Genomic DNA, 144179 nt, shown 5'->3' with positions numbered 1-144179 from the left:
AAGCCTTACAGAAGTCAGAAAAAAGGAATGTTATTAATTCTGAAAACCTCCTGCAATATTTTAACTAGCAAGGGACGTTGTTATATCCACTACATTATGTTGAAAAATCTAATTTATTCTCGCTACTGTGTGTTGACAGTACCAGCAACAGGGAGCAGTCAGGCAAAATGGGGATGTAGTTACTCTCTGCCACTTGTCCCCATACAACAGCAGACAGTGTGTGAAAACCTCACCAAGCACACTCCTTAAACTGCTCATCAAAATGTCAGGGAAGGAATGCAGCCCAACCTCTCTGACCTTGACCTAATAAGACTATCAGCACTGCAGGATCAATACGGAAACCCACACAGTCGGTTTTCACACACTGTCTGCTGCTGTGTTCACTTTGAGACTGATTTCACAGCACCACACCAAAGTAAATAAACAATAATAACCTCCCCTAAATAAATAATAACAAACTGTGAGCTCATGCTTATTAGAGTGTGTTTACTTATTTAATACGCAGAGATAATCTTTTTTTATCTTTCCTCTGCTAAGTGTTTTTTTCACTCATTATAAGGCCTCACATTATGCTAAAAAAAAGGTTTCTTTTTAATTGACTAACTGCAAAAAAAAAAAAAAAAAAAAAAAAAAAAAAAAAAAAAGCCACACAATTTCTATCAGTAACTGAGGGTAGTAGTTTAGTTATTGGCAGTTACTAAATTGGTAAAGAAAAGTAGATTAAGGCATCCGGTACTTGCATTTTTTTAGCTGTAATTCGGCAGGCCTTTCCATACTCTTCCACAGCAGAAAAATGGTCTAAGTTTTCCCCGCTGGAGTGCATCCATGCTGAAGATGTTATGTACTGAGAGATGTTAGTCACAGGCCAACAGGACAGCGGTAACCACCGCACTCACGGCACGCGGGCCACTGAGGTCCTTCTGGAGCACGGTCTTATTTAATGACGCTCCCTCTCCAAGTCCTCGGGCTCCTCTTGGCCCTGAGTACTCTTGTGGCATCTAGAGTCCTTTAACTGTCTCCACGGTCCCCTCTGACCACACCCCGGGCTCCCAAATGAGTCTTCTCCTGTCTTTCCGTCCATGTTCCCGTGTCCTCACCAACTCCTCCCAATGGACGATAGACCAATAAACCTGTCGGATGATGCTCTAAAGACAGCGCAGCTCCACGTCAGTGGCCTTAGCTGTTGTAAATAACCCGAGATACTCAGGGTGGTTTACATGCCTATCAGAAGAGGCTGTTGACAGTGGTACCTTGACCCAAGGAAGAAATCTCTAAGGGAAATGGTAAACGGGAGGAAATTTGGGGAAATCGAGATTTCTCAGCCAGTCACAAGTCCCATGTTACGTTCTTCGAGGTAGTGCTAAACACATTAGTTTGTAGCTAGAGGATGGATGTTGCCATCTTTAATGCTAATCTGTTTACTATGAGATGAATGCTGTCTGTGTGGCCTGAAACATGAGGAGCCTTTTCCTTCACTGAGCATCTAACTGCCAAAGACGTATTACAGTGGAACAGAGGTAACATGGTGCCCACCCTTCGCCACTTCCTAACCCCAGGCACCACACCCCGCCCAGCACGGACCTCTGAGGCACTGCAGAGGCCTTTTCCCCTCCCTCCACGCTACGGCCTCAGATGCTCAGCTCCAGTACACGTGCCAGCCACTCTTTAAAGGGCCGATGTGGCCCTTTTGGCTTTGTATGTGGAAGAGACAGGGGTGCAGGCACATGTGTGCAGCCAGAGGACAACTTCAGATGGCTGTTCCTCAAGGGCTGCACACCTTATTTTGAGACAGGATTGCTCACTGACCTACAATCCACCAATTAGGCTAGGACAGCCAGCCAGTGAGCCCTTGAGATCCGTTACCTCTGCCTTCCCAGTACTGGGATTACAAGCATGTACTTACACATGCAGCTTTTTTGTTTTGTGTTGTTTTTGTTTTCGTTTGTTTGTTGTTTCGGTTTTTGGTATTTGTTTGTTTGTTTGTTTGTTTTGGTTTTTTGAGACAGGGTTTCTCTGTGTAGCTTTGCGCCTTTCCTGGAACTCACTTGGTAGCCCAGGCTGGCCTCGAACTCACAGAGATCCACCTGCCTCTGCCTTCTGAGTGCTGGGATTAAAGGCGTGCGCCACCACCGACCGGCTCTTGTTTGTTTTTCAAGACAGGGTTTCTTTGTGTAGCCCTGGCTGTCCTGAAACTCACTTTGTAGACCAGACTAGCCTCAAACTCACAGAGATCCAATTACCTCTGCCTCCCAAATGCTGGGATTAAAGGCATTGGTCACCACCACGTGCAGCTTTTAATGTGGGTTCTGGGGTTGAACTCAGGTCCTCATTCTGGCATGGCCACCTTTTTACCAACTGACCTGAGGAGAGAGTCCCCAGCCTGACTATGACTTTTTGAATTTGAGGTTTTCTTTTTTCCTCTTGTATTTGTGTTGTGCTAAGGGTTCAGTCTAGGGTCTTAGGCATGCTGGGAAAGTCCTCTATTGACCTGCATTCTTGGTCCTGAGCTATGGGTTTTTCAGCCAGTCTTCACCCAGTGCTAATATCTCACCTACTTTCAAATGACAAACTCTATTCCCATTGAATCCTATAAAGCCCTGTCCAGTCTCCCAGCGAAGTTATAGCAGCATTCATACAGGAAGAGGTGTTTATAGTGGCTCAAAAGCCGAATGTGTAGTCTGCACAATGTTTTAACAATATTGCAATTAGGCGACAATATGTCAAAATTAGAGAATTACATATAAAGATATAGATTTCTTGCTTTTTGAAAAAAAATTTAAAAATCATTTTTTTCATAAATAAATTCAAATCTTAAGGTTTCTATTGCTGTGCAGAGACACCATGATCACAGCAACTCTTATAAAGGAAAACATTTAATTGGGGCTGGCTTACAGATTCCGAGGTTTAGTCCTTCATCATCACGGTAGGACATGGCAGTATACAGGCAGACATGGTGCTAGGGAAGGAGCTGAGAGTTCTATGTCTCGATCCACAGGCAGCAGAAGAAACTGTGTCACACTGGGCATAGCTTGAGCATAGGAGACCTCAAAACTCACCCATCACAGTGACACACTTCTTCCAACAAGGCTACACCTATTCCAACAAGGCCATACCTCCTAATAGTACCACTCCCTATAGGGACTATTTTCTTTCAAACACTACATAAGCTCTAGCAAGATTCATCCCATAACTGCATGTGATGGTGTGCTTGTCAGCCATGGGCCAGAGATAGGAAGATGCTGTCTTTCCTAGATGAGGCTTATCACCCAGCCTGCCAGTGTCCACCTTACCCATAGCACTTGGGGAGGTTGCCTTGTGTCCTGTAGACATCTGAATTTATAGCTCCTGAGATAATAGAAGGACTCTGGACATACTCAGGAAGGAGTGTGAAGACGCCATTCCTGTCCCGGCTACCTACCTCAACCTGTCTTTCAGCACCCGGTCCTTGTCCTTCAGCCTCACCTTACCCCTGCATCCCCACTCCCACCTCCTCACCTCCCACCCTTCACCCCCTCACCCGCATCCTCAGGCTTCTCAACTTCATTTTCCCTGAGAAAGGTAATCCATCAGTGTGTGGCTTAACATGTCACCCTTATTATGTATTTATTTATATTTTTATTTTTACTTCTTTGGAAACTGTCTCGTATGCCTCAGGCTGGCCTTGAACTGGTTGTGTAACCAAGGATGACAGTGACATTACATGTTCGATCCTCCTGCCTCTACCTGCTGAGGTAGGGATTGCAGGTGTGCCCAACCATTCCCAGTTTGATGGGACTCTGACTCAAGGCTTTTTGCAAGCTAGACAAGCACTGTACCAACTGAGCCATATGTCCAGCCCACCATCCTTAGACGAAAAAGAGTCTAATGAGTGTATTCTAAGTAAGTGTATTCTAAGATACATTCTTAGAGGGCCACAAGACTTCTGTCACTAGTCTGCTTCTTCATAAGACAGGCCTTGGGCATATTCTTTTTGGCAAAGCTTGAAAGACACAATTTTTTTTTTTCATACCACAGACCAGTAATAGTGAAACGCATCAGCTATGAACCCTTAGTGTTGAAAACAACTCATTAAATTTATTGGTTCTTTGATGTCCAGTTCATGGCAGACTCTCCTCGTTATTTTGCCAAAGGAAGTCAAGGTCATCAAGTTGTGTTTTTTAATGGGGATTGATACACTTTTATGAAAGGAACTTGGTGGAATTTCTAAAGAACATCCATTTCTCTTCCCCCTAAGGATGGTAACCTTGCTGTGCCCCCTTGCAGCTACTCCAACCAATGCGAGGTTGTGGTTTTCTCATGCATTGAACAACCCATCTGACAAAGTATTCTGACTTTTTCACCTAAATGTCAGAAACTTTTCGTTATCCAAGAGAGGACAACATCATTATCAAAAGCCTTTCTCGTCTCCATTCTATGGAAACCACTAACCATATTAGGGAAAACAACGGGCAGGCCGAGTTTAGATGGCAGCATTCATCTTTTGTCTGTGACAAAAAAAAAAAAAAGTTCGCCTTCGACTTGGGAAGTCACTCCACGCTTCATTGGCAGAAATGCTCTTTCTGCTTGAAAGCGTGGGGACTTCAGATGGGCCTCCCCTCGCTGGGATGAGTAAAAACAATATCATTTCCCCTGATAGCTGCTGAACTGAAGGGAAGCGTTATTTATTTAAACTTCTGAAGCATGAAGCCAAATGCAGCCAGTGTGTGCTGTGGCTGTCTGAGGCGCCCTAAGTCGGAGATAAGAGTTTACGAAGCGTTAGGTCAGCAGCACCATTCCCAGTTTCTCATGGAAGGCACGCGGCAGCCTGCAGCCGCTGCCTCCGGATTGAAGAAGCCAGGTTTCTGTAGTGGTGCATCTCCTGCCACACACCTCTCCTTCCTTCACACACACACACACACACACACACACACACACACACACACACACACACACACACCTTCGAACAATTCCACGACTGGAGGATGATGAACAGTTCTTTTATTACCTGCTAACAGCCATTGTCGTTACTAAGAGGAGTGACCCCGAAAGCCTTTGTTCCCCAGCCTCCCGCAGAACACCTGGGGCTGCTAAATCCCATCCCTTCAACACTTGATGGCGCCGGGGAGTTTGCAGGCTCCTTAAGCCTTGGCTCCGCCACTTGCACACGGGGCCCTTCCAGCAAAGCCTCCAAACCACGTGTCTTCAGAGCAGAGCCCAACTTCCAGCTGCCGGAGCAGACACGGTGGCGAAGTTCTGGAACAGCCCTCTTAAACACTCTCTTACCTTCATCTAAACACGTCCTTCACCAGGTCCCAGCAGGCTCCTCGAATTCCAGGCTTTCTTATTCTGTTATCCCTCCACCAATATATTGTGCTTCCTCGCCGTCTGACATTTTTTTCCCAGCAAGATTCAATATTGTATTCTCAATCTTGTGCAGCCTAATGGCCTGACACAACAGAGATTTACTGTCATGTAATACTGGAAGTCAGAATCCAGACTTAGTCTCGCGAAGGTAAAGGCAGCTGTTGGCATGTGGTCAAATCGCCTCTTTCCCCTTTCGTAAAAAGGTTTGGGGATACATTTAGGGCTCTGATACCCTCTTCTGGCCTCTGTACTCACATGCGTGTGCTCTCTCTCTCTTTCTCTCTCTCTCTCTCTCTCTCTCTCTCTCTCTCTCTCTCTCTCTCTCTAGCTCTCTCTCTCTCTCTCTCTCAAAAAAAAAATGAAAAATTAAATAAGACAAGAATGAGATATCACTACATACAGGTACAGTGGCCCAAATCCAGAACACAGCACAGAATGCTGAGAAGAATGTAGAGAGACAAGAGTGCTGGGTTTTGTTTGTTTGTTTTCTTTTGCACGTGGCAATTCTAAACATTACAGCCACTTCGGAAAATTAGTGGTTTCTTCATACTCCTACTGTACGATTGAGCAGTATTTGTCCGAATGAACTGAGAACCTATGTCCACACAAAACATCAGCCCAAGAACATTTTAAAAAGTTTTGTTTGAGGGCTGAAGTGCTTCCTATGCAAGTATGGGACCTGAGTTCAGACCCCCAGCACCCACAGGAAAAGCTAGGTGTGGTGATAAACATTCTTGGGTAGGGTAAGGTAGGCAAAAGTAGTCAATGGGGCTCCCTAGTCGTCTAGTCTAGTCAAATCTCTAGGTTCCAGGAGAGACCCCGTCTAAAAAGTTAAGGTGGTTGTGAGCTGCCTGGCGCAGGTGATAGGAACTGAGCTCTGGTCCTCTGCAAGAGCAGGACACACTCTAACAGCTGAGCCATCTCTCCAGCCTCATCCCATTCCTCTTTTAATTTGCATTTCCATGGGGGCATATGGCCTGGAGCATCATTTCACATGCTAATTTGCTGTCTGTATTTCTCCTCTGGTGATGTGTCTCAGATCTTTGGCTCATTTTTTTTAAAGGCTTTTTGTTTTTTTATTTTTGAGTTTCATGATTAATATTTTTAGCTGTGGCAAATTTAAAAGGAGTTCTCATCATTTGGAGCTGCCTGTGAAATAATTATGGGTAAGCGATACAATGTTTGGGGTTCATTTCAAGCAACGAATCTTGGATGGATAGACTAAACAACACAGGCTACCACTTCATAGCTGTTCAAACCAGAGACCTTGTACATGGAAGTTCATCATACTGTTTTCTTCACTATGTACATTTGAATTTTTTTCTTTTGCTTTTGAATTAAACCTTGGATTTGCTCTTGACTTAATGTACCAGCAACCTTAAAGCAATCATAATAGCAACCATACCAAACACACACCATTCAGAGCGTTATAAGTTATATGCAGTCCAATGTCACAGCACAGAATTCCTCAGGGGCTTGTTAGCCGGGAATGTAAGATTTGAAATTTAAGTACCCGGGGAACTGCTTAACTATTCTAGACACCTTACATTCTATATGAGTTTTACTTGAAGGTCTCAATGTGTTTCCTGATATCCTAGGGCTAGACACAAGATTTAAACACACTATAAATCCTACCAAGTTCATAGATGTTATTATTACCTGTTCTCAAATATCTTGGTCATATTTGAAGCCATAAACCTTATATCAGTTCACACCCTGCCATACCTTGGCATTGGAGTAAAATTTAAAAGCAAAATTCAGCCCATCTCCTATGATAGATCTTTATCAGGAAGGCTTAGAAAAGGTGCTTAAAATAGGAACATGTTCCTTAAACTGCAAAGATTTTCCAAATTGTAAGCTGTCTTTTAACACTTGACACCATCCTCCCAGTAAACTGATCTCAAAACTTTGAAATTAGCATTAATATGCCCTGTATGAACTTTTGAGTGAATTTTTTAAAATTTTATTCAAATTACTTAAAAATATTGTGCATGTGCGTGCGTGCGTGCGTGCGTGCGTGCATGCGTGCGTGTGTGTGTGTGTGTGTGTGTGTGTGTGGTATATGCCAGTGTGGGCTCTCTTTGGTGCATGCATGTGTGGAGGCCAGCAGTTACTGCTTAGTGTCTTCCTTAATCGCTTCTCTACCTTAGTTTTTGAGACAGAGTCTCTCATTGAACCTAGAGCTTGTCAATTTCTGGAGGCTGGTTGGTCAGTGAGCCCTGGGGATCTTCCTGTCTCTATTCACACACACACACACACACACACACACACACACACACACACATACACACACACATACACACACATACACACACACATACATACATACATACACACATACACACACACAAACACACACACACATACACACACACATGCACACACATACACACACACACGCACACACATACACACACACACACACACACACACACACACTAGGGTTATAGGAGTGTACTGTCATACTCAGCATTCTACCTGGGTGCTGGGGATCTGAACCCAAGTCCCCATGATCATGTGCGGCCAGCATTTTTACCCACTGGACCATACTCCTAGCTCCAGACTTTTGTTTTCACAATTAATACATACTTGGTGCTGAGACTATGGAGAGAATACAACACATTTCTATCCATGAAGGAGCAAGCCTGGAAGGCAGGAAAGACGCATGAAAAAAGATACCCAGTTATCATTTGACTCTCATGGGGTGATTCTGCTCAAAGGGTACAACCACCTTTTTTTTTAAAACAAATTCCTGTTTATTTATGTATCCTGCATGCATGCAGTGCCCATGGAGGCCAGAAGGGGACATTAGGTCCCTTGGAACTGTAGTTACCTGCAGCTGTGAGCTGCCCAACATGGGTGCTGGAAAAGGAACCTGGGTCCTCCGCCAGAACATCCAGTGCTCTTTACTGCTGGGCCATCTCTCCAGCCCTCAAGCTATCTTGTAAGAGGAGCAAGTTCTGAGCATCTGACATTCAGCCTGGGTGAGTTGTTAATTTAATTGTGATAACCCTCACACACTATATCAATACAATATAGTCGTATACATCTTCAACCTATACAGTCTTTATTATCTTTTAAGCTTTGATTTCTTTAAAAAAAAAAATCTTCTGGTCAAGTGGTGGTAACACATGCCTTTAATCCCAGCACTTGGGAGGCAGAAGCAGGCTGATCTCAGTGAGTTCGAGGCCAGCCTGGTCTACAAAGTGAGTTCCAGGACAGCCAGGACTGTTACACAGAGAAACCCTGCCTAAATATATATATATATATCTTCTGGCGCTGGCGCAGTGCATCCTGGGCAGGCGTAGCCAGTGTCCTTTCTGCCTGTGTCTGCAGCCTGCCCGCGGCCTTCACACCACTGTCCCAGCTTCCCACACTGGCCTTGGCCCAGCTGCTCAGCACCATGCCCTGTCCTGAGGGGAGCCCGAGAAGTCCCTTGTCTCTGCAGCTTTCTGGGTACTTGCCCAGGTGCTTGGAAAGATCACACAGTGACACACCCCCTTTGACGACAGAGGGAATGAAGGACCCAGTGCTCTGTCTTGAAACTCTACAAGATTGACCCAGAAAAGCTCTCAGTAAATTCTCATTTTATGAAGGACCTAGGCTTAGACAGTTTGGACCAATTGGAGAACATTTTGGTCATGGGTTTGAAATTCCTAGTACAGATGCAGAGACATTAATGTGTCCACAAGAAATTGTAGATTGTGCTGCAGAAAAGAAGGATGTATATGAATATAGGGTCAGAACCTTCTTCCCTACTGAAAGGACTCTGAGAACATCCAATGGTATCACAGCTACTGACAGCAGTTCTGTTGGACTTGAATTTAAATTATGTGAGTGTTTTACCCTTTAAAAATAAATCTATTAGCTGGGCGGTGGTGGCACACACCTTTAATACCAGCACTCGGGAGGCAGAGCCAGGCGGATCTCTGCGAGTTCAAAGCCAGCCTGGTCTACAGAATGAGATCCAGGACAGGCACCAAAGCTACACAGAGAAACCCCATCTTGAAAAACAAACAACATCAACAACAAATCTATTATAAAACTAAAAAAAGTCTTCTGTGTATGTGTGTGCTTTCTTGGGTGTGGGAGGTACATACATGTTATAACACGCATGTGGAGGTCAGAGGGCAATCTTAAGAGATCGGTCCTCACCTTCTGCCAAATTTGAGGCAGAGCCTCTTTGTGGTTTGTTGCTGCAGAGATTGGGCTAGATTCCAGATACTCTCCTGCCTCTGCTTTCATCTCCCTGCAGGAATGCTGGGATTACAGACACATTCCTTCCCCACTCTCTTTACGGGAGCTCTGGGGATTCAAATCACTGTGTTTCACGCGTATGGGTGTTTTGTCTGCATGTGTGTCTGTGTGCCATGTGTGTGCCTGGTGCCCACAGCAGTCAAAAGAGGGAGTCAGATCCCCGAGAACTGGATTTACTGATGGCTGTGAAGAGGACTGGAACCCTCTAGAAGAGCAGCTAGTACTCTTAACCATCTCTCCAGCCTCCTGCCCTGCTTTTTTGTTATTGTTTGTGAAAGGAAATGACTAACATATGTTCCGATATAAGTCCCTAAATTCTTCGGCTCTTACATGTCAGCTATTGTTTCTCCCTGACTCTCGGTACAAGACCATCATCCTGCAAATGTCATGGTCCCTTCCAACGAGACCTGAAATACAGTTGCTTTGAGGTGCATAACATCTTTGTATCACTGTTTCCTCTTCATCTGCACCCTGGGAACAGTCACTGTACTACCTCATAAGGCTACTGCTAGGCTACAAGAGTCAGCACCTAGAAAAGTCTCCAAACAGCCTGATGTGAGGAGGACCGTGTGAGTGTTTGCCATTATCGGGGCTGGTTTTGTGAGACTCCTGAAGGGATCGACTCATTGATCATCACTGCTTACTCTTGACTCCTCCTCCTGTGTCTTACAACCTGTTCAGGCTGCTGTCCCTGCTTCCCTTCATTCCCAAAGTACCACCAGGAGGAGGCATTAGCGTGTTCAAAAACACCGCTAGAGCCTGGAGTCCACTGATGACTTCCTCAGAGTTCTCTCTCTGCTCAGCCCTCAGCCTTCCGTTGGGTTGAGCCTGCCCTGGAACCTCAACACAAAGGTTGGACAGCCTACCTGCCTCCCACTACGGAGCGTCCAAACCTCTCTCGTGGTCCCAGCAAGTATAAGCTGAGTAATAGCTTCTACCCGAGTGTTCCAGGTCACAGTAACACTGCCCTTCACTGTTATACAAAGCAACTTAGCCACTCATCCCTAGCAGCTCTGGCAAAGCAGGACTGGAGCTACCTCCACATAACTCAGAGTCCTGTTACATATTGTTTCTCTTTCAAAGAAAGAATGGTCTTCCCTTAAAGAGGAATTCTACAAGGCCCGCAAGATGGCTTTGTGGGTGAGGGCGTTTGCCAGTAGGCCTGATGACCTGAGTCTAATCCCTGGACCCACAAGGTAAAAGAAAAGAACCAACTCCCATAAATTTGTCCTCTGACCTCTACACAAGTGCTGTGGCTGTGCCAGGGTGTACATGCACCTGTGATTGTGTGTGTGTGTGTGTGTGTGTGTGTGTGTGTGCGCGCGCGCGCACAAGTGAAGAAGCCAAGCATGTTAGCACAAGCCTTTAATCAGGAGGCAGAGGCAAACATATCTCTGTGAGTTCAAGGCTAGCCAAGCCTATATAGTGAAATCCTGTCTCAAACAAAAACAAAAACAAATCTGTAGAATAAGTGACATTAATTGTATTTATTTCCTTTGATTTTTAAATTTTTTACTGTCCATACACATAAAAAGTAAACACAGAAGGACAAGTCTTGCAAACAAATCCAAATAGGCTTCCAGACAACACAAGCCTTAACCTTAGCACATCTTTATTTTAATATTCTTCTCTGCAGACAGTTGTCATGGTGATGAGTGTGGGGGGGGGGCGGGTGCTGAGGGAAATGGGGAAAATGTAAGCAATGAGTAGCTCAGGATGTAGGAAGGACTTTGGGCAATGATTTTCTTCTTTATATTTCTCAGTTTGCTCCAATGCATGTGCTGAGGTAAGAGGGAATGTCATTTGAATGTGTCACTTACCTGGTTTTTCTCCTCAGTCCATTGCCCCGTCTGCTCCTGTCTCAGCCCTTTCCCTCGATACGCTTCTGCTTACATCTAATGATGCCTCCCCTTGCCCCTTGCCCATCCCTAATAACTGCTCAACTCTCAAGTTTAGCTATCATGCACCCTATCCCAGGAACCCAGCTCTGTTTCCCCTTCACATGCTCATACTCCAGTCCTAAACTTCAGAGGAAAAGGTGGCTGTCTTTTGTTAGGTCTTCAGAGGAAAACACCCCACGGTGGCTGAAAATGCTTTTCTGAGTAAGTTGTAAACAGCAGGCCTAAATCCAGAGGTGTCCGTGCATGCGTTTCCTCTCGAGGAATCACTGTTACTCATTTCTGGGAGTCCTGGGTGATACTAACAGCCGCACTTCACAGAGTCGGTGACCCAGGGGGATCCAGCTTGAAGGCATCAGTGCTTGCATCAGGATCCAGCTCCACTGAATGCCAAAGCCCATCTCCTTCCATTGCATCATGCCCTTGGCAGAGTTACTCACTGTCACGTTCACTGTCCACTGCACACACTGGTACATCAGCTTTGGAATTAAAGCATGTTTTCTAGCCAGGCCCGGTCACTCCCACAAGCCCCAGAACTCTGCACAGTTTATACTCTATTGGATTTTTTTTTTTTTTTTGGCTACTTGTTTCTTATTGTTAAATCATGTCTCTTTGAACAATTTTTATAGACACAATGGAGTGATTAGCACAGGCAGGTGCTAAGTGCATTTGAAGAACTCAAGTTAAGAACTTCATGTCTGGCCTGGGGAGATGACTCGCTGTGTAAAGCACTTTCCACACAAGCCTCGTGACCTCGGTTCAGATTCCCAGTCTATAATCTCAGCAAGCTCCTCCATAAGAAGGAGGCTGAGACAGGAGAATCACCAAGAGTTCCCAGGAAGCTATCTTGGCATATACAATAGTGAGCAGGAAGAGAAACTGTGTTTCAAACAGGATAGGAGGCACGGATCTACACCCAAGGTCGTCCTCTGACCTCCACATGCATGGCACAGTGCACATACACACCTACACGCAACATACACATGCATACACACACACATCTGCGAAACATAATTCAGTTGAATACTTGCTTTATCAAATATTATAATAAAAGTTATATACTTCCTCTATAAAAGCAAAAAGGATAGTTAGCTAAACATGGAAAATATGCAATAAGTCAATGTTTTCAAGGGCTCCCAAAAACTAATAGATACCTTATGAAACTATTTATTATGCCATCCTCTATCAATATTTTTCAACACTGAGGGTCCTACTTCTTGTACAGAAATGTACACCTTATCGTTATAATCTACAAAGAAATATACAAACAGACATATAATTTACACAATCTAGGGCCTGGGAAGATGGCTCGGCAGTTAAGAGCACACACACACTGCTCTTGCAGATAACCCGAGTTTGTTCTCAGCAGTCATGTCAAAAGGCTCACAACAGCTTGTAGCTCCAGCCCCAGGGAATCCAAAACCCTCTTCTGGCCTCCTCGGGCAACTTTACTCACTTGCGCATACCCACACACAGACACCACACAATTCAATATAAAATAAACACCCCAAAACTCTTCATGAAAGGACTTGAGATAGCAAGAGAGGAAATGATATTATTTAAACTAAGTGAAAGAAATTTAAATTTGTATGCAAGAAAGAGCATAAAGAAATATTTAGTCTACCTAGGATCCATTACCAATACTCAACTCAGAAAAAGCAGACAGACCCAAGGTACAAGATCCAGTGAGGCTTACTCCTTTTTGTTACCAAGAAAGTCATACAAAATGTGGTGGTTTGTTTATAAGACATTACTTTTGGAAGGATGGCTTGCACAATGCACCCAACCCTGAAATTAATCTCTCTCCCTTGCTTTCCTCTCTGCTCTTCCAGAGCAATAGGGGTGTCATTTGGCCAATTGAATTCTTATGATGAATTAAATATTTTTAAATATTTTTCTTTCTAGTTATGGGGGAGGGAAGGGTATGCATGTGTGTGCAGGTGTCTGAAGAGGCTAAAGGCATTAGATCCCCAGGAACTGGAGTTACAGGTGGTCATAAGCTGCCTGGTGGTGATGTTGGGAGTCGAACTCAGGACCTCTGGAAGAGTACTACCTGCTCTTAACCACTGAGCCATCTCTCCAGCCAGTCTTTATTTTCTTACAGGAACCCTCAACTCCTCCAGTCTCCACTCCTTCTCACATCTTGCTTTTGGATTGGATCATATTTTCACAACTTGGCTTTTTCTTGGGTTGAGTACTTTTTTTTTTTTTTTTTTTTTTTACTTATTTATTTTTTGGGAGGGGAGAATTGTTTTGAGACAGGGTCTCAATATATAGCTCTGGCTGTCCTGGAACTCACTCTGTAGACCAGGCTGGCCTGGAACTCACGGAGACCTACCTGCTCCTGCCTCCCGAGTGCTGGGATCAAAGGCATGTGTCCCACACTCAGCAGAGGGTACTCATTCTTGTTTCCTGGAAGGATGACACCCATCCAGTTAGAATATAAGGTGTCCCTGGGCTGCTTCCCTCTGTATTCCATGAGAATCCCTTTAGCTCCCTGTGCCATAAAATGCCCAAATAGGGACTCAATAAATTAAAGGATTATTTGGTTTTCTTTTCTGAGGGAGACGGGACTAGGGCCTCTCCTCTGCTTCTCTCCTTGACTCTTCAGACTCCTCTAAAACCACATTCCCACACACAGCCCAGCTGAAATAACAACGCGGCTGGCTTGCACTTTTATAGTACCATATACATTGGAAAGTGTTTTCACATCTCTTATCTCATTTCTTCCTCGCCAGAGTCCTCTGAGGTAAGGCGAGCAGATACACTTGGTCTTACTTGATAGATGGTGAAACAGAGGAAGAGCAAGGTTAAGTGACTCGCCCAGTCTCTCACCACTCCACTACATCTGCCAGAATTATCTTCCTCAAAATAAATATAAACATGTCATTCCCCTGCATAAAATCATCAACAGGACTCCGGCTGTCTACAGGGTAAAGTGCAAACTCCTTAGCAGGGCATGGTCCCCTCACATCCTGCCCTGTGCTCCTCCACAGCTTCATCTTCTACTCCTTCACTCCCCCAGCTCCCCGGAATCCCGCCAGTCCCCAGCCTCATCCGCTCTCCAGACTGCAGGCCTCCAGACACATGGCTTTCTCTGCCTGGAATGTCCTTTGGATGTGAGATTCTCGCTGCCGCCTTCCAACCTAGGCAGATCTAACGCCTCTGGTCTCTTCAGGCACCTGCACACACAGGCACAGCCCTTTCTTGTAGGAACATCCATCTTGTACTCCTTCATGGAGGTCAAATAAGAGAACTCTAGCACCTCCCACCTGGCTCTCCATGTGCTGGGTAAGTCACTATTTATTCATCCATTTTCTAGAGAGTCTCACTGTTACCTAGGCCTTGTCTCAAGCCCATGTTTCTATAGCCCCAGCCTCCCAAGTGCTGGGATGACAGGTGTATGCCACCATGCCAAGCAAGTCAGCCACTTACCAGACACAGCTTTTATATGATAGTTTTATATCAATGTTCCCTCCTTATCCTGCTCTAGCGGGTTTTTTTTTTCCTTTTCCCCTGTTATTACCTTGAAACATGCCATATGACTTGTAGACAGTATGAAGTCTTTGAGTCTGCCTCTGCTAGAATGGGAGACTCATAAGAGCAGGGACTTTGGCTGGGTTTGCGTGTTGAACAGGGTCTGGCATGTAAATGTGAAATGCCCTCCAAAGTATTCATTAATGGGTGGCAATGTGATTCAGAAGCAGAACCCTTGCGTAGCAAGTGACTGGTCCTGGGTTTAATGTTGAACTTCAAACTGACTGACTGACTGATTGACTTACTTACTGACCAAGGTATTTGTTTTAGTAACGGTTTCCATTACCGTGACAAAATATCATGACTAAAAGAAACTTAGGTAGAATGTTGTCTTAGTCAACGTTCTATTGCTGTGAAGAGATGCCTTGGCCATGGCAACTCTTATAAAGGAAAGCATTTAATTAGGGCTTGCTTACAGTTCAGAGGTTTAGTCCATTGTCATCATGAAGGGAAGCATGGCAGCGTGCAGGCAGACATGGTGTTGGAGAGTAGCTCAGGGTTCCATATCTGGATCCACGGGGGTGGGGGGGGGTATGGATGGGGACAGGGACAACAAGGATGACTGGGACTGGCTTAAACATTTGAAACACTAAAGCCCACCTCCAGTGACTCACACACTCCTTCAACAAGGCTACACCTACTCCATCAAGTTCACACCTCAATCCCTGTCAAGTAGTGCCACTCCCTGATGGCCAAGCATTCAAACCCATGAGCCTATCGGGCATTCTTATTCAAACCACCACAAGCGTTTATTTCACTTTTACTTCCAGCTAGCAGCAGGCCCATCACTGAAGGAAGTCAGACGAGGATCTCAAGCAGGGCAGGAACCTGGAGGCAGGAGCTGAGGCAGAGGCCGTGGAGGAGTGCTGCTTACCGGCGTGTGCCTCGTGGTTTGCTCAGCTGCCTTTTTATACACCCGAGCAAGCACCACAAACCCAGGGGTGTCCTCACCCACAATGAGCTGCCCAAGCATCAATCATTATTAAGAAAACACCCTACAGGGTTGCCTACAATCCTGTCTTACAAAGACGCCTTCTCAGTTGAGGTTCCCTCCTCTCAGATGACTCGAGCTCAGGCCAAGTTACATAAACTGGCCAGGACAGCATCAATGAAGCGACTTCTGTTCTAGCAATTATGTCTATCCACATAAAACACAGTCTCTATGGCACAGACAGGAGAGGATGGATGGAACTATCACAACACAGAGTGGTTAAGTGTAGTGATGGAGGTGTGCACTCTGTGAGCTGACGACACAGGGAGGGAGCAGTCAAGAAGGCAGGAGCCATGGGCTAGACGGCAGCCAAGGCAGCGGCAGCAAGACTGAGTCTGCGCAGAGATCTACCGTCAGGAGCCTGGGCCGCAGCGTACAAGTCAAAGATGTTCTGAAGAATGTTGGTGGTGGGGGGCGGATCTTTGCATTTGGGAACTTACAAGTGAAAATGTCATGGTCTGTTTAGGATGCATACGGAGTAGGATATAAAACCGTAGGAGTCTGTTTATATCTGCACAGAAAAGCAAGACAGCCCGTGAGCAGGAAGGGCCATGTCTTCCCTTCAGATTCACGCAGGTTGGAATACCTTTACCTTGAAAACCTTCCCAGCTGCTTCTCTTTGTAATGAAAGCTGTGGAAGCTGACGCTCTGTCACCGGTCTAGTAAGGGCAGTCTGGAGTCAGTCCTCAGCAAGGTCGTCAGCAGAAGACCCCAGAGTACACATCCTGACTTGTTAAACTTGCTCCATCCTGGAGCTTCTAGACCAGCAGAGACCCGAAACAACTTCTTTTATAAAAGCCCCACCCCTTTCAATCCAACTTCTCCATTTATTTTTCAGTTTGATTTCTCATAACTAGAGATATGAGTTGTGGTGTTTGGTTTAATTTTCAGAAACTAATTTTCTTATTTATTTACATATGTGAATGTTTTGCCTGCATGTATGTATATATACCACAAGCATGCCTGTTGCCCAGAGAGGTTCAAAAACATTAGATCCCTTGACACTGGAGTTATGGATAGTTGTAAGTGTTCGTGTGGCTGCTGAGAACCACTGAGCCCAGGTTCTCTGCAAGAGCAGCAAGTACTCTGAACCTCTGCGTCACCTCTGCAGCTCTACCAAATACATATTTAAGATCTATTTTTATTTTTATTTTCTTTCTTTCTTTCTTTCTTTCTTTCTTTTTTTTTCTAGATAGGGTTTCTCCGTGTAGTTTTGGTACCTGTCCTGGATCTCGTTCTGTAGCCCAGGCTGGCCTCGAACTCACAGAGATCCGCTTGGCTCTGCCTCCCGAGTGCTGGGATTAAAGGCATGTGCCACCACCACCTGGCAAGATCTATTTTTATTAATGATGAGAGACAGAGACAGAGACAGAGAGAGAGAGCATGGTTACATGTGCCTGTATGTATGTATGTGCCACTATGTACTTACAGGTGATTGTGAAGCCAGAAAAGGGTGTCAGCTCTCTTACAACTGGAGTTACAAGTGGTTGGTTGTAAGCCACTGTGTGGGTGTTGGGAACTGAACCTGAGTCCTCTGAAAGAGCAGCAAGTGCTCTTAACCACTGAGCCATCTCTCCAGCTCCAGAAATTATTTATATAGTGTTTGGCTATTTCTAAGTATTTCATGAGTATCAAAGACTTTGCTAGAGATCCCCTGCTACAAAGACTAGTAATTAACTCATGGCCCTGGCCGCCATGGGCTTGTAGCCTGGTGGGAAAGGAGGGATTCCGTAAAGATCAAATACAGTAGCATACAAAGGGCACAGAAGGCAGACAAGGAAGGGAGTGTTTCCTTCCTCTGGAGAGAGGGGGAGAGGGAAGCAGACACACAATGTGTCTCAGAAGAGACAGGTCTCTTTGGAGTCTCAAAAGCTCATGGAGTGTGAACATTTTAGTTACAGGCTTGGGATCGGAACCAGGCCTGCCTACTGAGGAAAAGCGGTTCAATATGGTGGGACCTGGAATGTGTCAGGAGTTGGGATCTTATTCAATAGGCCACTGTGTCTCAAAGTGACTGACAACACCTGTGCCAGACTCCGTCCAAGCTTCCTTGTCCAGCTGTCTATCTGCTGAGATGTAGAGCCTCAAGATGGACGGGTGAGGTGGGAAAGGGCAAGGATTTACGAAGCTCTCCGGGTGGTTCCACGGTGCAAAGGAAGTTCGAGGCTGACATAAGCAGTACTCAGCCATGCAGAGTTGTTTTAATAAGAGAAACAGTCAGATTTGCTTCCACCAAGACTTTTTCCTGGGCAGTAGTTCTGCACATGGTCCTAAGTTCCAGTGCTTACAGAAGTGCTGTGTGTAACATAAACGAATAAGGTAGGCCGTGGGTGTCATAACGCAGGAAACTGTGGGGACTGTGTTCAACCAGTGTCTAAATGAAGTGACCACAGCTCAATTAACTCAATTAATTGATCAAGGAGGAATTTCCACCCAGTACTATTCCTACTAGCCTATTCACTTTCTCAAAGCGAACGGGTGGTGTTTGTTCAACAAACAGCCCAGGAGGATGGGGACAGTGTTTTCGTACCAAGCCAAGTGCAGCCGTGTTTACTGTGCGTTATAAATTAAGGTCCCCTAAGCTTCAGCTCTGTGGCTGTAAAGTCACCCACAACTGGGCCCATTCACACAGCCCCCGTGGGAAAGAGGGGTAGGGGATTCTGCTCATGCCACAAACCCTGGCAGTGCTGAGGTGGGGTAATCTGCAGGAGGTGGAACCCAACGCAGGTAATTAGGTTGTGAGGTCATCGGTCCAGGATGGGACTGATGCTGGCTCCTTGGTGGGTGAGTTGTTGCGAAACAAGTTGATGCCCACATCCTTGGTCTCTTCTGCTTGTCATCGAGAGCTCACCAGGCCAGTGGTTCCCTGACCTTGGACCTGTTGGAACTGTTAGCTAAACATGCCTCTTTTCTCATAAAACACCGAGCCCCGGGTATTTGTTGAACCCACACCCGGTGGATTAAGGTAGTGGCGCTCACCTTACTGTCTTACCTGTCGTCTCTACTTACAAAGTGACCAGCTCTCATTTGAATTCACCCCACCCTTTGGGACTTTGCTGGCAGGAGCAAGAAGTAACCAGGTTCTGACAACATAAATGAAAACCTACTCTTGCCCCAACAACAACATAAAACACCGTGGTTTATGTCCCAAGAAACAAAAGGAGACAGCTTTCCATGGGGAGTGTTTTTACACCGTGTAACAAGAGTCCCCTGCACTCTGCAGCCTGTGCAGTCGGGTCCTCGTTATCAAAGCTTTCCCTGTCACTCACTAAGCCAATGCTGGGTCTTAGGGCCTGTTATTTGAAGCCCTCCAATTCTCACACGCGTTTTCAGTAAGGTTGGCTGAAAGTGACAAAAGTACATGGACACACAGTGGCTAGCACAGATAAGCGGTGTGATCTCGGACAATCACAAGTCTGGAGACACATTCCCCAGGCTGATAAGGCAGTTCCCCAAGGATCCAGGACCCAGGGTGCTTTCAGCTTTTGAGTGCATTCCTTTGGCTTACAGAATCCACCCTCCGTTTGTTACCTTGGGGATGTAAACCGGATGCCTCACCTCCAGCTCCCGTTTACACCCAGTGTAAGAAGGAAGAGGGGGAAATGATAAAGGGTCCTGAAAGATAAATCTGCTTCCATTTAATGAACTTTCTAGAGAGGTCCACAAAGCAATTCTCCTGTGCTTTTTTTTTTTTTTTTTTTTTTGGTTTTTCGAGACAGGATTTTCTCTGTGTAGTTTTGGTGCCTGTCCTGGATCTTGCTCTGTAGACCAGGCTGGCCTGGAACTCACAAAGATCCGCCTGCCTCTGCCTCCCGAGTGCTGGGATTAAAGGCGTGCGCCACCACCGCCTGGCCTTTCTCCTGTGCTTTTATTAACCAGATGTTACATCTACATCCCAGATGCAAAAAAGGCCAGGAAATGGTGCCCACATGTCATCTAGCATACTGTCACCAAGGTTCATGTCTGCTGTAGCATGTCATTGTGTAATTTTTCTTCCTTTTTATTGAAGAATGATATTCCACTGTGCAGAAATATGTTGCATTTATGTGTCTACCCAATGATGGGCACTGGCTACTATGAACATTTTGTCCTTTATGAATAATGCAGCTATAAACATGCATGTGCATGTATGGCTGAAGATTTTTATTTTTTTATTTTTTTAGTCCCAGTAACTGCACTCAGAGTTTCACCTCTACCACAAAGCTGCCACCTTGGCCATCATGCACCAGCTTTTCTATGAATATATTCTTTTTAGTTCTCTTGGAGATATGCTTATGGGCAGAATCACCATTTCACTTCTTAAAAACTGCCAAACTGTTTTCCAAAGCCACAGACTGCATTTTATATGCCTATCATCAGTGTAGACAGGGTGGAGAGCCATGGTAACTCACCGTAGTGTGTGATACACAGCTTGTGTGTTTTTCTGAGCATACATTATACTTCAATACAAACATTTAAAAGTACACATTCCATTTTTAAAAAAAATTTTTTTCCCCAAAACAGGGTCTCTCTGTGTAACAGCCCTGGCTGTCCTGGAACACACTCTGTAGACCAGGCTAGCCTCAAAATCACAAAGATCTGCCTGCCTCTGCCTGCTGTGTGTTGATATTAAAAGTATGCACCACCACCACCTGGCTTCCCACATTCTATTTTTAAAACAAATGTACCAACAACCAAAAATCAGAGATAAACAGAAGTTTTTAGATGTGGTAGCCTACCCACCCCCGACCCCTCAGTTAAGAATATTTGTTGTTCTGTCTCATGATAGCAGCTGCTGCCTAAAACCTCTGAATGTGTGGATTCACTTTAAATAATTATTTTCTTTACTTGAACTTTCCTTTCTTTCTCTTTTTGAGATGAGGTCCCATTCACTATATAGCCTTTGCTAGCCTAGAACTCTCCATGTAGACCAGGTTGGCCTCAAACTCATAGAGATACACCTGCCTCTGATTCCCTAGTGCTGGGACTAAAGGCATGCAACACCAGGCCCGGCTAATGTTTTTGTTGTTGTTGTTGTTGTTTAAAAAAAGTAATAAGGTCAGTAGGTCCTTGATGGGGAAGGACCTGCCGATTGTGAGTAGCCCTGTCCAATAGGCTGCAGGCCCAGATGGGTCAAAAGGAGAAGGGGAAGCTGGATTCTGTGTGAGTGCTGGGCCCTAGTTCAGGCTGCAGCTACCTTAGCATTTACACATCTTCACTCAGCTTTCAGCTGGGGCTGCACCCTCCAGCCCTCGCTCCAAAGCTTCCAGCTTCTTAGCCTGAGAAGTTCCTGGTTTTCTCAGCTCTCCCACTCGCAGACAGGCACCACGAGCCTCCCCAGCCTCTGATGGTGCAGACAGATCTCATAAATCACCTCCCGTAATCACACATTTCTCTTGGTGCCATTCTAGAGAACCTTGACAAACACAGACAGAGCAAGGTTCTGGTTGCTGTGGCTTATATAGGAGCTCAGAATAGTAAGGTGTTTTTTTTTTTCCCTCTAAAAATTAAAAATGACCAGTGTATAAATCTTTTGTATTTGCATCAATTACTGTCACTAGGACCCTGACAAACAGCGAATTCTTCCCACTGGGCTATGCATGCCTTTCAAAAGTCACTTTAAAAAAGCGAATGATAAATATGTCTTCTTCAGACCCAACAGATGCACACATGTTTCCAAAGCTGGCTGTGCCCCATGAAGTGAAGAGGTGAACCTGAGGCATTTCTCCCTATTGGGAAGACGGTGCTCCCTGTGGCCAGTGTGTTTGAGACGTCAGGTTCTGAGCTCATTCTGCTATAGCTCATGCGTGATCTGTTTCGGGAAGGCACTCATCAGCAGAGCTCAACACTCTTTGTTTCCCTATAAAGTCGCTGTAATCATATGCTGCCTCACTAGTATAAAACTTAATTATTAGCTGTAAAACTCTGAGATCCTAAAAGGATAGTAGTGTTCTGAATTCAGCATTACATCACAGCAGCCAGGGGAGTCCAAGATTCCCACCATAAATGTGCACAATAAAAACCAGTAATTACGCACTTACATAAATAAGTCTTTCATTTACAAAACGACAACTTCAGACCTCAAGCTTTTTCCTGAGTTGGTCAAAATTAGGTTCCTTTGTCTGAGGCAAAGCCCATGTAATAACACATGAAAACAAGATGGAGGTTTATTTCCTCTTACATGAAAACAAGCCCAGAGAAAGGCGTTTGTGGTTGGCACCACATCTTCCTGGTATCAGGACATGAGCCCTACTCCACCTCTCCCTGCCTCTGACTTTTCCTTTTCAGGCCACAGCTAGGTTTCAGTTGGATTGCTGCAGTTCCCGCAGTCCAAGCCATGTTCTCTACATCGAAATAGGAAGAAAGACAAGAGCAAAAGAGTCGGCTCCTATTAAAAGTAGTGTTTTTAAAATTAAAGAGCCTTGAGCCTTTGAGATGGCTCAGTGGGCACTGTGCAAGCTCAAAAGTTACCCCCTAAACTCCACATTCACGTGTGGGGATTCACATGTGGGCCTCCCCCCAACACAGACACGGATCCCCCAAACAGACGGAAGCAGCTATGCCAAATCCAAGTTTTCCAGACTTTTTAATTAGAAAGAATAAAGAATTAAACATAGAAGGAGAGCTAGGGAGATGCTTCAGCGTGCAAGAGCAATTGCTCCGCCATCACCAGTATCTAAGTTCGAGTCCCCAGCATTCACATAAAAAGTATGCTTTGTATTTCAGGAAGTAGAAACAAGAGAGGTAGGTTTTCAAGGTCAGTTGCAGCTACACAATTAGTTCGAGGCTAACCTGGGCTACATGAGACCTCCAACTCAAAAGCAAACCAACACCCACATCAGCTAGAGAAATGGCTTTGCCTTCCAGAATATTTAGAGTTTTGTTCAACTTTCTGCTCCTTCTGTGTTGGGAAGTTCTGAGGACATGTTTGAGAAACTCTCAAGAAGGATATGATATAGTAGTGACAGATCATTAGTGTGGTAGCAACTGGTAACTCTTCACTGCTTCTGACACACCAGAGACTTCCATTTTTTATCAGGCCTCAGGTTGGAATCAGCTAGCTCAACTGACTCTAAACTTTTTATCTGAAACATTCAGAATGTCTCCTGCATATAGGAGATAGCATTTCTTGCGCCATTTGTGCTGTGGATATGGCTCTATATAAATAAAGCACTGATTTCCAGTGACCAGGCAGGAAGTATAGGCGGGACAAGGAGAGAGGAGAATTGAGGAAGGAGAAAGGAAAGGGAGACTGGCTGGAGCCACTGCCAAGACAAGGAAGATGTAAAGTACTGGTAAGCCACGAGCCACGTGGCAAAGTAAAGATTAATAGAAATGGGCTGAATATAAGAGTGAGAGCTAGACAATGATAGGCCTGAGCTAATGGCCAAGCAGTTTAAATAATGTAAGAGTCTGTGTGTTTATTTTATAAGTGGGCTCCGGGACTGGTGAGGCTTGGCGGTGGGAGCTGGAGAAAAATTCTCCAGCTACAATTTGTCTGAATTAAGAAAGATTTTTTAGAAAAAAAAATCTTACATGGTCAGGAAACATTAACTAAAAACAATGCTGTTTTTTACTCAGTTAAAAAATGAATTTGATAAAAGTATCATCAAAAAATTGTAGAGGATTGAGCTGGCTAGTTTTGGGTCAACTTGACACAAGTTAAAATTATCTGAAAGAAGGGAATCTTGATTAAGAAAATGCCTCCATAAGATCAGGCTGTAGGCAAGCCTGTAAGACATATTCTTAATTACTGATTGATGTGGGAAAGGTCCAGCCCACTGTGGGTAGTGCCACTCCTGGGTTGGTAGTCTTGGGTTTTATAAAAAAGCACAGCTGAGGCCTGGCAGTGGTGGCACATGCCTTTAATCCCAGCACTCAGGAGGCAGAGCCAGGTGGATTTCTGTGAGTTCGAGGCCAGCCTGGTCTACAGAGCGAGATCTAGGACAGGCACCAAAACTACACAGAGAAAACCTGTCTCAAAAAACACCGGAAAAAAAAGAAGCAAGCTGAGCAAGTCATGGGGAGCAAGCCAGTAAGCAGCACCCCTCCATGGCCTCTGCATCAGCTCCTGCCTCCAGGTTCCTGCCCCGTTTGAGTTCCTGCTCTGACTGTTTCCTTCAGTGATGGACAATGATGTGGAAGTATAAGCCAAATAAACCCTTTCCTCCTCAACTTACTTTTGGTCATGGTATTTTGTCATAGCAATAGTAACCCTAATAAGACAAGGACTCAGTTTACTGCTTAGTGATAGAGAGCTTGCCTATAACACCCAAAGTAAGACAAGGACTCAGTGTATTGCTTAGAGATAGAGAGCTTGCCTATAACACCCAAAGCCATGGGTTTGGTTCCATCACAGCAGCGTAAACAATAAATAAGTTGCAGGCCTTAATTTTGTTCCCTCTGGTGGCTCACAACACCTGCAACAGTGCCTGGTACATAATGATGTCAGAGAGCTCGACACTTTTTTAATGAATAGATATCTAAAGCCTCAAGTAATTTGTCCCTATCCTTTCACTGCCTCCCTCTCGAGAGTCCACTGAAGCCACATTCCTTTACTTCTCAAAGTCACAGTCTTTTACTCCGAAAAGTCACAGAATAAGGGAAAGTGGTTCTAAAAAAAGGTGGGGAGAGTGGTAAGAAGGGGGAGGGTTAATATTAAAATATTCAACAAAATCTATGTATTTTTAAAGAAGGATTTATTGATGAGTTCAAATGAAATATTGAAGAGAAAGCTGGCAACACTAAAGTTGAAAACAATTGGATCAACACATTTTCATCTTGAATAGAAAAGAAACTGAAAGTAAGGTTGAAAAGTATTCATCTCAATGGGCATGGTGGCATACCATGGGAGGCAGAGGCAGGCGGATCTCTGTGAGTTCCAGGCCAGCCTGGTCTACAGAGCGAGTTCCAGGACAGCCAGAGCTGTTACACAGAGAAACTCTGTCTTGAAAACAAACAAAACAAAACAAAATGAAAACAAACAAACAAAAGAACAAATACAAAAAAAAGGAAAGAAAGAAAAGTATAAATCTCAGAGAAAATGTCACCTTTCAAAATACAAAGCAAAGGTTACTGTGATGATGAGCAAGCAGCTTCAGTGCCCTGGCTTTGGCCTTAACTATTAACTAGTGTATCAATATTTTCACGGGACTATTGGGTATCTTCTCCTATCTACAATTCTGAGAATATTCTAGTATGTTTGGGCTCCTCGGATCCCTACTCCTTCCTCTTCCACCCTCTCCCTCCCTCCCCTCCCTCTTTTCAACCAGCCTCCCTTCCTTTTCTTTCTGACAGTGTATCTCCTGCTCACTTTACTCTGTAGCCCCGTACTCCAGGGAGATTCTCTTAGTTTGCTTTCCACTGCTGATAAAACGTTGGCCAAAAACAACTTGGAAGAAGGGTGTTTTCATCTTATAACTCTCAGGTCCCGAGGCAAGAACCTGAGGCAGGAACCCGAGGCAGGTACTAAAGCAGAGGTTTGCTGACTGACTTGCTCCTCGCGGCTAGCTCAGCTTGCTTTTTAGTACAACTCAGGGCCATCTACCCAGGGTGGCACCACCCACAGTGGCTGGGTCCTCCCACTCACACATCAATCATTAATTAAGAAAATGCCTGACAGGCCATTTGATGGGGCATTTTCTCAACTGAGGAGACCATGTGCCTATTCTCTGCCCATTTTTCAGCCCATTTTTTAATTGCATTTCCCCCTTATTGTTGCGTTTTCAACGTTCTTTATATAATTGGTCCTCCATAGCTCCAAGTTCTGCATCCAGATTCAATCAACTGCAGACTAAAATATTCTAGGAAAATATCTGTCATTCCCTAGAAAACACAGTACAGAGAATTTACATCGTATTGGGTATTTTAAGTACCCTAGAGATGACTTAAAGTATACAGAAAGACGTGCAGAGGTAGTATACACACACTAAGTCCTTTTTACAGAAGGGTCTTGAGAACCCATAGATTTTGGCATCTTTGGAGAGAAGATCCTGGAATCAACCTCTAACAGATACTCACTAACAGATACTGTGATATATTTTGTTCAGCTAAGTCCTTATTAAGTGGGAGCATTCTTTGAAAACAAGTCACCCTCAAGTAGCAAGGAACATTGCTTAGCAACTGGACCAGCAAACTGAGTTGAAGCATAACACAGAAAAACAAAAGTTCCAAGGCTTTAAGGACAGGGGCCATCTGGAAGACTGTGGAGTCAGCAAGAGATCGCTAGGCTCTGGATGGCATAGCCTAGGCAGGATCCGGTGGCTGCCTGGGGCAGAGCTTGACCCACAGCGGACAACTTAGCCCAGCCCACCTAAGTTTCCGGGGGGCGGGGTTTAGGGAGGAGCCCGCGCTGCGGTGAGGCGGAGCGCAGGACCAGAAGTCCACGGGGAGGAAGTAGCGCTGTGGGCCCCGCCCACGAGACCGGCCCTCTCTGGCTGACCCGGAAGCGGTTGTGCGTAACGCCGCGGGGCCCCGCTCCCTTTTCCGGTCGGCGTGGTTCTCGAGCGGAGAGTCTTCCGCAGCCGGGCCTTCACCATGAGCGTCCCGGCCTTCATCGACATCAGCGAAGAAGACCAGGTGCACGCTGCGGGGCCCGCGGGGCGGCGGGGGTGGGGGGACCTCCGGGACCGAGGCCGTGAGGCGGGGGCGCGCTCTCCAGCCCGGGGCTCGGCGCGCGCGGCCGACGGTCGGGACGCAGGCCTGGGGGGCGGCGGGACACCGTCGAAGTCTCGGAGGACGACCTAGAACTTTCAGGGAACGGTGTCTGGGGTTCGCAGGGTCGGCGTCAGCAGTCCGGGAAAAGGCACCCTGAGCTATCATCCACATGCTTGTCTTAGGCGGCTTCGGTTTCCTCGTCCACCCGTGGTTTCTGTTCCCACAGTTCCACCTGTCAGCCCCATGGCTGCTGCGGGGCGTATGCACCTGGAGTGCCGTCCTGACACTTGGACGTTTACTAGTTGAGGTTTACTTCGGTGTACAGGACAGAGGCTGCTCGTTTAACTCACAACAGAAGTTTAATCGTTGCGATGACATTCTTTTAATTTTGTGTAGCCTAAACTGATCTCTGAAGACGGTTCTCGTGGTCGTGTGTGTGTGTGTGTGTGTGTGTGTGTGTGTGTGTGTGTTCGTGTGTTCGCGATCCCCTCTGACAGAAACCTCAGGTTCCATGTGTTAAACAAGAATGGAAAGGGAGTTATGTACACATAGAGAGATGCAGAAGAAAGTAATTGATAGCAATGGAAGCGTGTTAACCAATAATTGGCTAATGTTTACCGAAAAGGTACTTCCCCCAGGGTCCGTGAATATTGTCGTTGGTCATATTGTACAGTACCATTTCTTATGTTACTGTTGGGTTATGCATGAATTTCATACTAGTGATTCCTTTCAGGCACAGAATTTGACTGCTTCACCACTATATTTGATAAAATTCCGTTTGACTGGAATTAATTGTCTTCGTTTTCCTTAATTTCTGTCGCATAACCACTGTGGTCAGCAAGAATGATACAAAAAAGTTAAGCTTGACTAATTCTTAGAAAAAAGTTTGTAAAGCTTTTTAGAAATCTTGATTGGATTATAAATTTGTATCATAAGGAAGAATTTTGAGGCAAGGTTTCTCTATGTAACAGCTCTCTTACTGTCCTGGAATGTGCTCTGTAGACCAGGCTGGCTTCAAACTCACAGAGATCTGCCTGCCTCTGCCTCCCAAGTGCTGGGATTAAAGGTGCGGGCCACTGGCCCATACCAACTTCTTATATGAGGTTACTATGTTATTTGGAAAAATAGTGCTCTCAGATCTATGCGTTTATTAGGTTTCTGAGGTAGCTAAACACATTTGTGGGAATAAAATGTTGGTGGTTTTGCTTTGTCCAGGCAGTTTGACACCTGTGCATTTTCTGTGTTGTTTTGTTTTGTGAGAAGGGTTTCACTAAGTAGCCTTGGCTGGCCTGGAACACAGAGATCCCCCTGCCTCTGTCTCAAATGCAGAGACCACAGTTGTGCACCACTACTCCCTGCCACCTGTGCGTTTTCTAGTGAAGTTCTTTCCTCTGCTGCTTCAGTTTTTTTATTTTATTAGATTGAAAAATCATCTGCATTCATGTTTGACTACATGAATACCAAACCATCAAAGAAAAAAATTACTAAAGATCATAATTAGGGAGTAAAGCAGGAAAGGTCCAAATGACTGACTTGAGTAATTAGTTGTTTTGATAGGACCCTAATCGATTGACTTCTCTCTAGTCCCCATCCCTCTCAGTGGCAACCCTTGGGCTATATGAGAAAGCATTTGCTTCTGGCTGGAAGTCTAGCAGGATGCAGGGGACAGGAAACTGAAGATGATCTTGGTGAAGTGTCTGCCTGGGCTCTGTAGGGAGAGTGAGAATCACACAACTTGAAGACCATTAGTTAGCACTTGCATGTTACTTTGGAAGCGGGGCAGATGGGTTTGGTATTTTGTGTTTTGTCATGAGTCAGTTTTACAAATGGACATAGAGATTTAGCAACCCTGTTTGATTCACAGGCAGCTGAACTTCGTGCTTATTTGAAATCAAAAGGAGCTGAGATCTCAGAAGAGAACTCAGAAGGTGGACTTCATGTAGATTTAGCTCAGATTATTGAAGCCTGTGATGTGTGTCTAAAGGAAGATGATAAAGGTTTGTTTTAATTCTTTCTACAAAATATTTCTTATTAGTCATAAGAGAACTTCTCTACTTAAAATTTTTCTTGTCAGTTGTATGCTTTTGTTTGAGACTTAAGATTTTTAAGCAGTGTGGAAGGGAAAGAATACAATCAAAATACAGGAAAATATTTTTTAAATTAAAGATTTTCAAGCAGTTGTTTTTAATGTAATCTTTTCATATAATTTCAGTTTTTCCTGTTAGACCTGTAAAGTAAGCCATTTAGGGGAAACGTCTTAAATATGTATATGTGTGTTCTATACATACTAGATGTTGATGGTTTTGAAATGAACTAAAGAGGTTTGGATAGACATCAAAGAGGCATTATTTCAAGTAATATGTAATTGTTAGGCTGCTCCCCATTTATTGAGATAGAGCTAGAATTTCTGTACTGTGAGTTCAGAAATCCTTGTTAAGCTTTAGAGATTAAACTTTGTGTGCAATTATTATCTGTAATACTTGAAAATTCACCAGTAGAAATTTAACAGCCTTTCCTTTCTAAGTAATGCTCTACACGAGGTACAAAGTTTTCTTCAGTTGAGACACACTGGCCTAAAAATCCAGCAGGTAATTTCAACATGATTGGATATTATGCCAATAAAAATCATAAAAGAAAATAAATGAACATGTAAATCATCACCTGCTTTCTGAATGTTGACTTTGCAATGGTGCTGGTACAGTGTGAACTCATGGATGCTGTATATACTTACTGCTTCCCTGAAATCAAGTGTCTTCTCGAACATTCACAGTAGCCAAACTATGTATTTTTAGAGTGACTTTGTATTAGAACACTAGGAATAACATACTGAACTAGACGTGCTGCATGTTAACCTCTGCTGATTGTGTTCTTGTTGCCCGTGTAGATGTTGAAAGTGTGATGAACAGTGTAGTATCCCTCCTCTTGATCCTGGAACCAGACAAGCAAGAAGCATTGATTGAAAGTCTGTGTGAAAAGTTGGTCAAGTTTCGGGAAGGTGAACGCCCGTCTCTAAGACTGCAATTGTAAGTTTAAGACTGCAAGAAGAGACTGGAGAGATAACTCCACAGAGGACCCAAGTTTGGTTCCTATCTCTCATGTCAGGCTGCTCAACTTCCAATAACTCCAGCTCCTGGGGATCCACTACTTCTGGCCTCTTCTGGTATCCATGTGGATGTACACGTGCATACACACACACACTTTGAAATAATAAAAATAAATCTTTTTTTTTAGAAACAAAGCACTCAAAGGGCTGCTTGTATGTCATAAATTGTGATTGTTAAAAGCAGGAATTTTAAATTTTAACTGTCAGCGTTTTGTTAACATTGTTTTGGGCAGTCTCTTAACTTTCTGTGTCCCAATTCCCTCCTTTGTACTATGAAGTGATTGTTAGTGCTGCCTCGGGTTTGTTGTGAGAGCAGGTAGCCTCAGTTAATACTTTTGATTGCTGACCTCAGACATTGTTGTTAACCAGGCTCAGCAACCTTTTCCATGGCATGGATAAGAACACTCCTGTAAGATACACAGTGTACTGCAGCCTCATCAAGGTGGCAGCATCGTGTGGGGCCATCCAGTACATCCCAACTGAGCTGGATCAAGTGAGTGTCTTGTGGAGTGCATGTTCTGTTTGTAGGAAATGTAGCTTACTTAGGTTGTAGCTAAGATAGTAGCAGCTCTGCATGTCCTAAACCATATCTCTGTTTCTTCTTTGGAGAAGTGTGGGATGTAGTTTTTTGAGACAGGATCTTTTGTAGCCTAGGCTGGCCTCAAACTTGCTGTGTCGTTGTGGATGAGCTTGGAACCGATTATCTTGCCCACTGTGCCTTCTAAGTGTTTAAAACTGAACATTTGCTGCTCAGCTGTGTTAATAAGTTCTCTCCTTTCATAAATGTCATTGTAGGTGAGAAAGTGGATTTCCGACTGGAAGCTCACCACGGAAAAGAAACACACTCTCTTAAGACTACTTTACGAGGCACTCGTGGATTGTAAGAAAAGGTATTCAGAAGTACTGCACTGACATCTCCCCAGCTGTTTAAGTAGGTGGGGACATTCCTTGAAGACAAGTTGAGCCAGTAGTTTTCTTTGTTCTCTACAGTCACCAGAATTCTAGTTCTTAGATTGTAGCTACTAAGTTAAAAGGTAATTACAAAGACTAACTGGGCCAGAGGCTGGAGATAGAACATAATTAGTAAAGGCTTGCATAAGTAAAGCCCTGACTTCCATACCCAGAAACACTTAAGCCAGATGTGGTGGTGTGTAGCTAGAGTTTTCCTGCCTGGCCCACAGTCAGGACAAATCTCTTTCACCTGCCAGTCCCACAGCCACTCAGACCCAACCAAGTAAACACAGAGACTTATATTGCTTACAAACTGTATGGCCGTGGCAGGCTTCTTGCTAACTGTTCTTACAGCTTAAATTAATCCATTTCTATAAGTCTATACCTTGCCACGTGGCTCGTGGCTTACGGCATCTTCACATGCTGTTTCTCATCGTGGCAGCTGGCAGTGTCTCTCTGACTCAGCCTTCCACTTCCCAGATTTATTCTCCTCCTTGCCCCGCCTATACTTCCTGCCTAGCCAATGGCCAATCAGTGTTTTATTGATTAATCAGCAACACATTTGCCATACATCCCACAGCAGTGGTGTGTGCCTCTCATCTTGGCAGAGAGTACTTTACTCCATGCTGGACTGCTTGTGACAACATTTTAACCAGTTCAGGAAAGCACTGAGAGAAAGTAGTTTCCTTTGAAGACCATATCAGATGGAGTCCATGCAGACTATAAGAGGACAGGTGTGTATCTCAGTGTTCAGGCTGTGGAGTCAGGCCTCTGGGGTGCAGACCTTGAGCTCACCACTTGGATGACCCTGAGTAGAACAGACTGCTTGGTGTGGCTGTAGTACTTAAAGTGGAAGCAGTGCTCCTTCTCCTCACCTCAGGTCAGTAAGAACGTCGCAGATGGGTTTTAAAGGCTTCATTATTTAAAGCAAAACACTGGCTAATGCTGAATATGACTATCTTTCCCTGTTACACTTTTCATTTTTAAGTTTTCCTTTAGGAATTGAGTTGATTTTTCCAACACGGTGGTTTTAGGTGATGAGTATGGTGATTGCCTATGAATGTCAGGTGCTGCTGGAATTGATAATTTCTCTTCATCATTGCTTGTTTGGCTTTTAGTCTGTTGTGTATGGGAAGGAAATAATTGAATTCCAGAGCTACTCTCAGAGAAATCTAGATAGGTCAGTAGCATCTCCCAGGGCTACTGGACATGTCCTAGTATAAGCTATTAGAATATACTTAACCACTGCTGAATACTTTCTCTTTTTTAAAAAAATTCACTGGTGTGTGTGTCTGTGTTTTATTTTTATGTGTAGGGATGTTTTGCCTGCATGCCTACATTTTAAAGACTGATCCTAGTTAGCTAAGCCCTTATATGTCCTGCCATGCTGTGCATTTTAAATGGGGTATTTGAATTTTAATAAGAAAGACTTGTTTAGTTGAGCTGTACTAGATTGAATTATACTGTGGTTGCTAAAGCTGGAAGACATGGTGTGCCTGGGATGGAGAATAAGCTAACTAACTATGAGTAGTACACGGGGTTTCTTAATGCTTTCCTTTGGATTTTTATAATTAGAGTACTGTGTATAAGATGTTAAGTGCCGCATAACTATGTCTATATATATCTTTGAACTTAAGGCAAACGCAGTTCCTTCTGTGCTTCTCAGGTTGAATGCAGATAGGAATGGAAAAGTAATCTAGAAAAGGGGGCAAACCCTAATTTTTCTCAGCTTAGCAATAATTTCTGAACTGTCTGAGGAGTCACTAATTAAAGGAAGTAAGAAAGGGCAAAGGTAAATGCAGGGTAGGTTTGTTTGCTTGATTTGTTTGAAGTACTGGGGCTAGAATCCAGAGCCTTTCACATACTTTGCAAGCACTCTACCATTGAGCTACATCCCCAGCCAGGATAAGCATTTTATAAGCATCCAAGTTAAATAAATGAGTTCAATTATTTTACCCCTTTTATATAGTAAGGATTGACCATCCACATAATTTTAAGGAGAATTAAACTGGAGGGCTATTTTAAGCAGTGATGTAAATATGTGATGTTGGTGCAGCACCCACATTATCTTAACAACCTGTCTTGAGCTTTATACTCACCTCTTTTTTGCCTGGTAAGTCTTCTTGCCCTACCTTTCTCACAGCAAAGACTAGAAGGGAAAGGGAGGTTGATTCTTTTGGGATCTCAGCTTACCTGTCATACCTTGAGAAAAGCCATCTTGGTCACTGTTTTATATATGCATAAGTATTTGTAGAGGGTGACTGGCTAACAAAATTCAGACTGTTGAAATGTTGCTTTTTTTTTAGTGATGCTGCATCAAAGGTCATGGTGGAATTGCTCGGGAGTTATACAGAAGACAACGCTTCCCAGGCTCGAGTTGATGCCCACAGGTAACATTGAACATTGCTTGGGTGAGCACTTGCCAACAGCTAGGTGAGCTACAGAATTCAGTTCAACAATTGACATAATCTCTGCAGCAGGCCAGAGCTGGTCCAGTAGCACATTGAGGGTTGGTAATACATGTGAGATAGCCACTTGGTATTTACTGTATAGGCTTGAGCTGTTTGTAGCTAATAACTCACTCTGAGGTCAGTTTCTCTTAATAAGGTATGTAGACAGGGAAAAGTTTGGTTACTTTTCAGAATTAAGCCAGTCGCTAATGAGAAACTAAGGATTTTCATAATCCTAGATTTAGCATAACAGTGAGGCTAGAATTAGATTTTTATGAAATTTCCATAGAGGGTTATTACAGCCCGTGGACTTGGACACAGCAGGAGCTGGCACACACACGGATGGAGAATGGCAAAGTCTCTGCTTTAGAGTTAGATTATCAGTGTTTAAACTTTCTCCCCAGACCTTAATTTGTAATTTCGAGATGAGTTTCTTGGTTTTCTGAGTATCTTTCATGATCTCTAACACGGCCGTGAGAACAGTCTGTTAGGTTGTTGTGAGGGTGAGTGAGATGCGACGCCTGTGAGCTCTTGCCATTGCATTACAGCTAACAAAGCACACCTCAGTAAAAAGATAGTGACCTGTTGTGACTCAAATTTCTATCTCCTGCTGTCGTATATTGAACTCTTAGTTTACTGAATTAAATATATCTTATGATCTGCAAGGTAATCAGAGACAAACTAGGATTTCAAGGCCCAGCTTACTTTTTGTTTTCTTATCAAGGTGTATCGTGCGGGCACTGAAGGATCCAAATGCCTTTCTTTTTGACCATCTTCTTACTCTAAAGCCGGTCAAGTTTTTGGAAGGCGAGCTTATCCATGATGTAAGTAGTTTGTCCTTTGGTGTGAATAGTGTTCTCTCTGGAGTCTTACATGCTGAAGCAGCAGTCCCTTTTTGTTTGGAATTCATGCGGGAGAGATCCTCCCCTTTGTTGGGAACAGACTAGTATTAGGATTAGGACCAGCTTTTTCTGTCTACTAAACACTGTTTCTTTATCTTTTTCCTTAGTGTAGACAATTTGAACTTCACAAATACACTTTTCTTTTTATTACTTAATATCACTGCCCCAAATTAAGATAAAAAACATGAATAGCCAGTCTTGGTCCCAGCCATTTAGGAGGCTGGAGCGCAAGAGAATCACAAGTTTTTGGGTTTTTGTTTTTGTTTTTTTTTTTTTCTTTGAGAAAGGGTTTCTCTGTGTAACAATCCTGGCTGTCCTGGAACTTGCTTTGTAGCCCAGGCTGTCCTGGAACTCACTGAGATCCGCCTGTCTCTGCCTCCCAAGTTCTGGGATTAAAGGCGTGTGCCACCACCGCCCGGCTGAGGATCACAAGTTTAGGATCAGCATGAACTATATATGGCAAGACATTCTCTTAGAAACAAAACAGAAGAATCCATGTTTGTAGTTTTGAAGTACAGCTAATTTTTTTTTTAATTGTTTTCCATTTGGGCTAGGTAGCTTAGAACTCAGTGTACTTCCCTATTTTTTTATTTGTTTGTTTGTTTGTTTGTTTTTTAAATGAACTAGATGGGTGGTTGGGCAGTAACCTGGTAAAGACACACTAAACATGGAGAATTATTGTTAGAAGTCAGTGTCTTAAAATCTGAATGTACATCTAGCTTCTTTCTTGATACTATTTTGTCTCTTATCTCTATAGTTATTAACCATTTTTGTGAGTGCTAAATTGGCATCATATGTCAAGTTCTATCAGAATAATAAGGACTTCATTGATTCACTCGGTAAGTGTTTGATTTTGATTGGGTTGGTTTTTTGTTTGTTTTGAGGGAAAGACAGGAATGAGCATGAGCAATTACATGTGGCATAGAAGTACTTACTTTAAAAGCTGGTAAGGTTTGATGATGAAAGGCTAATGGTTAAGGTTGATTTTTAAAAAAAATTATTGTTAGACTACATGGTGATGTGTAAAAAATAATATAATTGCAGAATTGTATCAGATTTCTCCTCCCTTTTAATAAATAATATTCCATATATGGTTGACTGCACTGCCAAGATGGATATGTAGTGATATTTGCATAGTAGTAAAAGCTCTGAACTGTGGTGATATATTGTGTACCCTAATAAAATTTGCGTGAAGATCAGGGACAAAGGAACAAGCCACTGCCGTGTCTTACCTCTAAGACTCCTCAGCCTTCAGTTCCTGTCTCCTTATGCCTTATATAACTTTCTCTATCCAGCCATATCACTTCCTGTTTCAACCTCTCTAGTGTTGGGATTAAAGGTGTGTGTGCTTCCAAAGCAAAGGCTTGAGATCGCAAGTGCTGGGATTAAAGGCGTGTGCCACCACTGCCTGGCACTGTTTCTCTCCTAGACTGAGTCAATCTCATGTAGTCCAGGGTGGCTTTGAACTCATAGAGATCCAGACGAATCTCTGTCTCCCGGATGTTAGAATTAAAGGTGTGTGCTACCACTGCCTAGCCTCTATGTTTAATCTAGTGGCTTTGTTCTGTCCTCTGATCTTCAGGCAGATTGTATTAGGGTACACAATGTATCACCACACTGAACTACATTTAGAAGACAGCATAAGAAATCTGATTTTATCTTTGGTGTTTTTGTTTTGTTTTGTACTTTTATTAAGATTTTAGTTACTGGTGTGTGTGTGTATGGGGGGGTATACATACATGTATGATGTCAGAAGACAATTTGGAGGAGTCTATTCTCCTACTGTGTGGGTCCCAAGTACCAAATGGGTTGTTAGACTTGATGGCAAGTGTCTTTCCTAGCCAAGCCATTTCCAGCCTTTGAACAGGTTTTAAATGTAAAACTCACAGATTTTGGTTTTGTTTAAATGCTTAAGTCAACTGAAATAGCAATTAAAATACAGTAGAGGTTGATTTGTGTTTCATAATTAAAATTGAAAGATTAGCCTTATTGGTTATGTATCTGAGATGTAGAGACTGAAGAGGACTGTTGGAATACATGACTAAACTCATTTTGTAGTTTGATTAACCTTAACTTCCATTACCTGTACATTCTGTACAGCCATTGGTTTGGGGGAAGGTTGACTTATTTGAACATAAGGCATTTGAAATACACCAAGATTAAATAGACGGGTGAGTGTCTGTGTAGAATACTTTACCAGGTGCACTAGACCCAGAAAACCACATTCTGTCCCAGTTAATTTGCTTTGTGGCATGAAGCCGTGTGATGGAATGTTAATGTCAGCAACCTCTTTATTTACGCACCAAGGCAAAAGGAGTAGTAATTAACACTTTGACACTCCCCCGTCCATGTGTAATTGACTGTTTCAAAGGAGCACTGGTTCATAAGCTATTGCATGCATTAAAACTGCGTTTTCTATATTGCAGCATTTTAAGACAAGGGTCAGTGACAATGCAGAAATTGCTCAATGATGCACATTTTTTTATTACTGCATTAAGGTTTTGACATATTAGTAATGAATAAATGTTTCCATAAAATTAGATTTTTTTATAACTTTAAAATTGAAATACGATGGAGAGCCCTGAGCCTTCCTCTAGGAAGGAAGCCCAGTTCATGAACCAAAGCGCTGCTGCCTTCAGATCTGTAACTCAAGCTTCACCTGTATAATAGTTTGCTTTTTCAGAACAGGAGTTCTAAAGGCTGTGTTTGGTTCCTTGTTTAAAAGTAATGGCTATAAATTTGTTTTTTAGACAGAAATAAATGATTTCATGCAATTCATTCCAGGGATAATCTTCATTCCTTGATACATTTCTTTTCATTTACAGTAGGGGCCCCTGCACAAGAGCATCAGTAAACTATTTAAAGGGTATTTTTAGAGGCTAGAGAGATGTCTCAGTAGGTAAAGGTATGTGGTGTGCAAGCATGATCCCAGCACCCATGTCAAAGCTAGGCGAGGCAGTCTGTGTCTGTTACCCTAGTGTTGGTCATGCATGGACAAACAGATCTCAAGGTCTGCAGATGAGGCAGTCTAGCTAAATGGTCAGATCCAGGTTCAGTGAGAGCCTTTTCCCAAGAAAGAAGGTGAAGGGATAGTGAAAGACACAGCAGCTTCACTGACCTATTCCATAAGCACAGGTACCTGTGCATGCAGTTTTTAATCAGACCTTCAGAGTTTGAATGTCTGTATTTTTTCATCCTCAGAGGACTGTGTTTATACACATAGAATTGAGAATGTGAGAATCTTTTAATACTTATTCTTTGATAGGAACAAATTCCTAACAGCTAATTTATTGTGCCAACTAGAACACAAATTCCCCAATTTGCCTTTGGTTTTTTAATATCTTCAACTAGAAATCAGCTTTTTTACAGATACTTTAGGAGAAATGTTATTAATTTTAATGTCGGAGGTTTTATATGTATTTTTAGGTATTTACTATAGTGAAAATCAAGTTATAAGTAGTACATTCCACAGGTGGCATTAGATTGTCAAAACATTTTTTTTTTAATTAACACTGACAACTTGGGCCAATCGTATCATTATCTTGTGTCAACCAAATTGCCCTAACATGTCCACATGTAATCTGGTGTTACCCAGTTGCTACCTTCTTTGCTTCAGAAAGTTAATCACCATCTGATTTGCATTTGTTAATTAGGGTTAATGTGCACTAATTAATTTTTTGATGCTTGTAGATTACCATTAAACTCAGCAATACTTACTTGTGTACCTCATTCATTTGAGTTATGATCATCATGTTTTTTGTTGAATCTGTGCCAAATCGGAAGCCTGTATCGTAATTACAGCTAATTAACAGATGATCATGCCCTGTATTAACAGGCTTTCCTAATCTTTCATTAGTACATGAGTGTTTTAACTGTCATTTTATTTGTGGATGCTTAAATAACTAACAATATACTTGACATAGTTCTATTACTTTTTAAAACTTGTTTGGATAATACAGTACTGTCAAAACAAGTACGTAACACTCTGCTATAATTCTGCTTAGGACCCTTTTAAAGCTTCAAAGAGCTAGCCAGGTGTGGTGGCGCACACCTTTACTCCTAGCACTTGGGATGCAGAGGCAGGCAGATCTCTGAATTCGAGGCCAGTCTGTTCTGCATAGTGAGTTCTAAGACAGGGCTATGTAGAGAGACCTTGTCTCAAAAAAAAAAAAAGAAGAAGAAAAATCCAAAGAGCTTTAGAATTTGTAGATTATTTTGTGTTTCTACACTGTTTTATAAATGGTCTTAAATTCTCTGCCTACAACTTCCTTTGTAATTGTAAGTCAATTACTTGATCTCTTTTGGTTTGTTTTTAGATTTTTGTCTTTTTTTTTTTTTTAAAGAAAAAGGAAAGCTAGCTTGTTATGTTTACTTCTACTTCTAACAGTTTTTTTGTGATTTGAGTAACTAATAGTGTGTATCACTAGAGATTATAATACAAATACTAAATGACTTGTATAATTTTATCCTTTGGGCTTATCAAACATGCATATCTGCTAACAGTACAATTTAATACTGAGTATTAAATTTAGTATTGTAAATGTTAAATGACAGTCTTGATTTGTAAATACTAAATCCAGAGGGACCAGAAGGGAAATGGCATATGAAAATATAACTTAAGATAGGTGTGGTGCACACCTTTAATCTCAGCACTCAGGAGGCAGAGGCAGGTAGATCTTTGAGTTCAAGGTCAGCCTGGTCTACAAAGCAAGTTTCAGGATAGCCAGGTCTACACTGAGAAACCTGTCTGGGAAAAAAGTAAGAAGGAAGAAAATATAAATTGTTTAAGAGTTGTATGTGTGTGCGCAGTACTGGGAACCAACCTCAGGGCCTTATAGTTGTCAGGCAAACACTATACCATCAATTATACAAAGCTTATGTTCACTAAGAGCCCTTCGTTTAAATAGTAGGATCCTTTACTTATTTTCTAGTGCTAGTGACACAGAACCTGTTTAAATGAAGAGCTCTTGGTGAACATAAGCTTTAGGTAATTTAACTATGAAATGTGCTATATATATTTTCATCTCCTAAAAACTATAAAAAGCCGGGCGGTGGTGGCACATGCCTTTAATCCCAGCACTCGGGAGGCAGAGCCAGGCGGATCTCTGTGAGTTCGAGGCCAGCCTGGTCTCCAAAGCGAGTTCCAGGAAAGGCGCAAAGCTACACAGAGAAACCCTGTCTCGGAAAAAAAAAAAAACCTATAAAAATATCCAAAACCTTTAGAGCCTAAAAATAGTATTAGTAGCCCATGCTTAACTTTAGACCTAATCACCTGTATTCTATTATTCATTACTATAAGATAATATAGTTTAGAAAAAAATCAGTACTCTAATGCCAAATGTAACTTGTCAGGTTTGCTCTGTGTAAGTGCTCACATAGAGTGACAACTATCTCTTAGGTGTGATTGTGCAAACCTTTTATGGACACTCAACAGGGTTCACTGTTCTGTTATTCAGGCCTGTTACATGAACAAAATATGGCAAAAATGAGACTCCTCACTTTCATGGGAATGGCAGTGGAAAATAAAGAGATTTCTTTTGATACAATGCAGCAAGAACTACAGATTGGAGCTGATGATGTGGAAGCCTTTGTTATTGACGGTAAGGCAATAAAACATTCTCATTGTTTTCTAGAATATCTATGATGTGGATCCTAAGATTTGTATCTTGAAATGAGCGTTATGCTGACAAGGCTGGGTTGTTTGGTAGTAGGTATATTTGTTTAGCATGTAATCAAATTTATTTGTAGTAGAATGAAAAGTCAGTGAATATATAAATTATGGCTTTAGGCTTTTGTCCTGTTTTTCAAAATCTCACAGTATGCTATGTATGGTGCTTAGAAGCAGGGATGTTTCCTGTTCTGATGCATGCTCATAATCCTAACACTTTGGAGGCTGAGGCAGAAGGACTATCACAAGTCAGCCAGGGGTACCTAACAAGACTGTCTCAAAACAAAAACAGACATTTTAGCCCACACCTTCCCATAGGCCGACAGGAATGGAAGTTGTATGTGATCATAAGGATTAATGCAAATAGAATGGCATAACTGTTAACCAGGAATATTTTTCCAAGCTTTTTAATTTTGCAAGTTGGAAAGATTGTACAGTTAATAAAATGTATACAACTATTGCCTTGGTTTCTAATAATCGAAGTCTCCAGTAGTCATCTAAAGAAGTAATACCTTAGTTGGAGGCTAATCCTCCCCATGAGTAATTGTAGAACAGAATAGAATTCTTTGTTTTGACAGGGTCAGAACTGTGGCCCAGGCTGGCCTTAAACTCAAGACAACTCTCCTATCTCAGTCTCCCGAGGGCTGAGATTGTGTGAGCCACTATACCTGCCTTTTGCACTAGAGTTCCCAGTAGAAACATTTTAACACTGAGTAGTTTGCTCCAGCATTCATCAGACACTGCAGGGGTCTTCCTCCTGGTTACATTTTCTGTATTAGATTCAAAGAACTGATTTTTTTAAAAATAATGTTACTACAAATGCAGAATTTTATTCTGGCCAATTGATCATACCTTAGCTGTTTTTCGTTAGAAATCTATATAACTAACATGTAAAAATCTCTTTCAGCTGTAAGAACTAAAATGGTCTACTGCAAAATTGACCAGACCCAGAGAAAAGTAGTTGTCAGGTAAGAACTGTTAATACTTTTAGTTCTGATTATTTCACTTAAATGTTTAGAGAACCAAGGTAGCGTCCTTACCAGTTGGCTGTAGTTAAACAGTGGCTGTTTATCATAATTTTATTAAGGTTTAGACCGAATGTGATTAGCTTATTTAATTAAAGAGTCCTATTTTCCAGCACATTTCATTTAATGGCTAAGCACTGGCTAGAATACTAATGACTTGGTATCTGCTTTATAGTTGTTGAAGATCAATATGGTAAAAGAGTTTCTAAAAATAAACACCTAATGCTTAAATTCTCCTTTAACTTTAATTGATATTTAATATTGATTTGAGAAAGATTCAACTGTGTGGTGTTTTGAATGACCACTCAACAGTTAAAAGGTTGACTAATACTTTGTTCTTAATTTTTAGTCACAGCACACATCGGACATTCGGAAAACAGCAGTGGCAACAGCTGTACGACACTCTTAATGCCTGGAAACAAAACTTGAACAAAGTGAAAAATAGCCTTTTGAGTCTTTCAGATACCTGAGTTTTTATGCGGATAATTTTGTTCTTTCTTTGAGGAAAAAAAGTTCTACATCATAGTAAAACATTATCAACTAAAATTTGACTAGTCTGGCCATTTATTTTCTCAGTTTTAAGGAATATCACAAACTCTAGAAAACAAAGTAATGTTCAAAAAGGGCCAGTTTGTCTTAATCATAATATTTTTCTGTAAAGAAAGGAACTAACAAACAGTACTTTGAAGGAAATATATAAGGGAGATAAAAGTTAAGGGGCCTGGATGCTAACAGCAACCTCTGCAGATACACGATGGGGTCTTCATAACACTAGGAGAAGCTAGCTGTGAAAGGTACATGAACAGTCTTTCACCCGAGCACACCAGTTTGACTACTGAACGCATTGATCAACATTTAGTCGCTTATTTTTTCCAGCATCTCTTCTGCTTTTCTTTTTTTGGGCTGGTTGTCATTTTCTAAGCTTAGTAACTTTTCAATTTCATTTAGTCGGTTTATCATAAGGCTCTGCCAGTCAGTGTTTCCAGGAGAAAAGGCAAGTAGATCAAGAGTGTCTGTAACCTCCTTTGCCTGGGAATGGCTTTGTTGCACAGTTGAAATCCGAGGCTCTGCTTTCACCTAGGAAAGACCATGTTTATTTTACCAACAGAATTACCATACAAATGACAATAAGGAGAATCCAGAACGCCTGCAATTAGGAGTGTAGAATAAAGCTGTCTCATGGTGGGCTCAGAATTACTGTAGGTATTTGGCAGCAGCGGCCCCTAATGTGAATCTCAGGCTTATGTAGTAGCTCTTCAAACACTTGTGTGTCCCAGGGATACCACAAATGTTTTCTGAAAGGTCTTGGGCTTATGATGAAATAAATTTAAAACTATGCAGATAACTGTCAGTTTGTCTTCCACACCCTCCCTTCCCAAAAATTTCTGTTTGGTAACTTCTGTCAAAGTGGGAGAAGATTAGAAATTCAAACATGTCAACTCTAAAAACAAAAGGTCTTTTCTGTCGGGCTCCTGAGACTGTTGAGAAGAGCAAGAAGGAACACTGAGGCAGAAGAGGCATGCTTCCAAGGTACTACACTAAATCTGAACGCTGGAGTCAAAAAACAACTTAATCATTTTAAGAGATTATTTTTTCTGATGGAATACTAGAAAACAGGGATATGAAGAAACTAAATATCATTATTCCATTACCCAGGAAGACATGCCAGTATTATGGTATTGGCTGCTAGTCTTTTTCTAAGTGTTCTCAAATTATTCTACAGAATCATCTATCTTGCCTTTCCTGTGAGACTTTCCTGGGTCTTGAAATTTTTTCATAAACAGTGTGCAAAGGAGCTTCAAAAACAGTACGTTTTATGAATGTGTGATTTAACTATCATGTGTTAAATATTGACTTTGTTTCCACTTTATCCCTATCAAATAAATCTGAAGTGGTTTCATGGGGGAAAAAAAATTGGTCCTCAGATACGATTCCAATTTTTTTTTTTAAGAGAAAATTAGATAGCTTTAGGATGATGGTTACTGTGTTTTTGGTGTGAGGGATTTACATGTATATTTTGTAAATACAAAATAATTTACATTAAAATCCTGAGATCTCAATCTAATAGTAAACATTTTTATATAAATCTTAGGTTTAGCTCTTTTTAAGATTTAGATCATAGTAGTTTATAGTGGAAACAGTTACTTCCTTCTGGTCTTAGAAATAAAGAGGAACAGGTAGTGGTGGCACATGCCTTTAATCCTAGCACTCGGGAGGCAAGGGCAGCCTGGTCTACAGAGTGAGTTTCGGGACAGCCAGGGCTATACACAGAGAAACCCTGTCTTGAAAAAAAAACAACAAAAAAGTACCATCATATTCCATACCCCATAATTTAGTATCGAGTAAGCCACTTAAATTGTAAGGAAATGATCATTTGTCACAAAAAGTGGGCTCTGTTATCTTTTGTTCATTGATTCTTGTGAAGATCTTTGAGGTGCCTGACATTAAAGTCTACTTTTGGTAAGCATGGCATGTTTGTAACGTTTCATTCTAATGGAGAGTAATGAGTTTTTAAATGAGTTTAGTGTTTGGAATCTAACCAAAGTTCCCCTGAGAATTGCTATATTGTGTAAATTCATTCCCTAGTCCCCTCAGTTTGGAACCAAGGCTCTGAGTAAGTCCTATTCAACTTTCCTGGGCCTTGGTTTTCCCATTAGCGTCTTAGGGATTTTAGACACTATTTGGTGAAGTTAGAATTTGGCATGGAATTCAAATGTATATAAATATATACATCTGATAATGTGCTATGTTTGTTCAACATAGGTAGCTCAGGCCCAAATTGGAAACTAAAGCCCCCCACACACACACACACACATACACACAGATACTAGTGAGGGTAGGGGAAGTAGAACAAATCTAGCTCTAACTCTGAAGGAAAGTAAGACTCATCTGTATGATTTCTGTATGATTTAGTGTTCTTATTTTGCCACCAAAATACTTGATTTGATATCCAAGCACAAATTAGCAATTTCCTAAAATCCCACTTCTTTGACTTTTCTTGATCAGAAAAGGGCAGACATTAAGTCTTCTCACATGGGAGGGTTGGGAACAGAGACTGGCCATAGTGACAGGAGACTGACTGCAGATCACATTTGACTTAGCCAACATGGCCTCTGCAGCCCACTGCAGTGATTTCAGTTCCAGCTGTCACAGATGTCGGCAGTTTTCCGTGTTCCTGACTTTTTAGAATCCACCACTTCCCACTTCCTCTTTCCACCTCATGTATTTCCCCTAACTTGCCATAAGACCTTCTGTGGGACTGGATATGTAAGTCAATAGCTTTGCTTATTTGGGGCCCTTGCCGTCTTCACTTCTGAATACAGTTAAGATTGCAGCAGACTCTTCACCTAACTCAGAACAAGTACAGAGCACCCCTCTGTAGCCGTGGAGAAACTGGATTGACACCTAAATGTACAGAACTGGTGAGGGAAACAGAAATATAGTAAAAACTGAATTACTCTTTCCTGGCTGTTAGTCCTTATCATATCACCTTCATGTATGACAGATTGGTGAACTTTCTGTAAAGCACCAGGTAAGTGCATTGACTTTGCAGGCCAGATTGTCGTGATCTACAGGCTTTATAAAGGTGTGAGCGTGGCCTTGTTCCTATACCATTTTCCTTACCCTTTAAGGGAGGTGTATTCTAAAAGTTGTGGTTTGTTCCAGAAGATCTACCTCTGATTTTTTCCCTACGTTATGTGATAACTGATAATAAGTTTAGAGGGATAATGACGTTTAGTATACCACTTTACACAGGAAGTTTGATTTGCATGCTCCAATAAACCAAACCTTTTTTCTGTTATGAAAAGTTGAGAAAAACATTGGACTGAGCTAGGGCATGTCCACCATAGAGAATTATATCTAAATGATTTTAGAAAAATATTTCACATTTGTGTTATTTCATCTGTAAAATAGAAAAAAAGTATTTACAGGATGTGTGATAAACATGTTTCTTTGAAAATTATAAAAATATAAATGCAGATCCTGAGAAACATTAACTGCAGGGAGGACATTAGGTATCAGACACAAAGAACTTAGAGATTAACTACAAAAATGGGTTTTCAAGGGATATGACATTTCTGTTGGACCCTTAAAATGCTGGAGGGGAGGCTAGGCAGACCACATTAAGATCTGGCCTCACTTACATCGTAGTGTCCAGCTCTGACCAAAGCTTGCTTTTTACTTTGATTATGACTTACCTAGTTGAGAAGTCAGGCTTCCTCATGCCAAGTTCACTACTGTGAGAAGAGTTGTGTTTTATTTATTTGAGGTTTCTCCCATTTAAAAAAGGAAATGAGCTACATGGCTAAAAACTGTTACGGATGTTAGAATGAAGCTTTGTAGTGTGAAGGAATTGTTTAATGCCTCTAAATGCTCAAGATCTGCAGAATGTTGCTATGGTAGTCTTGTGAGTGGCATTGCTTACCTTTATCAGTTACACCAGTACTGGACAGGATTTGTTTTGTTGGTAAAGACTTTGAACAACACAGGCTTGTTGGGTAAAGTTCTATACACTAAGATATAAAGAACTTTAACCAAACAACTTGTCAGCTATAGTTAGTTGCTCTTCTTACATTGAATGGGCTCCTAGAAGCCATATGATCTCTACAAATACTGTTTAATGCATACATCTTATCATTGCATTATGGAGATTTTATCCTTCCATACACTTCCAAAAATAATACAAATTACTCAGTCTGATAGCTTATTAATAAAAAATTTTGGATGTTCAAATCTATTTCTAAGCTGAGGTGACAGAGAGGAGTACATAAGATGATGCCTCAGTCCCTTAAACAGGCTGGATTGTATCTACTTGATTTACACACTGTGACTTTTTCCTGCTGTTTTCTATCAGCCTTAATTGTGAAAAATGGTGCCATGTTGCCCTCTTGATATTATTCTGGAGATCAGTTAGGGCTTATAGTATCCAGATGCATCCAGTGCTACACATATCTGGAGAATTAGCTCACTGAGGTCTGCTCAGCAATATTTTTAATTGACTTACATGTTCTGTGGGAAAAGAAGAATCATAAAACGTCTTTGCAGTTGCATTCCTCTCTTCACGGGGCTGTCCCTTGGGGCCTGGATGGATACTCCAGTTACTCACAGTGTCAGCAGCTCTGCTAATGCTGGTAGTATCTGATTGACAAACAGGAAATGACAACAACTGAACTGTATTCTTAATAACTGAACTTTCTGATCTTATGTTTTTGTGTTTAAAAGCCAAAAATTTCCTTGTCAGTTTCGATATTACCATTTCCTAGACTTTCCTCTTGGGCATTTCATTTCAGAAAACAAGATTGTATTATTGCTGTTTCCTAAATCATTAAGAAGGGTAAGATGGTATAAATACTTCTTTTTTTTGTTTTGTTTTGTTTTGTTTTGTTTTGTTTTTTCGAGACAGGGTTTCTCTGTGTAGCTTTGCGCCTTTTCCTGGAACTCACTTGGTAGCCCAGGCTGGCCTCGAACTCACAGAGATCCGCCTGGCTCTGCCTCCCGAGTGCTGGGATTAAAGGCGTGCGCCACCACCGCCCGGCTTATAAATACTTCTTAAACACAAACATACAAAATGTTCTCATTTCCTGGTTACCACTGCATTACCCCCCACACACAAATATTTATCTAATGACCATTTTACAAATTCAGATTAGTGGGGAGGACTAAACAAAATAAACAGAATTTACAAACAATATTGAAGAAAATGACACAAAGGGCTGTTCAGAAGGGATTGTTGGGCTTAATAGCAAAAATTCTTAAAACAGAGCTGGTAAGTCTTAAAAGACAAGTTTTGTGAGAATACAATTTCAGTTTTGGCATTTTTAGATGTCTCTCGTGCCACTGAAATGTGCCGGGAAAATGATGACTGTTACACCAGCCCCTAAAGCTATGTTTAACATTAAAACTGCAGTTTGGGAAATGAAGCTATACAGTATTTTGGTGTTTTTTATTTTTCCCACATTGGTGGTGCAAGTAAACAAGGTATATTTTGTACTTTGTTTGTAAGCCCCTACTGTTCGTAAGTTTTTCTCAATTTTCTTTTTGAACGAAGCCTATTACATCTAGACTACATAAAGCATTCCTTGTAACCTGCATTTCTTCAATGTGTTAAATCCACAAAGTTCCCTTAAAATCTAGTTAGCAAGGCATGGTGGTACAGATCTGTAATCTGAGTACTCTAACCCCAGTTCTAGAGAGGCCAAAGCAGGAAGATGATCAGTTCGATGCCAGGAAGACTGCCCAAGAAATCTTAAGAATACCTTAACCTCAACAACTTTGACTATGAGATTACTATTAGCAGAGTAAACATACTTTCTTCATATCTATCACTAACCATCGATTTGATATATTTAACTTACAGCTGCATGGTACCTATTCATATGGAATTTTTTGCATGTATGACATTGCATGTGTATGCATGTTTGCATGTGTGTACATGTGTGTGGCAGAGGCCAACATCAGATGTCTTCCTCATTCACTCCACCTTATATATGGAACCCAAAACTGGCCCTATTCAGCTAATCTGGTTAGCCAGCTGCCTCCAAGAATGCGCTGGCTGCTTCCCTCAGCTGTGATTCAAGAGGGCTGACACATTCACTGTTTGGGTGCTGAAGACCAGATACTGGTCCTTCCTTTCACATGGCAAATGCTTTAACCAGCCGCCTCCACAGTCCAATATGGAGTACATGTTTAAATATCTGTAGTAAAAGTAAAACAAAAACAAGGAATATGAACCTCAATGGATTACCGCCAAACATCCACATTTCTACCAAATCCTGTGTTTCACCAAGTTATTATTTTGTTTCCTGGAGTTATTTTTAAAGGTTATTCTGTCATTCATGAGCTACTTTAAGAAGAAAATAGACCCTCTACTCTCTACAGTAACGTGAATATAACATAGGTACCTACTCATTAAAGGGTTAAGTGCTTCAAGCAATAAATACAAAAGCCAATGGTGTGATATACATTCCTTTGTTCCACTTTTGCCAATAAAATGAAAAACAAGTTGAATTTGTGGTGCTGGTGAAGGAACAGGTACAAAAGGAAAATCAGGGAGAGAGAAAAGACCAATTTACTTAGAGAAAGAGAGACTGACTAGGAAGTTATTCCTAGACCTGTTAGTGGTGGTGCCGTACTTTGACGATGAGAAACAACACTTCTAAATGTGACTGGTGACAGACTGATACTACTACTGAGACTTAGGTTAAAAATAACTCATCTAAATAAAACATTCTATTTACGTGTGTACTATATTATGCTTGGGTAGATTTTATACACACAAACACACACGTATATTCTTTTTCACTTTAAACAAATCCAGAGACTCTTTGTCCAGAATAGTTAAGTAATAGGAAAAAAAAATTCAAGTGTGGTCATGTTTTCTTACCTGGCTCACTATTTTTTCTGGTGTCATCCAGACCAACATTTTCACAAAAAGTCACTTGAGTAATCACTTTGCTTTCTGGACCTACTGGTCTCTCCTTCAGCAACAAAGGAAAGCTGGAAGGTGAAGTACCCACTGTTTTAATTTGATTTATTTTTGACCAAGGACTGGGGGCTACAAACTTCATATATCCTGGACTTTTCTTGAGTTTTTTATCTGGAGTGGGAAGATCAAAGGCCGACCTTGCACTTGTGTTTACTGAATCTGCAGATGGTGTTACATGAGACAAATGCGATTCTTCCAACTGACCTTCACTGAATGTTCCTTCTGACAGGATGTCATGTAATGCCTCTGCTTTCTCTCTATTATTTAGCAACATGCACTGTCTTTCCTTAACATCCTCCAAGGAAAAGAGACCACTTTTTGTAGTTTCAGTTATCTGATTCTCACTGGAAAGCTGTTTTTCTGTGGAAGTTGTCATGGGAACTACAGATTTGAAATCTTTGGCTTGTGAAGCATGATTGTCCCCTTGGTTAACCTGAAAGTTTGAGATGGTCACACTGCTTTCTGAAGATCCCAAGTGGTTCTTAAATGGACTGTTTTGTATGTTATTCATGGTTTTCCTTATAGTTCTTTCTGCAGGACTTGAGGCAGATTTCACCAGTGTTGGCATAGTATTAATACTGTTTTCTGAATTCTTAAGTCCTTTTAAAGTATCAGCAGAGAGAGCAGATGGACAGGGCGGGCCGATCCCCATGGCATAGGCAACAGTTGCTTCAGGCTTCTGGGCAGCCTTACTAGCTTGCTGATAACAGGAAAAGGGTACTAGGCTGCACTCACTCTCTTCACTTAAGGTTTGCTGTATTTTTTGGTACTTATCATCTAACATAACATTACTTGAATCCTGTGAGCCATGTTTCTTACGCTGATCAAGATTTAGTTTTATATCTAGAAATGAATCTAATCCTGCTTTGGTTTGGTCATGATTTGTAATTTCCTTCTCTGTAGCGTTTTCCAGATCTGCTGGAAGCAATTTGAATTGCTGTTTGAATGGCTTGCTTTCAGAAACATCTGTGTTACAGTTTCTTTTGTGGGCCATCTCATTTGAAATGCCATTAAGGGGTGCTTTGTTACTTCGAGTCTCCAGAGGTACATCTACACCACTGTGGAGAAGGCCTAATCCATCAATTCCTTCTAGGCATATCTTCTCTGTTTCTAGTGATTCATCTACTACTAAAAAGAAATTGTTCAGGGATTTAAATTCTGAACATCCATTGTCTTTTTCCAAGCACACCTTGTCTTTTACTTCTACAGTAACTGATTTTCTACAGTCAGTAACAGTCAAGGTTTGTTCCTGATCAGTTACATCTTTATCTAGGCAAAGGGCTTTGCTTGGGGACATTCCACTTTGGTGTCCATCTTGAGATACCACAGTAGTAGTTTTGCTTTTGGCACTAATTTCAAAAGGCTGTAAATCTGTCATGAAGAGGACACAGTAAAATGTTATCATTTCAGTAAAGCCTGTTTATAACATGTGTCACCTACATTTTGTGAAGACATATTTAGCCTTAAATGGTCTACTGGACATTAATCATACAAAGATGACATCACTTTTATTCAAATTTTGAGTTCCTGTACTAAAGCAAGTATATATTTGGATGTTAAATTCTTGACTCTGCCCTGAAACTTTTTAGTTCACAATAGCAAAATCACTTAGGTTTAAAAAGGCAAGAAGAATGAGGTATTACCCAGTGGGGTAAGCAGCATAAAGTATTTACACAATGGTTTTTACTTTTCCTGTAGTTTCCTTAGGGGCACAAAGTAAAATCCTATATGAACACATAACTGATAAAAATTAATGTATATCCTCACCTCCATTACAACCAGGTCTAACATTCAGAAGTTGATAGTTAGCTTGTTCATGTTTGACAATCACCATTTTTTTTGTTGTTATTTATTACCCTGTAAGTATTTTTAAATTCTGGAATAATTTTGGGCCAATTCACAGAATGTCTACTTAAGACAATTTTATTCACCTTTCTTTAACTATAGATATCAAATCATAAGTATAGTTAAAATAACCTAGAACATAAATTTCAGGTCTTAAAGGGCTGTATTAGTTCAATCATTCTCTCTCCAACATCTCCACCAAGTGGCTATTCACCCTCAGCAGAACACCTCAGTCACTGCCACATTAAGCTGTTCTTCGTAATGCAGAAATTAGAATCATCTCAGTGCTTACTGTAGGCATCTAAACCAAGGGAAATGCTGTGACCTGCTCACCAGAAGTGTGCTACTGACCCAGAGAATGCTCTCTGCAGACACTGGTAAAGACTCATTTGCAGAATGCTTGTTTACACAAAGGTGAAAAGGTGTCTCCCAACTATACTAGAAGGTCCTTAAGCAAAGCTGTAACTGACAGCCCCCTAAATGCCAGAGAAGTCCCACCATGGGACTTTATCAATGTAGTTTAAGGTTACCTTCTGCAATTTCTTCTACAGGTAGGTCTTCCATTTTTTTCTTTTCTCTGTAGTAATCAGGATCTGAACAAAAACTCTTTGTATTTTCCCCCCATATTTCTTGACCAGTATTGTATTTTTGTGTGCTGGTGTCTTCTGATTTTTTACTGGATAGTTTGTCACTATTTTCATTATTTGGTTCTGGAATATTCTGGTATAAAATAGAAAAAGATTGTTTAAATGTGTTAAATATTTCAGCAAACTTTGCTGATAAAAGTGGATTTTAGTTCAAGTATTCAGCGATTTCTATTTAAAAATCAAATGACTTTTGAAGTTCCCTGTGTACTGTCTCAAATTTAAACAAACTGGAGAGTTCAGTATGCTTTCAAACATGTCTATCACATTATTATACCACACAGGCAGGCAAGTTAGGGGTAGGATTACTTGGGCCAGGCAAATTGTTTAAGTAGCCTTTGCACACCTGTAAGACAGCAAACAAACCAGGAGGGCAGGGATTAAAGGCGTGCTCCTCTGTCTGACTCTAAAAGTTTTAACCCCCTTGGTTTTGCTCTAAGGTAAAATTCTAAAAAGTTAAAAACCTAATTACCATGTGCCCTAGCAATTCCATGCTACTTTTCAGCTTTCCTCACAAGCACAGATACTACTCTTCGACCAAAAACAGAGCCTCAGAGATTCATTACTTAGAGCAGCATTATTCACAACAGCCGGAAGGTGGGAATATGCTATCAACAAATGGACAGAACTTGGCATATTCATCTGATGGAATACTATTTCACAACAAAAAGGAACAGAGTTCTAATAGGGGCTACACAAAGTGATGAAGCTTGGAAACTCTGGGAGCCCACAGAGGCTTTCTAGTGAGACCTTACTCAGGGTCAGAGAAGCTGAGCTTGCTTTACCCAGCAGGGATGCATAAGGGGATGATCTGACCACCGGCGTGGTTACCAGGTGTTTCGAAGGGTCTACACTTGGCTGTACAGTGTGCTTTGATCTTGCAAGGGGGAAGTCTTTTGCCTCTCCCCTTGGCATATTATAAAAAGTCCTTTTGAATAAATTTTAAAATTAAAAAAAAAAGAATGTTTCAACATACACAACCAATAAACATATCCCAGTGTGGAGGCTCACACAGGTTTCCTAGCGAGATCTAAGCTTGCTTTACCCAGCAGGGCTGTATTAGAGGATTGCTTGACCACATGCATGGTTAGCAGGTGATTGGAAGGGTTTGCACTTGGCTGTGCTGGGGGGGAGCGGGGCGTCTTTTGCTCCACTCCTTGGCATTCCTATAAAAAGCCCTTTAGAAGAGCCAGAAGGGGCTGGTGGATATTGATCCAGGCCCTCCCAAAGCTATCCTGTGTTTCTATCTGTCTCTCTCTCCACTATATTTCTATCTAATGTTTCTTATCCCCCTCTCCTCAAGAGTGCCCTGGGGAAGCTGGTTTCCACATCCCAGTTGAGGATAAAAATCATAGGATCATCTAAGTAAATAGAAAAGGGCTTTTGGGGAACAATCAACATCCTACATAAAAGGCCTGAGGAAACTAAGCACAAGAGGATTACAGCTGAACATAATTAAAAGGGCTGTATAGTCAGCATGATACTCAATGAGGGGAAAACTGCAAACATGTCCTCTAATAATGCAATAAGACAAGGGGGATATAAATAGGAAAGGAAGAAGTTAAATTATTTCTGCTTGTAGATGATATGAGCCTATACTGAGAAAAACACCAAAGTAGGGCAAAATCAACACAGAAAACCCACCAGCTTTTCCGTGTACCAATGAATTCAACTAAGAAAAAATCAAGGATACATGACAACAGTCTTAAGAAAAACACTCGGTGTCCTCCTTTCCATCTCTGCTGCTACGATAAAACATTGACCAAAACTAACTCAGAGAAGAAAATGCTTATGTCACCATACAATCCCAGGTCACAGTCCATTTTGAAGGAAATCAAGGCAGAAATTCAAGGAAGGAACCACGAAACAAGAATTGAAGTAGAGACCTCCAAGGAATGCTTACTGGCTTGTGTTGTGGGATATTCATACACTGTGTCAAGATAGTATTGCTGTGATTGTTGTGATAAAAAGCTAAACAGCCAATAGCTAAGCAGGAGGTATAGGTGAGATTTCTGGGCAGAGAAAGAAAAGAGGAAGAATCTAGGCATGTAGGAGACTCCAGGAGACAGAGAGGAGACAGAAAGTGCAAGATGGAAGAGAGATAATGTCATGTGACAGAAGTAGATTAATATAAATGGGTTAATTTAAGTTGTAAGAGCTACTTAGAAACAAGCCCAAGCTATAGGCTGAGCTTTCATAATTAATCAGAAGTCTTGTGCCATTATTTGGGAGCTGACTGGCAGGGCAGAAAACGACAGGCTTGCTTCCTCAGCTGCCTTTCTTATGCAACCCAGGACTACCTGCCCAGGGGTTGCACTGCCAACATGGGGCTGTCCCCCTCCTCAGTCATTAATCAAGACATGACCACGGGCTTCCAATGGAGGCAGTTCTTCAACAGAGCATTCCTCTTCTTGAGTGATTCTAGTTTGCATCAAACTGAGAAAAACTAACACAATCTCAATAGAAATAGAGGAGAATTCTCTTTCAGAAATTGATAAATTCTGAAAGTGAAATGGAAATGTAAGAAATCTACAACAGCAAAAAGTAACTGAAAAACAAAACAACAAAACTGAAAAACTTCTATGTGAAGATGTGTTTAAGAGCTGCACTAATATAGACACTGTGCTATTGGCATCAATTTATATGTCTAATAAATACAGGATCAACACAACAGAGTCTGAATTAGACCCACATATTTCAAAGAAAGTCTCAAGCTACAGTGGGAGAAATAACAACAGTGTCTGCTTCCTTCCTTCCTTTTGTTTGTTTTGTTTTGTTTTGTTTTTGTGAGACAGGGTCTCTCTATGTTATCCTGGCTATTCTGGAACTTGGTATGTAGACTAGGCTGGCCTTGAACTCAGAGAGATTCACCTGCCTCTGCCTCATGAATGCTGGGATTAAAGGTGTAAACCACTATACTGGGCAAGAACAGGGTTTTCAACAAATGTGGCTCTAGGATAATTCAAAGTCTAAATCCAGGGGACTCTTGAACCTTATGTTAAACTCCACACATAAGCCAAATAAAATGTATGACAAACAACATGGTTATAACTAACCTGTTAAAAACTGAGCAACTTAAAATATAAAATGGAAAAATAATCACCAGTGATGGTCCTAATTTAACAGTTAATAACCCAAAACGTATTTAAATTTTACCTGAAACTTCTTGCATTCTTCATTTTTTTTCTGGTCATATAATTTCTTGTAATGTTCTTGCAATTTAACATGAGTTTCCTTAAGTAATGACAACTCACTTTTAACATCATTCATTTCTCCACTAAGTTCTTCAACCTAGAATAAAATTAAGCCAAAATGAACAAGTGCATACATTTTACCTGAAAACATAAATGTTTCATAAAATAGTAAAAATAATAACAACATTAACTACTGGCATTAAGAAATAACATTGTAATAGTGGTGAGTGTTTAACAAACACGATTGTATATTCATACTCTTTAAGAAATGTGAGACTTAGATTAAGTAACTTGACCAAGTTAGTGCAGACAGAAAGTAGTAATCAGGATTGCAATCCAAAATTGAACCTAGGGCCTATGCCCCTAAATATTTTCTTATGGAAAAAAAAAGATTTTACTTAGTCATAAAAATCCTACAAAAGTTCCACCTGTATGATTTTAATTTCATTGCTGCATGCTGGATGTGCAGAATTTAGCTGAACTAGCTGGAGGCAGAACTCTAAGTGTAACAACAGACACTGGCACTGAGTCTCATGTTTCCATCTGGAAACTGGGCTTCCACTGCCTGTGCAGCTCACAATTGCTTTCTTGAGGGGATGCTCTTCCATAGAAACTTCACATGTGATTACAAACAGATAGACACACAAACTATATAGATCTGATCTCCATTTAAGAAAATTCTTACAAAACCAAAGTGGATTTTTTCTTATTCAACTATATTCTGCTTAGTTTATTATAGTTTTGATTCATGATCATGATAGTTTATGATATGTTCTTTATGATAGTTTATGATTGCATAATCTAAAAATCTTATGATAAGACCATTTTATTTAAACTTACCAATAAAGTTGCATTTCCTTTTTTTTAAAAAAAAGAAATGTATTATTTAGCTGTTTGTATGTGTACTTGTGCACATGCGTGTATGTTCATAGAGGCCAGAAGTGGGCATCAGAAACCCTTGTTGTTAGCCTCCCAATGTGGGTGCTGGGAACTAAACCTGCAAGAGGACTCTTAACAGATAACGTTATTTCTCCAGCCCCACTTCCTTTATTCTTAATTACTCTTTGGCCCTGGGCAGATGGCCACTGAATGTTAGTTTGCCGTGCGTAGCTGCACAGGCAGTGGAAGCCATCTCCAGACATACACGCATATACACAGTTGCCAGTGTTTGCAGCAAGCGTACTCTTTGTACGTGGCAGCTCCTTTCCACTCCCCAGCTTTCCCAATCCTCCCAGCCTTTTAAAGACTGTGTGAGAAGGAAGGTATGGGATGCAAAGCAGACCAACTGAAGTTACTATACTTGCTGCTTTGATGACATTTTCCTAGTGGAGATTCTTAACCAAATTTAGTATTGTGATGTAAGTGTGAAATATTTTCCTTAGATTTGAATAAGGCATATCAAAACCATCAATGACTAAGTTGATCTCTTGAAACTCTGAATTAGGAAAACTTATTAACTACAAATAAATTGGGTTTTTTAATATCAGAAATCAAATAAAATAATTTACACAAAATGTTATAAAACTTATATTCACATATACATTAGTATAATAAAAGAAATGGTATAATTAATAATCTAAAATGGAATCATATATTTCTAAAATATAGTTCCATAAACTCATAGTGACTTTCTACTGTGTTAATTCTTTTTTGAAAGAGTGATTAAAGCCATATTTTTCATATGCCATAGCTTGAGACAATTATCTTAATTCCTTTAGGCAATGAAAACTGGTACTAAGATAGAAAATCCAATTTTGTGATCCATCAGTCTTTGAAGTAAAATTTTGCTTTGCAACTTGAATTTACTCATTTTCTACAATTGTTTTACATATTTTATCAAAATTAACATTTAGTGTAAAAGAAAAATATGACTTAAAGGAAGTAGCTGTTTACAACATATCTCATAATAAAATATTAGTCCAAGAGAACTCAACGACTGCATACATGTTCCAACAAGGTTCTGACACATCTCAACAAATACTGAGGACAGCAACCTTGCCCAGCTACCAATAGTTTTCATATGATACTAGTTCACTAAGATACACTGAATCATTTTATTTAAATGCAAATTAATTTTTCTAAGAACATATTAATAGCTATTCTATACAGTCATATATGCTTTAATACATGTATATAAACATATATACATATAGTTGTCTATGCCTGAAAACACCAGAGGGAATTTTATTAAATTTAATTTTTAAAAACACACTGACTTTGGCAGAAATATGAGTACAAGAAGAAAATGTGTCTGACTTAACAATTTTGTAATATTTTCTTAGCATTTAATAGTTATTTTAAATGTCTATAGCTATTTAGAATACTTTACTATTTTACATTTAATAAACCTACACGTCTCTTCCAAGTTCCTAGTGCTTCCTCATGCTCATTCTGAAGATTAAGGAACTTTTCTTCATTTTCTTTTACCTTCTCCCTTTGCAGCTCATTATCTCTTTCAAGGGTCTGCAATAAAATTAATTATCCAAAAAATAATCAATACCACATTAATGAATTTTGATGTGTTTTATGTTGCTCAGACCTTTGCATGGAACATGCTGAAAGTGCCATACAGATCAGCAATAATGTGCTACCTCCACAATAATTTTCATAAATTAACAGGAAGGTGCTCAGAATTTAGCTAACAGGGAACAGGGAGGCTGTGATGAAGAAACGGCTATAAAAGGGTATAAAAACATTGCCATTATTCAGTTTCACTGCATAAGTTTTAATGTACGGAAAAAGTAATATAAAGTACAGCATTGAAAAGCATGAAATGTAGCATAATCCAGCCTAACCTACTAAAAATTTTAACTACCATAAGACGTTTTTACCTGTTTATTTTAGAAATTAACTGGCTAGAAACACTTAAAAAAACTCCAATTTCAAATTAATACTTAGCCTAACTTATTTAACACATCACTTAGTTACTTCATTGAACTAATGTAATAGATTCACCCTATCCCACTCTCTCTCAAAAAACCCCCAAAATTAAAAAAGTAAAAATATACATGATGTGAAAGCCACAAAGAATAGTTTTAAAAAAAATTAAAAAATTAATAAAAAATAAAAATATTGTCAAGTGTTTTCTAAGACTAGAATTTTAGAACTATGAATCACTATCACTAATAATATCATCATGTCTCTTTACTATCTGTAATTTAAGCAAACTGAAAACAAAAATCTAAATATCTAATGCATCTAGAATTTTAAGATCATCTATTATCATTTATAAAGCTATATATACTCGGTAAAAATTTCCAGTTACACAAAATAATATAAAATGGAAGGTGCAAGTGACCTGTGAGTCCTCCTCCCCAAAGTTAGCACTTTACAAGTTTCTGTAATCAGAGAATACTCATAGCAGGAAAAGCAGACAAAGTATCTTTTACATACAGCTGAGAACCTCATCACATATACTTACTGCTCTGTAATTTGCTTTTCTAAAAGACAAACAATCTTGTTTACTTCCCATACTACTAAATATAAATTCATCTCATTTAAAAGTCTTAAGAACATTCTATTTAAGGAGTTCTCAGTTACATCTAGAATATCAAGGTGTAAATATGTCTGTGAAATTATGACAGCACATCTAATAAAAAGCATTTTGCAACTTGTGACAAGAACATTCTCCTCTGTCCCCCTAGAAGTGATGCACTTTGAAACACCTAAATGAATACCTATTTTGATTGCTCTAGTTCAGAATAATGTGAACATTTCACATAAGACACATTTCCTTAATCCATGGTTACATACAATGATAGGGCAGTTTCTAAGTATTTACAGTGTTGTATAATTAATAGGTGCTTAGTATTTTAACATTCTAATATGTATTTTTACCGTATTTATTTATATGGACAGCATACTCTATTTTAGAAAGCAGATCAATGTTTAGGAAAGAAATGAGAGAACATACCACAGTCTCTATTCTATTAACAATAAATGACTAATAGCATCACGTTCTTGAAACAGTATATAATAGTGTGTCAATCAATTGCCCCCAGTTCATACTCTATCTAAAAATGACCGTCTCCCTCAGGTATTCGGTTGCAGTTCTTTGGAACCCTTCCATCCTTCCATTACAACTTGATTTATTACTCTCAGTTGACCGCACAAGCCAGGTTATCAATGAGGATTCCCTCCACTCCTGCAGCCTCCTGTTTCCTAGATCCATGGTTCCCTTTCTACCTTTACTTCCTTTTCAGGATACAACAAACTGTTGTCATGATAAAGCAGGCATGGGTGGTAATGGTTTCTTGGATCCTCCATGTCTACTGAGAAATTAGGTTAGATGAATGTAGCACAACTCTGGATGGCGATTTCTTCCCAACCTCTGCAGACACAATTACATTTTTTTTTCTACTGTCCGGTTTTGCCAATGAGAAAGCTAAGGCTGATATGTTATTCTCATTCCTAATTCTTTGCATTCCATACTTTTCTGCAATTTTTAGAATCATCTTTTTATGTGCAATGTATATTTTACAATGATACACACTGATATTAGGTAAAATGAACTCATGCCCCTCAGGCCTGTGAAGCTTTCTGTATTGTTTCTTTGCCCATTCTTTCTCCTTCCATTTTCTTGGTTCTCTCTTTCTCTGAAACATCCTCGACTCCTTAGACTGATTCCCGAATTCTTTTTCTCCCATTTATATCTTCTTACCTGTGTGCACATGTGTGTGCACAGAGAGACCAGAGGTCCACTTCAGGCATCATCATTCCTCAGGAGCTTTTCTGAAACAGCATCTCTCATTAAACTGGAGCACCAACCAGGCAGGGCGTAGAGACCCACAGAGGCTATCTAGTGAGAACTTACTGAGGGTCAGAGAATCTGGGCTTGCTCTACTCAGCAGGGCTGCATAAGGGGATGGTCTGACCGCGGGCGTGGTTACCAGGCGTTTCGAAGGGTCTGCACTTGGCTGTGCGGTGTGCTTTGATCTTGCCCTGCCCCTTGGCATTGTTATAAAAAGCCCTTTTGAGTAAATGGAAAAGGCCGTTGGGTATTAACCCAGGTCCTCCTGAAGATATCCTGTGTTTCTGTTTTTCTCCTTTTCCCTGTCATTCTATCTAATATTTTCTTATCCCTCTCTCCTCCTCATAGGAACACTGGAAAAGGTGTTGGCCTCCCACAGTAGGGTAACCTGGCTCACCAGCCAGTAAGCCCCTGGGATCTGCCTGTCTCTGCCCCCACACTGGGAAGCATACACAACCACAGCTGGCTTTTTTCTTTGTTTGTTTTGTTTTGTTTTGTTTTTCAAGACAGAGTTTCCTTGTATAGCGCTGCCTGTCCTAGAACTCTCTCTGTAGACCAGGATGGCCTCGAACTCACAGAGATCTGCCTGCCTCTGCCTCCTGAATGCTGGTATTAAAGGCACATGTGGTGACTGCCTGGCTCACAGCTGCCAGCGTTTTAGTGAGTGCTGGGGACTTACCTCAGGTCCTCGTGCTTGCGCGACAAGCACTTTACCACCTGAATTATTCTCAGTTTTAGCCATGTGTCTATTGATTCTACTTTCTAAACAACTATCTCTATTATCTAGCAACCTTTCCATTTCCGTTGCACTTATATTTTTAGTAGGGTTTCTCTTATTCTATGTTTATGAATTTCTAATTCTTGTCCTGTGGACTAGTACTTTTCCTTTAAGCAGTTTTAGCTTTACATGTTTTTTAGACTCCCATTTTTGTCTGCTTTTTACATGAGAGCCTTACTTCAAGTGTCCAGTCGTCCTTAATCATCAATTTGTAGTTAAAAATGAGGTATTTAAAAGATGGTCAAAAGTTTGTCAAACACTGGACTTCACTGTAGGGAGTTCTGCCTGAACTCCTCCTTTAGGAAGACATAACTGAAGGAACCATGGTCTACCCTTTGGGGCAGGTTACTTTACCCAGAAAGGACTCTCCCATCCTCTTTCTGGGAATTAGAATAGGTGTCCTGTAACTGGGAGAACTACACTGGCAGGCAGTGAACTACTTTCACTATAATATTTCCAACAGTGTACTGATGAATAGAGAGAGGAAAGGAAAAGGGGAGGAGAGATGAAGAGAAGGAGGGGAAGAGGAGGGAAAGAAAAGGGAGGGAGGAAGAGAGAAAGGGAGAGAGAAGGCAGAGAGGTAAGGGGGAGGGAGAGGGGAGAAAGAGGGCAGAGAGAATTAATTTGCAATAGCTGCCACTTTTGCTAGAGACATGGTCAGTTTCAGGCCACTACTATTTTAACAACCAATTTCCTAATTATAAAAGAGCCCCAGCATACCACTAGATTCCTTTCCACTTCAGTTCTCTCTCAAACTCTAAGCATACACCTCTAAGCCTATACCAAAGAGGAGAGAGCCAGTACCTGTGGGAGGAGGGAGGAATGTGGGGTTGCAGTAGAGTCTTACACAGGTGTTCTCATCTAGATCTTTCAACTACATATCCCACTTTAAAAGACACAGGACACTACAATTCCTGGCCATTTCTGGGTTTAGTTTTCTTAGTTGAGGTTTCCTTGTCCCAAATGACTCTAGCTTATATCAAGCTGACATAAAATTCATAATGCTAGGCAAGGACCCTACCAGTCAACCACATCCCAGGCCTCATTTCCATGACTTTGAATTAGGTTTCTATTTCCTGTTTCTGCTAACTGTACATCTAGTTCACTTTTAAAACTTAGCCTTTTATGTTTCTCCCATCATTTCCATGTCCTTGTGGGTTTATTGCCATTTTATAACAGTTTCACAAGGCGGCAGAAGTGAATGCACGTTTAATTAATCATCTTTAGCTGGAAGCCCTAACCAGGTAGTTTCTGACTGGGGAAGAGCCCGGGTTTATTCATGGTACACCATTCATTCATTTAATAGCACTTAACAAGGTCCTACTGCATGCTTGACACTCTCGTGTGCTTATGATCCTAAAGTTGCAATGCTCTAACTTCATCATGGAAGTTACACTCGGTCGTGAATATAAACTTGTACATATTATAAACATACACAAAAATGTTATTATTTCTAACTGAATTAACAAATCTGAAAAACATCTGTGAAAAAAAGGATTTGTCAGAGGTCAAACTGAAAGCATTCACTAAATGCTTTAACTTCAAAAAACAGTAAATTGTCCTAGTTAATACAGTAATAATACAATAACCACAGGAGTAAAATGGGAAAATACTCTTAGTATTATGACTACAGAAGTAGAACTAAACTTATAACTAGAATTTAGATACCTATGATCTTTCTAAATTTACTGCTAAAAACATAAGACAGATGACAGTATAACAGCAGAGCACTGAAAACCAGTTGGCCATTATCAAGAGCAATGATCCCTTTTAGTACAGGTGGAATTAGAATGCTCCTCAAGAAAACACTTGCCGTAGCTAAGCAATGTAATCCTTAGCAACAGCTCAGCATTAATATTTTGTTATGCTATATATCAGTGTTTCTTAGACATCAGTCAGCAGCTAAGCACTGGTCCATGACAAACTTCTCTAGTCCATGGCCAAATGTGATGGCATGACTTTTCTTATAATGATCTGTCATTTATCCCGAGATTATCTTTAAAATACATGTATTTTAAAACGTTCTGTTTTATAAAATGATGGTGGATGATAATGTTTGCATTCTTAGTGGGCTACTTGACAATATTTTGGAATGTATTATATGATATTATATAGCTTTCTATATAATATCAAGAGACAGGTAATAATTAAAGAGAAAGGTATTTGAATATTTAACACATTGGTACACACAGTTAAAAGATCCTAGGGCCATATTTACAGATTTGGTTAGTAGCTCAAAGCAATGACCACTATAGATACCACAAAATTTTAGTACAGTTTTCATACAACTGATTTAACAAACTTTCTTAGTTTATTTTACATCACTCTGAAAAATACCATGACCAAGGTAATGTGAGGAAGTAAGGGTTTATTTGGTTTACAAGTTACAGTCTATAATCAAGGGAAGTCTGGGCAGGAACTTGGAGGCAAGAACTGTATTAGATTTAGGTTCTTCAAGATAGGACACCTTTTGGAATGATCTTTGTAACGTGCCATTTATCTATGTTCCAGACTTCTCTGGATTTTATTATGTGTTTCTTGCTTGATATTGTTTGTGTTGGTTGTAGTTCCATCTTGTCTAGGTCATTATCCTTTATTCCTCCTGGACAATATTTGATAATCATTCCTATTGTATACAGTTTTGTATTAGAATAGAACCTTCTTATTTAGACAAAAGGGGGAGATGTAGTGGGTAGCTGTTCCAGCTTTGACCTGGAAGTACTACCCCCAGTGAGACTTCCAGTAACTGTCACGCCTACCTATGGCCTGCCCCTGAGGCAAGGCTGAGAAGGGAGCCCTTAAGACCCGAGATCTGGATGTGCCGGCTCTCTTGGTTCCTGGTAATTCTGGATGTTGGATGGTAGACCAAGCAGAATTCTCCAAAGAACACCGCTGGACTGCACTTCACCTCTCCTGGAGCCTGTAACCTATCCCTTTACTTGTTGTAAGTTACCCCTCAAAATAAACCTCCCTTTCAACTACGTGGAGTTGCCTTAATAAATCCCCCAATAGCAGGAACTGTAGCAGAGACCACAGAGGGGCATTGTTTGCTCTCTGCCCTGCATGGCTTGCTCAGCTGGTTTTCTTATACAACCCAAGACTACTTACCCAGGGGTGGCACCAACACAGTAAGCTGTTCCCCGACCACCCCCCCACACACACACACAAACACATCAATCACTAATCAAGCAAATATCCCACAGACATGTTCACAGGCTAAGCTCATGGAGGTAATTCCTCAACTGATGCTCCCTCTTCCTAGACTAGTTTATATAAAGTTGACAAAAACTAACCAACACACAAACTTAACAGCTCTCGTGCTTCTAGAAAAAATTATGTTGAGCACATAACACTGAGAAATAGTGCTAGATTGGAACCAGGGTATAATATTGTTTTTTTTTCCCACAGTTTATAAGGCCCCATAGTTTATAAGTCTCTATCACAGAATAAATTAGCTAACCCCTAATATTCAGCTCACCCCCCAAACTATGTTTCAACTCCTATGACCTTCGTAACAGCTACTCATCATGAATTTTAAGTCAGACATGGTGCTACATGCCTGTAATCCCACCATTCCATAGGCTGTGGTAAACCTAGGCTAAAAAGTTATAACATATCTCCACAAAATAAATCGAATGCTCTTGGGAGAAGGTGTGAAGAGGTTCTTGCTTGTAAAAGTTGTTTTCTACTAGTCTCTTATAAAAACAGGTGAAGAAGTTAAGGGGATGAGTAGCTTGATTCTAGCAGTCCACTTCTCTCCCTCTGTATCTTTGACATTTTAATTCCTACATAACTGAAGGCAGGCAGAACCCTTTATATGATAAGCCATAGGGCAGCAATGGTGAGGAGATAAAGCAAAACACTGCCTTGCTCTGCATAAGTTTAGTTCTATTTAATGATGATGAGCTAACAAAATTTGTGTGGCCCGGTACAAATCAAAAAGGCAGAGGAAACATGCTATTAGAGGTATTAAAATATGTAAATTTTCCTTTGTGTTTCTCTCTGTCATAGGACATTTCATTTTCTATTTAATGGCAGGGTTCTCTGGACACAGGGGAAAAAATCACAGCACAAATGAAGTCCCTCGCAGCTGCCTAAGAGCTTCATGACAACTCAGCATGAACAAAAGCCACTAGCTTCTGGGCCCCACTTCTTCCTGCCACCTGCTTCACCCATGTATCACATTATAGCCAGAAAAGGAAGCAATCGTTCACTTCCATGGGCTCTCTATGTAAACCCACGGCAGAGGGTAACTGCTGCAAGATCAAAGTGCTAGGCAGGGATGCATTCAGCACTGGGCTGGATACTCACTCTGCCAGCCTGAATCAGGAAGAGCTGCTGCCATGCCTCCCCATTGAGTGCTGCAAGGCACATGTACCCACATCAAACCTCCTCTACTGTACCTAGGCATTCATTTAAAAGTAAGGCTTTCCCAAACAAATGAAAAGATGCAGGGAGTGGTGCTGTGGGATGTTCTGTATGCTGTGAATGTGTTGCTCTGATTGATTGATAAGTAAAATGCTGATTGGCCAGTAGCCAGGCAGGAAGTATAGTATAGGAAGGACAAGCAGAGAAGAGAATTCTAGGAACAGGAAGGCTCAGTGAGGATTCGCCAGCCTGCTGTCCAGGGAGCAGCATGTAAAGGCAACAGGTAAAGCCACGGAACATGTGGCGACATATAGATTAACAGAAATGGGCTGAGTTTAAGTGTAAGAGCTATCAGTGGTAGGCCTGAGCTAATGGCTGGTCAGTTTAATTAATATAAGCTTCTGAGTGATTATTTCATAAGCGGTTGCAGGGTCCGTGGTGCTGGGCAAGACTGGAGAAAACTTCACCTGCAGAGTGGGTGGTTAGGCAAGGTACCAGGGCACCAGAAGGTAGAAGAACCAGCAGCCAAGAACCAAGACTGAGAGGCAACAGAAACAAGAAAATGCCTATTGAGGTTCCAAGCCTCCAACACATGCTTCCATTCACCATCAGGTTTCATTTACAAAACATAAATTCAAAAGATAAAAATTCATTAAAAACTTCAAGACACTGAGTACAAAATTAAACAGAAGGTAGACACTTCTAAGTGCAAGTCCCTGTGTAACCACTATTGGGCATGGTGGCACGCACCTTTAATCCCAGCACTACAGACAGAGGCAGGTGGATCCCTGTGAGTTCGAGGCAAGTCTGGTCCACAGTGAGTTCCAGGACAGCCAGTACTATATTACAGAGACCCCATCTCAAAAAAAAATTCAAGTTAGATATTTGATAAAGTTTAACATTGACCTAGTTACTTAAATGTTAAAAAATATACTTATTATTTTAGATATTCATGCTGAAAGTTGATGAAGGAATCTAGTATCTTACCTTTTAAAATAAAATGATAGAACAAGATACTTAAATGCAACTAAACGGGGGAAGCCTATTAGGTAGAAATATATTTAAACAATATATACATAATATATACAAAATATACATAACCTGATTATTTCCTTTTAGCACCTTCAATTCTGCATTGATTTCAGTATTAGCTTGAGTTTGTTGCTGAAGTAATTGCTGCATATGTTGAAAAGAAATGATGATATCCTTCAAAAACATAAAAATATATCATGTTTCTAAATTCATTCTCCAGATACATTTCTAGTTTTTTTTTTTGGTTTGGGATTTTGTTTTGTTTTGTTTTGAAACAGGATTTCTCTGTTGGCTGTCCTATAACTGTCTTTGTAGACCAGGCTAGTCTTGAACTCACAGAGATCTGCCTGCCTCTGCCTCCCAAGTGCTAGGGTTAAAGGTGTGCACTACCACCACCTGGCTCATATCTAGTTTTTAAGCTACTATTTTTATACCTTAATTTTGATACTTTATATTAAACTAATAACACTACTATAATTTACTACCTAAAATAATTAATGTTATACAAATTTCTATCAAGTATTATTTCTAAAGTCTCTTAACTTGTAAAGTAAGTTTTTGAAACTTGCCACAGATTCTAAGGCATTACTGAACAAGGTAAAAAATTAAAAAATAAAATAAACTTGTTGCCTTGCTCACCTAGAGATATAGGAATATATCTCTAGTAATGTCACATAAACTATAATATTATAAAATGATTCTGTAGACTAGGGTGTCACCAATCAAATGAAGGTAAAGCAAGAAAAAAGAAAGACAAAACTCTTCTTAGAGGGGCTGGAGAGAAAACACAGCAGTTTAGAGCACTTGTTGCTTTTGCAGAGGACCCAGGTTCAATTCCTAGCACTCACACAGTGGCTCCCAACCATCAGTTACCTCCAGTTCCAGGGAATCCAATGCCCTCTTCTGGCCTCTGGAGGCACCAGGCACACACATGGTGCACAGATGTATATGCAGGCAAAACATTTATACATATAAGATAAATCCAAATTTTTTTTAAGTAACTGTAGTTTCCCCAAACCATTTTTTAAGCATGAGAATAGATTGAAATAAGTGGAAATTGTTCTAAAATCACACATGGTATGTAAGTACATTTCAGTAATTATTTGCTAAGGTACCGCTGGTCTAACAAATAATAAAACTACTTCTGAAAAATAGAAATTTAGCTAGAAAATATGTGGCTGATGCCTGTAACCTCAGCACTTGGGAAGCTGAGACAGGAGGATTGCCAGTGAGTTTGAGGCCAACATGGGCTACATAGTCAGCTCCAGGCCATCCTGTACTACAGAGTGAGACCCTGACTCAAAAAAAAAGAAAGGAAGGAAGGAAGGGAAGGAGAGAGAGAAGAGAGGGGAGAGAGAGAGAGAGAGAGAGAGAGAGAGAGAGAGAGAGAGAGAGAGAGAGAGAGAGAGAGAGAGAGAAGAGAGAGAGAGAAGAAGGAGGAGGAGAAGGAGAAGAAGAAGAAAGGAAGGAAGGGAGGGAGGAAGGAAGGAAGGAAGAAAGGGAAGAAAAGAAAAAAACTGGGGCTGGAAAAATGGTCCAGCAATTAAGAGTGCTTATTGCACAATCATGAGGACCAGACTTGGTCTCCAGCACTCACTGAACAAGCCAGGCATCCTACAAACATCTGTAACTCCAGCTCAGAGAGACTGAAGAGTTCTGGTCTCTGCATATACAGATGTGTGTGCACACATGTGATCACATACAAATGCACACACTAAGACATATACACACAAAAAAAATAAATGTAAAGGCACACACCTTTAAACCTAGGAGGCAGAATCAGGTAGATTTCTGTGAGTTCAAGGTCAAGCCTGATCTACATGGCCAATTCCAAGACAACTAGGGCTACCTAGTGAAACTTTGTCTCAAATAAAGAAATAAATAAAATCGCAAAAAGTGGAAGTATACATTCAACTAGTTAAAAACATATAAGCAGGCCGGGCGGTGGTGGCGCACGCCTTTAATCCCAGCACTCGGGAGGCAGAGCCAGGCGGATCTCTGTGAGTTCGAGGCCAGCCTGGGCTACCAAGTGAGTTCCAGGAAAAGGTGCAAAGCTACACAGAGAAACCCTGTCTTGAAAAACCAAAAAAAAAAAAAAAAAAAAAAAAAACATATAAACATATCCACTCAGTACATGTTAGCTGAATGCCTACTCCACACTTAGGCAAATATCATCCCACATCTACTTCCAAATTATGTGAGGATTGCTTACCTGTTTTTCTTCTTGAATATGGGTAATCTCTTCATTAATTTTCTTATTTAATTCCAATTCCTTCAAAGTTAAGAATTGTAAAGTTATGATGTAAAATTCAGTAAGTTCTATATTCAATTCAGTACCCATGTTTGTGTTGAGACATTGGCTCCAGTGAATTAAGAAGCCCAATATAGGCTAGTACAAAGATAAACGTTAAAACTATACAATTTCTCATCTTAAAAGCGATTTAGAGATACCACTGTGACATAAAATTACCTGAACCTATATTTGAGTTGGATTAAAATTGCTATAGCCGAATTTTGTTCTAAGATTTGCTAATGACAAAAAGTCCAATAATTTAAAAAAGAGTCAGACTTTAATTTTTACTATGTCTACAAACTTTACAAAGAAGAATATTTTGTGTAATAATCCTGAAGTTCTCATACTTTGGGTAAGATTTAATTTTATAAACTTGAGTAAAATTTAATCAAATACCATGTCGAGTCTTTCTTGAAGCTCTTCATATTTTTGTTCTTTAATTATCAGATCGATACTTTCTTCTTCCTTCTTATGCTGACATGTGACCTTGGACTTAATCAACTCTGAAGCTACTTTTTTTAGTTCCTTAACATAAGAAACAAAAAGGAAATTCAGTATACATATTATCAAAGCAAGATATTTTCATGATAGTTTCCAAACTTTAAAATTATACTTCATTTAACAACAGAATTTTATATTTTATATATAACTTTTATTAAAGTTCTTCTTTGCCAATTTCATAGATGTATATAGAACACATTCTGGTTACTCTCTCATACACCACATCTCTTATCTCCCTCCCACCACTGTCAAACCCCTCCTCCTTAAGAGTCCCTTCTTCACATTCACATCTTTCTGACTCAGCTTTTGACACACTGACTTTTAACTTGTCAGTCTGTGTGTTCCTGGGTTTTGAACTATCCACTGGAGCCTGGTGGGCTCATTTGTGGGTACATAAATGAAGAAATTGACTGCCTCTCTCCCAGACTCCACCAGCAGCCAACACTTTATAGACAGGATGGGTTATGATCACACAAGTCCCTCCCTGATCCAAGATTAAAGACAACTAACTGGCTTAGTCTTTCACAGGCCCAGTACAGGCAAATACAGCTGCTAAGATCATGATTGCAATGGCTACGTCATGCCCCAAAGTTCACATTTTACAACGCTTCTCTCTTATCTTCTAACTCTTAAATTCTTTCCACCTCCTCATCCACAATGTTTCCTGAGCCTTAAAGGAAATAGTATAAATGTCCTCCTTAGGGCTAGTCCCTCAACCATCACTTAGTCTCAGTATCCAGAGCAGTGTGAGTCTGTACATTTAATGGCAGTTCACTGCAGAGCAACATTTCTCTGAAGCCTGGGCATAGCATTTGTTGGGTCTAGCCCATGGAATGAGCACCTGGTGGAAATGATCCTATGGTAGAGTGTTCAATATAATTTTACTGACCCATCAAGGTCCTTTATGGGAAGAAGTTATTGAAAGGCAGAAGCTGACAAATGACTGTGTCCCAAGGAACCCTAACATTTATAGATGAGCTAAGAAGGTTGAAAAGTACAGGCAACTGAGGTGTGGGGGGGAGCCCAAGATTGTGGCATCCAGGAAGCTCAAACAGATGCAGTAGAAAACAGGGATGCAACCAGAATTGGATATCTTAGCTCTACATGTCACAGTTTCATACAATTATATCTTAATCCCCATCCAAAAACCAGGAGAATTAGTCCTAATTCTCATTCTATGACTAGAATTAGTCATAACCCACTTTGGGGTATGCATATTACATAAAAGACTGTTAAAGTAACCATGTGGATCAAACAATAGACCTTTTCTTAGAAAAGCAAGTAGGCAAATTACTGTCAGGCAAAATAAGAACTCTCAGCTCATATTAAAGTAACTAAACAGGGCTGGAGAGATAGCTCAGCTGTGAAGAGGACTTGTTGCTCATGCAGAAGACCCAGTTCCCAGCACCCTCATGGTAGCTCACAAACATCCCTAACTCCAATTCCAGGGGATCTAGCAGTTTCTTCTGACCTCTTCAGGCACCAGGCATGCACACGGTGCATCCATATACCTGCAGGTGAAACACTTGTACACATAAAATAAAGGTAAATTAAAAATAAACAGAACAGCCAAAGAAACATTTAAACAACAGAAGTAAGACTTGACTTAGGGAAATGTGTGAAAGGAATGCGTGTCCTCCATCTGACCATCCTTACTCGCCATGCGTGCTGCACACTGCTCTTCCCAGTCTCTCACTGATCTCTATGAGAACAGGAAATCCTCTGTCCTCTGGAGTCCAGTAGGGTGAGATCTGTGGGAGATGCCTGTGGAGTAGCTCCCTCCTACAGACCACAAATGGCCCTAAATCTTCAGGAACTCACAGCTCTACCTTCTGCGCATTAGCTACAGTTCTCTCCAAGTCGCACTGCTGCACTCCCTGTTCTTTCAGGTGGGACTGTGGCTGTCATCTTCCCTCCGTTTTATCTGCAGGATGCTTCCCCACCCCTTTGTTCTCTTAACTCTGTCAACAATTATACAAACATCCTCCCCATTAAACTCTTCTGTTACTAACTCCAATGCATCATCTGTTCCATTTAATACAAGAAAATTTTAAAAGGACATTTCAAGGATAGGAAAGGTACAAGAAAACAAAAGCAAGAAGCAGAGAAAACTGGGAAATAATATTGACTATGTAGATAGGTGGAAGCGGGGGGGAAGAACGGTGGTTTCATAGCTTGAGATTGGATTTGGTAGGCAAAGGCGAAGTACTGAGTTGAACATTCCTTCTCCATCTATCGAGTACTTACTATGTGTCAAGTGCCAACAGGTGCTATCTTAAGCTTGTAGCTTAGCAGATTAGTTTGTTTAAAAGAGTGGAAGAACTCTAGAGAAAAGAACACTGGCTGATTATTATGCATCAATCTCAGCATGATGCGATAAGGGTGAGGCAGGTCAGAAACGCAGGGAAATTATAGAACTACAGGAACAGGAAGCTGTTCCTGTAGTTAGGACTCTGGCAAGCTTCTTGTCAGTTGAAATCAAGAATTCCAGCATGATTAATAATGTTTGCTTGTGGCTTTTCTCCTCCCCCAGCTACAGGCTTCCAGGGATCTTGACAGAAACCCTGTTTATAGTAAAAGACATGTGCTAAGCTTTTGTGCACCCTTAGGCCCCCAGTTTCTATCACATGTAATCCATCCAAGTCATCTCTGGAGTCTTATTTATCTGTAATCTTATTTATCAAGAAAGAAAGACAAGATGTGTAAGCAACCTCTTAAGACGTAACTTGAGAGCCACCAAAATGATACACACGGCTAATGTTAAAACACTGAATTGAGAAGCCATACCCACACTTTAGCATGTCATGTTCTTTTCCTTTCTGGAGACCCTCATGTTCAAAATCTATGTTTAAAATGATTTTTGAATAAACTGTGACTCTTCAATGGTCCCTAAAAAAAAATCACCAATCCTGATCCATAGCCATTAAATGATTCTAAAATATGTTCCTTTTACATTTTTTGAAAGTATAAAAGATGATACATGATAAATTACCCATAATGGAGTTTTAGGTAATCCAGTGATAATTCACATTCAACAGTCACACCAGTTACAGGCTGGGACGTTTTCAGACTTGTATTTATTGTTTGTTTGTTTCTCTGTTTCAGGTATGCAAAAATAGGAGAGTGCAAATTCCTGTGTGTAACCAGTTAGCTTAGATGTTACAATAAAGCACAAAGAGAGATAACTTCCAAGCAGGTTTAAATAAACAGCAGAAGAGCAGGTGTGGTACTTCACGCCTATATTAAAGGACCAGTTCCTTGGTGGCTGAAGTAAGAAGACAGCTTGAGTCTGGGATTTCTAAGCTAGCCTAGGAAATAAAACAAAATCCTGAGGGAGCTGAAGGAGGGAGGGAGGGAGGGAAGAAAAGAGTCAGGAAGAAGAGGAGGATAGAGGAAGGAGGGACGGAAATGGGAGAGAGGCCATAGAGGAGACATATTGAAAGCTTGAGCTTAAGGGAAATGTGAAGCTGAAAACAGATGTGTGAAATCATCTTGTAGAGTTGACACTGAATTAAGAATACAAATTCACTGAAAGAAAAACTATGAAAAAAAGAAAGAAAGGAAAAAGAAAAACAGAGACCATAGGGTAAGTTTTGAAAGAATGGAGAGGAAACAATCAGTGAGCCAGAATAATCTTGTTTGAGAATTTGAAAGGACCTTTAAATAGGTCAATTTTGCATAAGTGTCATAAAATTGACTGAGTATCTTTTCTTTCCTCTCTCCTTGCTCCCTTCATGTTTACATTTCACTTCTTAAACCCCCAGATAATAAGGATATCCTCCATCACATAACAGAGAACACAAAATAAGGCAGGTCCTAGCACCTACTGATTTGAGCACTCAATATACATTACCAATAACTGGTTGTGTTCATTTGTGGGATTTTAGTCCTCTTTGGACTTGTAACAAGTGGCCAACTTTGATATTATATCATGACTATCTCATTCAGGGAGAGTGTTTGTTTTTCTTAAGACAGTCTCACTATGTAGTACAGGCTGGCTTTAAACTCACAATCTTCCTGCCTCCCAAGTTCTGGGACTGTAAGCACACCCCATCACACCCAGCTCTTGGTACTCTATAAAAACAACAAAAAGTTTTCCTCCAGCTACCTCTTGCTTGCCCAAACTGGATCACATGCTCATGCTTGAACCTCACAGTAGCATGAGGAGTGAGTGATAGTGACTGTTTAAACTGATTGTATGCAGTACAGTGACTGCTGGCATTACCAAATCCCAAACCACAGTTTAACACTGTAAAGGTTACAGTTTGTTCAGCATATTACAAACATGCATAAAATAAAGTGAGGGCAAGTGGAGAAGTTTTATAAATTGTTTGATACTGAATAATCTACCCTTCTTTTAGGTCTCAGTTCCTCTCCCTGCAAAAAGTTGCTAGATCCAATTACAGCTTTCAAACTGGGCTCTGCCAAGCCTCAGTGATGCTATGCTGAACTTCTTATAAAAACTGGAACTAACAGGTACGGCTCAAGAGTTCTTCCAGTCTCCCTTCAGGCCCACCAGCTCTAGATTTATTTGTTTCAATACTGAGCTCCCACATCATAAAACATTCCACAGCTTTAAAGAAAAAGATGAAAACCAGCAGATTAGACAATCCTGTGGTTCTATGAGATTTAGAGATGATCTGTACAAGACAATTTGCAGAGAGCTAGCCATGGTAGAAAGCATGAAGGTAGGCCAAACAACTGATGAGTCTGACGAAATTTGAGACTATCCTACTGGGAAGACATTTAGAAGCAAAGGAGGCTGCTTAGCCACTGTGTAGGCCTATACAGATGATCACTCCACCTGGAGTCTTTTTTTTTTTTTTAATGTTCTTGGTTATTTTCTTTTTTTTTTCTTTACTAAGAAAATTTTCATTCATTTTACATACCAACCACAGATCTCCCTCTCTTCCCTCCTTCCGTTCCTCCCTCAGATTTCCCCCCACCAACCCACCCCCCATTCCCTCCTCTGAAAAGGTAAGGCTTCCCATGGAGAGTCAGCAAAGCCTGGTACATTCAGTTAAGGCAGGTCCAAGCCCCTCCCCCTGCATCAAGGCTACTAACCTTATTCTAAACGTAATTTCACTTGTTAACTGCAGTGCTTCCATGCAGTTCTAAGGCATGTTAAATTTTCCGAGGTGATTGTTTGTGTCTTTGGTTATTTTATATTTATTACAGACATGAAAACAGGAATAGCATATATTACTATACTACACAAGAGAACAAGATGGGCAGAGAAAGCAACACCAGTATGCATCAAGTCATGTGTCTCTTTAAGAGGACTGTAATAAAAAAAAAAAAAGGCATAGTTTTGAAGAAAAGGAGAAATAGTGATCTACTAGAAAAGACTAAATGAGAAATGTGGAGTAAACAGTTGGAATGAAAGGACTAGAGGTACGAGATGTAGGCATGTAATAGTTTTACTGACAGAAAATGATCTCTGAGCTAGCCATAATGGTACACACCTTTAATCCCAGCACTCAGGTGGCAGAAACAGGCAGATCTCTGTGCATTCAATGCCAGCCTGGCCTACATAGCAAGTTCCAGGATAGCCTTTCTTTGTCTTAGTTAGGGTTTCTATTGCTGTGAAGAGACACCATGACCACAGCAACTCTTGTAAAGGAAAACATTTAGTTGGGACTAGCTTATAGTTCAGAGGTTTAGTCCACTGTCATCATGGTGGGAAACATGGCAGCATGCAGGCAGACATGGTGCTAGAAAAGGAGCTAAGAGTTCTATATCTTGATCTACAGGCAGCAGGAGACTGTGCCACACTGGGCATAACGTGAGCATATATGAGACCTCAAAGCCCGCCTCCACAGTGACATACTTCCTCTAAGACCACACCTACTCCAACAAGACCATACCTCCTCATAGTGCCACTCCCTATGGGCTAAGCCCTCAAACACATGAGTCTATGAGGGCCATACCTATTCAAACCATCACAGCCTTTAAAACCAATTTGTGATAGGAATTTGAAAAGATTTGGGCTACAGAAGCCTAAGAACATTGTAAGCAGGGTTTAATGAATGATTCCTATGGGAACTTAGAAGACCATAAAATTGATGAAAATATGGACAGCAAAGATCATACTTATGAAGTTTCAGATGGGAACAGTACTCCATTCAGAACTGGACTAGATGCCATCTGCCTTGGTTAGTTTGTTGTTTGTTTTCTCAGCTGAGAAAATGCCTCCATAAGATTGGCCTATAGTCTGTGGGGTATTGTCTTGATTAATAATTCATATGGGAGGGCCCAGACCATTGTAGGAGGTGCCCCTCCAGGCACACAGTTCTGAGTTGTTTAAGAAGGCAGGCTGAACAAGCCAGTAAGCAGCATTTCTCCATGGCCTCTACTTCAGTTCCTGCCTTGAGCTCCTGCCCTGACTTCCCTCAATGATAGAGCATGAGCTGTAAGCTGAAATAACCCTTTCCTCCCTGAGTTGCCTTTGGTCATGGTGTTTAACTTATTACAACAACAGAAATGCTAAGACATCTGTGTTACATTATGACAAAGAACCTAGCTACAATTTGTTGATGCCCCTAAGGCTTTGTGAGAGGTTGATCTTACCTCTAATTTCTCTCATTTGGTAGAAAAATTCTTATTTTTTACATTTATTCATTTGTGTGTGGGTGTGGGTGTGGGTATGTGTACCTCATCGTATGTGTGAAGTCAGAGGACAATGTGTGTGAGCCCATTTTCTCCTTCCACTATGTGGCTATGCGTTTGACCCAGAGATCTAACTCAGGTTGTCAAGTGTAGTGAAAAACCCCTTTATCTACTCAGCCATCTCACCAGCCCTCTACTGGGCTGTTCATTTTGCACTGTAAAATGAACATGAACATTTGGAAGGCAAGGTGGAATGTTCCCCACAGGCCCATGTACTGAAGGCTTGGCTGTCAGCTGACAAGCTTTAGGGAAGTAGTACCATCATGAGGACTATGCTTTCATGATTCAAAATCAGAACAGACTATTGGGAGGTGGTGGAACTATGAAAGAGGAGCCTAGTTGGAGGAAGTTGGTCATGGGGGGCGGGGAGATATCCCTTGGAGACTACAACTTGCCTTGGCCCCTTTCTATTGGTACTCTCCCTACTTTCTGTCCACCATGAGGAATAACTTCACCATAGGCTCTCTGCCATATGTTCTACCTCACTGCAGGCCCAGAATCAACGGAGCCAAGGAATAGAGAGTGAAGCCTATGAAACTGTGAACCAAAGCAATCCTTCCCTATGTTCTCATCAGGTATTTTTTCATAGCAATCAAAAGTTGAAACACTCCCATTTTGATAAATATATGATCTCTTGTGACTAATGCCAGAACTTGTATGGATGAACAATACATGCTGCTATAATTATTTATGGAATGGTTATGTTCATAGGTTCTGGGCCAAAATTTATCTGCATTCCAATTATGGTTCTATTTTCATTGTGTAAATTTAGGGAAGTCACTTTATCCACTTTACTTCCAGTGTTCTCATTTATAAAATGCAGACAAGAAACTTGTGTTTGCTGAGTATCTACTGTGCTAGACACTGTTAACCTATTCCTACTCTGTTGAATAAGGGAATCTGTGACTGCCACAGATGCAATACAATGCACAATTGTTTCCTACTTGTAAAGTAAAGTACTCTAACATCTTAATACAGATCACGAATAATTAGGTGTTACTTTTATTTATTTGAAGAATTAAGATTATTCTCTCTGGCTGATGGCAGTGAATTCCCTTCTATAATAGTGGTGCTTAACCTGTGAGTTGTGACCACTTGGAGCGGGGGAGGGCAGTGGTCAATGAACCTTTCACAGGGGTCACATATCAGATATCCTGCATATCAAATATTTACATTAGAATTCATAACAGTAGAAAAATTACAGTTATGAAGTAGCAACAAAAGTAATGTTGTAGTCAGGAGTCACCACCATATAAGGAATAGAAAGGTTTGCAGCATTAGGAAGGCTGAGAACAACTGCTCTATGAGCTCCTTGAAGAAAGGTACCTTTTTTCACAACTCACATTCTATCATACCTGAATATCTTCAGAAATTTAAGAGGAACTAAAAGATGTAATGAATATACTTAGTAAAGAATGATAAATGTGAACGAGATACGGCTTACCTTTGTTTAAAATAAAATTTGATCAAGTTTGATTTATTTAGTATAAAGTAAATGGCAATAAAAACACTTGATGAAGGCACTTAAAGTCAGCCAAACAGATTATTGTTAATGGCACACTAGTTTATAGTCAATTTGCAAGTCTGTTTAGAAAGTAAAGCATGAATACAGTGCTGAGCGTTTATGACTAATCAGCCAGCTTTCTTCCACTCAAGGAACAGCACAGCACTTCAGATCCAGGTCACAGAGAAGTATCCTGGTGTTAGGGATGAGCAAACCTGTGAAGTTTTATTAGAAAACTAGAAAAACAAAGCTTAGCAGATGTGAGTTATCACCATTGTGTTAACTTAAAAAAAAAAAAACAACACTATATTTTGAGGCTGGAAAATAATCTTGACTGTTGTAACCAAGAATCCCAACACTGTGAGTTCAAAATAGGATAATTCTGCATTTTAAGTTCAGATTCAAGTATATTCTGGTCAGCAAACAATATAATGAATGAATAATTATTTTAGTCTGCCATAGGCTAAATGTTCTTTAACTGAACTTATTGAACAATTTATTTATTTTTTTGACTGTTTCCAACATTGGTAAACATAAAAAAAATAGGATGCCAGTTAAAATGACTATGGAGAGTTTCAAGAGGAAAGATAAATTTAGCTTCAATAATATAAGCTCTTAAAATGTATAAAATTAATGCAAAGGTAAACTATCTGCTAAAGGATACTAAAGTTTTAATCTCAACTTGGATTTACAGAATATTTGGCTGATATTCATATTATGCATTATTTAATCTAATCATATCTCTCATATTCAACTGGTTGAAGAAGAGTATCTTTTCTTCTATTTTTAATTATGTGTTTATGTATGGGAGTGTGGGTGTCCATGGGTCCAGAAGAGGGCACTGGGTTCCTCAGAGCTTGAGTTACAGGTAGTTGTCAAACATCCAACAAAGGTGCTAGAAATCAAACCTAGGTTCTCTGGAAGAGCCAGCAAGCACTCTTAACCACTGAGCCATCTCTCTAGCTCCAACTGATTCTGTTTTTTAAAGACACCAATGATACTGGCTTAGATATAATGTGTATCTTTCCTTATATACTTAATAGCCTTTCTAAAAACAATTTCAGGTTGCTTTCTTATGCAAAGATAACTTTTAAATGAAAACTGAAAATGGTTTTTGAAATTTTAGCTTTTTAATACTAGCTTTTCCTACACCAAGATATAACTGAATTAAGAAAATAAGATTCAAACAAATTAGAAATTAAGTGGACATGTCTCATACTAGTGGTGTGTTCAAGGTTCATTCCTAAGCTTCAATGGCCTGTTAATAAAAGGTATACAGCTAAGCATAAAGCCACTTACATAACTTAGAACTCTCTGAATAAAATGAGAATTGGTGGTCTAAAGGGTTTTTTCTTCTTCTTTATGACAACTAAATTAATTTAACTTCTTTTCTTTGTTTTTCCTTTTAAAATTATGTTTATTTATTTACTTGTCTGTATGTGTGGGCGTATGAACCATAGCACACGTGGAGTCAGAAGACAACCTGTGGAAGTCAGTTCCTTCCTTCCACCATGTAGGTTCCAGCAATTGAACTCAGGTCCTCTAACTTGGGGGTACCTGCCATTACCTGTTAGAGCATCTTGAGGGTCCTTCATATTCCTATATTTTACAGTAAGATGAAAAGTGGAGCTGCTGGAATTAGTTGTCTTTAGGAGATACTCTAAAATGTATCAATTCTCATTAAAATAATTATGAAATAGCAGAGAAGTTAGAAGAAAATGGGTATAAAAAACTAATAGATGGCTGAAAAGTGAAAACTAATTATTTCATGACTTCTCGTATATATTAATTAATCTTAAGTGCATAATAAATTGAAATCAAAAGACATCCATGAAATAATTTTCCACTGAAAAGCTATGCTTTTCATTTTACAGCCTTTATAAGCTTTAAACTATCCTGAACTTTTAGTACATTGTCTGTTTTCTAACCATTTTATTCAAAGCCGTTAGTGTAACAGATAAACAGCACATGCTTTGATCTCATGAAATTACAGCTTATAGTTCCTGCAGTCATAAATACCATGCTGTTTTCTCCCCACCCCTCCCTTTCCAGCACAAGAGAGTCTGCTTAACATCACAGTCTTCTGGAGAGCCTGACATTTACTCAGACAAACAGCAGAGGTCATGAATGCTGCCCATAGATAATATCAGGATTCTCCGTGATTGCCACCACAGTGGAGGCAGCAGACAGAACCGCAATACCTAGTTTATCTATCAACTAAGTTTGATCTGTTTCATTTTGCTTCACACAAAAAAAGGAATCCTACCTTATCACAAACCAATAATTTAACTGTTCTGGACAAAATCACACAACAGTATAAAAGAAACAAAATTATCTCTAAGAAAATTAATGATTAGACATTTTAAGTGAGTGATATGACCAATATGATTAGTTGATTAGCTCCTGAAATTTTCAAATAGAAGACTTTTTTAAGACTAAAAATAAAGACTATGTGAAATTTTATAAAACATAAAATAATATAACTAGAGTGTCTAAACACTCTGAAATTTTACAGCCAAAGGATTCAGAGAAATACTCAACTGGAGAAAAGACAGCAACTTCAACAAAAGGAGCTGGGAAAGCGGAATGTTCACACACATCAGAATGGAATTAGGTCTGTAAAAATTAGCTACACAAAAATCAACTGCAAAGGCTCAAAGACCTCAATGTGAAGCCCAAAATGCTGAAACTCCTAGAAGAACACAAGGCAGCACCCTACAAGATATAGGTGTCGAGAAGGACTTTCTACATAGGACTCTAATTTTTTATGAACTAAGGCCAACAACTGACAAATGGAATCTCATAAAATTAAAACGCTTCTCTACAACAAAGGAAACACTCAACCAAAAGAAAGCCCACAGAGTGGGAGAGAATCTTTCCCAACTACACATATGATAGAGTCAATAACTAGAATATACAAAGAACTCAAAAAAAAGTCAAGAAAACAGCCCAATTAAAAAACGGGCTATGGATCTGAACAGCGTTCTCAAAGGAAGAAACGAAAGTAGCTAAGATACATCTCAGAAAGGGTTCCACATCCCTAGCAATAAGGGAAATACAAATTCAAAACACTTTGAGATTTCACCTTACCCTAGGCAGAATGACTAAGATCAAGAAAACAACAGACAACAAATGCTCACAAGGACATGGGTAGAGGAGAACACTCATTCACTGTTGGTGAGATGGCAACTGGTTCAGTCACTCTGGAAATCATTGTGTAAAATTCTCAAAACAAACAAACAAAATACCATATGATCCAACTATACCACTTCCTGGTATATACCCAAATGACCTGACATACTATTCCACAGATACTTGCTCAGCCATGTGTATTGCCACTCTATTTATAATAGCTAGAAAAAGGAAACATCGTTCAACTGGTGAACAGATAATGATAAAGTGGTACATATACATTATGGAATACTATTTAGCTATAAAGAAAAATGAATCATTAAATTTTCAGGTAAATGGATGAACCTAGAAAAGATTATATTGAGTGATATAACCTAGACCCAGAGAGACATTTATGGTATCTTCATATAAGAGTATATAACCTGGAGTAACTGCAGAAACCAGGAAAGTGAAAAAGGACCATGGGGGGGGTCTAGAAATGGAAATAGCAGGACACAGGTGATTTAAAGGGGAAAATAGGAAGAGGGGGAGGATATGGTAGGGCATAATTTTAATCCCAGCACTTGTGAGGTAGAGGCAGGTAGATCTCTGTGAGTTTGAGGACAGCCTGGTCTACAGAGTGAGGTCCAGGCCAGAGAGTATGTCACTGGGGTCATGGCTTTGGGTTGTCTTTTGTCCCAGCTCTTCTGTGCCTCCTGTCCATAGCAGAAGTGAACTGCTCTGCCCCACATATGCTCCTTGTCAGGATGTTCTCCCATCATGGCTCAGAAGCAAGTGTGCCAATAACTATGGGATAAAATCTCTGCAATAATGAGCTAAAATAAATTAATTCTATTATTGTTTATTCAGATAATTGGTCATAGGTATGAAAAAGCTAGCTAACAGTAATGCTTTCTATAGTCACTGAAATCATCAATACATAAACCACCAGTACATTCAGATGGCCCTAGGAACCATATGCACTACAATAGTGACCTATCAGGCAAGAGTGTCCTCTGGTGCAACAAGAGCATGATTATGATGGGGGTAACCAACTGCTTTCTGGTTGGATTTGAAGCATGCCCCAAGGAGGGAATTCATACCTGATACTGTAAACCTAGTCAAAAACCTGTGGCTGGAGAGGTCACGGGCTCTAGGAGAGAGCAGCCTCCTCCTCCATCTTTCGCTCCTCCTCCCCCTACTAGCACTACGACGACAACTACACTTGACCACACTGTGACTATGACTACTATTACTGTTTTGCTAAATGGACATGTTTTCAAACTGCCTTCTAAATATCCACGTTTACATCAGTAAACTAGTACTACTCTCAGGATTTGTCAAAGAAGCTTCTTGTAGCAGGTGGGAATTAATGCAGACACTCATAACTGCTTAAAGTACAGAGTGATGGCCCTAAAAGGAACATCTAGATCACCCCTCCAAGGCTCAGAGAACATCACAGAATAGGTGGTGGAAAGAATATAATACCTAGAGGATAAGAAAAATACTGCAAAAAGATGTCTTCTAGATATAGCATGGTTACTGCACTTATCAACTCACTGTAGCTATGGCTACACAACCTGTACAAGACTGGGCCCACCAATGTTTCATCATGGAAAGGGGAGGGGTTTATAAGGACTATTGGAGTGACAGGTGCTAGAGGAAAGGAGTGTCACTTTCCTTGGTGGTTTACCCATTAATATGTTGCTTGTGCTCTAGTGAAAATTCTCCATCCGTGCTCACAAAATAACCCTAATTAAACTCAGTGGGTCACTGTACTGGCCAGTTTTATGTCAACTTGACACGAGCTATAGTTATCTGAGAGGAGAGAACCTCAATTGAGAAAATGCCTCCATTAAGACTGCACTGTAGACAAGCCTATAGAACATTTTCTTAATTAGTGATTGACAAGGGCTGGGGCAGCCCACTGTGGGAGGTTCCATCCCTGGGAGGGTGGTCCTGGGTTCTATAACAAAACAGGATGAACAAGCCATGAGGAGTAAGCCAGTAAGCAGCTCCCCTCCATGGCCTCTACATCAACTCTTGCCTCCAGGCTCCTGCCCTGTTTGAGTTCCTGTCTTGACTTTCTTCTATGATGAATAGTGATGTGGAAGCAGAAGCCAAATAAACTATTTCCTCTGTGTAGCTTTGGTGCCTGTCCTAGATCTGCTCTGTAGACCAGGCTAGCCTCGAACTCACAGATATCTGCCTGCCTCTGCCTCTCAAATGCTGGGATTAAAGGCATGTGCCACTACCTCCTGGCCCAGGAGTTGTTTTGATCATAGTGTTTCATCACAGCAATGGTAACCCTGACACAGTCACATACCACATAAGACATGAAGGTAGGAAGGGAATTTGATGGGAAGAGGGTTTCATCAGAAGGAGGAGAGAGATAAGACAGGGAAATGGGTAAAAATGACTAAAATTCATTTTGTGTATATGTGTGTATGAATGAAACTTGTCAAAGGATTAAAATAACATGTTAAATCTGAGTGTGATGACACATACTTTTAATCTCAGCATTTAGAAGACAGAGGTAGGCAGATCTCTGTGAGTTTGAGATCAACTTGGTCTACATAGTGCGTTCTAGGCCAGCCAGGGATATACAGTGAGAGCTTGTCTCAAAAAAAAAAAAAAAAAAGGAAGGGAGGGAAGGAGGGAAAAAAAGAAAAAGAAAAAAATATTAAGAAGATCATATACAGGGGCTGGAGAAATGGCTCACAGGTTAAGACCATTGGCTGCTCTTTCAGAGGTCCTGAGTTCAATTCCCAGCAACCACATGGTGGCTCACAACTATCTATAATGGGATCTGGTGCCCTCTTCTAGTGTGCAGGAATACATGCAGGCAGAACACTGTATACATAATAAATAAATCTTGAAAAAAAAAGAATATCATATACTAAAAGTTGGTTTAATTCCAGGAACAAGGTTTGTTCCACATACACGAACCCATAAGTGTAATTCAGCACTCAAAAGACTTAAAGACAGAAACCACATGATCCTTGAAACTGATACAAACAAGGCCCTCAACAAGTTCAAAATCCCTTCATAATAAAAGCCTTGAAGAAACTAGAAGGAACATGTGTCAACATAATTAAGACTATACACAGCAAATCTAGAGCCAACATTATACTAAGTAGTGAAAAATTGAAACCATTTTTTAAAAAATCTGGATTGAGGCAAAGTTGCCCATTCTCTCCTCATATTTAACCCAATGCTCAAAGTCTTATCTACAGCAATAATGCAAGAGAAAAAACATACAAATAAGAAATGAAGGAGTCATAACCTCCTTGTTTGTAGATGGCATGACCCTCTACTTAAACCCCAACAGCTTTTAGATCCAAGAAACACTTTCAGGAAGCAGCAGAACACAAATCAACATACACAGATCAGTAGCTTTTCTGTATACCAATAATGAACTCGCTGGGAAGGAAAAAAAATGAAAGGAAACCCTATTCACCATAACTTTAATGTATTTAAGTACCTAGGGGTAAACTTAAGTAAGGAGCTGAAAGGATTCTACAATAAAAGACTAAGACACTGAATAAAGTATTAAAAAAGACACTCTCAGCCTCATGAATAGACAGAATAAAAATTGTGAAAAATACCTATATTACCAAAAGCAGTCTACAGCTCAATGCAATCCCCCTAGAAATACCAGTGGCATCCTCCAGAAAACTTAAAAAAAAATACTACTGAATTCATATGGAAACACAAAAGACTCAAATGGCCAAAGGGTACTTAGCAACAGAGTGATGCTGGAGGTATCGTAATAGCAATATCAAATTATATTATACAGACAAAGTAGAAAAAACAACATGGTACAGATACAAAGACATGTAGATCAATTAAATAGGATAAAGAACCCAGAAATAAAGTCACATACAGCCACCTAATGTTTTACAAGACCATCAAAACTACACATTGGAGAAACGAGTCTCATTAACAAATAATGCCATAGAAAATGAATTTTCACACACAGAACTCTAAAACTTAACCTTTATCTTTCACCCTGTACTAAAATCAATTCAAATTGGGCCAAAGACCTTAATGAAATGGGAAAACACTCTAAGATGTAGGTATATGTAAAGATTTTTTGGAAGAGGATTCCAGTAACGATGGAATTGTGCCAGGAAGTGACAAATGGAATTAAATGAAATTAGGGAACTTGTTAACTTGAATACACTCAAAATCAACTAAAGCCCGAGCACTCTGTGGGGGATTTTCTTGATTGGATCATTTGAAGTGGGAAGACCCACCCTAAATCTGGGCCACACCTTCTGGTAGCAGCCCACATAAAAGGACATGGAAGAAGCTTTTGCTTTTTGCCTGCTTGCCCTTCCCTTTCCCTGGCAAGTTTTTTTAGCGTGCTGCTGAGGCATTCCTTCATTGGTGTTAAAGCCTACTTCTTCAGAATTCCATTGTAGACTGAAAACCAGCAGCTCTCTAGGAGTTCTGATCTCATGGACTGAACAACTACCAGATTCTTAGCCTTTCCATCAAAGGACATTGTTGGATTAGCTAGATCAGCCTAAGCTAGTCTAATAACCTCCCTTGTAATATCTATATATATATATATATATAGATAGATAGATAGATATAGATATAGATATAGATATAGATATAGATTTTTTTTTTTTTTTTGGTTTTTCAAGACAGGGTTTCTCTGTGTAGCTTTGCGCCTTTCCTGGAACTCACTTGGTAGCCCAGGCTGGCCTCGAACTCACAGAGATCCGCCTGGCTCTGCCTCCCGAGTGCTGGGATTAAAGGCGTGCGCCACCACCGCCCGGCTATATATTATATATATTACATATTAAATATGTTACATATATATGCACACATACATTCTATCAGTTCTGTTCCTTTAAAGAACTGGACAAATCTTCAACACAAAGACAACTTTTAGGATGGGGGGCTGAAGCTGCCTACTCCACATCAGGCAGGAGATTAATATGAAGGATACATAAACAACTATAAAAATTAAACATATGAACTCCAGAATCATTCAGTCAATAAATGGATTCCTGAACTGAATAGAGAATTCTCAAAAGAAATATAAACAGCCAATAAATGCCTTAAAAAATGTTTAACATCCTTAATCATCAGACGTATGCAAATTAAAATTGCTTTGAGGAACTGGCTCAGTGGTGAAAGCGCTTGCCACATAGCAAGAGGACCCGAGTCTGAATTACTAGCATCCACATTAAAACCAGAACATCTATAACCCTAGTACTGGCAGGGCAGAAACAGGCAGATCCCTGGAGCTTACTGACTAGCCAGTCTAGCCAAACCATTGAGCTCCAGTTCAGTGAGAAACTCTGTCTCAAAAAAAAAAAAAAATGTGAAGAGCAACTGAGGAAGATAACTAATGTGGACCTCTATGCTCTCTCTCTCCCCTCTTCCATATATATCACACACACACACACACACACACACACACACACACACACACACACAGGGGTAGTGTGGATGCCAACTCACCACAGTTAGGATAATTGTTAGGAACAAAACAAATGGGTACTGGGATGTAGCTCAACTGGTAGAGTACTTGACTAATATGCACAAGGCCCTAGGTTTAATCCTCAGCAATGCATAAACTGGGTGTGACGTTGAACACCTGGTCATTCATTACTCAGGAGCTGGACACAGGGGGATCAGAAATTCAAACTCCTCTTCAGCTACATAAAAAAGTTCCAGAATAGCCTATGCTATATAAGGCCCTGTTGAAGGAAAGAAAAGAGGAGGGGGGGGGAAAGGAAGGAAAAGAAAACAAAGGCTGGTAAGGCTGTTAGGAGAGAGGAATCCGTATTTACTGCTGGTAAGTTTGGTCACTATGGAAATCAATACAGAAGTTCCTCAAAATCCTAAAAGTAGAACTACTGTATGATATAATTTATACCACTTTGGGGTGTATACCCACAGAACTGTAAGCCAACACACAGAAGTATTTGCACAATGATGTTTACAGCTGCGCTACTCAACTATTTCCAATAGTCAGGAAATAACCAGTCTAGATGTACATCAATTATGAATAGATGAAGAAAATGTGGTTTATGTACACAATGGAATTTTTTGTAGCCATAAAGAAAAATGAAATCATAACATTTTGGGGAAAATAGATGCAACTGAATATCTTTATATTAAGTAAAATAAGCCAGACTTAGAAAGACAAATACTGCATGTTTTCTCTCATATGTGAGCATTTAGAGAGAGTGTGTGTGTGTGTGTGTGTGTGTGTGTGTGTGTGTGTGTGTGTTTAGATATATGGTTGCTGGTGAATGAACTAGAGAAAGGATCATGAGAGTGGAGAAGAAATCTTAAGGGAAGTAAGAAGCAGGGTCATGGAATACATATAATAGGGACTAACTGGAAGAAGGAACCAGGTAGAAGAGGAGGAAACAGAGAGAGAGAGAAGGGGGATGGGGAAAAAGAGAACAGAGCATAATGACACATATGTATGAACAGGCCAAGATTAGATGCATTATTTGTCTACTAACCAAAACTAATTGGAAAATAATTTTAACATAAATAATTGAGGTGGAGGAGCAGTGTAGCTCAAGGTAGAGAATTTGTCTCTCATGCATGAGGTTCCAAATTTAATTTCAATGCTGTAAAAACAAGATAAAATAAATGATTCAATAATCACTAAAAATGTGCTTGTTCACAACTACTGAATAATTACTTATTTTCATTTGAAGTTTATATTGATGAAAATGAATGGTTCTTTAAAAACTTTGATTTGGGATTCCAGGTTATTTCTTTAATTATACTTCCTCCCTCCCTCCCTCCCTCCCTCCCTCCCTCCTTCCTTTCTTTTCTTCACTTCCTCCCTCCCTCCCTCCCTTCCTTTCATTTCATTTCATTTCATTTTGGTTTTTGAGGCAGGGTTTCTCTGTGTTAACAGCCTTGGGTGTCCTAGAACTTGGTTTGTAGACCAGGCTGGCCTCACAGAGATCCACCTGCCTCTGCCTCCCGAGTACTAAGATTAAAGGCATGCACCACCATGCCCAGCCTCTTTATTTCTTATATTAAAATACCTATACTTAATATTCTCAAGTCTACAAAGCAATATTTATACATCTAAACTACACCTAAGTTTTTTTTTTTTTTTGGAACTTCATCTTAAGAAATCCAAACTGCCTCTAACTCACTATGTAGCTGAGGCTGCCCTTGAACACCCGATGTCCCTTCCTCAACCTCATGAATGCTGCGCATGTACTATCGTGCCTGGCCATAAGGCTTCTAAGGGCTAAAAATGTGATTATTCACTACATATTCTACTGTTCTTAACGCTTTTATTTTTTAACCCCTCAGACGTAAGAATAGAGTTCAGAGAATATAAAATTAATTTACTGGCATTAAAAGACCTAATACTTATATATTACAATAATATTGTATAATGTGACAAATATAAACAGTCTTTGAGCTCTACTGTAATGTTAAACAATATGTCAATCTTTATCCTGAGAGGTCCGGCTGTTCTTTAAGAGGAGTGACAAGAAAAGAGTAACCAAATTTCCTGATTGCTTAAATTATGCATTAAAGTGTATAGTGTTCATCTGAAAGACTGCAAATTCTTCAAAACATATGTCATAGTGCAGCTCCCTATGGACCAAGCATTCAAACACATGAGTCTATGCGGGCCATACCTATTCAAACTACCACATCTTATATCTACCTAAAATTATACACACCATATATGTCATATAAATGTATATGTATTCACACACACACACACACACACACACACACACACACACACACACACCCCTTAAAGGACATTTAGTCACTTGGGCTGACAAAGCTCCTTACAAGAACCACAGACTAACAAAGCCCCAGTACCAAGCACCAGAAACCTCCTTTCAAATGGTTAATCAGGATAATCCAAATGACTCCCAAAACAAAATAGACGATTGCTGATGCCTTTGGTTGCCTCTCGGAGGTTGAAGTTGAGACCTGATTGCTAAAGACACCTCACACTTAGGACACCAGACTCAGGTGACTAGAGCTGGAGCTAACCTGAAAGCCTCCCTCCCGCGGTCTAGCTTCCATGGTATTGGAAAATAATATGCAAGCCACCAAGGGAGGGAAGCAATTAACAGTTCTACCCAGTTGTAAGACCTATGATCCACAACAATAACCAGCATGACAAGGGAACTGTAACCTTCCAATAAATAGCACTCACATATTATATTGGTGGTAACCAACAACTATCTAGCTGGACTCAAAGCCAATGGAAAAGAAGGGAAATCAGGCTTGATATTAGAAACTCACCCTACCTCCTGGGGCTAGTAAGGTCATGGACCTTAGAAAAGAATCTACCACTACCACCTTGCTAGGCCAGCACAATTCCTTGCTACACTCTACACCTTATCCTTATATCCACAGATAAGTGTTGCTCTCTCCTCTCATCAAGAAGTTTCCCTTAACAGAAAATGGAGACCGTCACAGAAAACCACAACTGAACACAATCCAGAGAACAACAGATCATGGGGAGCCCAGGCCCATACATCATCAGTCCTGCATCTATAGCTCAGAGAACAACACAGAGAGAGTAGGGTTAAAAGATTGTAAGAGCCAGAACACCAGAAAACCTGCTGTGAATCAGTCCCTCCTAGAAATGTCTATATAAATAAGACCAGAGCAATGGCAATATGAATGGATATGTTATCTCAAAAAGGAGGAAATTTCATAGGGCCCCTAGACAAAGAATTACAGGTAACTAGTAACTTCTGAGTGAGGGAGAGTTAGCCGCTCCCAAGGATGAGCCCCCTCACTGGTTATCCAATATAAAGTGGTCAGCCCTGAAACCACATATACACATACAACAAAAGCAAACTCATCAAGTTGTATTTATGTATGCAACAATTATAACCAAAGAAAACAGGATATCAATTTGAGAGTAGGGGGTGGACATGGGATAGGTTGAAGGGAAGGGACCTGAGAGGAGTCAGAAGGAGGAAAGGGAAGAGGGTAAATGATGTAATTCTTTTTTAAATGTATAAAAATAAATTAAAATTTATTTTAAAAAAGTACCCCCAGGTAGCCAAGAACCTGAAACAAAATAGGCCATGGGCCTAGTAGAAAACCAAATTCTACTGTTCTATTAAAGGAATGCAGCAATAAACAACTCCTAATAATACTCTGTTATACTGGTAGATCAGTGCCTTGCTCAGCCATTATCAGAGAAGCTTCCTCCTACAGTAGATGGGAACAAATACAGAGGACCTTCAACTGGACAATGTTCAGTCCTAAATGGGACATGTCCATCAAATCCCTCCCCTCAGGGCTCAGGGAACTCTTTGGAAGAGGAGAAAACATTTTTAAGAGCCAATGGGGTTAAAAGATACCAGGGAAACAAGGCATTCTAGACACAAAAGGACTGATGCACTATGAACTAAGAGACTGGCAGCATGCACAAGGCCTGCATAAGTCTAAGCCAGATAGGCTCCCGGCACTGAGAAGGGAAGTAAATACAGGCACCAACCTCTAACCCAGAAGCTATTTCCAACTGACAACTGCTCACAAAGGAAAAATTAGTTTTTTCCAATGGAGTATCACTGAGTATATAACCTATACTTAAGTGTAGACCCCATGTCCAGCAGTAGATAGCTCTGGTGGTTTGAAAGAAAATGGCCCCCAAAGGGAGTGGCACTATTAAGAGGTGTGGCCTTGTTGGATGAAGTGTGTCACTGTGGAGGCAGACTTTGAGGTCTCATACATGCTCAAGTCACATCCAGTGAGACATCCTTGTAGACACATCCTGTTGCCTGCAAGATATAGAACTCTCAGCCCCTTCTCCAGCACCATGTCTGCCTGCATGCTACCATGTCCTGCCGTGATGATAATGAACTGAACCTCTAAACTGTAATCCAGCCCCCAATTAAATGTTTTCCTTTATAAGAGTTACATGGCCATGGTGTCTCTTGATAGCAACAGAAATCCTAACTAAGAAAACAGTCAACACAAAACAAACTCAGTGGTATTTCTGGAGGTTTTTTATGTCTCACAATGCTTTGTCTGGGCATTTTCTTTTTAACCTTGCAGATTTTTTGCTTATGTATTACAGTTTCTAATTTTGTTTTTATGGGTTTTGTGTATGTGTGAATGTATGTGTCTCAGCCTCTGTATATGTTTCTTGTGGTTCCCCCACCACCACCCCCTTTGGTTTTTTGGGTTTTTTGTTTGTTTGTTTGTTTGTTTTGCTTTCTGTTTGTTTTGTCCTATTCTGTTTTTTTGTTTTTTATTTTATCTTATTGTTATTTTTTAGATGTCTGTTTATATTCTCATGAGAGAGAACAAGAATGTGTTTGGACTGGGGTGGGAAGGAGCTGAAAGGAGTTGGGGAGGGGAAACAGGAATCAGAATATATAATATGAAAAAAAAACTATTTTCAATTTAAAAAGAGAGAAAATAAATGTTCTCAACACAGAAAAAAAAGTACCATGAAGAATGCTTCTTTTGGACTCCTTAGTAGTCTGGACATAAATCCAGAAATGTAAGTGATCTAGAGAATATAACAAAAGAAATTTTCAAAACTGAGGAAAAAAGAGAAAGTAAAAAAAAAAATTAAAGAATTATAACAACTACAATTGATGTCATATACATATACTGGCAATACAAGAAGGGGAAATAGAACAAAACTAATATGGAAGCAATAATAACTGAGAATTTTCTGAAATGACTGCTAGACACCAAACTTCAAGTCCAGAAACCATAGAGAGTACCTAGCACAATGAATGCAAAACAGTAGAAACTACACCTAGGTTTACTGTAGAGGACAATCTCATAAACATAGAAAGATCCTCAACAAGGCATTAGCAGTTAGTTATCCTCCCAGATAACTCTAGTTTTAGTTAAACTGACATAAAACTAGCCAGCACAATATGGTTATAGGACATACAAGAAATCATGCTGGAACTGGACTGAAAGCTCCTCCCTGCTGGCTAGCTCACAGAGTACCAAAAGATGCTTGTAGGCTGCTGGGAAAGTGTCTTAGAATTTCTATTGCTATGATAAAATACCATGATTATAAACAACTTGGGGAGAAAAAGGTTTATTTCATCTTACAGTTTGTGTTCCATGATCCAAGGAACTCAGGGCAGGAACCTGGAGGCAGGAACAGATGTAAAGGCAATGGAGGAATGGTGCTTACTGGCTTGCTCAGTCTGCCTTCTCTTAGCAACCAGGACTACCAGTCCAAGGGCAGCACTGCCCACAGTGAGCTAGGCCCTCCCACATCAATCATCAATAAGAAAATGCATCATAGGCGTGCCCACAGACCAATATAGTAGGGGCATTTTCTCAGTTGAGGTTCCTCTTCTAAAAGTACTCCAGGTTGTGTCAAGTTGACATAAAACTACTCAGCTGTGTCCTGCATACAACATTACTAACTGGCCAGGCAAAGTGTACCCACTGGTGTCATAGTGGGTAGTCTGTTTCAGAAGTAACCAGCCACTTCTGATTGGATTTGGGGATGGTCCAGAAGAGGGAATTCACAGTTGGTACTCTAAGCCCATGGCTGAGAGGTCATAGGCCTCAGAGCAGTGGTTCTCAACCTGTGGGTCATGATGCTTTGGGGGTTGCATATCAGATATCCTGCATATTACATATTTACATTACAATTCATAACAGTAGCAAAATTACAGTTATAAAGTAGCAACAAAATAGTTTTTATGTTTGGGGGTCACTTTAATATTAAGAACTATATTAAAGGTTCGCAGCATTGGGAAGGGTGAAAAACACTGCCTTAAGGCACAAGCTATTGCTGCTGTTTTGCTAAATGGGCAAGCTGCCTTCTAAATAACTATGTTTGTGTGCACAGGTTAGTGCTGCTGTCAGCTTTATTCAGAGGAGCCTCTTTCTACAGTGGCAGCAGTAACTGTAGAGGTTTATAACTGACCAAAGAAATGAAAATAAGTGTGAGATTAATGCTCTTCTATAAACAGGACATCTATATCACCCTCTCTAAGACTCAGGGAACATCATGGAGAATGAGTAGAAAGAATTAAGAGCTGGAGAAGGGCAGAGAGTCATGTGGAAAATGACTCCCAGGCATAAAGATAGCTGTTGCATTCCTGAATTTACAGAAGCTGTGATTGCTTGCAGAAGATTGGGGCCACCAACATCCTGTCATGGAGAAGAGGAGAAGCTCACAAGGCCCTGCCTCCACCTGAGAATTTATAGCCAGTTAATGGTTGCTGGAGGAAGAATAGACACTTCTGTGGTGTAACCATGGGTAAGATGCCCATGCTCCCTAATGAAACTCACAGTCATTTAAAAAAGAAAAAACAAAGAAAGTAGAAGGAAGACTATTTGAGAAGAGAATTCTCAACGGTGTGAGGGAAACGAGAAGACAATGAGGGTTGAATGTAATGAAACATATCATATACATGCATTAGTATGTCCTCATGACACCCATTATAGTGATATATTTTAATATCTATTAATGAAAGACCCAAAGAGAGACTTGTGATATAACTAAATAAATGGAAAGATGATCCATGTTCAAGGGCAGGAAGATAGTTTTAACAAGCTGTCATTCTTCTTCCTAACTTGATCAAGAGATTCAGTGCAATGTCAATCAAAAGAGCATGTTATTTTGTGGATATCAACATACTAATTCTGTAATTGTTAAAGAGATCAACACTACTGAAGAAAAAGCTTCCTGTTCTGCACACAATAGGAACAGTGTCCTAAGGACAAACCCCCACCCATCAAAGGCTCCAACTTGTGAAAATACAAACTTATTTGAAAGGAAGAGCCTGAACTAAGAACGTAGTTTTGAGAGAGTGTTGTTAGTTTCCCATTCCTCTAAAATAATTGCCTAGGAGAATGTTTCCCAAGGGTTAGCACATAGAAGCTGACAGAGTTGTGGTCCACAAAGGACAAGATACATCTCCATCTGGCAGCAGAACTTGACAGTATTGTCCAAGCAATACTAGTTTTGTAGGCCTAAAAGATACAAAATTGAAGGGGTCGTGGTGTCTAGCTCCCTGATTCAAGAAAGTGATGAGGACAGACAATGTATGACAGGGTCAGAGTCCCTGCAAAGAGATCTTAAAAAGCCATTACATGATGTTCTAGGGGACAACCCTAAGTAGAAATGGAGACCCCAGGATCTCAATTTGATGAGAATTAAAATCACCTGAGGGACACCCCTCTGGCCAAGCTTTTGGGACATTATTTTGTTTGGGTCAAATGAAGTGAGAAGACCTTCCCACTGTATGTGGCACCATTCCCTTGACTAGGACCCTTGATTGTATAAGTAGAGAAAGGAAGCTGAGCAAAAGTAAGCATTCTTCATAGTTCATTTCTCATTGTAGGTGTGATGTGACCAAATGCTTCAACTCCTACTACCTTGACCTCCCTACCATCACAGCATATTACCTAGAACATACAAGTTACTTAGAGAAGAAAGAAAGAAGGAAGGAAGAAAGGAAGGAAGGAAGGAAGGAAGGAAGGAAGGAAGGAAGGAAGGAAGGAAGGGGAAGCAAACTATCTATCTAGCTGACACAGTAAATTTTTACAGGCTATTCCTATTTCCATAAGAATATATACCTCTGATGATAAATTGAAGAAAAAATATTTTGAATGGATTGGAAAAAATAATGCATTATATTTGCCGTAGTCATATCTAACACTTATGAATTTATATTTTGCTAACTTCTACAAAAAAAAACTACTCAACTGTTTTCTAGTAATATTCCATAATATCCTATAAGAGCAATTATTTTAGACTATAATTTTTTGCCTAATACATCAATCGTACCTTCTTTAAACTGTCTATTTCAGATTCTTGTTTTTCATTTAGGGTGGAAAGTCTTTTGTTTAACTGTATTGCTTCTTGTACTGTAACATAAAAGATATTAGAAACAGATTTTATAAATTGTGCTTTTCAAAGAAGGTATCACTAATTTGGACAAGAAAACAGTCATAATTCAATGTATAAATCTAACTTAATTTAATATTTATTAAATTGCCACTTACTATTACTAGTATTAGGTAAGTTCAATTGACTAATAATAAGGAAATCCACTTAAATATTCCTTACTAAATATATAAACTTAGATAAGATAGCACCTACCATTTTGTTCTAACTTGGCATGATTCTCTCTCACTACTCCAAACTGATTTGTTATTGTAACATAGTATTTTTCAATTTCATTCAGTTGCTTGTGATAATCTTCTTTAGCTAGATGGTGTAAATGGGCCTTTTGTTCCTATTTTTTAAGAGTAATTTTAAAGTTATATATAAAATAAACATACACATACATGTATAACAACTTCTGATAGCTGCCCTCTGATTTCCATGTACATGTCATGGTACATCTATGTACAAAAATCTAATGATAATACATAATTTTTAAAATAGAATGACAAGGAGCCAGGCAGATGACTCTGTAGACAAACTGTAGACAAACTCTGATGAACTGAGTTCAATCCCTGGGACCCACATGCTGGGAAGAGAGAACCACCTCTCACCAGTTTTCCTCTGACTTCTAAGTGAGCACATGCTCCACCCCACCCCATCCCCCACACACAAAATAAGAATGTAATAAAAAAAAAAAACAGAATGACAGGGACCAAGAACAATACTTTGCAATGACAGGAAGACAATGTAATAGCATAACAAATCTACTAAAACTAGAGACATAATTGGTAAAAGTTGAATCCTTCTCAGAAAGGTTAACACTATAAATTTATAAAAATTTATATCCACTTAGGTCATTACTATTATCAATTACTAAGCAATAAAAAATAATGAACCATATTTAAATACCATTAATTCCTCACAAGAGAATTACACTAATTCTTAGCAAATATGCAAAAATCTAACACAATTTCACTGGATTCTAATGGAATGTTTTCAAGTCAAGGATATTTTCACTTTAAATCCATACTTACATAGCCTTTAAGAGAACACTGTCTATTACATATTAATTTATGATCCCACAACAGTTTCCTTAACCTTTCAGATAAAAAGCAGTAAGTAGGCACTCAAAATCCACAAAAGTTAATAATCCTGTTAGTGAAAAATACAACAAAGTTTGAAGATTCCTTTCACAGGACTCCTTATTCATAGAACTCCACATATATTTAGCTGTGGTATACTTATTCCAAAAATCCTTTGCTTGACATCAAAGTGGAATCCAAGGAAAATGAAGCTTCATTGATCTGCACAATAGAATTCTGCTTTTTAGATACTCCAGACTATTCACTGGTCATGATAAATAAATACTATTAAGATTTATAAATCATATGGGCACCTATAGTTGTCTGGGCCATATATGGCCATTTGAACCTGTGGGCACAAGGAATGTACACTGTGCACAGACACAAATATATACAGGTCAACACTACAAACTAAAACATTTTATTCTAAAAGAAAGTATATTGTCACACTGAATTATATCAAAATTTTCAACCCTGAAACTTTGCTTTAATTTGGTAAAGAAAAAGATATCCTTCCTCTAAGTCTTTCCTTAAAGGAAAGTAATATACAAAAAGAGAAGTCAAACATGGCTTAAAGGGCATTGGACAAGGTTTTACTTCATTAAGCAGATAGTAGTTACAGTCATGATGGTCATCTCTAACTTTAACTATACACAATATCAGCTACTTGCTACACTATATATGATGGGATTTTTCTCAGTGACCAACTTGTAGCAATGGCTCATTTGATGTTCCAGATTTACTCTTCAATGTATTTTGTTACATTCTTATTGGTAATGACCATGACTTTTCCAAGGTGAGATAGACAGAAAAATATTTTGATCCGTGGTATGTTTGTTAGTTTCTATAGGGGCGTATCTCCACCTTTACAGGGAAGTCAATTTCTTGAACTTCCTGTAGACTGGCATTTACTAGAAGTTAAGTGCTCACCTCTATGGAGTCACGGACATCTTTACAATTTCTCAATGCTATCTTTAAGTTACTTATTTTAGGGCACTCTGCTGTTCTACAAGTTCTGTCTAGACACTATTGGAATGTCTATCCTATTTACTGGCTTGTCCATAGTGCTAAATAGTATAGAAGATAATGTACTACTTTCATAAAATAAGATTAACATTAAATAAAGGTCATGTGAATTATATAAGAATAGAACAATAAATTAAGAATTGTAAGACAAATATATATATAAGAATGTTTAGAAAAATATGGTTTTTAACTTTTACATAAAAATACTGTCCCTGAATGGGCATAAAATATTAAATGTACTCAATATGTAAGATAATTTTAATGAAAAGTGAAATAATGCTTTCAACTGTCAGGAAAAATACGACTTATCATTCACACACTAACAAAAAACTTGGAGCTATTTCTGTGTTTTTTAAAAAATGATGAGTATCTGTTCAATGAAATTTCAAACTGGAATAAAATAAAATACATTTTATGTGGCCTTTGATCCTTCACTTGTAGCCTTATCTCCCAGGTCAAAGGGCACATTATTCAATTTCTCTATAGTTTGTGTAAACCCACTGTAGCGTTGAAGATGACTTTCAGCACAAATGTCATGGTACTTACAGCTAAACTGGAATCTAGTATTTCAGCTTCTTAATTAAAATCACGGTTTAAAATAGTCTGACAATATTATCTTTATTCTCTCCAGCTGAATAGTAACAGAATTTTCACATCTTTTATTCAATCAAGCCTAACAATCTTCCTATGAGCTCTTTTATTTTTAACACCTCAAACAATTTCAAGAGGCAAAATATTTAATATGATATTCAATGTTATAGCAACGATCTTCATTTTTTATCTATGTGATAGCCAAAGAATACTCAAAAATTAATTTTACTTGCTTTACAGTCTATTCCAAAGAATGAAGATTAGAATAGCATAAGCCCACCCAAGAAGCATTCTGAAGATTTAAGTAAATACAGTGAGAATTATGTTTAATTAAAACCACACCAAAAAACCCAACAACAACAAAACCTCTTTCTGAATCAAATACAGCTACAAGGGAGAATATTTAAAAATAAGTATTCCATGAAATGTTATTCTGTAAAATAAATACTAATTTTACTTGCATAGAAATAAAAAACAACAAATACTTACTTGAATAATAACCATATCCTAAATGTAGAACAATGAAGAGTGAACACTGCCACATATTTTATTTATTTGTAATATGTAAGCACTAAGAAATCTGCAAGTAAATTTGCAAAATTTATCTAAGCTATAATGACTCTGAAATTGTGGCAGGCCTTTAAACTGTAATAATACCCAGTATCAACTTTCTAGGATTTTTTTTAACTAAAAGTGTCTCATTTATATTACAGTATTACTATGTATTTTGTGTACTAACAAAAGTGATAAAAATATACATTATGTAATTTTCTTACCATTTCGCTTACTTTCTTCTGTAAAGAATATTGAGAAACCTTGAAAAATGAAGAAAAATCTATTAAAATTCTTTACTATAAATTCCTTCTGACATCAAAACTACATACTACCAAATGTGGCATTTATCTTCTATTACAACTTTTAGTGAATTATTTTTGAAATTTTTATAGTAACTCTCTCCCTTACAACACCAGTACATTCAAGCCAGTATAGTATCTTGTGCCTATAATCCCAATACTTGGAAGGAAGGCCGAAGCCAGCCTGGGTTACATAGTTGAGATCCTATCTCAAAAAGTACATTCATTGCCTTTTCTCATAAGATATTTACAGGACTACTATCAATACATATGTTCCTGGGATAGTACATAGATAAAACAGATCCTTGGCCGTAAGAGTGTATTTTCTGCTCCAATGAGAGTAGCCAGACAGTAAGCGGTAAGAACTATACCATGTTAAAGAATGATGACTACTAAAAAAACATAACTACTAAAAAACTGCGTCTGGTCGAGTTTGATACTTCACATTAGGTGTTCACTGAAAGAAATATTAAAGAACAAATAACACAGGAATAAAACCTATTTTAAGTACAAAAAAAAAATCTCATGACCTTCAATGAGTACTGAATACTTCATTATTTCTGGGCTTCAAAGAGTTTGGAATTTAAAGGAGAGCTAGTGGGATATGATAGATGTCCCAGTCTGTAGGTCTCTTAAAACTTGTAATGCTATATAAAACATAGCAGTTCAATGTTTACCTAATCCCACTCGTGTTTATAGGTTTACCTAATTTTCAGCTTTTTAACATTGTGAATTATCCTGGAATGTGCTTCTATTTTAATTTTGTAGTTAATCATTTTAGTAGAATAAATTTCAAAAAGCAGAATTTCTAAGGTTTGTTCTTTAAAAAAAAATTACAAAGCTTCTTTTAATACTTTAGACTCGGAAGGAGTCAGCTCCTCACTCCCAAGGATGGCCCAGAGGGAGAGAAGCCACCTGAGGGAAGGAAGCACAAGAGGGACTCGCTGCAGACTTGCAAAGGACATGCCATCCGTGCTGGGACCTGTGAGCACTACCGGAAGAACCGGTGTATGGCGGGCCTGGTGCCAGGCACACGGGCGAGGGGCCCAGAACTACAGGGGTTCCGTGTCTTCCTCATTTCCGTCTTCTGCTTCTGCTGCAAGATCTCCAAATCCCCGGGGCAAGCAGTGATGGGCATTCTGCCTTCTCCACTTTCTGACAGCAGCAGAAGCCTCTCATCTCTGGGCCTTCCCTTAACGGAGTGTTGCTCTGCTTTTTCAGATTTTTCTGGCAGGCCTGCTCACACTGGATACATTGTTGTCTTTAAAAATTGTCACTTAGTCCTTCAGAATAGCTGACCAAGTTAAACTCTAACCAGCCATGTATGAATTCTCATTTTCTTCAATATACTTACACTTGTTAAACTTTAAGAAAAATAAAGTAACTGCTTCACATTCACTATGAAACAAATGCCTTAGCCAGCTGCCATAATCTCAACAGAATAGGTTATGTGTAAGTCACTTCTTCAGTAAATACTGAATGCTTGCCCCCTGTAAGAAAAGTACATTAATGTAGGTACTGGAGGAAACAACAAATGGACCCAGGAAAAGCTTGCCCACTTTTATGCTGAGGAAGATAAACCATAAACAATGTAAGTAAGTTAAAATACATGGCATATTAGATATTGGTAAGTGCTAAAGAAAAGTAATCAGGAAAAGCAGTTTCATTGCATGGTCAGTAAAGACCTTCTTGAGACAGCAATTTTTGATTGAAGTCATGAGATAGAAGGAAAAATATTTCAACAAGTTCAAAGGCCTTAACACGGTCAAAAACCTTTTTTTACATCTTTGTTTCAAAGAACTAGAACACTCATGTGGAAAGAAGGAGGTAAATGGGGAAAAATAGCCAAAGTTGACCTCAGAGACGGCAGATTGCAAATCATTGTCAGCCTTGTAATTTGTAGTGCTGCTTAGATTTTTGCACATTCACTAGGGAGCTTCAAGCGAGCAAGCTGACTGTGGTATTGTGTTCCCCCAAATACTGTGCATGCTAATAAAATTATCTGGGGTCAGAGACAGAGCAGCCACGATATTAAACATAAAGGATAGGCAGTGGTAGCACACGCCTTTAATCCTAGCATTCCAGAGGCAGAAATCCATGTGTTCAAGGATACAGCCAAGCATGGTGACTCACACCTTTAATCCCAGAAAGCGAGGCTTTAATCCCAGGGAGTGGTGGTAGAAAGCAGAAAGGTATATAAGGCATGAGGACCAGAAACCAGAAGCATTAGGCCTGGTTAAGCATTTTGGCTGGTTAAGCTTTCAGGCTTTGGAGCAGCAGTTCAGCTGAGAGCCATTGGGATGAGGACACAGAAGCTTCCAGTCTGAGAAAATAGGACCAGCTGAGAAGTTGGCCAGGTGAGGTTAGCTGTGGCTCATTCTGTTTCTGTGATCTTCCAGTTCACCCCAATACCTGGCTCAGGTTTGATTTTACTAATAAGAACTTTTAAGATACCTGCTACAGCTGACTGCTGTTGTAAAGGATTACTCTGACTTACTTCACTCAAGGAGTGAAGAGAGACGATGTTGTGAACATATGTTATTATAACTGGACAGTAATTTACACAAATAGTGGGAGCATACATTTACTTTGTACAACATTATGACATGATACTGTGATCTGCAAAGTTAATGCTTGAGAACTGTGTAAATTATACAAAAAATGCATAATATCTAAAACTCATTATATACATGTATTAAACTATCAAGGAACAAAAAGTAAAATTTTTAAAGTTGTCATAAAAAGATAATATGTATTTTAATCAAAGTATATGTATCTGTTTCTGAATAGAGCTGAAAACCAAACTAAGTATAAATAAAATAAACACTATATAAATAAAATGCAGCATACGAAAGACTGAAAATTACCCATGTATCTATAAAGCAGTCCACTTTCACCTGGATAATTAGCACATTTAAATCCTCAGCCCAGGCTAGAAGATTACCAGGATGCAACTGCCTAAACACAGTACCTATGAAAGCATAAACCAGTCTTCATCTCTACTAACTGACAGATAGGAACTCACAAATCTAAAAAGCCTCTACATAGCAAAGGAAACAATTAACTGAGTTAAGAGACAACCTTCAGAATTAGAGAAAATCTTTGCTAGTTATCCTTAAAAGGATTAATATCTAGACTATACAAAGAACTCAAAAAATTAAATAGCAAAAAATCAAATAACCCACTCAATAAATATGCTAATAAAATAAACAAATAGTTCTCAAAAGATGGAGTACAAATATAAAAAATTTTTACTCTTGGCTAGTTATCAAAAAACACAAACTAACTGTATACCATCCCACCCAGTCAGAATGACAGTCATTTAGAAAACAAGTAACTCAAGGCATGGTGGTGTACACCTCTTTAATCCAAGTACTCACAAGACAGGAAGAAACAGATCTCTGTGAGTTCAAGACCACCACCTGGTCTATGCAGCAAGTTACAACCCAGTCAGGGTTTTACAATGAGACCTTGTCTCAAAAAGAAAAAAAAAAGTTTCCCAAGGAAGTGCACAAAAGGGAACATTTACATACTATTGATATGAATGTAAACTAGACCAGATACTATGGAAATCAGTATCTCCCATATGACCCAGCTATATAGAGCCTGGGTATTTATCCTGAAAACCCCACATCAGAGATACTTGTACATCAGTGTTTACTGCCTCAGTCTCATAATGGCTAAGTTGTGGAATAAAGCCAGACTGGGTAAAGAAATATGGTATATATTAAAATAAAATTTTTAGCTATAAAGAAAAATTAAATTATGTGGTTTCCAGGAAAATGGACACAACTGGAGATGATCATATTAAGTAAACTAAATCAGTCTCAGAAAGACAAATATCATAGGTTTCCTTTCATTTGTGGTTCATAGGTTTTACATAATACATAAAATGGCATGTATATATGACATGAAAGTAGATGCAGAACCAGGGGAACAGGAAGGACTAACAGGGAAGGGAGGAATGGGGAAGATAGTTTAGTAGATATATATTTATATGAAAAATATCCATATGTAGCCCAGTAGCATGTGTAATAAATGTAAGCCAATGAGCTGTTCCTAATTGCAAAAACATTAAGTACACTGATACAAGGAAACTTGCTTTTTGCTAGATCTCTAGTTCAAAAATAAAAGCTATGCCATGAAAAACTGAAACCCTTACCTTGTAGTATAAAGCATATAAAGGATGTGTACACTCCCTGCATGCACACACAACCAAGGGATGATCACTAACATTTCGAAATTCAGGGGGGAAAGGAAGTATCATAAACGAGTTCTGTAGGGAAAGTTACATGACATAATTTCACCAGAAAATGTACTTCCTGTGAAGAGGGACTAGCAAGTTAAAATTTATGAACCACATCAAATACAAAGACCTCCAAGGGGAAAAACTCAGCAGGCCAGCACTGCAAACAGGAAGACTTGACCTCCAATAATTAGAGATAAGAGATAAAAATCTCAAAGATATAAAATTATTTTATATGATTAAAGACATAAAAGACAAAGTAAAAAGCATGAGAAAAGTATAAGATACTATAAAAAAGGCAGATTTAAAAGTGTACCAAATTGAACTCCTATAAAACAGAAATGTAGTTATAAAATAAAAAACTTAATGGATAAGTTATATGACAAATAAAACACAGTTGAAAAATTAACGAACTAGAAGATAAATGTAAAGAAATGGCATAAACCGCAGCAAGCCCACAGAGATAAAGAGTGTGAGAGTACAAAGACATGGAAGGCACACTGAGAAGACATAAAATGTATCTTCTATGAAAATGGAAAGAAGAAAAGATGAAGATTATTGGGGAAGGTAAAACTTGAAGTCATCACACTTTAGATTTTTAAATGATCAAAAATTAATTTCACATCACAAAATAAATACTTTGAATTGGGAAGATGCTAAATACTTTGGTAATAAGAATTATTATGAATCCACTCAGAGAGCTGTAGGTCTCATTTTCAAGATTTTAAAAATATATATTCAGTTTCATAGCAAAACTGAGAGAAAAGTACAAATATCCCATAGACTCCCTGCTCTTATACATGAGCAACCTCTCCAACTATTAACATCTCTTTCTCTCCCTCCCTTCTCTCCTCCCACACACAAATTATGCGCCTGTTACAATTACCGAACCTATAATGACACATTATCACTCAAAGTCCACAGTTCACAACAGGGTTCACTCTTGAACATTCTATGGGTCTGAACAAATGAATGATATGTACCCAGCATTACAGCACCACACAGAGTATTTCCACTATTAACATGCCCCATACTCTTTTTTACTTTTTTCCCTCCGCTTTTTAAAAAAGAATTTTTAATTTTGTAAGAAAGAGCCAAATTGTCTCCACAGCAATGAACATTCTGGTTGCTATCCATCCCTGCCAATACTTATGTTCTGGATTTTGGTTATTCTAATTGAAGTATAGTGTTACTTTTGACACTTTTATTTGCAATTCCTTCATGGTATATGATGTGGAACATCTTTTTATATGTGCACATGCCATCTGTCTGTCTATCTTTGGTAAGGTTTTTGTTAAGATTTATGGCATATTTTTTTCATTTGAGTTGTTTTCCTCTTACTGAGTTTTAAGAGGAAACTTAATGTGATGGGTAGCAGTCTGAATGAGGAGTGCCTTCTGTAAATATTTTCTTTTTATCTGTAGCTTGTCTTTCACTATGTTAAAAGTCTTTTGAAAAGCAGAAGTTTTTCATTTCCGTGAAGCCCAATTCACTGCATGGATCATTCCTATGGTCTGGTACCTAGAAAGTTATTATCAAACCCACCTAGATTTTCTCCTACATTATTTTCTAGAATTGCTTAGTTTTGTATTTTACACTTTGGTCTATAATCCATTTTAAGTCTTGTTTTGTTTTGTTTTGTTTGGGGGGCTTTTTATTCTTTTAAGTTATTTTTGTGACAAATGTATGTCTGTGTCTAGAATCATTTTTTCACATGAATGCCCAGCTGTTCCAGCATCATTTGTTGATGAGGATGTTTTTCACCTTTTGTGTTACATGTCCTCTGTCCTCCTGATGAAAACATTATTCAAATGGCTAAGACTTATTTATTCATGGATCGATATATACACAGACTCACAGCTCCGAGAATTCTGTTCTCTTTCATCAATGTGATTGGGTGAGGCCTAAGACCATTAAACTTCAATAGTAGAAAAAGCAAATTATTAAATGTGCCTTCATATCTACAAGAGTCATTCGTGTCTTATAGTCTATAGGAACAGTAAGTTTAAAGTTAGTGAGAAAATAGTGAGAGCGAGCTATAGAGGTCATTTATCTCCTTAGTCCCTTTCCAGTTTTATCACATTCTACCCATCTTCTTCATGCTTCTGGAGAATCAATGAAGCCGACTCCTCTTCTTGTTCACTCCTATTACACAGAGTAGATAATGGACATACTTTATTACTCTATAGAAGTGATCTTGTTTGGGAAATACTAATATAGTCCAACTTCCTCACTTAAAGGAAACCTGAAGTTCAAGAAGAGTGTGTCCTGCCACAAAAGCATCAGCAAAGTTATCTAGCCCTTAGACACCGTTTTGTTAAGGAAAGTCTCTCATTTGTTAAGTAAATCCTCCCTTTGAAATCAACTAGGTACCATACTTATACAGAAAGGGAACACATTCACATAATCTATCACAGCAAAAATCATTTCTTTTCTTATTTTCTTTCTCTTTTGGGGTGTATGGTTTTCTGGTTCTATTTGGTTTGTAATTCAATGGTTAGAAGAAGCCCTTGGCTATGAGCTCCACAATGAAAGACGCTATCCAATTATTCATGGTAGCCAGCACCTGGTAAAGTACTGCATTACAAAAGGACAAGAGAGGAAGGAAACTAAGTAACCCGGGAAGTAAAGGAGGAGGGGAGTGGCTCTGTGTTATGAGGTCTTTGCCAGGTGGGTTTGTGTCAGATCTGTACCTGAACGGGAGCTTTATCTGAGCATCTTCAAGTTGGGGTGGGGGAAATGGGACTCACAGGACCCTTCATTGTTCAGGTATCATGTCTAATAGATCAGGTATTGCGCAGTATGTCACCTGTACTATGTCACCAGCAAGACAAAACATGTCCTTAGACCTGTTCAAGGGTCAGCCATATGAAGAAATTTCTTTCGCTTTGAAAATACTCATTGAAATAATTAGATGTTGCCGGGCGGTGGTGGCGCACGCCTTTAATCCCAGCACTCGGGAGGCAGAGCCAGGCGGATCTCTGTGAGTTCGAGGCCAGCCTGGACTACCAAGTGAGTCCCAGGAAAGGCGCAAAGCTACACAGAGAAACCCTGTCTCGAAAAACCAAAAAAAAAAAAAAAAAAAATTAGATGTTGTATATATAACAGCAACCAAAGCAATCTAAAAAGAATAAATTACTTAAATCAAAATTAGCATACTCTTTTTGAAAATATTTTAGTAGGAAAAATTATTAATTTTTTCAATATTTACCAAAATTTAAGTTGGGCCTAAAGATACGGTAAGAAAACACAAATTAGAAAGGGTGCTTTTATAATAGATACAGTATTAGTGATTTCTATTTTCTCTCTTTTTTTAAGCAGACTTAATTCACATTATTTTTCTTGTATAATAACCCTTACATGGTGGCCACAGCTGGAGTCTGGGTCCTCTGAACAGAGACTTTGGTGTGGGTTTTCACAAGATGGTCAGTGAATTCCTGATCAGAAGACATGGTGAACACAGTCTCTTTCCAGAGGTTGGGGGTCAGGTAGCTATAGGTCTTAGAGATGTCATCAAAGGTGGCCTTGGCAAAGTTGCCTAGAGTGGCAGTGCAGCCCCTGGCTGATCAATACCGACCATCATCAGTAGCTTCTTGGGCACAGGAGCAAAGACAATGCCAGTGCCTCTAGGGGCAATGACGAGGTGCACCAACACAGAGCCACAGTGGCCTGTCACATTTCACAGAACAGTGTGGGGCTTGCCAATCTTGTTCCCTCAGTAGCCTCTCCACAAAGGAAAAATGGAAAGCTTGGCCAAGATGATGGCCCCTCAGATGACAGTGACTACTTTCTTGGAGCGCTTAACACCAAGACCAACATGACCACTGTAGTATCCAATAGTGACAAAAGTCTTGAACCTGGTCTACTGGCCAGCCCAAGTCTGCACTGGCATGATCTTTAGAACCTGTAGGGATGTGCCCAGGAAAAACACTCATATCTGATTCCTTAATGGGCAGGGAGAACAGGTAGATCTCCAGGGACTTGATCTTCATGTCTTTAACCTGTCAGCCCAGCTTGATGATGGGGATTCATTCCTTGTCTTTGACTTTACCTTCACAAGCCCCATGGCATTAACCATGGCCATGGCCTCAACAACAACTGTGGCTCCTAAAACTGCTGCTGAATCCTCCTTGGAAGCAGCTGTGGCCTCATAATGTCCTCCGGGCCCTCCCACTGCATCGGCATCATCCACCATTTGATGTTTACAAGGAAGAAGAAAGAAGAGGAAGAGGAAGAGAAAGAAGAAGAGTTAATGTGCTATAAAATGGAGTCACAGTGAATCCCCATTACATAAGTGGTGAGAAATGACATGGGGAGAGGAAGTAAAATATGTATCTGTACATACGCCACAAGGTAGTATTCCAGAGATGATCTTTGTGAACATAAAAGTTTATGCTGTCTTTGATTGGTGAGATTTCAAAACACACTAGCAGTATTTAGGGATCTCAGAGCGTCTGCCCTGAATTGACATGTCCTCTGACTGTCTTACTGCTCCACTAGTAAAACTAGTGTCTCCACAGTTCCCTTTGTGGACTGTATCCAGTGACAGCCCTTGCCTCTTGTCACCTCCCTTCTTCAGCCTGGGGAAAGACATCTCCCAACTCCACTGTGGAGGAGCTGAATGGAGAGATGTGGCCCAAGGTCCTCTTCCGTAAGCTTTCTGACTTTATTCCTGGTAGAAATGATGTCATGATCTCTTTTAACGATGGTACTCTAAGGCAGGTTTTCAAACTCAGCACTGCTGATGTGTTAGGCTGGACAGTTTTGTTCTCAATGTCTGTCTTGTGCTTTGAGTTGGAGTATGAGGTAGCATCCCTGGACTCTGCCTGCATCTACTGTCACAGAATTCTCTAGGCCAGTGGTTCTCAACCTGTGGGTCTCAACCTCTTTGGCAAACCTCTATCTCCAAAAATATTCACATTAGGATTCATAACAGTAGCAAAACTATATTTATGAAGTAGCAACAAAAATAATTTTATGGCTGGGGTCACCACAACCTGAGGAACAACATTAGGAAGGTCGAGAACCCCTGCTCTAGGCACTGCAACATGTTCCCTGGGGAGCGAATGGTCCGCTAAGAAACCTTGCCTGTGAGGGCTCCTCAATTCTTCCTAGACTTCTGGAGACAGGGTTGGGGTCTTTAGCCATATGTAGGTAGGTCACGTGAAACCTCATCTTGTAAACAGGACACTGTCAAAGCAACTACAAACTCCGCAGCTGTGCATGCTGGCACTAGATTACAGCATCAGGCTCTCCCAACAGTCAGTCAGGGGATAGGGGATGGACTCACAGGGCCCTATCATATACTGCTGATCTGCTGGCAACTGGAAGATTTTAGGAGAGGAGGGGAACGATATCCAGGTGGGTAACCACTGGTGAGCTCACCAGGCTCTGACAGTCAGTTCAAAACTCAGGTTGACATAATCGGCCCTGATGAAACTCTGTGGGGCACTAAACAAAAACAAAACTAGCAAATAGGAAAAGAGATTTATTAGAGAGTGTTGGTTGGAATAGGAGGGAAATAAGAGAGGGTAGGAGAGAACAGGATCAACAGGCACATGTATGAAATCATGAAAGAACAAAATTCACTAATTAAAAAGAATAAACTAGAGAAAAATTTAGTTTAAAATTCCAGAGATGATAAAGAAATACAGGCAAGAAAAAAGTAGTTCACAGAAAAACAAAACAAAAATTAAATATGGACTCTTAATCAATAATCATACCTCACCCTTTATTTAATTTCTCTGAACAATGTTTTATATTTTGCAATCAGAAAAAGTATTCACTCCTAATACTTTAAGCATTTTCTAAGAACAAAAACTTTGTTCTCTACAACTCCAATACCAATTGTACCCATAGGAATAGTAACAATAATTCTTATAGTCTAACAAATAGTCCTACCCAAATCTCCCCAACTGAAACCTTAATTGTTTGTATGGTCGTGTCTTTCCTCGGTACAGGATCCAATCAAGGTTCATATATTGCATATAATTTCTCTCTAAGCAAAAGTATTCTACCCTTAGGTTTTTTGATGCCAATGAATTTTTTTTTCTTTTTTGATACAAGGTATGTATGTGGCATAGCCCATGATTACCTCAAACTCATACCCTCCTGCCTCGGCCTTCTAAGGGCCAAAGTTAAAGGTGTGTGCCACTATTACTTTACACTGACAGTTTTTAATATCCCAGGTCAGCTGTTTTATGGGATATCCAATAGTATAACTGAATAGCTTTTGTATTTTCTATGAGACTGAGAACAAGTTAATGGCAAAAGCTATAGTTCCTTAGTCTGTATGTTTGCAGAAAATAAGTAATTTACATGTAGCAAATATTCAGGTAATGCTAGAATGTTGTTTTGTTTTTTGAGACAGTCTCATTGTTTTGTCAGTGTTAGATTGGTATAAGCTTGCTGTAAAAAAAAAAAAGAAATTACACAGATAAAGGTATGTGCTCCTTATGTCACAGTAACACTGAACCCAAGGAACCCATCATTAGCAATTTTATATTTGATCTTCTAATTTGCTCTTTGTAAGTAATGCTATCTATATGGTAATACTTTGAAATCATGAAAACATCTTCTGCAATAATCTTCCCGTTTTAATTTCATTTTATTTTTTGTAGGCTTAAGGCAGAAATCTTTCCCCTTTTCTGCTCACTGCTGTATCTGTCCCACTAAGAAAAGTGTTTGGTACACAGCAGACTTTCTATGAGCATGTACTGAATAAATTACCAGTATGAGACTGAACAATTTAAGGGCAAAAGCTATAATTTCTTAGTCTTTAAATCTACAGAAAAATCAGGACTTCACATGTGTAGGGGAAAAGCGCCAGCCAAAGAAACACACCCTGACCCTGAAACCAGAGCCAATGGAAGAAACACTTTGGCCCTGAAACCAGAGCCAAGGAAACACATTCCACCCCTAACCTGAGGTTTTCTGCCTCAGCACAAAAACCAATCAATCCCTGAGCACAACATCCAGCCAATCTCTGAGCTTGTCCATGCTTGGGGATTGAAATCCGACCAATTCCCACCCTGAAAATCTTTATCCTGGAAAAACTTCGCCCCTAAAAAGCTCTGTGCCTGTTCAGTTAGGAACTGCCTTTTTCACCCTGGCAGAGGTAGCGATCTCCTGGATTCCTCCCTCCCGTAAATCTCTTGAATGAGTTTTGGGTGAAGGCCTTCTTTCCACAGAGTGGAGCAGGACAGAGAAATACAACTTTCGCCAGAAAAGGAGCAAACAGCTATATTTTTGTGGAGGGTTTCCCCTTAGGGGAGCAGAGCAGAGAAATAACAACTTTCCCTAGAGCACAGAAGCAATGCGCATCTCTGAGGGGAAACTCCCTTAGCAGAGTGGAGCAGAGCTGAGCTGTAATGGCTCTCTGGGAGAGGAGCAGGATTGGTACATTCCTTTGGGGAAACCATCCCCACAAGAACACCGCTATAAGTATAACCTGGCTTCCGACAGTCAGGATACCTTTCTCTTCAGAGCTGTAGGTATGACCTGGCTTCTGACAGCCAGAATACCTTTATCTTCAGAGCTGTAACACTTACAACATGTAGCAAATATTCAGTTAAGGGTCTCTCCTTTTATGTAGCTACAGCTGTCCTAAAAACTCACTATGTAGATTGGACTGGCCTCAAACTCAGAGATCTGCCTTTCTCTGTCTCCCAAGTGCTAGAATATTAATTTTTAAAGACCACAGATAAATTGTAACATATAGGCCATACTTGTTTTCCTCACACATGAAATATTAAAAACTACAGCTATTTACCTATTGTGGCCATTTGAATAAGAATGGCCCCCAAAGGCTCAAATGCTTAGTCACCAGTGGGTGGCACTATTTGAGAAAGATTAGGAGGTGTGGCCTTGTGACAGCAGATATGGCTTTGTTGGAGGAAGTGTGTCACTTCGAGTGTGGGCTTTCAGGCTTCAAAAGCCCAAGCCAGACTCAGTCTCACTCTCTCTGCCTTTGGATCAGGATGCAAACTCTCAGCTACTTCTCCAACACCATGTCTGCTTGTGTACCACCATGCTCTCCACCATGATGATAATGGACTGACCTCTAACAGGTAAGCAAACCTCCAATTAAATGATTTCATTTACAAGAGCTGCCTTGATCATGGTGTCTCTTCACAGGTATAAAACAGCAACTAGGACACCTATATTACAGCAATAAATAATGAAGGCTACTTTAACACACATATACTATAGGTATATGTGTATTCTACTTAATACATGTATATACTATTTAATATACTATAATATTTATCAAGCAAAAATTCAAATTTCAAATTATTATATTATATAAAATTGTAATGTAATATAAATATTATTAGCTTTGCTAGCAATGTTGAATGCTATTTTATTGACACAATGCTAATAGAAAATTGATTTTTAAATAGTAAGTTACTTTACCTGCAATGTTTTTAATGTTTCCTTCAATCCTTCAATTTCTTTTTCTTTGATTTCTGAAGCAAGTTTGTATTTTCCCTTTAAGAAAAAAAATCACACTTCAATATTTTATTTTTAGTGTAAATATAAAAGAAGAAAATAGAACTCAAGAACCAAAACCTGTATTTTAAACCTAATATTTCACAGACTTTAAACATACATCTATATGACAGAGTATACTTCTAATAGCCTTTAAACATCAAAACACTGCAATAACCTTTATATAATTATCATAAAATAAAAGTCTAACTATGATAACTCAATTTATATGAACACTTCTAAGAGAACTTATAGACACTATATAATTATTAAATTCTTATATAGAATATACAATCATCTCTCAGAATTTACAATATAAACACCAAAATCTAAGGATGCTCAACCTGTTTATATAAAATGGAATAGTGTTTGCACATAACCCATACATGTTTTCTTACATACTTCAAATTATTTCCAGATTACTTATAATACTTAATACAATATAAATCCTATATAAATCCTATATAAATAGTTGTTGTAAAACACTGGTTATGAAATGGTATCATGAATAAAACCTATGTATCCAGCACAGAAACAATTTTTCTTAACTAGTATTTTTAGTTAGTGTCAAGTTGAACCAGGGGTGCAAAAAACATGAATGCAGAGGGGCAAATATATTCTAATTAATAAGGTATAGGTATATTTATATAATAAATATAAAGATAAGGGAGAATTTTCCTTAAAAGCCTCTTGCTTGAGAGTATGTGTATAAATTAATATTGTAAATTCTGTGTCCATTGGCATAACTGGCATAATACATGTCAACTGTTAGCATAAGAAAATATTTAGTGCCAGGTAAGTTTCTTGATTTGTTAGAAGTCATGTCTCCTCTCTCAATTAGCTGGCAACCAGATACAAGTCATCTCAAGAGTTTTACATTTAAACCAGGTGCTCACACTGAAAAGGCACTAGAGCAGTGGTTCTCAACCTTCCTAATGCTGTGATCCTTTAATATAGTTCCATATGTTGTGGTGAGTCCCAACCACAAAACTATTTTTGTTGCTACTTGATAACTGTAATTTTGCTACTGTTAGGAATCATAGTGTAAATATCTGATATGTAAGACATCTGATATGTGATCCCCAAAGAAGTTGTGACCCACAGAGCATGGGATGACTCATAGAAGTAAGTACTGCAGCAGAAGGAACACAGGATAATTTAGGAGCTGGAGAAGCCTGAATTCTAGCCCCAGTTTTACCATGGAAAGTCATCCCATCTGTTAGGCCTGAATATTCTCAATTATAAAATCACAAAGGTCAAGTAACAGGATGACCTCAGGTTCTTTCTGTTTGTAAGATTTTAATCAACCAACATTCTCCCTTATTTAACTGACACTCATTTCTATTATAGTGAACAGTGATAAGTTCATCTAACTATATTTTACAAATTAATAGTTACCTTTTCTTCTTCCAAGGCATACATCTTCATTTGTAGCTGTTAAGTTTTAAAATTAAAATACAGGTAAGTAAACTAGTGATTTCTGCTGATCAGGAAGAATATGAAAGGATTCTATATTTCTATATTGAATTTATACAACATGAACTTGTTCTCACATTCAGAAAATATAAATATATGAAAGAAAGGAAAGGAAAGGCAATCACTAAAGCACATAAATAACTAAATCATATTTAAATACCAATAATTCCTTTGAAGTTTGGTTTAACCCTCCAGAAATCTTAAATGTCTGAATATTTACTATCTACTTTTAAGCAATAGCATGTATCATTTTCTAAAGGTATAATTTTATGAAATCATAGCATTTCTATTTGCATGAGCAGTACTTATATCCTGACTTTGCTTAAATACATATGATAATGAAATAAAAATGACCTTTATTATTTTAAAAATGTCACTTTAAAACAGCAAGATGAAAGTGAATATGCCAACAGAAAAAATAAAATATTCTAAGCAGCACTAAGGACTTTAGCAAAATTGTCAATATTTTTTCTTTGAGATGTCTCTCTTTTTCACACTCATTTACATTCAATAGTTCTTTAAAAAAATAAATAAATAAAATAAACACAGAACCAGCTCTGTTTTGTTATCCCATTCGGGAGTTGTTCCCAAAAGAGTGTATACAAGCTACTTGCCAAACAGAACTATCAGGACAGTTTGGAAGTTACGGTGTTGGTGAATTACACATAAGGAAGCTCTGGTTATGTAGATCTGACAATGAAGAGCCTGAATCATGTGCTGATGGAAATGATCTTTATGCAGTATCCATCACTGGCATTCCTGACAGAATAGATGAAGAAGTTCCAGCTTCTCCTCTCAAAGCTCACTCTACATTTCCATTCAGATCCTGCAATTTCCATTCAAATATTCAAAATGACTCAAGCCACACTGAAGGGAATCAACCAAAATCCAAAGCATGTAGACAGTATTTCACCCACTCTTCAAAATTTGCAGGGAATCCAAGATTCAGTGTTGGACAAACATATAAGAAATTTTGGAGGAATTAAGGAGATGCTCAGACCGCTTTAGAATTAATGTGGTTCATACTGATGAAAAAATGTGCAAATGTAAAATATGTGGAAAGTTGTTTTCTACGTTATCAGTACTTAAGGAGCATTATAAAATCCATATGACAAAAGAATCATACAAATGTCCAGAGCATGACATGTTCCTTTCACATGCATCAAAATATAGAGGTCATTGTAAAATTCACACTGAAGAGAAAGATTTCAAGTGTACAGAATATGGCAAGTCCTTTACCCATGGGTTTTCTCTTCATCTTCCTCAGAGAACCAATACAGGAGAAAAACCTTTCATACGTGAAGCATGTGGCAAGTCTTTTACTCAGAGTTCAACATTTCTTATTCATCAGAGGATCCATACTAGAGAGAAACCTGACAAATGTGATGTATGTGGAAAGTCCTTTATTGTAGGCTCAAATCTTAAAGTTCATCAAAGAATACACACTGGAGAAAAACCTTACAAATGTAATATATGGCCGGGCGGTGGTGGTGCACGCCTTTAATCCCAGCACTCAGGAGACAGAGCCAGGCGGATCTCTGTGGGTTCGAGGCCAGCCTGGGCTACCAAGTGAGTTCCGGGAAAGGCGCAAAGCTACACAGAGAAACCCTGTCTCGAAAAAAACAAAAAAAAACCCACAAATGTAATATATGTAGAAAGCCCTTTACTTGTAGCTCAACACTTAAAGGTCATAAAAGAATACATACTGGAGAGAAACCTTACAGATGTAAAGAATGTGGCAAGTCATTTAACAATGCATCAGATTTTCAAGCTCATCAGAGGATCCACACTGGAGAGAAACCTTACAAATGTGATGTATGTGGAAAGTCCTCTATTGTAGGCTCAAAACTTAAAAGTTCATCAAAGAATACACACTGGAGAGAAACCTTACAAAAGTAAAGAATGTGGGAAGTTCTTTAGGCAGATCTCACATCTACAAAGCATCACAAATTCCACACAGGAGAGAAACTGTACAGATGAAAAGAATGTGGCAAATCCTTTACTAGGGCCTCAAGACTTCAAGTTCATCAAAGAATCCATTGTGGAGAAGGAAGTTAAAAATATACAAATTGTGACAAGTCCTTTGCCCATGATTCACATGTTCAAGGCCACTAAAGACCCATTGAGTGCAGAACCCTTAAAATTGTAGTGAATGTGTTATGTGTTATGTCCTTTTCCCATGGATCATCTCTGCAAAACCTCACTAAGACCATACATTAGAGAAAGTTTACAAATACAAAGCATGTGGGAAAACCTTATCTGGGTTCTTAAATCTTAAAAATTATCACATAATCCATACTAGAGAGAACCTGTACAATATTAAGAATGTGGCAAGTGTTATGGAGTCCTCAGATATTCAAGCCTAACAGAATATCACTAATGGGAAGAAACTTAACAAATGTATAGAATTTTAAAAAGTTCTTTACAAGAAGCTCAAAACTTAGAACATGTCAGAAAATTCATGAAAGAAACAAATTCAACGGGTAATTATTGCCCCAGTATTCATACAATAAAAGGGTTTTTTATAATATGCATAGTGGAAGGAAACCTTTAGCAAATGTTCAAACCTTACTCAATGTCAGATGAGTGACATCAGAAAGCCCTATGCTTGGTGTGATTTTAGAGATATTTTACCAAGAAATAAATTTTATGTTCACAAAAAAGTTCCTTTGAAAACCATCTACATATATAGCAATATATCAAAAAGAATTACACAGAAGTCATGTATTTAAATGATGTAGAATTAATTTGACAATAGATGAAAGTAATAATAATTTAAAATGTTAAGGGAAAGTTTACTAATAGCCAAATTAAGTAAAAATCACTGCATAATTTTTTGTATATTTATGGGACAAGACATTGAGCTTAGAATGATATAGCTTTTGTATAAGTATCACTTTTTGCTAATATTTGAGATTTTATCAAATAAAATACAGATTGTTTTGAACCCTAAATAAATAAATAAATAAACAAATAAACAAACACAGGGCTGTGAATGCAGCACAATGATACAGAACTTTCCAACCATGTGAAAGGCACTGTATTACAGCTCTAGGACTATAAAACAAACAAATGTGAGAATCTGAAGATGTCTCCTGTATCCTGCAGGTATCAGGATGTTCTTATGTGCTCGCTCTCTTGTGATGGCAAAGACACAGACTTCTGCAGTCAGAACACTGTGTTACACATGGGCTTCTGCTTCCTTACCCTTCAGTTAAAATTCTTATAGCTTTGGTTAGACTGATTTCAAATTAAAAGGAAGTTTGTCTTGTTTAAACCAATTCATCCCAAGATGTTAATTATCACTAACCTTAACTAACTATGATGACAGGTACATAGGTTTATTTCTTTGTGTTTCTTTTTCTCCACACATACTTGTATGGAAATAAAGACAAAAAAGAGGGAAGAAAAAATGAGGACAGTGGATATAAACAAAAAAATTCTACAGGATATTGTATCTGAACATATTTTCCTAAGCTAATATTTTCCTTTTTGTTGTTGTTGTTTTACAGGAAGTATTTATTTCTCGCTAAGAATAATTAACACTAATGAAAATCTAAGCTAATATTTTCTAGGGAGCAGATATGACTCTGAGAAAGTCAAAGATGATGGAACTTAAATTAATGAAGGTATAGCTTTCATTTCTCTAAAATATTTTAGTTTTATTTTCTTTATTTTTCAATTACTGATGACTGCTATTCATAGAGGCTTCAGCAGATAACAAGTCAGGATCACCTCTCCTTTCCCTCCTTCACATCTTCTTTCTTTGGGCTTTCTGTTATGGTTTGTTTTTTTGTTTGTTTGGGGTTTTTTGTTGTTTGTTTTTAGACAAAGTCTATGTATCTCTATTCCAGCTAGCCTGGAACTTGAAATACAGACCAGGCTGGCTTTAAACTCACAGATATCCATCTGAACTCACAGAAATCCATCTGCTTCTGTCTCCAGAGTGCTGGGATTAAAGGCATATGCCATCATGCCTGGTTTCACATCTTCCTCATGGGTCAACTCTCCAGTAAATAAAAATACCAGTATTTTTATTTACTGGAGAGTTGACCCATGAACCATGCATGGTTCAACAGACTGACTCCAGTAAAGAAGCAGTATGGGAAAGGTAAGACAATAACATACTTTTACAAAAGAAAGAGGATGAATGAGCACATATCAAAATTATTTAGGACAGGACAGATGCATCTACATCACCAAGAAAACATTTTTTTTCCAAATTTCTCTACACTAGCATGAGTTATAAGTAAAAATTTTATTTCCTGGTTTCCATAACATTCTCACTTTTGTTTCCTGTGTGTGCAGAGAATAGTTTGTCATAATACTCACTGAAGAGAGAAAAAATATACAATTTTCAATTGCAGTTAGTCTATCATAAAAGTCACCTGATTCTTAAAAACTCCCATTGCTTCTTTATGTTCCTTTATTAATGCCTCCTTTTGATTCTGAAGAGTCTCCTGTTTTTAAAATTATGAGAGAAGAAAAAGAACATTATGAGAAGTTAAAGCGAAGTTTAGTAAGTTTTCTTACTTTAAAACTCAATTAGGTTTACAATGAAAATAAGTGAAACACGGGCAGCTGGGGAGATGGCTCAGAGGTTAAGAACACTTGCTGTTCTTACAGAGGACCCAGCTCAGCATCCATATGGCAGCTCAAATCATTGGTAACTCCAGTTCCAGGGAATTGGATGCCCTCTTCTGACTTCTGTGGGCACCAGGCATGCCCATGATATACATATATACATGAAGACAAAGCACTTGTATAATAAAATAATCAATATGAAAATATTTTAAAGTACATTTATTTCTATTTGTTCTCTTGAAATATGATTTTAACCAATTTAATAATCTTTTTGTAATACATAAATTTTGCTTTCATTCACTTCTTCATAATAAAAATACATTGCTTTTTAAAGTTTTAGACTCTAGACACAGCTGGCTTTGAAGCTTTCTTCAATGCCAAGCCAGACATGGTGAGGCACACCTGTTGTCACAGCACATGGGAGGTAAAGATTAGGAGTTCAAGGCCCACCACGGTTACACAGATTGTTCGAGGTTAGCCTAAGTTGTTATGAAAGAAAAAAAAGAAAGGGAGGGAGGGAGGGAAGGAGGAAGGAATTCTAACTTATTTAAATAAAATTAACAAACGACCCTAGTACACAAGAAGAATTGTAGTCTTGGTGTTGGGATTTCCAGAGGAGCCAATTTTATTATCTAAGTGTATATGTTCAATGACATTTATTTCTTTATGGTGACCAAACTATTTTTTGTAAAACCAAAGCACAGCAAAGAATTTCATTCGTTATCTTTGTGTGTGTTGTGAGTGCAAGCCTGCACTGCCACAAAGGCAAGGGTGGAGGTCAGCAGACAACTCAGGTGTTGGTCCACCTTATCTGAGACGGGGTTCTGACTCCCTGCTTTGTACTCAGGCTAACTGGCCAACATGTTCCTAGGGACTGCCCCATCTCCACCTCGCGATCTCACTGGAGGAGTGAGCACTGGAATTATGGGCATGCACTACCTCATCTGGCTTTTACACGGGTGCTGAGAACCCAAACTCAGTCCTCACACTTGTGCAGCAAGCACTTTACCCACCAGGCCATTTCCCCAATCCCCAGGCATTTTTTATTGCACTTATACGATCCAATTTCTCACCTCTCCCCTTTTTCAGGTGAAAGCTATGTCTGATTCTTTAGGCTAAATATTTAATTTTAAGTGTTTTCTATTTTATTTATTTCAAGTTAAGGGGCTAGCTATGGAGATGGCTCAATGGTTAAGAACACAGCTGCTCTTCCAGAGTTCAGTTCCCAACACCTACATCCAGCAGCTAACCACTGCCTGTAACTTCAGGATCCAACATCCTCTTTTGGCCTCTATGGGCAGCCGCACACATGGGACAAACACACACACACACACACACACACACACACACACACACACACACACACACAAGACAGGGTCTCACTATGTAGCTCTGACGTCCTGGAACTCACTCTGCTCTGTAAATCAGGCTAGCCTGGAACTCAAAGAAATTCACTCACTTCTGCCTCTCAAATGCTGGGATTAAAATCCTAAGCCACTATGCCCAGCCCCAAACACATTTTTTAACTAATCATTCTTGTGATTTTTTTAAATCGGCCTGAAAGGGAGGAGAAGAAATAAGTGGACTAGAGATGGCTCAACAGTTAAGAGCACTGGCTGCTCTTCAGAAGTCCTGAGATCAATTCCCAGCAACCTCATGGTGACTCACAACCATCTATAATAGGATCTAATGACCTCTTCTAGCATGCATAAGATGAAAATAACTAAAAGTATATACATACATTTTTTAAAAAGAGGGAAAAAGTTGGCCTCCTTGGTACACAGCTCGGTGGGCTCAGAGGTAGAATGCCTGCCAAGCATGCATGAGACCTTAGGTTCAATCCCAGCACTGAGAAGAACAGAAGAGAAGCCAGGCAGTGGTGCTGCATACCTTTAATCCCAGCACCCTGGAAGCAGAGCAAACTACATCATATTCATTTAGCAAAACGTTAGTAATAGTTTCCCTGCTGGAGCCTACATCTTTCCTGGCCACAAGTTTTCACCCTGGCATACAGTACTAAATGTGTGCCCCTTCCTGTGAAACAGACCTTAAATACAATCAAAATTGTTTATATCCATAATGATTGTACCACTATTGTACCAGTCAGTGGGCCATCTTGCCTGGCATGTTACTAGGGTAGCACACAAGACTCACAACTGACTGTTAAACAATTCTCTCCAGCAGTCTGCACGGTGTCTTCTGATACTACAAAAGCAGGGAAGGATTGTTCTGCAACCAAAGAGTGCAATATGTTCAGAAGTAATTTTACCATGTAGTTGGCACAGAGCCAACAGCAGTTGCACGAGCTGCCTTGTTTGTGGGGCATCATGGGCCTCCCTGGCTAACAAAATCTTATGGTCTAAGTAACCTTTTCCAAAACACACAATGTGCCTTCTGCATTTAAACTCCCTAGCTGATATTTTCACATCTAAAGGCACACACTCCTGTAAGATTTTCTCAGTCACCTGGTTGAGTTGCAAGTGCACCTTACCCAACCATAAAACTCCCAGGACCTCACAGTTATGCCCTGTTTTAGCAGGAATCTTAAAAGTTCTTATTAATAAAAACAAACCCAGGGCCAGGTATTGGGGTGAACGCTGGAAGATCAGAGAGACAGAACAAGCCATAGCTACCTCACCTTGCCAATTCCTCAGCTGATCCTGTTTCCTCAGACTGGGAAGCCTCTGAGTCCTTATCCGAATGGGTCTCAGCTGAACTGCTGCTCAAAAGCCTAAAAGCTTAACCAGCTTATCCAGGCTAGTTCCTGGTCCTCACGCCTTATATACCTGCCATCACTTCCTGGGATTAAAGGCGTGAGTCACCATGCCTGACTGTTTCCAGTGTGGCTTTAAACTCACAGAGATCTGGATGGATCTCTGCCTCCCAAGTGATAAGATTAAAGGTGTGTGTGCCACCATTTTCTGGCCTCTATATCTAGTGGCTGTTCTGTTCTCTGACCCCAGATAAGTTTATTAGGATGCACAATATTTTGGGGAACACAACATCACCACACCCTGTACCATGTGCACACACTGACTTCCCATCCTTGCTCCTTCAGGTGTACTTGCACACATTAAGGAAGCTTTTCTAAATCTGTAAGCTATTCAAAGGGGTTAGCAATATATACTGAGCCCTCTTCATAGAAGGCAAGGTGGGTCTATGAAGCCCTAATCGTTTTTTTGAATGCATTGTTCTTTCATTAGTTTCTGTTGTTGCTGTTGTTGTTGTTGTTGTTGTTTTGACCCCTGTAGTGGATGAACTGCTGTTGTTTGGGCTTAAAAGCCTTCCATGGGTTTAAAAGCACCGAATTTGGTTTCTTGTTATTTTTTTCCTAGATACTTGGTCTTGATACAAATCTTGTCTCTGTTTTTTTTTTTTAATTTTTTTCTCATCCCTCTTGATCACTTCTGCACTTTACAAATCCAAATTATATGCCAACCTAAGTTACCCAGATCCACCAGAGCCTCTTTAACCTCCTCCAACTCACCATGGAGTCTAGCAAAATCACCAACACCCCCACACACCCGTTAGCACCAAGGTTCCTCCATCTCAACTATGAGGAAAACACAGCTAAGCAGCTTGGTGAACTGGGCATCACACACCACCCTTATGTTCATTCCCTTGTTCTCATTTTTACCTCACTGTCCAGTTATTCACTGTTAGATTTTTTTAATGGGTTCCAAAATTTTGATGCCAGAGGGAGCTACTTAACACAGATATAATTTGTATCTCTTTTCCTTCTACCTCATCACACCCCATCTGTAAGAAAAGATAAACCAGAACCTCCTTCTCATGGGCACATCAGCGGCTGGCATATGCTCTCCCACCAGTGAACCAACTCTTGTGAGGACCTCACACAGTTAGCACAATGGTTCTGATTTCAAGACAGCAACAGCCATGTCATGCCTGGAGGACAGCTTTCCACAACACACACACACGCACGCACGCACGCACGCACGCACGCACACACAGAGAGGAAGAGAGAATATATTCATTCTGCTTTTATATATTATTCATTTTATACTCATACATATACACACATTGGTATTTATTTTATATATGTATATTTAAGGACTTAAATGTAATACAGTTTTAAGTGAAAAATGATTGGCCAAGTGTGGTGGTATTCACACTTTAATCCTAGCACTCAGAATGCAAAGGCAAGCAGATCTCAGTGAGTTCCAGGCCAGCCTGGCATACACAGCAAGTTCCAGGCCAGTCAGGGCTACGAGGGACTAAACTTTTTTAAAGACTGTTAGTTCTTATAATTCAAAGGAGAAATCCTGACAATCTAGTTAGTCTCTAAGCAAGAACTATGATGCAAACTGATTGGTTAGGCACTGTAGTAGCATGAATGTAATTGGCCCCCATTAAGCTCATAAGGAGTGGCACCATTAGGAGGTATGGCTTTGTTGGAATAGGTATGGTCTTGTTGGAGGAAGTGTGTCACTGTGGGGGTGGTCTTTGAGGTCTCATATATACTCAAGCCACACCCAGTGTTCCAGACCATATCCTATTGCCTGCAGATATAGCTCCTTCTCCACTCTCAGCTTCTCCAGCACCATGTCTGCCTGCATGCCACCATGTCCACCATGATGATAATAGACTAAACTGCTGAAAATGTAAGCTACCCCAATTAAATGTTTTCCTTTACAAGAGTTGCCATGGTCATGGTGTCTCTCCACAGCAATAGAAACCCTAACTAAGACAGGTACTCTCCCTAAATTAAATCTAGGTTTAATCTTATTTTTGATAAGTAAGTTTTCAAACTGAAATAGGAGAAATATCAGGCATGCTACCACAGTCTCCACTGACCTCTATATTATGATTCCTTAACAGAGGTAAATGAACCAAGATGACAGAATTTATCTTAATCAACAAAGCTTGCCAATTGTCAAGAGAGAAGTGAGTTAACATTATCATCAGGTGTGCTTCTGCAGATAGCCATAATTTCAAAATACTGTAGAAACAAGAAGGGTTTAGATTTAGAACTTCGGCAGGAATCCAAGTTGTAAAGTCAACCATTCCAATGTTCTAATGCTTCCTGAGGACACATATGCACTAAAAAGGATAACAGAAAGGCCAGAGCAAATGCCCTAGCTAATCATGATACATGATCCTGGGCTCTGTAATACCCCAAAAGCCAAATCTTTTGAGAAATTTTTAAAGGCTATTTTGGAATGCTCACAACTGGCTCCATGCTATAAAGAAAATGTGATAGTAAATTACATAAGGAATCTCTTTCAGGACACTTTCAGGACAAACACTTGGTGGCACCAGAGGACCTTAATGGAATTTCTTTAAAACATTTCCATGAAATGACCCATCAGAATAAGGACTGACTAGATACATATTAATTATGGCACTAATAGAAGTTTTACTAAGATTGCCGAGGCTGTCCCTTGTTACACTTCCTGCGTCAGCAGAACCCTCCTGATTAAACTGTCATTCTTGTAGATCCTAACCTCAGTTCCTGTAAATGGGCTTTCCTAAAATTAACCCTACAATGGATTCTGACTGTGTCCTCATCATTGCCTACTTCTTCCCAGGATGGACTGAAACTTCTTGCCATGGAGCTCCAGTTCTGAGAGTAAAAAGAATTTCTTGGTGCTGTGTTTCTAAACAGGTTCTCTAGTGACGTTTTACCAGCAATTTTATTAGAAAACCTTGTAAACTTGTCATTAATTCAGAAACTCACTGTCTCCATCATCTGCAGTCTTAAGGAAAAGCAGAGTCAACAACATGTCAGTGCTGTAACACTGTCATGCTCTGTAACACGAATCTTAAAATGGTCTTATTAATAAAAAACCCAGAATCTGATAGTGGGGTAAATGCTGAAAGATCAGACAGACAAAGGGACAAGCCACAGCCACCACTTCTTATCTCACCAACTCCTCAGCCTGAAAAAGCCTCTAGTTCCTGTCTCCTCACGCCGTATACATCTTTCTCCATCACTTCCTGGAATTAAAGATGTGTGTGCTTCCCAAGCAAAGGCATGAGATCTCAAGTGCTAGGACTAAAGGTGTGTGCCACCACTGCCTGGCTCTGTTTCTCTCCTATACTGGATCAATCTCATGTAGTCCAGGGTGGCTTTGAACTCACAGAGATCCAGACAGATCTCTGCCTCCCAAGTACTAGGATTAAAGGTGTGTGCCACCACTGCCTGGCATCTATGTTTAATCTAGTGGCTTATTCTGTTCTCTGATCTTCAGACAAATTTTATTATGGTACACAATATATCATCACAATGCTCTCCCACTGCCTCCAACTTCTAAGACTGTGATGTCCACATGCTCTACAGACATTGGCTTTCACCACACAAACTTGTTAGACACTGCCCTATAAAACTGGCTATTTCTCCCCTGATTTGAGGTGTTTCCTTACTTCAGATAAACCTAGTAAAGTACTCTAAGGAATACATAAAATGTGTTTAAAAATCGTATCAACACTGAATTTTAGCACATTTCTCCTACATGACTTAAAACTCAAAGACATCGTCTGGAAATGACTCCAAAGAAATGAGATATTTGGAAGCCATGTTGGAAAAAAATTTATCAGTTACTTTGGTTTCAGCACAATATCTAAATTGGATCTCCTAATTGAACAGATATTAGGTTTCACTCTCCAATACCTAGATTTCTATGCTACCAAGAAATTTGAAACTAGAAAATGCTAAGAAAATTGTAAAAAAAAAAAAAAAATCAAAAGAAATGAATCAGCAAGATAAATATATAATACAGACAGTCTTTATTCCTGGGCCTACAGAGTTAGATCTAGATCTGGAGTTAAGAAACTAGAATCTGCCTGGCACAGTGGTATAGGCCTTTAATCCAGCAGTAAGGAAGCAGAGGTAGAGGTAGGTGAATCTCTGTGAGTTCCAGGTCAGCCTGGTCTACAAAGTGAGACTCTGGGGCTGGGTGGCGGTGGCACACACTTTTAATCCTAGCACTCGGGAAGCACAGCCAGGTGGATCTCTGTGAGTTTGAGGCCAGCCTGGTCTACAGAGCGAGTTCCAGGACAAACACCAAAACTATACTAAGAAACCCTGTCTCGGGGGGAAAAAAAAAGTGAGACTTTGTCTTAAAAAAAAAAAAAAAAAAAAAAAAAAAAAAAAAAAAAGGATAAAAGAAACTAGGACCTGCAGGCCAGCTTTGACCTGTTTTGTATTAGCTATAAACTAAGAATTGTTTTCACATTTTTAAATAGTTGCAAAGAGAAACCAAAAAAAGGAATAACATACTCACTCATCCAGGACTACCCATGGCTGTTAGATAGCTGTCATGGAAAACTATCTGGTCTACAAGTCTGAAATACTTACAGTATGGCTCTATACACAAAAAGCATGTGCACTCCTAATCCAGATCAACAGAGTCACCAACTGCAGTGCTTATGAGGTTTTTAATCTTTATACATGCCTAACTATTTGATTTCCTCTTTGTTGACAGCCCAGAACCTTAAATGAGTAAATGCACAGTATTTCTTAGATTATATCTCCAATCATTAGCCTCAATATTGCTTTCTGAATTCTTGGCCACCTGTGGGATGAGTCCAACAATGGACTGAAATTGTGATTTGGAGATGGTTTTTGTTTTCTTGGTTTAAATTGGTGCTCTTAGCTACTGATTTAGGATACTCAGTAATAATTATTTTTAACTTGTCATTTTTCCCTGTTGGCATAGAATGGATATGGAACTGTTTTATAGATATTGTCCTATCTAATGAACTAACAATCAAAAAAGACAGGAAATATATATAAAATATAAACAGCCATCGCCAGGATCACTCATACATGCTAGTATGACTTCATAAAATAGTGTAGATTTGATTTATACATTCTAAATAATAATGGTCTCCTCTCTGGGTCAAGTTGAAGAAGGGGGTGAGGACTGAGAAATGAACTCACTTGAAAAAAGAACAAAACATTCAGAACTAAGAGGTTCTGAGAACACCAGCACCAATACTATTTTGTTTGTGTCAGAAAACCTGTGCCTAGTAGTTATTTTCATAAGAACATTTAAAAAATAAGAAAACTCCCACTGTTTTGGACCAATGCAAAAACTTTAAGGTACTTGTTTACTTGGGTAAAACACCTAGTTTATAAAAAAAATAAATATATACTTCATTCTCAAAACTAGCTTCAAGATCCTCATGTTGCTACTCTGACCTATCTTAAAATATTGCATCACAAATTTTTCAATCCCAATCAGCCCCCCAACTTAAAATTATCCACCTAAAGGCATTTGAGCCTAAACCTACAAACACTCTCTATGTTCTCATCCTGATATGCCTCTTTTGAAACCTTGAGATTATAAAATGTTCAAACTACAATGAGTTCTAATAAATACAACTGTTTTTAACAGGTTGTTTAATGATATTCTAGTCAACACAGCACAGTAATTTTCACACTGCTAACACTATGGACAGTTTCTTCATTTATACAACTCTGTAAAGTACTATAGGAATCTGGCTTTATTTTTCTCCCACTGACACCCAGTTTTAATACTATTTATTAAATAATATATTCTTCCTTGTTGACTTAAAAGCTAATTCTATCATTAATTAAATTACCATATGTATTTGGCTCTGTTTCTGGATTGTATTATGGTTTGTCTACTGAATACATATTGATATATACAACAAAACTATTTTAACTTTTTAATCTTTATTTATTTGTGTGTATATATATATGCACGTGTGCATGCACATGTGTAGAGGTCACAGGCACGTGTAGAGGCAGTGGGAGGATTGAACTCAAGCATCGGACTTGGCAGTACGTGCCTTTACCAGCTGAGCCATCTCACTAGCCCTATTTAATTATTTTATAGCTTTATAATATGTTTAAAAATCAAAGTGCCACTACATCATTCTCCTTTTTTCCCCTAATACTTTCCAGGTTATTCCTCTATGTTTATACAAGTCTTGGAATCAGCCTAAGTACTCCCAAACATGCTCTTGGTATTTTAAAAAGAATTATATTAAATTTTTTTAAAAATTTATTTATTTATTATGTACACAGAAGAGGGCACCAGATCTCATTACAGATGGTTGTGAGCCACCATGTGGTCTCTGGGAATTGAACTCAGGACCTCTGGAAGTGCAGTCAGTGCTCTTAACTTCTGAGCCATCTCTCCAGCCCCTACATTAAATTTTTTGATTTACTGAATTACTGAATTTTATTTTTTTTTAAAGTGTTTGAGTTTTTTGTCTGAATGTATGTCTGTATACCATATGCATGCCTAGTACCTGTGGAGACCAGAAGAGGGCATTGGATCTCCTGGAACTGGAGTTACAAACAGTTGTAAGCTACCATGTGGATACTGGGAATTAAACCTGGGTCCTCTAGAAAAGCAGCCAGTGCTCTTAACCAATGGGCCATCTTTCCAGCCCCTCCTATTCTGAATTTAATACTATTGATTCTCCCTATCTAAAAAACAGATATAGCCAGGTGCATCTGAAAATCCCTGTAGTCTCTGCTACTCAGAAAGCTGAGGTAAAAAGATCACCTGAGCCCAGTCGTTCAAGACCAAACTGGACAGCAAGACTTAGTCTCAAGCAAACTCAGAAACGAAGCACGGCTTATAGTTAAAAATCTATGCAAAGTTCGGTTTGCACTTAGTAGTCACCTGTTTTCTCTCTCCGTGGACAGGACTGTAGGTCTGTCCCTCACATAATCCTGCCCTGGTAACTCCCATATTCTGTACCACCATGTGAGCCAGACTTACCTTAAAATTTCCCATAATTCCTAGTCAGATTTCAACTCTGTCATCTGAATTGTTAATCTGAGACATTACTCCTAAGAAGAAGAACCATCAACTTAATCTTTGCTCTTTAGGTGTTAACTGTACTTTGATGGAAAGGCATAAGAAGTGTTACCATGAATGCGTTAATGGAGATAAGATTGCAGATAAAATCACAGCTTATACTTTTTCTGTTTGGTTACATGATACACCACCCTGCGGAATCATGGGCCCAGCCCTGAGCTTTCACCACCCTCAAAAACACTCATTCCCTATAACATTTGTTAGATGGAAACAGAAGTTTTCAGCAGAATTGTCCTCAGTGTTATATCAGAAAGCTTAAAAATTCTGAAGCCACAAATATCATTATTTTGGTGGGAATTGTCATGAACCCATGTTTCAAATGCTATACTACCTCCAAATATATGTAAGAAATTTTAAAAATTTGTAGTAGATATTAGAATATAAGATTTACTTTATTTTACGTGTATAAATGTTTTGCCTACATGTATGTATATATACCATGTCCAGGTCTGGAACCTACAGAGACAATGAAAGGTTATCAGATGCTCTGGAAATGGAGTTATGAATGATTGTGAGCTCCATCTTGGTGGTGGGAAAGGAACCAGGTCATCTGCAAGAGCAGCAGGTGGTCTTGGCCACTGAGCATCCCTCCAGCCCCTGGAATGTGTTTTAAACAGATGCGGAAGATGGTAATCTGAAAGGGGATACTTACCTTTTGCCATTTCAGTTCTTGTGTCTCCGTAATAATTTTAGCAATCTGCTCTTCATATTGAGTCTCTGCTTCCTAAGTTGAAAAGAAAAAGGACGCTATGAAAACTAAAACTTCAGGCATTTAGTTCCAGCTCTTCCTAGTGAGACAGAAATGGTACACCTTCACATTCACAGAGGAAAACCTAGCATTCTACAAATTAAATTTATAAATTCAGCAGAGGATTGTGGCCCTATATCAATCAAGTAATCTAAAATCTGGATGAGGTTAGGCATGGTGGGCACACATTAATAATCAGCACTTAGGAGGCAGAGGCAGGTGCATCTCTTAGAACATGAGGGTCTTAGTTCAATCCCTAGAATCCATGTAAAGGCAGAAGGAAATAACCTACTTCACAAAGATTTTCTCTGACCATCACACATATGCTGTTGCATGAGCACACAAACACATCATCATCTTCATCATCATCATCAAAATTTCCTTAAAGAAAAAATACAGTCTTAATAAAAAGATAATCTTCCCCAGAAGCTTCCCAACATGCATGCCCTATTATCTCATTGCCATAATGGGGTTACATGTAATCTCTAATTAAATTCAGTCACTGGCAGGGAAGAGTACTTCATGAATAACTACTACCAATGAGGACTTCTCTGACTCATACCAGTAAGAAGTGAACCCTAAGACACAACCAGGGTTTTTCTAAAATTAAAAGATGGAAGGAAATACATGCCAACAAATACCAACATTATATGCTACACAAAAAGCGAAGGTGACATTAGAATCTCTTGCAGTAATAAATATCTATAATTAAAACTGACTGGCCAGAGATGGTAATACATGCCTGTAAACTCATCTACTCAAAAGGGAGACAGACGAATTTCAAGTTCAAGACCGGTTGAGTAACACTGGGAGACTTATGTAAAAATAAATAAATACACACATATGCATTATACACAATATGCATTCATTTCTTCCGAAAACAGTGGTGTTAAAATGTAGAAGAGGACTGGAGAGGTGTCTCAGCAGTTGAGAGCACATATTGCTCAGCAGAGGACCTGGGTTTGGTTCCTGGCACCACAGTGGCTCACAACTAACTCTAATTCCAGGGGGTCAGACATCCTCTTCTGAACTTCAAGAGCACCAGGTAAAACACTCAAAAACATAAAATAAATAAATCTTTTAAAAGATTTTTTTAATGTCGAAGGTACTGCTTTCACCATGTCAATGTGGTTACACTATTTTTTAGTAGAAAAGTAGATTGTAAGATTTTTACCATGATAATGTTCTCAGTTTTATGTATATATTGATTGATCCAGGAGACAATTTTATAAGACGGTACTCTTCCTATTTTAGCTGAAGAAACTGAGGTAGCAAAGGGATAGTTTCTCGATGTCCTAGTTTGCTTCCTGATGTTGTGATAAACACCCTAGCCAAAGCAACTTGGGAGAGGGGCGAGAAGGTTTATCTCAGTTCACAGTTTATAGTCCAGCATCAAGGGAAGCCAAGGACACAACTTAAGGCAGGAACCTGAAGGCAGGCACTGAAGCCCAGATCATAAAGGACCACAGCTTACTGGCTTGCTTAGCTTGCCTTCTTAGTCCAAGACCACCTTCCCATCAGTGACAGCACCCACAGTGGGCTGGGTACTCCCAAATCAATCATCAAGAAAATGCCCCATAGACATGCCCACAGGCCATCTGATAGGGGAAATTCCTCTTTTTCCTTCCCTCTTCCCTCTTCCCAGGCAACTCTAGTTTGTGTCAAGCTTATAAAACACTAACCATGCAGAGCCAGGAGGATCTCTGTGAGTTCGAGGCCAGCCTGGACTACCAAGTGAGTTCCAGGAAAGGCGCAAAGCTACACAGAGAAACCCTGTCTCGGAAAAAAAAAAAAAAAAAAAAAAACACTAACCACAGGGAGGAAGGGGTATATTTGCCTTACAGGTTGCAGTCTACCATCAGGGAAAGTCAGGGCAGGAGCTCAGGCAGAAACTGAAGCAGAGACCATGGAGGAGTACTGCTTACTGGTTTGCCTCACTACCATTCTTATTCAGCCCAGGCCCACAGACCCAAGAATGGTAGCTCACAGCAGAGCAAACCCTCTTACATCAGTTAGCATTTAAGAAAATGTTTCACAGACATGGTCACAGGCCAATCTGATCTGTCTGGGCAATTCGTTGAGGTTCCCTCTTCCTAAGTGACTCTAGGTTTGTGTCAGGCTGACAGCTGAAGCTAGTCATGACACCCACATTACACAGCAAGCCCACTGTGAGCCAGCATTTCATTTGCTTGTTTACATCTGAGGTAAGATCTTGTTACACTGCCCAGGTTTGTCTGGAACTCCCAGCTCAACCACCCAAGTAATTGATACTATGGGCATTGTTAACACTAGAGCTTGTATCTGATCCCCTGGAATTAGAGTTAGTTGTGAGCCACCGTGTAGGTGCCAGGAACCAAACCCAGATCTTCTGCTGAGCAATATGTGCTCTCAACTGTTGAGACACCTCTCCAGTCCTCTTCTACATTTTAACACCACTGTTTTCGGAAGAAATGAATGCATATTGTGTATAATGCACATGTATGTAATTATTTATTTTAGATAAGTCTGTCTCCAAAGTCTCTTAAATACGAATTGTATTATCTTTAATAGATTGTGGATTTGAGGCTGGAGAGATGGCTCAGAGGTTAAGAGCACTGGCAGCTCTTCCAGAGGTCCTGAGTTCAATCCCCAGCAACCAAATAGTGGCTCACAAACCATCTAAAATGAGATCTGGTGCCCTCTTCTGGTTTGCAGGCAGTACACTGTACACATAATAAATCTTAAAAAGAGAGAAAGAGAGATTGTGGATATGATAAGACATAGGGATTGCTATAATACACTGCTTCAAAAATTCTTCATACTCTTTATAGCCCACACAAGTTGGAAAATCCGTTACCAGGGTCAGTGAGATGGCACAGTGGGTAAAGGCACATGCAGCACAAGTGTAGTGACCTGAGTGTAATCCCTATGACCCACATGATAGAAGGGGAGATCACACTACCAAAAGTTGATCTCTGACTTCTAGACACATGTCATGACACGTTTGAGTCCACCAATACATCATACACACACACACACACACACACACACACACACACACACACACACACGTTTTTAAAACCTTTTGCCTATATGTAAGTATATTCTGATTTTAGTAGAACATTTTCAACTAAAAATTAGAAATAGTTGTATGAAAAATACATGTAAATTAAGAACTGATATGAGGGCTGAAAGACAGCACAATGGTTAAGAGGATATGAGTTCAATGCCCAGCACCCACATCAGGCAGCTCACAACTGCCTCCAACCCCAACTCCAGGAGGAACTGATGCCTCTTGCCTCCATTGGCACCTGCACTTACATGCACATACTCACAAAGACACACACACACACACACACACACACACACACACAATTAAAAGAACAAAATAAATATTTTTAAATAACTAATAGGACTGTGTTAATAGTTTCCATATCAGAAACCTTCCTTATAATTTGTTAATAAAAAAACAGCCTCTTTAGTACTATTTTAAAAATGAACTTTTGGGCCATTTCCTCAATATTAGAGATATTTCTCTTGGGCAACTTTTGGCTCATTAAACTAAGAAAATATACAGAAAAGTGCACAGTATTTTATCAAACAACATGGAGAAACTGAATTGAGCAATTTTAGAAAGACAGATTATAAATTTGAAAAGAGAGTAAAAGTAGCTAGTTACAGTTTGGGTTTCCTGAACACACGCCTGCTGTATGTGCTAGGTCCCTAAATCTGTTCAGGGTCAAGAATTGAAAGGGTCTGACCAACACACAGCCCATCTTGTAAAACTACAGCCTGAAGCAAGCACTTTAAAGAAGCACAGCACTTTCTAAAGGTTATAAAGAGTAAATAAACCATCAAATTACTCCTCCTTTATGGTTTTTGTAAAAACACTTCAATCCTTGTAGTCCTAAGGCATCTAATAAAAAATAAGCACTTTTAGGATTCTATATTCTAGGATACTTTATTGAACTTGGAGATAGGATTTTTCTTGCTAAATTTATTTTCTTTCATTGGCAATCTCATAGGAATTTTTATTAAAACTTTTTAAAGTTGCTTGATGGAGTGAAGAAAAACATAGCTAAATAATAAAGATTAAAAATAAGTTTAATAGAAAACTTGAAGGTAAAATGCCAAGAAAGTATACGTATATAGCAATGCTACTTTTGGCAGTGTGGCTAATATCCATTTATCAGGTTCCATGTAAAATAAAGGTATGTATTCTACAGATTGTAATGATCCAATCAATAGTAATGGAACTGAAAGGTGATATAAGATTATTTGCTACAGATTACACTACTGCATGGTCAATTTTCTCCCAGTTTCCTTAGCAAATCATTGTTACTTCACATAATCTAAAATTCCATTGAATTATATTTATTATTTACATAGAACCCAAGGACTTATTACTATTGGATACTTAACTGATTTTTAAAGTAATTTTTATTTATAATTTTATCATAATGCACACTATATAGTAACACAGTTGTTAACTGTCATGGCATGTTGGACCTACAAAACTTGAATCTTCTTAAAAGTACAGGCCCAGAAGTGGTTTATAAAAGGACATCAAGTAAATGCATACTTTAATGTTCTAAAAGCTTCATGGTAAAGGTCTTTCATCCTCCTTATACAACTGATTTGGATCAGAAATATATCTTTTTTAAAAACTTTCAAATCCCTTTTAACTTTTAGAATCCAATAGATTTCACACTGAAACAGGAAATACCATGTTGCTTTCAATACAATACAATATAGGCTCTCAAGTTCAACATAATTCCCACCCTATATGGTGGTCAAATGCCAACCACCCAAATCCTGAATTTGTGACCCCTGTGCTATTATTGATCATCTTTACTCCTTATCAGTAATCCCATGGATCTATCTGTCAAGGTTATTTATCAGAATCAAATCTAGGACTTGGGAGGAATTGACAGCAAGCTTGCCTAGCATAAATGAAGCCCTCTGAGCTCAATCCCCAGCATGTACTGGTGCATATCTAAAATCTAGCACTTCAGAGATGGAGGCAGGAGGATCAGGAATTCAAGGCCATCCTTGGCTTCACCAGTTCAAGGCAAGCCTGGAGCACAGGAGACTGCCTCAAAATAAATAAAGAAGAAAAGGAGTCAAAATTCTAAAATGCACGTACTATGGATTCAATATTAGCTACTTTGTGGATTCAGACTGTTGAATTGTACATCTTTATTAATTTAAATCATCCCATTGTTTTTAAATTGTATCATTACCGATTTAGCCCAACATAGCGGTGCACACCTTTAATCCTAGCACTGCAAAGACACAGGCAAGGAGATCCCTTTGAGTTAGAGGCCAGCCTGGTCTACACAACAAGTGCCAGGCCAGTCAAGGCTACATGGTGAGACTAATCTCTTAAAACTGAAAAATAGTTGGGCGGTGGTGGCACACACCTTTAATCCCAGCACTTGGGAGGCACAGCCAGGCAAATCTCCGTGAGTTCGAGGCCAGCCTGGTCTACAGAGTGAGATCCAGGACAGTCACCAAAATTACATGGAGAAACCTTGTCTCAAAAAAACAAAAAAAACCTGAAAAATAAATTATTTGTGGGTTAGCTTTGAATCTGTAAGTATGTGTGTTTCTTCCTCCCCTCAAGTCTCAGAGATCTATGTGGAAGAGGAGCTGGAAAAATTGTGAGAGCCAGGGGTGATGGATACAAGGAGATAGTGTTTTCCAGACACAGCAGGACTGACACACATGAACTCACAGAGACTATGACAGCATGCACAGAGTCTGCACAAGTTCAAACCTGACAAAATCCAACGTGTAGAAGGAGAAACGGGTAAAAATCCCACCTCTAACCAAGAAGCTATCTGCAATTGATAGCTTCTGGGAGAGAGAGAAAACAGTTTTCTTCAATGAAGAGACACTAGGTATAATCAACCATACCCCTGAGTAGACCACAAGCTCAGAAACAGTTGGCCAACACAAAATGGACTCCACATTTTTTTCCTTTTTTTCTAAGGGGTGGGGTGTGTGTGTGTGTGTGTGTGTGTGTGTGTGTGTGTGTGTGTGTGCACATTTGTGCTTTGGTGTGTGTATCTCTGGGTGTGTGTGTGTGTGTACTTTTTGTTTTGGTTTTGCATTTGTTTTTAAAAGAGAAAAAATATAAAGTTGTGCCAGTAGAGAATAAGGGATTTGGGAGGAGTTGGGGGAAGGGAAAAAATATGACCAAAATATATTGTATAAAACATTTAAAAATAAAGGCCTACAGCACCACTTGTGGCAAAAAAAAAAAAAAGTAAATTCATGTGTTTCATTTGAAATACCCACAGAGATCAGAAAAATAGATCTTTCAGGGAAAGAAAGAAAAAACACAGTGAAATAAAGGGAAAGTGGAATAAGGAAGCAGGAAGGATTAAACAGTTTGGGACATGGGAGGGCAGGGTAGAGTAGGGAATACAGGGAGGGGTAACTAAGACTAAAGACTTCTGAAAAAGTCAGATGAAAACTACTTCTGCAAAACCTTTCTAAAATAGAAACATATGCATATATAAAAAGAGTTCATGGAGTTACCCTATAGCAGGGCAACAATGCCTCAACTAAAAATCACAGGCTAACAAAAAATCCAATGTCTGAAATGGGCTACTTCTATTGTAGTTGCTGGCCAGCGAAATCCCATATACTGCCCCAAACAGTGCAGTGTTGGCTCTTAGTTACCCTCCAGACTTAATGGCAAGACCCTATTGCTGAAGATGCCACATACTTGAGTCACAGAACCTGAAGAAATCAAACTGCTATTGACCTGAAAGCTTCATCCCACGTCTAGACCATGGCAAGTTTTCAGTGCTGGAAAGTGCTAAGCATACTACCAGAGGGAAAAAGTAAGCATCAATTTTACCCAGCTATGAAACCTATGAGCTACAATAATGACCAACCTGACTAGATATGCCCACCAGTACAATAGTGGTATGAATGTCATGGGAGTAACTAACCCCTGTCTAGGGTTTTAGGCCAGTTCCCAAGATGGAACCCATACCTGTCACCATTATTGAGGCCAAGAACACATGGGTAGAAAGGTCATATGCCATAGGGTACAGCCTACTGCTCTTAATCTGCAAAAGGAATATAGTATTAAACCTACTCCTAATGACTTATTGTTATACCCATAGATTAGTGCATTTCTTAAACATCATTAGAGAGGCTTCTTTTTTGTACTAGATGGCAATAAACATGAGACCCATAGTTGGCAAGGTTCAGAGAATAAGAGACTCCAGTGTGGAATATTCCTTTACACTGTGTGAATATATGTCGCCATGATTGGTTTAATAAAGAAGCTGACTGGCTAATAGCTGGACAGGATAAGGTTAGAGGGAGAGTCAAACAGAATTCTGGGAAGAAGAAGGGCAGAGTCAGAGGAGTAGGGAGCAGATACAGAGAGAAGCAAGATGGACATGCCATACTGAGAAAAGGCACCAAGCCGCAGGGTAAAGCATAGATAAAAATATGGGTTAATTGAAATGTAAATGTTAGCTAGTAATAAGCCTGAGCTATGGGCCGAGCATTTATAATTAATATTAGGCCTCTGTGTGATGACATGGGAGCGGCTTGCAGGACAGAAACTTCAGCCTACACTGCAGAGTGCTCAGACCTAAATGGAACATCTGTAACGCAGAAAATGGGAAGAAAAGACTGTAAGAGCCAGAGGCAGTAGATGACAAAACTGTTTTCCAGACATAACAAGGGAGTTGCACAAAAAAATTCACAGTGGTTGTGAAAGCATATACAAGACATATGCAAGCTCAAGCTTGACAAAATTCCAGCATATAAAGAGTAGCAGTCAAGAAATTCCACCCCTAGATGAGGAGCTATATCTTCCAGGAGAGGGAAAGTTAGTTTTCCTTAATGGTGTGGCTTCTCATAGATGGGACACATTCCAGCTGATGGCCATACATACAAGCATATATAAAGGGGCTAGAGAAATGGCTCAGAAGTTAAGAGCACTGGTTACTCTTCCAAAGAACCTAGGTTAAATTCCCAGTACCCATATGGTTGATCACAGCTGTCTATTACTTCTAGGGGATCTGATTCCTACTTCACTGTGGGCACCAAGCATACATGTACACACATACATGCAGGCAAACATTCATACACATAAAATAAAACAACAAATAAATTTTTAAGTAAAATATGCAAAATTCTCACTGGGTGGTGGTGGTGCACACCTTTAATCCCAGCACTCGGGAGGCAGTGGCAGGCAGATCTCTGTGAGTTCGAGGCCAGCCTGGTCTACAGAGTGATTTCCAGGAAAGGCTCCAAAGCTACTCAGAGAAACCCTGTCTCAAAAAACCGAAAAAAAAAATGTATAAAATTCTCAAAGAATTAACAAAAATATGAATTAAAACTGGGTATGGTGGCTCACATTTTTAATCTTCGCACTTGGGAGGCAGGTAATCTCTGTGAACCATCTAAAAAAAAAACCATGTTTGTGCACATATATTTAAAAAAAAAATTAATTTTGACCTCTGGCCCCTACATGTATGTGCATACACACACACACACACACACACACACACACACACACACACACACATTCATAAGTGATATGCATAAACATATATATATACAAGTGAAATGCATAAATACATACACACCTATGCACATACACACACTAAATAAATATACCCACTGTTCTTTTACTAGTCTTAAATATAACAAAAGTTTCTTTGTTTGAAACAAGATGTTAGGCATCCCATGCTAGGTTCTAACTCACTATGTAGCCAAGGATGACTTTGAACTTCTGACCTCTTGACTCCATCTCCCTGGGATTAACTGCTTGAGCTACCACATGTGGTATTAATGGGTGTTGGGGCTCAAACCCAGTGCTCCCCAGCCCCTCAGAGGACATTTAAAGAGTCATGAATTTTAAGCTGGAAAAAGCAAACAAAATATAATATTTAAAACATAAAACATTTAAGTTTTAGTGTCTCGAAGTTGTTTCACTTAGGGAAAGGCAGCATTTTAAATTTATCAAAATATTTCTTTATAATGCTTATCCAAGCCTTTTCTACACTTTTAAACACATTTCTTCTTTAAACACATTTTTGTTACACTAATACATAACTTTTATATGATTTTTATATAAAATGTTACGCTAATATGCAACTTATATGACATGAAATTTATAGTAGAAAATTTCCATAATTTTAAAACTTAGAACAAGGTTTATAATGTTTCAGGGTTTTTTTCTCACTTGTAGCTTATTTTCAGAACAGGAGTGTTGTCTTCCTTGTCTAGAATATGAGATTTTGCAGATGTTAAAAGAAATACTAGCCAGGTGGTGATAGTGCACACCTTTAATCCTAGCACTCAAGAGGCAGAGGCAGGCAGAACTCTGTGAGTTTGAGACCAGCCTGGTCTACAAAGTGAGTTTCAGGACAGCCAAGACTGTTACACAGAGAAACCCTATCTCAAAAAAGAATTTTTAAACAGAATACTTACTTGGGACTGGAGATATGGCTCAGAAGTTAAGAGCTCTGGCTACTCTTCCAAAGGTCCTGAGTTCAATTCCCAGCAACTACATGGTGGCTCACAACCATCTGTAATGGGATCTGATGCCCTCTTCTGGCATAAAGGCATACATGCAGATAGGGCACTTATATACACAAAATAATCTTTTAGAAGATGTTAAGTTTTAAAATTTAAAAAGAAAGAAAGAAGAGATGAAAACAAAAAACAAACCACAACAAAGCCAAGCCAAAACCCGAGATCACTGCTACAGTGGCTTTTGTTCATTTTCTTCTTTCCAGAAGTAGCACAACCTCAGGAAGAGGATGCTTTTGAAGTTTTGCATTATACAGCTATCTCGCTGTTTTAGGGTTTCTATTGCTGTAATAGAAACATTGTCTTAAGAGTTAATGTTGCTGTAATGAAACACCACAGCCAAAAGCAACTTGGGTAGGAAAGGGTTTATTGCACTTACACTTCCATGTAACAGTTCATCATCGAAGACAAAGAATTTAAACAAGGCAGATATATGGATGCAGAAGCAGACACACAGGCTGTGAAGGTGCGCTGCTTGCTCAGCCTGCTTTCTCATAAAACCCAGGACCATCAGCCCAGGGATGACACCACCCACAATAGGCTGGGACTTCCCACATCAATCACTAATCAAGATAATGCCTCACAGGCTTGCCTACAGCTGGATCTTATGAAGGCATTTTCTCAGTTGAGGTTCCCTCTTCTCAGATAACTCCAGCTTGTGTCAATCTGACATAAAATTAGCCAGCATAAACACCATGAGCAAAGGTAACCTGAAAGAGTTTATTTCATCTTATAGCCTGTAGTCCAGGAAAGTCAAGGCAGGACATGATAGCAGGGACCTGGAAGCAGGAAGGACAGCTGCTTCCCTGCCTGCTCTCTCTAGCTTGCTCAGATTCTTGTTTTTCTTTTTTTTTTTTTTTTTGGTTTTTTTGGTTTTTTGAGAGAGGGTTTCTCTGAGTAGCTTTTGGAGCCTGTCCTGGATCTCGCTCTATAGACCAGGTTGGCCTCGAACTCACAGAGATCTGCCTGGCTCTGCCTCCCGAGTGCTGGGATTAAAGGCATGCACTACCCCTGCCCAGCTGATTGCTCAGATTCTTATACTATCCAGAACTATCTGCCCAGGGGTGGCACTCCCCAGGGTGAGCTGGGCCCTCCTACATTAAGAAAATGCCCTGCAGACCTGCCTACAGGCCAATCTCAATTAAGATGTCTTATTCTCAGATGACCTTAGGTGTCAAGTGGACATAAAAACTAGCCAGCACATCTGCTAAAGCCAGTACCTTTTATAATTGTTTAGGCTCTCTTTATCCCTCTCCCTCTCCCGCCCCCTAGAACCCAAGTAGGAGAGGGAGAAGAGAACCAACTCCACAGTTATATTTTTTTTTCTTTATAAATAAGAGGTTGTTTGGGCTTCTTGAAAATTAAAAAAAAAAAGTAAAAAATAATTTTTTAAAAAGCCTGGAAAAAATCAAGGCTTTCTATTTAAAACTTTAAGAGGGACTCACCCTTCTCATACGCAGCTCTTCTAGTGCTTCAAGTAAACTTGTTCTGAAATCCAGGAGCTGGATAGAAGCCATTGTCTCTGAAGAACTCTGAAGAACGAAGGTAGATGATGATGATCTGGTGTTGAAACTATCCTCCATGTTAATATTTATTTTATTTTCTGCAATTCAAAAAGAGTTTTATCTTAAAAAAGATTATTTATCTATGTTTTTCTAGAAAAAACACAATTACTATAAAAATATTATCCCATAATCCTCCAGGTTCAACACTAAATAACAATGTTGCTATCCCTCATACTCCAATATTCATAGAAAGACACTCGGCATCAATGACTCTAATCTACTTCTCATGGTTTAAGGATTTTTCTGGTACCTGAGTACTCTTTAAGGCTACACTTTCTGCCCCTACACTCCAAAATTGTAAAGGCTGGGTTCCTAATATTGCAGACAAGGCTTGACCCTTCACCAGAAGCGTGATGCCACACATTCTCTTTCTAAACTCTGCTTTCACATGAAGCTACTTTTCAAAGATAATGCTCACACTAATTAACAATGCAAACTTTAGACTCAATAAAATTGGAAGAGGCCTTTGGCCTTTTATTAAAAACCCAGGTATTTAAACATCTCAATTGATAAAGTGTATGAGTCAGGTTATAAGAAACTTTTTCAATTTTTCAATCTGAAATAATTGTAAGTTCAAAGGCAGTTGCAAAGATAAGCACAGGGAAGTCCTATGGACCATCCATTCAGTCATCTCCAGTATTACTATCTTGTATAACAATGGTACAATATTTAAAATGTATATCTGATATTGGTACAATCCATACAGTTTATTAGAAATTTACCAGTGATACATGGATTTGTGTATGTATACATACTTCTGTGCACATTTATTGTTACTATGATCATAATCAAAATGCAGATTCCTACCATTATCACAGGCCTCTTTGTGGCCACATTCTCTTCTCCCAGTGTTAACCTCTAACAAACACTTTTCTTAACTTCAGATACATTTGTTAACTGAAAGAAACTTCAAACTATTAATACAATTTTAAATGCTTCCACATTAGTAATGTCCTGAAGAACCTTGAAGAAGCAAATAAAGTTCCTCCCATTATCCTGGAATCTTCACACACAGTTTTTCCGAGTCAATAAACAGCACACAAAGTCAGTCAGGGAAAGAAAGCTGTATGACATTATAAGAACCAGCAGAAACAAGTGACAAGAGAAGCAGATATGCACTACACTAGCACATATAAGGCAACTAGACTCACTACGTTGAAAGAAATAAAGCCAATCTTGAAATTATCAATCAAACAGCATGTTGTTGTTGTTGTCTCCCACTGTATCAAGGTTAGCTTCACTCTTCCAATACTCTTAACTCAGCCTCTCAAATGCCTGGATTATAAGTATGTGCCACTGGCAGACTTTTAATTCATTGAAATCTCTATTTTCTAAAATACATAATTAAAAAACAGATAACTGATATGTTTGAAGAAGATTAACCACAGTTAGTAAATAAAAAAATCAACACTCAGTTATCATAGTGAAGTGACCTAAAATAATGTGAAAAAAATCTTAAAACCAACCAGAGAAAAAAAGAATGATACTTTCAGAGTATTATCACTTACAGTGATAATGTGTATTCTTGTTTGTTTTCTGTCGTTGTGATAAACACCATGACCAAAGTAACTTGGGGAGGAAAGAGTTTGTCTCAGTTTACAGGATACAGTCCATTATGGAGAAAAGCCAAAGCAGGAACTCGAGGCAGGAGCCTGGAGGCAGGAACTAAAGCAGAGACCATGGAGGAATGCTGCCAACTGGCTTGCTCATCTATCTTCCCGACACAAGTTGCCTAGGGGTGGCACACAGTAGGTTAGGCTGTCCCCAACCCAATCAGCAATCAAGAAAATTCCCCACAGATATGTCTACAGGCCTATCTGATAGAGGCAATTCTTCAGTTGAGGTTTCCTCTTCCCGGGTGTGTAAAGCTGACAATCAAGAATAGCCATCACACTATGCTTCAAGACACCGAAGGGCATCTTAAAGCAAAAAATGACCAATCTACAAAGAGGATACAAAAATTTTAAATATTCATGCACCTAAACAATGGAGCACCAAATTATATTAAACAACAACTGGCGGAATTGAAAGTAACAACAGAGAATTCTATTATGGTAACAGGAGACTCCAATAATAAATAAAGCAAAGCAAATTATTAATAAAGAAGTAGAACACTCAGAAGCTGGAGAGGTAGCTCAGTCAGTAAAGTATCTGCTATGCAAACATACAGACCTGAGTTTGGACTCCCCAGCACCCACATAAAACCTAGGCACAGTGGCACATGTCTATAATCCCAGAACTGGGATGACGGCAACAGGAAGATCCCTGGAGATCACTGGCCGGCCAGCCTAGCTAAATCAGTGATCCCCAGGTTCAGTAAAAGGCCCTGTCTCAAAAAATAAAGTGGAAAACAACTGAGGAAGACACCCAGCATGGACCTCTGGTCTCCACATGCACAGACCCACATAATCACATATATACAACACATAAACACACACATACACACAGAAAGAGAGAGAGAGAAATAAGATTTGTATAAAATTACCAAAAATTATCATGTGTCACCCAACATGTCCTATGATATCAAAGGTAAAATTACAAAGACAGAGCAGAAATAAATGAAACAGATACTAGAAAGAGAAAACTGTTAATGATGCAAAAAAATGCTTTTTTAAAAAATATTTTAAAAACTGACAAATGTTTAGGTAGGCTTTTCAAGAATAAGGGAAACAAGACTCAGGTGGCAGAAATCAAGGATGAATGAGAGAATGTTGCTGATGTCATGGGCTGCCTGGGTCCTGTTCTACCTGATTAGAAGTTGTGAAGAAGTGAAGAGGTTCTTCTAGTTTGGCAGCCCTAGACCCTGGAGGACCCAGGACCCAGGACCTAGACCAGCATCCTTGAGGTTTACAACTTCAGGTCCAAGAGTCAGAGGCCTGCTACAGCACAGTTTCGAAGCCAGTGAGTTACTGCTCTAGATAATCAGCTAGAAGCTTATTGCCCTGGCCTTTAACCACCAGTGTCCCTGACACTTGCCAGCTCTTGTCATTACCAACTTGAGGTGGCAGTGAGCAGCAACAGCAAACAGTGACTGCATGTTACAGTCCCTGGGAAAGCCTGGGTGCTGGGACTCTCAGCTGCTACAGTGGCACCTATTACGGCTCTCCGTCAGCAGTGTCAGAACCACTGCCTTTGACCGCAACCAGTGCTATAGCTCTCAGGCCTTGGGTTTCAGGACCTTTGGCCCTTCAAGCTTGGCACCTCCCTGGAATCCTTCCAACAACTGGACCCGCAGCCTTTGGTGTCTGCCCCAGCATCTCTGCTCCTCACTGCTTCTTCCCTGCTGCTCTACAGAACTCTCCAGCCATGCTCTAAAGACTACTGCTGCTGCTGCCACCACTCCTCCTGCAGCCACAGCTGCCACCGTTACCATTGCTGTCTTTGCCACAGCTACTGATCTGCTCTCACTGTTTCCACGTTACCAACTCAGCCTGCTCTACTAGTGATAAAGACCAAAAGGAGAAAAGACCACGACAGAAAATCTTTTTAATGAAGCTAATATACACCACCAGGAGGCACATAAGAGGGCAGTACCAGGATGGCTTGAAAAGGAAGTCAGAGTCTGCTTCTGTAGCCAGTAAGGGGGTGTATGGCAGGGGAGTTTTGCACCAGCCACTCCATTTACCCCTTCGTGCAAACAGAGGATTGTGTTTGCCCCATTATAGGTCTTCTGCTGGGTCACCATGGAAAGCACTCCCACACTGGCCTAGACAAAAATGGCTGCTAAGAGTGCACTGAGGTCCCAAGCTGTTTGAACAGTTGTAGTGCCACATACTGGGGAGCTTTCTGAACACATCCATAGCGTGGTCAAAGCAGTTGACATGGGGGGGTCTGAGCAGCTGTTAAAAAGGAGCTGCTTTGCTGAACATCCTCCCATCAGGATGGAGGCACCATACCAAAGAATAGTCCAATGGCTGAAAACAAGGTAGTTAAATCAGCCCTCAAGATCCAAGCTTCTCAAACATTAAAATGGGTGTTGATTGACATTAATAGAACTTTAATGGTACTGGACACTGCTCTGCTCTGAGCCAAACGCCCATAGGGAGAACTGAATCATTTTATCATATTACTATAAAAAAAGAATGTTAACAACAAATGAGGTATCACGAATAAATGGGACAATTCCTCAAAGCAGATAAACTTCCCAACTGACTCAAGACAAAAATTTACATAAACCTTTCAAGAGTAAGAAGACCAAATTAGTGATTAGAAAATTTCTCACAAAATAAAAAGCTCAGGACCAGATTGTTTACTGGTAAATTTTACCAAAAATTTAAAGAATAAATACACAAAACTTTTCAGGGGAACAATAGAGAAGAAAACACACTACTAATTAACTCTACAAAGCCAATATTATCTTCCTGCAGAAACAAGACAAATATTTCACAGGGAAGAAAACCATAAATCAACAGTTTGTAGGAATAAGAACATGTAAATGCTCAATAAAATTCTACCAATACACACAGGAATTACACATCATAATCAAGTAGCGTTTATCCAAGGAATATAAAGCTGGTTTGATATGTTAAAAAAAATCATTCAATGTAATAAACCATATCGATGGGATAAAGGAAAAAACAATAGGATCCTCTTAATAAATGCAAGAAAAGTGTTTCACAAAGTCCAATACCTTCTCATAATAAAATTCTCAACAAACTAAGGATAGGCAGGAATTTCGGCCTAATAGAGGGAATCTATGAAAAATTCACCACTGACAGCAAATGTCTATGATTTTAATGTGAGCTACCCACAGGCTCTTGTGTTGGAATGTTTAGTTCCCAGCTGTGGTACTATTGGGATGAATTTGTGGGCCTTCAGGACGTAGGGCCTAGCTGCAGGATGAGGGTCATTGTGGGATGGGTCTTGAGGACCACAGCCCAACCCTCCTTTTGGATCAATGCCATGTAAAAATGAATACCTGCTACAAGGTCCTGGCACCACATATGGAGCCTCACTGTCTCCATTGAGCGACCTTCCCCATCATGATGGAAACCAAAAGCCAAACCAAAAGCCAAAATAAACCCTTCCTTCCATAAAGTTGTTTCTTGTGAGCTCTTTTGGTCACAGCAATAATAAAAGTAATTAATAAAATACTGAATTGCAAAAGGCTTAGAATTTTCCCTCTAAGGAAATGAACAAGAACAACATAAGGATATCTGGTTTTACAGACTGGATTCATAAAAATTTAAAATGTTTGTACTTTAAAGAACATAATAAAATAAAGGCAATCTATGAAGTGAGAAAAATATTTGCAAAGCATATATTTGACAAAAAAAAATTTACTTTGAATATATAATAGCTTTGTATGATCAAACCACACACACACACACACACACACACACAAAGCCATGGGATTAGAATAAAATTTACCTCCAAAGCATATATGTTTGTATGTGTGCATGTGTGTAGTATAGTGTACATGTGGCCAGTATCAACATGAAATATATTTACTATCATTACTCAGTAAGATGATAAAAATCAAAACCACAAAGAGATACTATCTCAGATATATTAAGATAATACAGCTGAATAAATAAAAAAAGAGTTAGATATGTAGCTCAGTAGCAGAGTGCTTATCTAGCACACCCATCAATTGATGAATGGATAAACAAAATGACAAAATGCAGCCTATCTGCATAGTAGACCAGAACATGCCATAAAAAAGAATAAGATTTTAGTACCTGCTATAAGATGGACAGACCTAAACATCATTATGCTCAGTAAAAGAAACTAAACGCAAGAGGCCAGGTGTTATTTGATTCTATTTACATGAAGCATCTGGAACTGGCAAATCTATACAGACAGGAATAGATAAGTGGTTGCTAGACACAAGGGGGAGACAGGAAATGAGTCTTTTTGAGATGATAGAATGCTTTGATAGTGGTGGTGGTAGTTGCACAATTTTTAGAATTTACTACAAAACTATTGAGTTGTATGTTTTAAAAGTGTGAATTTCGAGCCGGGCAGTGGTGGCACATGCCTTTAATCCCAGCACTTGGGAGGCAGAGCCAGACAGATCTCGGTGAGTTTGAGGCCAGCCTGGGCTACAGAGTGAGTTCCAGGAAAGGCACAAAGCTACACAGAAAAACTCTGTCTCAAAGAGAAAAAAAAAGTGTGAATTTCACAGAATTACAAATCTGTTTCAGGAAAAGTATGTTTAAGAATAAAAAAAGAGCCGGGCAGTGGTGGCGCACGCCTTTAATCCCAGCACTTGGGAGGCAGAGCCAGACAGATCTCGGTGAGTTTGAGGCCAGCCTGGGCTACAGAGTGAGTTCCAGGAAAAGGCGCAAAGTTACACAGAGAAACCCTGTCTCGAAAAACCAAAAAAAAAAAAAAAGAATAAAAAAAGAGAGAGGCAAAAGAGATGACTCAGAGGTTAAAAGCACCTGCTCTTGGAGAAGACCTGGGTTCAGTTTTCAGCACCCACATGGTAGTTCACAACCATGTGTAACTCCAGTCCCAGGGGATCCAACATTCTCCTGATTTCTGCCGGCTAAAGGCACACTCACTACACACAGACATAGAGGAAGGCAAAACACTCATATGCACAAAACGAAATATTTTTAAATGAATGAAAAAAGAAAGGAAATTGTAAAAGACCCTTTTTAAAACAGGGTCTCACTATGTGGCCCTGGCCAGCTGGAATTCCTAGAGATATACTTGCCTCTGCCTCCCAAGTGCTGGGATTAAAGGCGTGCGCCACCACCATAGCTAAATAAGATGTTTTCATGAGGAAAAATGCAATTTCAGAGAAAACGAAACAGAAAATTTGACAGAACATCACAAAAGAATTTTAAAAGAATGAAACCAATCTGAGATGAAAGTTGGAAACATTCTAAGAGAATAATAAAAATGACGGCAACCATGTCAGTAAACTTATCTCTAACTTATAAAAGGACAACAGTGCTGTATCGTGAAGATGAAGAAAACAGAAAGGAAGGGTGTAAAAGCAGCTTGTCAAAATCTGAAGAGAAATGAAAGAAATCAATATAAGCTGCAATATTATACAAGAAATAATAAAGGTTTGATTAACTTCAGACAGCATATACATTAGAAGAATATAATCAACAGAGATGTGTTTTGTTCCATTTACATGAAATGTCCAGAATAGGCAAACTCATAGACACAGAATGTGGATCAATGGTTGCTTAGGGCAAGGGGAGAGGGGAGTTATGGGGGACTTAGGACTGACTACCAATGGGTATGAGGTTTCTTTGAAAGAAATGTTCTAGAACTGTTTGTGGTGACAGTTGTACAACTGAATACACTAAAAATAATCAGACAGACTGCATACTCTGAATGAACTATACAGCATGGAAAATCTACCTCAATAGAG

At 39.5% G+C, this 144179-nt stretch overlaps 2 protein-coding genes across 3 annotated transcripts; one reads left to right on the top strand and one right to left on the bottom strand.

The window, feature by feature from the left end:
* The first annotated feature begins 26454 nt into the window (after positions 1-26454).
* Eif3m (eukaryotic translation initiation factor 3 subunit M) lies at positions 26455-41306 on the top strand. Of its 2 annotated transcripts, none has more exons than XM_059261045.1 (11): positions 26455-26583; positions 28526-28658; positions 29546-29684; positions 30134-30257; positions 30560-30654; positions 33022-33105; positions 33890-33989; positions 34825-34906; positions 39524-39667; positions 40643-40703; positions 41110-41306. In XM_059261045.1, exons 1-11 carry the CDS (start codon positions 26542-26544, stop codon positions 41228-41230), a joined length of 1125 nt encoding a protein of 374 aa, XP_059117028.1. In that variant the 5' UTR covers positions 26455-26541; the 3' UTR covers positions 41231-41306. The 2 variants fall into 2 exon arrangements, with proteins under 2 accessions (XP_059117028.1, XP_059117027.1); XM_059261044.1 differs by lacking the exon at positions 26455-26583 and adding an exon at positions 27128-27286.
* Ccdc73 (coiled-coil domain containing 73) lies at positions 41073-136877 on the bottom strand. Its single transcript, XM_059261043.1, has 17 exons — positions 136724-136877; positions 125631-125702; positions 114962-115033; positions 110496-110531; positions 109023-109097; positions 96284-96322; positions 93022-93157; positions 92707-92786; positions 67547-67675; positions 67070-67129; positions 64927-65031; positions 56282-56392; positions 53892-54026; positions 50622-50811; positions 48145-49617; positions 45766-45899; positions 41073-41837 (listed from the first exon to the last, which is right to left on the bottom strand). Exons 1-17 carry the CDS (start codon positions 136859-136861, stop codon positions 41616-41618), a joined length of 3207 nt encoding a protein of 1068 aa, XP_059117026.1. The 5' UTR covers positions 136862-136877; the 3' UTR covers positions 41073-41615.
* Between the last annotated feature and the right edge of the window lie 7302 nt (positions 136878-144179).

This window comes from Peromyscus eremicus, chromosome 4 (genome assembly GCF_949786415.1).
Source record: "Peromyscus eremicus chromosome 4, PerEre_H2_v1, whole genome shotgun sequence".
In the NCBI taxonomy this organism is placed as follows: domain Eukaryota; kingdom Metazoa; phylum Chordata; class Mammalia; order Rodentia; family Cricetidae; genus Peromyscus; species Peromyscus eremicus.
This window is presented reverse-complemented; position numbering and strand designations above follow the sequence as displayed.

Excerpts from the sequence above, each read along its gene's own strand:
- Ccdc73 (XM_059261043.1), bottom strand. The coding sequence starts at position 136,861 with ATGGAGGATAGTTTCAACACCAGATCATCATCATCTACCTTCGTTCTT. Across the intron at positions 50,812-53,891 it reads AAGAATGCAAGAAGTTTCAG|AATATTCCAGAACCAAATAA; the intron begins GTAAAATTTAAA and ends ATTTTATACCAG. Across the intron at positions 49,618-50,621 it reads TGTAGAAGAAATTGCAGAAG|ATTTACAGCCTTTTGAAATT; the intron begins GTAACCTTAAAC and ends TCTTCATGACAG.
- Eif3m (XM_059261044.1), top strand. The coding sequence starts at position 27,188 with ATGGAAAGGGAGTTATGTACACATAGAGAGATGCAGAAGAAAGTAATT. Across the intron at positions 33,106-33,889 it reads GCTCGAGTTGATGCCCACAG|GTGTATCGTGCGGGCACTGA; the intron begins GTAACATTGAAC and ends TTTCTTATCAAG. Across the intron at positions 34,907-39,523 it reads GGACTTCATTGATTCACTCG|GCCTGTTACATGAACAAAAT; the intron begins GTAAGTGTTTGA and ends TCTGTTATTCAG.